Source organism: Panthera onca, chromosome E2 (genome assembly GCF_046562875.1).
Source record: "Panthera onca isolate mPanOnc1 chromosome E2, mPanOnc1 haplotype 2, whole genome shotgun sequence".
Taxonomy (NCBI): Eukaryota; Metazoa; Chordata; class Mammalia; order Carnivora; family Felidae; genus Panthera; species Panthera onca.
In genome coordinates this window covers 18,078,374-18,190,736 of record NC_138353.1, presented here as the reverse complement: position 1 = coordinate 18,190,736, position 112,363 = coordinate 18,078,374, and the positions used below count along the sequence as shown (strand labels likewise).

The window sequence follows — 112,363 nt, the reverse complement described above, 5'->3', positions numbered from 1 at the left end:
TCAAAGCACTAAAAGTAAACGATTGCCAATCTAGAATTCTATATATAGATTTCTATAGACCACAATTAAAATATCTTCTAAAGATGGAGGCAAAAAATAATGATATTTTCAGATGAAAACTGAGAGAATTTACCACAGCAGAGCACACTAAAAGTAATACCAAAGAGAATTCTCCAGGCAGCAGGAAACTGATCCCAAATGAAAGCAAGGCAACACAGGAATAAAAACTACCAGAAGAGTAAATACGTGGGCAAAATTAAATTAATATTTAGAGTATTTAAAAATAATGTCTTATGGGGTTTAAAATATATTTAAAATAAAAAATACTAAGCACAGGGGCGCCTGGGTGGCTCAGTCAGTTGGGCGACCGACTTCGACTCAGGTCATGATCTCGCGGTCTGTGGGTTCGAGCCCCGCGTCGGGCTCTGTGCTGACAGCTCAGAGCCTGGAGCCTGTTTCAGATTCTGTGTCTCCCTCTTTCTCTGACCCTCCCCTGTTCATGCTCTCTCTCTGTCTCAAAAATAAATAAATGTTAAGAAAAAAATACTAAGCACAACAGATGGAAGCATAAATGGAGCTAAAAAGTTATAAGGTCTCCACATTGTCGAGGTAATGGTACAAGTACAAATTTATATTATATTATATTCTAATGAGTGAGAATTAATTTTGTAATCTCTAGCGAAATCATAAAAGAATGCATATCTGATAAGCTAATAGATGGGGAAATGGAATAATTAAAAAATACTGGGTAAAAAAAAAAAATACTTGGTGAATCCAGTACTATGTTGAATAAAAGTGGCAAGAATGGACATCCTTATCTTTTTCTTGACCTTAAGGGGAAAGCTCTCAATTTTTCCCCATTGAATATAATGTTCACTGTGGGTTTTTCATATGTGGCCTTTGTTGAGGGCTTTTATCATGATTGGATGTTGTACTTTGTCAAATGCTTTTTCTGCATCTATTGAAAAGATCATATGGTTTTTATTATTTCTCTAACTGATGTAATGTACCATGTTGATTGATTTACAAATATTGAGCCACCTTTGTATACAAGGAATGAATCCCACCTGATTGTGGCGAACAGGATAGAAAACCCAGAAAAAACCCTACAATTATATGATCACTTAATCATCAAAAAAACAGGAAAGAAAATCCAATAGGAAAAAGACACTCTCTTCGATAAATGGTGTTGGGAAAACTGGTCAGCGACATGCAAAAGAATAAAACTGGACCACTTTCTTACACCATACACAAAAATAAACTCGAAATGGATTAAAGACCTAAGGGTAAGACTGAAACCATAAAAATCCGAGAAGAGAGAACAGGCAATAGTGCCTCTGACATTGGCCTTAGAACGTTTTTCTAGATATGTCTCCTAAAGCAAGGGAAATAAAAGCAAAAATAAACTATTGAGACTACATCAAAACAAAAAGCTTCTACACAACAAAGGAAATAGTCAACAAAACTGAAAGGCAACCTACTGAATAGAAGAAGATATTTGTAAATGACATATCCAATAAAGGGTTAGTATCCAAAATATATAAATAACTGATACAACTCAACACCCCAAAAACAAATAATCCAATTAAAAATGGCAAAAAGACATGAATGGACATTTCTCCAAAGAAGTCATCGGGATAACCAACAGACACATGAAAAGATGCTAATATCACTCATCATCAGGGAAATGCAAATCACAACTGCAATAAGATATCACCTCACACCCATCAGAATGGCTAAAATAAAAAACCCAAGAAACAGCAAGTGTTGGCAAGGATATGGAGAAGATGAACACCCTTGCACTGTTGGTAGGAATACAAACTGGTGCAGCCACTGTGCAAAATGGTATGGAGGTTCCTCAAAATGTTAAAAATAGAACTTCCCTATGATCCAGTAATTGCACTATTGGGTATTCACCCTCAAAATACAAAAACCCTCATTCAAAAAGATATATGCACCCATATGTTTATAACAGCATTATTTAAAACAGTCAAATTATGGAAGCAGCCCAAGTGTCCACCAATAGATGAATGCATAAGGAAGATATGATATCTATACAATGGGATGTTATTCAGCCATAAAGAAGAATGAAAGTTTGCCATTTGCAACAACATGGATGGAGCTAGACAGTATAATGCTAAATGAAATAAGTCAGAGGGAGACAAATTATTTCATTCATATGTGAAATTTAAGAAACAAAACAAACGAGTAAAGGAAAAAAAAGGAGAGAAAGAGAGAGGAAAACCAAGAAACAGAATCTTAACTATAGAGAACTGATGGTTACCAGAGGGGAGGTAGGTGAGGGGATGAGTTAAATAGGTGATGGAGATTAAGGAATGCATTTGTTGTGATAAGCACTGGGTGATGTATAGAACTGTTGAATCACTATATTGTACACCTGAAACTAATATAACATTGTATGTTAACTATATTGGAATTAAAATTTTTAAAAATACTTGGTAAATCCAAAAGTAAAACAAGACAAAAGGGCCAAAGAAGGGACAGAACATGTAACAAGCAAAGAGGAAGATGGTAAACTTAAACCCAACTATATCAGTAATTACATTAAATGTAAATGAACTAAATACTGCAATTAAAAGACAAAGATTTTCACACTGAACACCAAAACAAAAATCTAAATATATATTTCTTTTTTTTAATGTTTATTTTTTTTTTAGAGAGAGAGAGGCAGAGCACAAGCTGTCGGGGCGTGGGGGGTACAGAGAGAGGGAGACACAGAATCCAAAGCAGGCTCCAGTCTCTGAGCTGTCAGCACATCACCTGATGCAGGGCTTGAACTCATGAGCCGTGAGATCAAACCCGAGCCAAAGTCAGACGCTCAACCAACTGAGTCACCCAGGTGCCCCTAAATATCTACTTCTTAAGAGATTCATTTTAAGTAAAAAGATATAGAAAAGTTGAAAGTAAAGACATGGAAAAATATCATGCAAACACTAAATAACAGAAAACTGGTATAGTGGCTATACTAATAACAGAAAGTAAACATTAAGGCCAAAAGTATTAATAGAGATTACAAGAGCCATTGTATAAGATGGTCAGTTCGATAGGAAGTTATAATGATCCTAAATTTGTGTGAAACTAAAAATATATGAAGCAAAACCTTCTAGCATTAAATGTTGAAATAGACAAATCCACAAGGCAATATGCAAACAAAAATTTAGTAACAATAAAGAATATTTGAGCTATATGATATAAACTTGACTTAATCATATATGTAATGTAGAACACTGCACTCAATTTCAGATCACATATTTTTTCTAATTACATGAAATATTTGGCAAAATCGACCGTATTTTAGATCATAAAACAAGTCTCAATAAATGTTAAAGGAACAGAATCACATTTTTGGTCAGTAGAAGTAAGTTAGACTCAAATGACAAAAAGATAACAAGAACATCACTAGATATTCGAAATTTGTACAGTGAAATGTCTAAATAACTAATGGATCAAAAGAGAAACCACAATTGAAAATATAAAGTATTTTTAACTGAATGAAGATAAAAATATAACATTAAAACTTGTAAGATGCAAGTAAGTTATACCTAGGGGGAAATTTCCAGCCTAAATACATATTTTGAGGGGGTGGGGGATAAAAACTAGAGATCTAGGCAAGTATCTCAAACACCAGAAATCAATTAGATAGAAAACAAAACCAACAAACCAAAAGTTGGTTCTTTAAAAGATGAATGAGATTGATAAAGCCCTAGCAAGACTGATCAAGAAAAAAACAGGAAGAAGGCCTAAATAACAAATACTAGTAATGAAAAAAGAGATATTACTACTTTCAGGCATAAAAAGATAATCAGATGATATTAAAAACAACTTTTGGCCAAAACTTACACAAAAATTTAGATAAAATGGATAAATTCATTGAAAAGCTTAACGACACTGTCACAAGAAAAATTCTGAACTGTTCTGTTTTCTATGAAAGAAATTGAATTTGTAATTAAAAACCTATGCACAAAATCCTTCTAATCCCAGAAAGCTTTACCACTGAATTCTTGCAAACATTTCTTAATGATTATGAAATGGCATCAATCTTTCAAAATCGCTCCAAAAATATAAAAAGATGAAACACTTCCAAACTTCTATGAGGCCTGCATCACCTTGACACCAAAACCTTATGAGGATATCACAACTAAGGAAAATATCAGGCCAATCTCTTTCATGAACAAGGACACAATATCCTAAACAAAATATTAGCAAATTTCTTCCAATGATAAGTAAAAAGAATAAACATCATGACCACACTGGGTTTATCCCAGGAAGGCAAGCTTGGGTTTACATATGAACATCAATCAATGTAATTCACCATAATAACACAACAAAGGAGAAAACCATATTATCCCCTTATTAGATGCAGAAAAAGCATTTGATAAAATTCAACACTCATTCATGGCTCAAAACTCTTGGAAAACTAGGAATAAAAGGGAATTTTATTAATTTGATAGTATTTCTACTAAAAACCTAGAGCAGTATTATATTTAATAGCGATAAGCATGTCTGCCATCAACCTCTCCACTCCGCATTTTACTAGAGGTAAGTGAATTTAGCAAAACAATTTGATACAAAGTCATATACAAATACCAAGTATATTTTTATATACCAACAACAAACAATTAGAAGGTGAAACTTAGAAGATATAATTTGTCTCTTTAGCTGCCCCTCCAAAGTTGACAGGCATGTGTTTCAGCCCTCCACTCACCTGCACGCCTGCCAAAGCTAATGGATGCACCCAGGCCCTGTGCTCTCCTTCTGTCTCATGAAAGCTGGCCGGTATGCCAACAAACCAGTTGACACAGGGGATTCCCCTTAATTGCCTGGTTCTGGTAGTTGGTTGTGGGGAGGGGGTGTAGGGCTTGTGTTTCTAGGCCCCAGTGGGACTGAAACAATTAGAGAGACAGTGCGGGTAGGCTACTATCCCTAGGGCACTCTACAGAAGACTGAAACACATCCCAGTCTTCCTGTGAAAAAGACCTATCTACCCATCCTAGAGTTTTGCCACATATCTAGAGGCTATGAAGGAGCTCTCAGAGAATGTAGGCCATGGGGCACCACCTCTGTGTTCTCCCTTGGCCTTACTACAGTTCACTGTTAACTTCCAGAATGGAGCTTATAAACTCATCTGGAGCCCTAATTTTCACATCTGTCACACAAGGGACACCTACAGATCAACTAGTTTAGAAGCCAGCAGGGTTTATAACTGTTGTCTCATAGGACTGTAAAAATTGGCATAATTTAAAAGCTGCTGCCAATCAGCCTGAAACTAGGTGTCGACTGAGATTCCTCCCTTTGAAACACTGAAAATTCTTGGCACACCCTCACCAAATGGGACCAAGCAAGAATAAGTCAGGCTGCTTGGACAATCAAAAAGGTATGAGAGAAAATCAAGAACTAGGGCACAGTTGAATGATAAAGGTTGATCTCCTACACAAAGTCACAAAGTCATTTCTTCAAGACTGGGAGAGGTAGCTATTTCACCTAAGATCTAGAAACAAACACATAAAGTTGAGCAAGTTGAGGAAACAGAGGAGTTTTTTTTCCAAATGAAGGAACAAGATAAAATTTAGAAAAAAAAATTAATAAAATGGAGATAAGTAACTTACCCAAGAGAGTAAGTTCAAAGTAATGGTCACAAAACGATACTCAGGAGAAAAATGAATGAACACAGTGAGAACTTCAACAAAAACAAATAAATAAAATCTAAGAAAGTACCAAACAGAAGCCACAGAACTGGAAACAATAACTGAGCTGAAAATGCACAACAGGAGTTCAACAGCAGACTAGATGAAACAGAATAAAGGATCACTGATCTAGAAGACAGGGCAGTGGAACTCACACAAACAGAGCAGCAAAAAGAGGAAAAAAGAATTTTAAAAAGTAAAGATAGCTTAAGGGACCTAAAATACAACATCAAGCAGGATAACATTCACATTATAGGAGACTCAGAAGGAGAAGAGAGAGAAGGGAGAAGAAAACTTATTTGAATAAATAATGGCTGAAAAATTCCCTAAACTGAAGAAGGAAACCTACATCCAGATCCAGGAATCCCAGAGGGTTCCAAAAAAGATGAACTCAAAGAGATCCGTACACCAAGACACATATATAACTAAAATGTCAAGAGATAGAGATAAAGATAATGAGAGAATCTTAAAAGCAGTGAGAGAAAAGCAACTTATTACATACAAGGGAACCCCCATAAGACTATCAGTAGAGTTTTCAGCAGACATGTTGCAGGAAGAAGGAAGTTGGCATAATATATTCAAAATGCTGAAATGAAAAACTTCCAACCAAAATACTCTACCTGGAAAGGTTATCATTTAGAATTGAAAGAGAAAAAGAATTTTCCAGACAAACAGAAGCTAAAGAAGTTCATCATCACTAAACCAGCCTTATGAGAAATGTTAAAGGAACTTACATATGCCAAAAAGAAAGGACACTAATTAGTAACAAGAAGTGTATGAAAGTAAAAATATCACTGGTAAAGATAAATATACAGTAAAGATAATGGATTAATCACAAAGCTAGTGTGAAGGTTAAAAGACAAAATTAGGGGCACCTGGGTGCTCACTCTGTTAAGCATCTGATTCTAGATTTTGGCCCAGGTCATGATCTCACAGTCATGAGATCAGCCCTGTGTTGGGCTCTGCACTGGCTGTGGAGCCTGCTTGGAATTCTCTCCCTCCCTCTCCCTCCACTCCTGGTGCTGCTGCTCATGCACATGCTTGCATCAATCAATCAATCAATCAATCAATAAAAACTATACCCACAATAATTAGTTAAGGGATACACAAAAATAAAAAGATGTAAAATGTGACATCAAAAACATAAAACAGAAGGGTGGAAGTAAAAATGTAGAGTTTTAGAATGTGCTCAAACTCAGCTGGCTATCAATTTAAAATAGACTATTATATATAAGGCCATTATATGTGAGACTCATGGTAACCACAAAACAAAAACCTATAGCAGATACACAAAAGATGAGAAAGGAATCTAATCATAAAGCTAAAGAAAGTCACCAAACAACAAGGGAAAAGAGCAAGAGAAGAATAAAGGAACAAAGAGAAACTACAAAACAGCCAGAAACCAATTAATAAAATGGGAATAAGTATATACTTATTAATAATTACTTTAAATGTAAATGAACTAAATTCTCCAATCAAAAGACATAGAGTGGCTGCATGGATTTAAAAACAAAAAACAAAAAACAAAACCCAGGTCCATTAATATGCTGCCTAAAAGAGACTCACTTCAGATGTAAAATTACACAGAAACTGAAAGTGCTAGAAAAAGATGTTTCATGCAAATGAAAACAAACAAACAAAAGGCTGAAACCTTACTTATATCAGGTAAAATAGACTTTAAAATAAATTCTGTAATTAAAGGCAAAGATGGGCATTACATAAAGAATTCAACCCAACAAGCTATAACATCTGTAAACATTAATGCACCCAACACAGAAGCACCTAAATATGTAAAGGAAATATTAACAGGGAAAAACTGATAGCAAAACAATAGTAGGGGACTTTAGTACACTACTTACATCAATGGATAGATCATCCAGACAGAAAATCAATAAGGAAATAACAGCATTAAATGACACATTAGGTAAGATGGACTTAATAGGTATACACAGAACATCCTATCCAAAGCAGTAGATGCACATTATTCTCAAGTGCACATGGAACATTCTCTAAAATAGATCATATGTTAGGCCACAAAACAAGTCTCAATAAATTAAAGAAGATTGAAATCATATCGGGCATCTTTTCCAACCCCAATAGTATGAAACTAGAAATCAATTACAAGAAGAAAACTGGAAAAATCACAAATATGTGGAGATTAAACAACATGCTCCTGGACAGCCAATGTGTCAGTAAAGAAATGAAAGGAGAAATCAAAGGATACCTGCGACAAATGAAAATGGAAATACAACATACCATATTCTATGATATAGAAAAAGTAGTTCTAAGAGGGAAGTCCATAGTGATACAGACCTCAAGAAACCAGAAAATCTCAAATAAGCAATCTAACTTTACACCCAAAGAAACTAAAAAAAGAAGAACAAATGAAACCCAAAGTTAGTAGAAGGAAAGAAATAATAAAGGTCAGAGCAGAAATAAATGAAATGGAAACTAAAATGACAATGGAAAAGATCAACATAACTAAGAGTTGGTTCCTTGAAAAGATAAACAAAGTTGGCAAACCTTTAGCTAGACTCACTAAAGGAGAAAGAGAGAGAGGTGGGGAGAAAGGGCCCAAATAAATAAAATCAGACATGAATGAGGAGAAGTTACAATTGATATCACAAAAATATAAAGGATCATAAGAGACTACTGTGAATAATTATACATCAACAAATTGGACAACCAAAAAGAAATAGATAAATTTCTAGAAATATAAAATCTTCCAAGACTGAATCATAAAGAAACAGAAAACCCCAAAAGACATTACTAGTATAGAGACTGAATCAGTAATCTAAAACCTCCCAACAAACAAAAGTCCAGGACCAGACAGTTTCACTGGTGAATTCCACCAAACATTCAAAGAAGATTTAATACTTATCCTTCTCAAACTCTTCCAAAAAAATTCAAGAGGAGGCAAACTCATCTTTTTAGACCAGCATTACCCTGATGCCAAAACTAGACAAGGATGCAGAAGAAGAAGAAGGGGAAGAGGAAGAGGAAGAGGAAGGAGGAAGAGAAGGAAGAGAAGGGGGAAGAGGAGGAGGAGGGGGAAGAGGGAAGGAAGGGGGGGTAGAAGAAGAAGAAGGAGAAATAGGGGGCAGAGGGAAGGGAAGAAGGAAGGAAGGGAGGGAGGAAGAAAGAAGGAAGGAGGGAGGAGAGAGAAGGAAAAAGGAAAGGAAAGAAGGAAGGAAGGTGGAGAGGGAGGGAGGGATGAAAAGAGGAAGGAAGGGAGGGAGGGAGGAAGGGAGGGAGAGAAAGGAGGAAAGGAAAGGAAAGGAAAGGAAAGGAAAGGAAAGGAAAGGAAGGAAAATAATTACAGGCCAACATCCCCAATGAACACAGATGCAGAAATCCTCAAGAAAATATTAGCAAACCAAATTCAACAATACATTAAAAGGCTCACAAGCCACGACCAAGTGAGATTTATTCCAAGAATGCAAGAATGATTCAACATCCACAAATCAACCAATGAATGTGATACACCATGTCAACAAAATGAAGGATAAAAGTCATATGATTATCTCAGTAGATATAGAAAAAGCATTTGACAAAATTCAACATCCATTTATAATAAAAATTCTCAAAACTAGTTATAGAGGGAATGTACCTCAACATAACAAAGACCATATATGACAAGCCCACAGTTAACGTTATACTTAATGGTGAAAACCTGGAAGCTTTTCATCTAATGTCAGGAACAAGACAAAGATGCCCACTCTCACCACTTTTATTCAACATAGTACTAGAAATCATAGACATAGCAATTAGACAAGACAAAGAAATAAGACATCCAACTTGGAAAGGAAGTAGTAAAACGATCACTATTTGTGGACAATATGGTTTTATATGTAGAAAACCCTAAGGACTTCACCAAAAAATTGTTTAAATAAACAAATCCAATAAAGTGGTAGGGTACAAAATCAATGTACAAAAATAAGTTGCCTTTCCATACATCAACTATAGTTAGAAAGAGAAATTAAGATAATAATCTCATTTACAATTACATCAAAAAGAATAAAATACCTAGGAATAAATTTAACCCACAAGGTGAAAGACTTATATACTGAAAACTGTAGTCAATGATGAAAGAAATTGAAGGAGACACCAATAAATAGAAAGATATTCTGTGCTCATGAATTGGAAGAATTAATATTATTAAAGTGTCCATATTACCCATATTACCTATAGATTCAAGACAATCCCTATCAAAACTCTGATAGCATTCTTTACAGAAATAGAACAAATAATCCTAAAATTTGTATGGAACCCCAAAGACTCCAAATAACCAAAGCAATTTTGAGAAATAACAAAGCTGGAGGCATCACACCCCAAGATTTCAAACTATATTACATAGCTATAATAATCAAAATAGTGTGGAATTAGCATAAAAATAGACACATAGATCAATAGAACAGAACAGAGAACCCAGAAGTAAATTCACACATATATGGTCAATTTATGACAAAGTATCCAAGAATATATAATTAGGAAAGGACAGTCTCTTTAATAAATGGTGTTGGGAAAAACTGGGCAGCTACATGCAAAGGAATGAAACTAGACCTTCATGTTACATTATACACAAAAATTAACTCAAATGGATTAAATGCTTAAATATAAGACCTGAAACCATAAAACTCCTAGAAGAAAACATAAGCAGTTAGCTCTTTGACATTGGTCTTGGCAACATATCTTTGGATTTGACCCCAAAAGCAATGCCAACAAAAGTAAAAATAAACAAATGGGACTACATTAAACTAAAAAGATTCTACACAGCAAAGAAAATCATCAACAAAATGAAAAGGAAACCTACTGAATGGGAGAAAACATTTGAAAATTATTTTCCCAAGAAGGGGTTAATATCCAAAATACATGAAGAACTTATACAACTCAATAGCAAAAACCCAAATAATCGAATTTAAAAATGGACAGAGCATCTGAATACATATTTTTCCAAAGAAGACATATAGCTAACAGGCACATGAACAGGCACAGGCTCAACATCACTCATCATCAGGGAAATTTAAATCAAAACCACAATGAGATATCACATCACACCTGTTAGAACGGCTATTATTTAAAAGATAAGAAATAACAAGTGTTGGTGAGAATGTGGAGAAAAATGAACCCTCATGTACTGATGGTGGGAATGTAAATTTGTACAGCGACAATGGAAAACGGTTTGGAGGTTCCTCCAAAAATTGAACATAGAGCTACTACCTGATCCAGCAAGTCCATTTCTGGGAACTTGCCTCAAGAAAATGAAAACGCTGATTTGAAATGATATACACACCCTTATGTTCACTGAAGCATTATTTACAATGATTAAGATACAGAAATAATCTAAATGTCCATCAGTGGATGAATGGCTAAAGAAGATGTAGCGTAAATTCACGGTGGAATACTACTCAGCCATAAAGAAGAATGGAATATTGACATTTACGACAATATGGGTGGACCTTGAAGGCATTATACTGGGTGAAATAAGTCAGACAGAGAAAGACAAATACCATGATTTTACTTGTATGTGGAATCTAAAAAACTCAACAAACTAAAATTTAGAGAAATAAAAAACAGATTGGTTTTAGAGGGGAGGAATGTTGAGGAGTGGGTGGAATTAGTGATGGGAGTCAAGAAGTACAAACTTCCAGTTATAAAATAAATAAATCATGGAGATGTAATGTACAACATGGTGACAATGGTCAATAATATTTTATTGCATATTTGAAAGTTATTAAGAGAATAAATCTTAAAAATTCTTATTACAAGAAAAAAATTTTGTAATTTTGTATGATGATGGATGGTAATTAGATTTATCGTGGTGATTATTTCAGTGTATACAAATATCGAATCACTATGTTGTACACCTGAAACTAATATAACATTATATTTCAGTTATACCTGTCTCTGTATAGAGGGATGATAATTGAAGAGGGGTTTGAAGAGGGATAATTAAAATAGAAGGTTATATTAGTTTCAGGTGTACAACATAATATAATACTGTATATAATATATATTTTATGTATGTTGTACATTATAATAATATGTATAATATATTTGTTATGTGTATGTATATATATAATATATGCCTGTGACTTGAATCAGATCTTAATATCAGGTATATTAAAATTTTGTCAATAGTCAAAACACTGTTTACAACCTTGGATTATTTTATTTCATGCACCAACTTATTAAATCATGCCTTATAAATCCATAAAAAAGACACATTTGTAATTGCATGAAAATCAAGTATTTAGAAATAAATATAATAAAACATGTAAAATCTCTACATTAATAACTGTACATTACTGGGAGAAATTTAACAAACCCTAAATAAAAGAAATATTTATGATGTCAATGGATCAGAAGTCTAAATATTGTAATATACTGATTCTACCCAAATTTATCTTTCAATTCAATGAAGTCCCCATTTATTAAAACATAGGGTTTTGGCGGGGATGGAAACTACAAGCTGATTCCAAAATTTTTATACAAATGGCTAAGACTAATCAAGACAGTCTTGAAGGACGAAGTTGGAAAATCTATACTACCAGATATCATGACTTATTACAAAGGGATAGTAATAAAAATACCACGGCATTGATGCAAGGATGCGTAAACAGATTGTATTCATCAGAGTTCAGTGAGGAGACAGAAACAACACTGGTGATGATGTTGACATGAATATGGGCCAAAGTGCTTGGTCTCTAGGTTTTACATTTGGTCACTCCTGAATATCAGGAGCCTATGAAGGCAGGGACTAAACTTTTTTGGTCACCCCTGTGTCCCCAGTAGGACCCTACCCAGGGCCTGGCTCAGAAGGGGCAAAAGTAGTTCCTACTGAATGAACATCTACCTGAACAAGCCAGTGAAGAGACCCCTTCCTGGACAGACTGACCATGAAGGCTTATGGGTGGGAGACAGAGCCTGCTTTTCCACTGGAAGGCAAACCCCTGGCCCAGGTGGGCTTAGGAAACAAAGCCTAGGTGAGGGTCAGATGCAGGGCTGATGCCCTGGTCCAGTCACCTGTAGATGGAGGCCATGGGGCAGGTAAGCCACATGTTGTTGGTCAACTTGCCCAACTGATATATGTCAAAGATGAAGTATGGCTGGTTGATTTCCTTAACGTGGTCACAGGGTACAAGACAGGCTTCCACCTGCAATTCGGGCCGCATACGGCTGTGTCGTGCCTTCTCCGCTCTCAGATAGAGCCAACAGGGCATGGGTTTTTCCTGGGGCTCCCCAATGTAGCAATACCCCAGGCGTTTCTGCTCACCAGGCCCCCCACAGCAGTTACAGTCCTGCCGGGGCTCCCAGTGGGTGAAGACGAGTACGTGGCCACCCAGTCTCAGGGTCTCATTTTGCAGGGGCTTTTGGCCCAGGCTTTTGTGCGTAACATGCAAGGCGGTGGGTGGCATCTTGGAAATCAATCTCATACTCTACCACGAGGGCGTTGTCATTGTCCTGGCAGTGATAGAGGCCTGTCTGGGAGGGCTGAGGGTTGGTCAGTTGAAGGCTGCCCCCAGGCAGTTTCTTTATGTGAGGCATTGAGGAGAGCAGGAAGGGATCCTCCCCTAGAAAGGAAGAGAAGCACCAGAGTGCTTTGGGATAGTCACACTGCAGGACGACATCATTGCCTGAGACTAGGGCCTGCTGGCAGAGACTCTTGTAGGCACAACTGATTCATATCTGGGCCCACAGAGTGGGGAGAAAAAGGCTAAGCAGCCACAGGGTGGCCAACACGGTAGCCTGAGACTACAAAAGGGTGCTGGGAACCATCCTGGGCATTGTGAAGTCACCCACAGAACTCGGGCATCAGCCCTGGGCAGTGGAATGAAACTGGGTCTGCTGCACTTCTAGGAGTACACAGACATCACTGGTCTGTATCATTTCTAAAATCCACTGACGAAACACTGCAAGGGCCTCCTGTCTTGCAAGTGGGGAGGACCGCTTAATTAGCACCAGATCTGCTAATTGAGGTGGGGTGGGGGTGCTTTCTAAATCTTTGTTCCCTAGGCTCCTGTCTCCACTCTCCAGAGAACTATCTTCTTTGCCATTATCATCCTTGGTTACATCTGAGGTGCCATTGAAAGAGGTGCCCTCCTTTCCACATGAACGGTTTCCTTGGCCTGCTTCCTGCCTTCCAAAGTTTGGGACCTAAGGATTCTCAGAGGCTCCAGCCAACTCCATTTGCAAAAAAACCCACACCCACAGTTCTGTGCAAGGTGTGCCCCATCTCTTTCCCACTCTCTCCCTCTCTGTCTGTCACTGCAGAGGCACCGCATCAGGCACGCATCGGGAGCCATATTCTTCATTTCTCTTTCACTGAGCACTTTTGCCTACCTGGGGGTATCTTAAGGATTTTCTGGGAGTATCTGAATTCATTCAGAGTCTTTAACAATGGGTAATCAAGATTTAATTAGTGCTGCGCCTTTGATTCTATCTTTCACAAAATCTGAGTGCTAATTGGATTTTGCCTCTCAAGGGCCTTCCCAGATTTTGGCCAACTTTAGTGAACTTTCACGCATGCTCTTCTGTATTCCAGCTGCTTCCACCAAAGCTGCAAGTTCATGACGTAAATCATTTGCCTTTAGAAGTATCTCAGGCAGGGGTGCCTGGGTGGCTCAGTCCGTTAAGCATCCGGCTTCTGGTTTCGGCTCAGGTCATGATCTCAAGGTTCATGAGTTTGATCCCTGCCTTGGGCTCTACGCTGACAGTGCAGAGCCTTCTTGGGATTCTTTCTCTCCCTCTCTCTGCCCCTCCCATGTGCTCTCTCTCTCTCTCTCTCAAAATAAATAAATAAACCTAAAAAAAAAAAAGTAGCTCAGCCAACAGCCTCCATCCTGCTGGTTTCAAATACATTTCTTGTTCCTTTTGTTGTGTTTGAAGCCAGTGCCATGTGTTTTTCTTTTTGGTTACAGCAACACCTCACTCCTGATACTAATTTCTGTATCACTCAAGATAGGCTATTTGCTTGTACAGCAAATGTAGCAATACCTCAGGCTTACACATCTCAATGACTTACAAAAACAAAGGTTTATTTCTCACTCAAGCTCCGCATCCATTGTGGGTTGGTATTATAATCACTCAGGGACCCAGGATGATGGAGCAAAGCCACCTCAAACATTTCCAGTTTCATACCAGAGGAGGAAAAAAGAGAGCTCTGTCGGATTTCACATCCATAATTAAATGCTCTGGACTGAAATGACACCTGTCACTTGCTCACAAACCACTGGCCAGAAATGGTTACATGGTACCACCAGTTCACCAATCCAACAAAGGAAATGGAATTCTACTATGCCCAGAAAACATTTAGTAGAAGGAAGTCAGTTTAGTAGAAGGAAGTCAGTTAAAACATTTAGTAGAAGGAAGTCAGATTACCACAGTTGATAGTTACCACAAGCAGTGTTCTTTTACATCAGAAAGTTAAAATCATTTGCAAAATCATCCCATCAGATCTCCTAAGGTTCCATTAGCCAAGATTAGGTCCCATGTGCAGACCCAAACCAATCCCTGAGAGAAAAGAGAATTCCCATGATTGGCTTAAGACAATCAGAATTTGTTTTCTAGGACTGGGGAAGTATAACCCTCTCTGACTACAGAAGTCATTGAAGACAAACAAAATCCGGGCGTTGTATACAGAAGAGACGTAGAAGAGAATGCTTATTTGGGGGGAGTAATTTTGTATACAGAAGAGATGTAGAAGAGAATGCTTATTTGGGGGGAGTAATTCTATACTATCTAGAAGATCAGAAGAATGCAGTGTAGCTAAAGTGGCAGTCACTCATATGACCTGGGAGAGGGGGAGGACATTTGGTATTTTGTGGCTTGGACAATGTCCCTGTCATGTCTGTTCAGACATGATTATAGCGTGATCTTGTTTTTGTCTTGGTTCATCACAGTCACAGAGAGGCTTTGTGTGATATTAGTGTTCTGTTAGGTTGTTTCTGTTCAATAGCATACCATGACTTAGCTGTGAGTTACAGGCCACCTCCTAATGACACCAACACTGTGATTAGTGTCAGGTCAGCTACCAGCTATCAGGGGCTGCTTTTTCTCTTTCTTACAATTTAAGGAACTGCAATGAAGTCTCTTCCTGCAATGGAGGCCTGATCAAATGGCTTTCTCTTTGTAAACCTGTTTCCTCATTTTCAAACAGGGATTTTAATGGTACTGGCAATAAAGGGCACTTATGAAGATTTGATGAGATGTTGTAAATAAAGTGCTCAGCCACTGTTGTTATTGGCGAATGTGCAACAAGGACTTTGCCCTCTAAATATCAAGGTTCTGTGTTCTGACTGCAGATTACTGCTTCTGATCACAGAAGTGCAGACACAGAGGCAGGCCACCATTGTTTTGACCCCCGCTGGCTGAAGCAGCTTCTGGGAAATTTAAAAGGGCAGCCTCTGGGCTTTCTCCCCTTTTACCCCTTTTGGAAGCCAGACATTTATGGATTAGGACATTTGCAAGCAACCATACACACAGAATGTAGGGGAATTCAGAAAGTCATTGCATAAGTCCAGGGGAAAATGCAAACTCAGAAAAGATCTGAGATGACCCTAAACTTACACTTTGGGCTGACCCCCAGCACAGAGATACCTTAAAACAACAACAACTACCAGCAAGCCCTGGGGAGAGGGGGATATATGATATCCAGAGTTACCACATTATAAGATTCAAATGTCCATTTGAAACAAAAAAAAAAAAAGTCATAAGGCATTAAAGAAACAGAAAAGTATAGCCCATTCAAAGAAAAAATTATCCCCAAGGAAGCCCAGGTGGCAGACGACTAGACAAAGACTTTAACAATAGTCTTAAAATGTTAAAAGAGCTTAAGAAGACATGGTGAAAAACAGGACAATGATGTATGAACAAAATGAGAATATCAATAGGGAGATCGAAAATATTAAAAATAGACATTCTGGAGCTGAATAATACAATTACTGAGATGAAAAATTCATTCGAGGAGTTCAAAACAGATGCGAGGAGGCAGAAGACAAAATCAGTGAACTTGAAGATAGGACAACCGACAGTATTGAGTCTGAGGAATAGAAGGGAAGAAGATTGAAGAAGAGTGAACAGAACCTCAGGGACCTATGAAACACCATCAGGCAGACCAACATACGTATTGTTGGAGTCCCAGAAGAAGACAGAGAGAAAGCTACTACAAAACTACATTTGAAGAAATATTGGCCAGAAACCTCCCAAGTTTTAAGAAAGACATGAATCTATAAATCAAAGAAGCTCACCAAACTTCAACAGCATTAACCTCAAAAGATGCATGCCAAGACACATTGTAACCAAACTGGTAAAAGCCAAAGAGAAAGGGACAATCTTGAAAGTAGCAAAAGAGAAGCAACTTGTTACATAAAGTGGTTCCCAGTAAGAGTTTTAGCTGATTTCTTGTCAGAAACCCTGGAGGCCAGAAGGCAATTGGTTGAAATATTCAAAGTTCTGAGAGAAAAGAATTTTTTTCAACCAGGAATTCTATAAGTAGCAAAATCATCCTTCAACAATGAGAGGAAAATTAAAGCATGCCCAGATAAGCAAAAGCTGAGAGATGTTGTTGCCATTAGATCTGCCCTGAAAGAAATGATAAAGGGAGTCCTCCTAATCGAAATGAAAGGATGCTGGACAGTAACCAGAAGCTATAGGAAGAAATAAAGCTCTGCAGCAGAGGTAAATACATGGGCAATTATTAAAGCTGATATTATTATATTAAAATCCACTTTTAATTGTCTACATGACTTAGAAGAAAATCCATAAAAATAATTATTAATCTTTGCTATTGGGAAAACACTTTATGAAGATGTAATTTGAGACACCAATAATGGAAGGAGGTGATAGAGATGTACAGGAGCCCAGTTTTTATATGATATTGAAGTTAATTAAGCTGGTATAAATTCAAACTGAAGTGTTATAACTTCAGGAGCTTTTATATGTAATGTAATTCCCAGGGTTACCACAAAGAAAATTGCCATAGGATATATATATAATTGGAAATGAGAAGGGAGTCAAAACATTTTACTGTAAAAACATGAACTAAACACAGAATAAGGCAGTAATGGAGTAAATGAAAGGCACAAAGAGAAGGCTTTGAGGCACACAGAAAATAAATAGCAAAGTGGCAAAAATAAGTCCCTCCTCATCAGTAATTACTTTAAGTCAAAAGATGGAGATTGGTGGAATAGATAAAGAAAACATGATCCAACCATAGGCTGTCTACAAGAGACTCACTTTAGACTCAAAGACACAAACAGGATGAAAGTGAAAGGATAGAAAAGAATATTCCATGCAAATCATAACCAAAAGAGAGCCGGAATGGCTATGTTAATATCAGACAAATTGAAAATAGGTTTCAAGAGACAAAGAAAGACAGTATCTATTAATAACAGTTTCAGCACAGCAAGAAACCATACCCTATACATTTACGTACCTTAAAATATGAAGCAAATGTGAACAGAACTGCACAGAGAAATAGACAGTTCTACAATAATTGTTGGAGGCTTCAATATTCCACTTTCAATAATGGATAGAACAAACAAGTAGTAAGTAAGGAATAAAAGACTTGAACAACACAATAAAACAACTAGCACTGACAGACATATACAGAACACTCTACCCAACAACAAATACAAGTATGCATGAGTCATTTTCCGGGATATACCATGTGTTAGACCACCAACTAAATCTCAGTAGATTTGAAAAAAAAAAAATAGGTATCATACAAACCATCTTCTCTGGTCACAGTGAGCTTAAGTAAGAAATCAATAACAGAAAGAAAAACAGAAAATTTACAACTGTGGAAAATAAACACTCTAAAATAGTGAGTCAAAAGAAATCACAAGGGAAATTAGAAAATACTTAGAGATAAATTAAAATGCAATATACCAAAACTTAAACTAGCAGAAGGAAGGAAATAATGAAAAGTAGACCAGAATGAAATAAAATAGAGACGTGGGGGGAAGAGAAACAATGAAACCAAAAGGTTTTTTTTTTTTTTTAATATCAACAAAAATGATAAAGCTTTGGCTAGACTGATAAAACAAAAGATAGAAGACAAAAATAACTGAAATCAGAAATGAAAGTGAGGACACTACTACTGGCCCTACAGAAATAAAAAGAATTACAAGAGAATACTAGGAATAACTATCTGCCAAGAAATTAGATAACCTAGAAAAAATGGACAAATTCCTTGAAACATACATCTACCTAAACTAACCCAAAAAGAAACAGAAAATCTCAACAGACCTATAATAAGTAAAGAGACTGAATCAGTAACCTAAAACCTCCCAGCAAAGAAAAGCCAGGGACAGATGATTTCACAGATTAACAAAACATTTAAAGAAGAATTAACATCAATCCTTCTCAAATTCTTCCAAAAAATTGAAGGGGGGGGGGGATACACTTCATAACTCATTCTATGTAGCCAACATTACCCTGATACCAAAGCCAGACAAAGACATGACAAGAAAAGAAAATTACAGTTCATTGTCCCTTATGAATATAGATGCAAAATCACAAGAAAATATTAGCAATGCAAAACCAACAGCATATTAAAAGATACTAACTAGAATTTATCCAAGAATGTAAGGGGGGTGGTTCAACATAAGAAAACTAATCAAAGTAATATATCACATTAATAGAATGAAAGGAAAAGAAACACATGATTATCTCGATGGAGAAAAGGCATTTGACAAAATCAAATAAACTCTATTGACAAAAACCCTCTGAAAACTAAGAATAGAGGGAAAATTCTCAACCTGATAAAGAGTATTATGGAAATCCACAGCTACATCATACTCCATGGTGAAAGATTGAATATTTTCCTTCTAAGGTCAAGAACAAGACAAGCATGCCTACTTTCACTGCTTCTATTCAATACTAGAAATCCTAACATAGCAATCAGACAAGAAAAAGAAGTAAAAAGCATTCAAATTGGAGAGAGATAAAATTACCCCTAGTCACAAATGACATGATCCTGTATAGAAAAAGTCCAAGAGAATGCACAAGAAAGCCACCAGAGTTAATAAATAAATGAATTCAAGAAACTTTCAAGGTATAAGACTAACATAAAAGTCAGTTGTGTTTCAATACAACAGCATTAAACAACCAAAGAGGAAATAAAAAAACAATTCCATTTAATTTACAGTAGCATCTAAAAGAATTGAATACTTAAGATAAATCTAATCAAGGAAGTGAGAGGTACCTGGGTGGCTTACTTAGTTGAGCGTCTGACTCTTGTTTCAGTTCAGGTCATGACCCCAGGGTCGTGGGATCGAGCCCCATGTTGGGCTCTGCACCGAACATGGAGCCTGCTTAAGATCCTCTCTCTCTTCTCTCTCTGCTCCTCTCCTCCACTTGTGTGCGGCACACTTGCTCTCTCTATCAGATTAAAAAAAAAAGAAAAAGGAGGTGAAAGACTTGGAAGCTGAAACTATAAAAGATTGTTGAAAGAAGTTAAAGAATATCTAAAGAAATGGAAAGACATTCAGTGTTCATAGATGGGAAGACTTAACATGTCAATACTCCCCAGAGTGATCTACAGATTCAATGCAATGCCTATCGAAGTTCCAACAGCCTATTTCAAAGAAATAGAAGCAAATCTTCAAATTCATATGGAATTGCCCTGAACGTGAATAGCCAAAACAACCCTAGGGAGAAAAAGAACAAAGTCAGAGGACTCACACTTCAAATCTTACTACAAAGCTACAGAAATTGAAACAGTATGGTACTGTCATAAGGGCAGATATAGAGACCAATGGAATAGAACAGAGAACCCAGAAATAAACCCTCATATATGTGGTCAACTGAGTTTTGACAAAGGTGCCCAAATCATTCAACGGTTAAAGGACAGTCTTTTCCACAAATGGTGCTGGGAAAACCGGATGACCACATGCAGAAGAATGAAGTTGGGACTCTTGTACCATGTACAAAAATTAATTCAAAATATATCAAAGATCTAACTTAAGATCTCTATAAAACTCTTAGAAGAAAATATTGGGGAAAATATTCATGACCTTGGATTTGGCAACAATTTCATGGATATGACACCAAAAGCGTAGGCAACAAAAGAAAAAAAAAAACAGATAAACAGAACTGCATCAAATTAAGAACCTTTGTTAAGAACTTAATAGTGTCAAAGACCACTGTTAAGAAAGTGAAAAGACAACCTACAGAATGGGGAAAATACTTGCAGATTATATATCTGACGAGGGATTGGTACTTAGAATGTAGAAAGAATTTCAACTCCACAACAACACAACCCAATTCAAAAATGGGTAAATATTTGAACAGACATTTCTCCAGAGAAGATGTACAAATGGCCAGTAAGTACATGAAAAGGTGCTCACCATCCTTAGCCATTAGGGAAACGTAAAGCAAAACTATGATGAGATGCTACTTCGCGCCAACTAGTATGGCTATAATCGGGAAGATGGGAAATAATAAATGTCAGTGAGGCCGTGGAGAGGTTGGAACCATCCTGGGTTAGTGGTGGGAATGTAAAAGGTGCAGCTGATGTGATCTTGGCAGTTACTCAAGATTAGGAACTACCATATGACCTAGCAATCCTACTCCTGGATACATACCCTAACGAACTGAAAGCAGGTATCTATACACCAATGTTCACAGCAGCATTAGGTACAATAATCAAAAGGTGGAAAAGAACACAAGGGTCTAACAATAGACAAGTGGACACACAAAATGTGGCATACATTGAATACTTTAAATGGAAGCCATAAAATGGAAGGAAATTTTCAGTGTGATATATCCTACGACATCGACAGACCTTGAAAACATTATGCTTAGTGAATAAGCCAGACATTGAAGGACAAATGTTGTATGATTCCACTTACATGAGTTACTCAGAATTGGCGAGTTTGACAAAGAAAGTAGAGAAAAGGTTACCAGGGGTTGGGGGCAGGTAGGAATGGGGAGTTATGGTTGAATTGATAGAGTTTATTGGGGATGATGAAAAAAGGGTATAGATAGTGGCGATGAGAAGGTAACGCTATGAATGTAATTAATGCCTCTGAACTGGACACTTACAAATAGGCTGGGGCACCTCGGTGGCTCTTGATTTTGGCTCAGGTCATGGTCTCTCCATTGGTGGGATCGAGACCTATGTCAGGCTCCTTGCTGACAGCAAAGGAGCCTGCTTGGGATTCTCTCCCTCTCTCTCAAAATAAACAACTAAACTTTAAAAAATAAATGCAAACGGCTAAAATGGTATGTATATTTTATCACAGATACACAAAAAACAAAGAGGCGAGGGAGGGTTGAAATTTTATAAGAAATGACCTTTCTGTAGAGCCGTAAAGGAGGCGGAAAGTCAAGTGGCCATCTGCAGGAAGGGGGTTCGGCCAGAGGGAGTAGTACAACAGGTCTGAGTGGGAGTGGGAGAGACACATTCCAGCATCGGGCGGGAGCCCGTGTGGCTGGAGTTGAGTGAGCCTGGAGGAGAGTGGAAGGAGGGGAAGCCAGAGAGAGCTCAGGCCGCGGTAAGTATTTTGGTTTCTTCTGGCAAGGGGAGCCACAGCAAGTTTTTGAACAGCTGTACGTGATCCGACTTGAATTTTAACAGGATGCAGTGGGACAAAACATCCGAGGCCACTGCACCGGCCACCGGCCAGCCAGTGGCCAGTTCGCTACCTCCAGGGAGTCTGTCGAGTAAGCGCCTAGTGCTCCCCAGGAGGCGCTTCCCCGAGCCGCCTTCGGGGGGCAGAAGAGCCGCGCTGAACGCCTCGCGTTCGGGTGCCTCGACACACCCCACCCTCGGGCGCAGGTGGCCCAGACCCTGGGAATCCTTACGCCGAAACCTATCCGTAGTTGCGCGCTTCCGCTCGGCCCTTTAAGACCGAGCGTGTCCGGAGGCCTAACCTGGGGCGATGGCTGCCCGGGGACTGAATCGCGACTTGGGAAGGGAGGCGGAGAAAACTTCCCAAAAAGAATTCCAACTTTTCCTGGGCCTGATTCCCCTCGGGCGTCCCTAAGAGCGCAGAGCTTCCTTTCCGGAAACTTCACTCGGTTCTTTCAATTATCTAAGTGGAGGGCACAACAGGCCCGCAACGCCTCCGTTCTCCCTGGACGGGAGCCTCCCCCAGCCCAAAGCTCGCTAAGACTCGCCCCTCCCCGCTGGGTGTACCTAGGCGGGTCCATCGCCAGCCGGGCAGAGGGGTGTGCGCAGAGAGGGAACAGGTGCAGGGAGGGACCCGCCCCCCTCAACAGGTGAATCACCCCAGTTAAGCGTCGGTTCTCGTGAGTTACACTCTGCGCGGCTTCGCCAGGGCAGGAGAGGGCCGGACAGGACCCCCAGTCCGCAGGCGCCCTCCCGGCGGGCTGGTCACTTGGTTCCGACCCTCGGGGCCGGAGCGTACCTGGGTCAGCCCACTTCCGGGGAGGGAGGTGGAGGAGCCCCTCCCCACCGCCCACCCCCTGGCCCAGCCCTCTGCTCTCACCCAGTGTACCTGGGCTGATCCATTCCCCAGAGCGCGCAGGGGGTGGAGTGGCTCGGGGAGCCACAGTGGGTCCGGCGAGTTTCTCCCCGAAAGCTGAAGCGTGCTCCTCATCCACGTCATTGACGCTAATTAAAGTCCTGGAACAGGGCAGGGTGGGCTTGGAATAGGGACAAGGAACGGAAGCGGGAAGGGGAGGAGCAAGCACCCCTCCCAGGCTTGGTGCGCGCCGCGCCCCCTACCCTCTCGGTACCAAGTAGGGGACGCGCGGGCCAGACGCGCCCAGACGGCCGCGATGGCGCCAGTGGCTCGCGGGCTCTCCTGGGGGATGGGCCCTCACCTAGCCTTTCGGGGCTGGGGCGCGGTCGTCTTCGTGTGGCTTTTTCTCAGCACCTTGTGCACAGGTATGGAGAGCGGGGCCTCTGGTCGGCGGAGCGGCGGGACGGCACTGTAGAAGGGGGATGGATGGAGTTCTACACAGCCGAGCGGGCTGGAGAGCTGGGGGAGGGGGAGCGCCGAGACTAGGATCTCTGGATCCCCAGGGTCTCGGGAAATCTGGGTGCCAGGGTGAAGGGAATTCCCCATTCGAGCCAAGGAACTCTCCCCCGCCCTAGTTCAGAGATAGCAGGAAGTGAAACTCCCCGGACCGCGAATCCTGGAGCGGCAAGGAGAAGGGGACCTTTTGTGATGTCGGGATGAAAGGACCACCCGATCACTGGCAAAGGCCGGGATGGGGATTTGGGCGCACCCCAAGATTTCTAAGACCTGGGGTAACGGAGAGCGGACACTCGAGGGCTGGATCAGACGCCGCCTGGAGAAGGAGTTCAAGAAACAGAGCCCAGGCTTTGGGTGGATGTAGGATTGGGACTCCCCAGGCCCCAGCCCCGTCCATGTTGCGAAGTATCTGCCTAAGGGTCTGGTGGGATGGACTTAACGGACTTGGTGTGAAACCATCTTCTGCTGGCAAGCTTTCACCTGGATCAGATGTTTGGGTGGGGATGTGGAGGGGACTTTATCCTTACCCAAGCACTTTTGGTGTGTTCACTTTTGAGATGGATTAGGGTCGGGTGAGGTGGGAGGCTGATGGAGACACTATGGGGGCTTTAGCTACTCCATGGCAAAAGAGTTCAGTGAAACAACTCCAAAATTCCACTCCCCTCCCTCGCCCCCCAGTCACAAGACCCCATGGAACTTGGAACCTTTAGTGGTTGTTTTTGCAGTAGGGCCTTGAGTGCAGTGGCCTTGGGGTGGTCTTTGCGCCTTCCTGCTTAGGCCACAGAGAGAGGTCCTTCTCATGAGAGAATGGCTAAGGGAAGAGGGAGCCAAGGCCACACTCTAGGAAGAGGGATGGACAAGACGTGCCAAGAAATCTGGCTGTGTGACCTTGCACTTGCCACTTTAGCCCCACGGGTCTAGGAAATGGGCATGATTATCTGAGCAGCCTCTCCGGTCCCAGGGATTAAGGAACAGTGTGTGCTAGGCATTCTGTAAAACCATTACACTTGCAAATGTCCCACTGGTGACCAGTGATGTTGCTCACTCCTGAGGCACTTCCCTGAGCTCACAGAAGCCCTTGCTGACTCTCCCCTTGCCCTCAGCTCCTGCCAGCGCCATCCAGGTGACTGTCTCAGACCCCTACCACGTGGTGATCCTCTTCCAGCCCGTGACCCTGCCCTGCACCTACCAAGCCACCACCACTCCCACGGCACCCATTGTGATCTGGAAGTACAAGTCTTTCTGCCGGGACCGCATCGCCGATGCCTTCTCCCCAGCCAGTGTGGACAACCAGCTCAATGCCCAACTGGCAGCCGGTAACCCAGGCTACAATCCCTACGTGGAGTGCCAGGACAGCATGCGCACTGTCAGGGTTGTAGCCACCAAGCAGGGCAATGCCGTGACCCTGGGAGACTACTACCAGGGCCGAAGGATCACCATCACAGGAAGTATGTTGGGCTGGGCAGGGCAGGGGACGGGGCGGGGCTTGCTTGGGTGGCGGTGTTGGCTCCCTTGTGCCCAACCTCGCGTCGCCCCCCTTGGAAGCTCTTGAGTACCAGTGTCTAAAAGGCTTGATGAAGGGAGGGATCCTTCCTTCCATCCATCCATTCATTCATCCGTCTGTGCTTTATTTAACAACAAAGATTTATTGAGCACCTAACGTATACAGGTGCCATTTGATGCTGGAAGTTCATCAAATCCTTTCCCTTGTGGAGACCACATTCCGGTGAGGGAGACCAATGAGATAACATGTAGTGTCAAGTGCTTGGAACATAAAATTGGGTAATGAAGAGAAGCAGCGGTTCTAGAATGATACTAATACCAGCAACGATATGTAAAAATGTATATAAGTATGTGCCAAGGCCCTCATCCGGGTTCGTATGGATTAACTCATTTAGACCACACAGTAATTGTGTGAGATTCTATTGTCATTGTATAGAGGTCCAGAGAGGTAAAGCAGCTTACACGGGGTCACAGAGCTGCGATTCTAAGGCGGCCACTTTGGGTCTCATCTCCAAGCTTGTAATCCCTTTACTTGCCCAGGGTGGTCAGCAAAGGGCTCACCAAGGTGGTAACATGAGTAAGCTGACAGGGTGAGAGATTTTCATGGGTGAAGCCTATGACTTGCCAGGCACCTTACATACTTTCTCCTATGCAGTCCTCATGACCACATTTTACACTCTTGGCTTTGGGGCTCAGAGAGGTTAGAGTGGCTGTCTAGACACACAGCTAAGAAGGAGCTGGAGCTGGGATTTGAACCCCGGCAGACTTCAGAAGCCTGGTCTTTAACCATAATGCTGCCAGCTAATAGGAAATGCCTTTTGGGACGAAGTAAGGAGCAGGTAGGAAGTCATCCATTCATTCTTCCGGTATTTATCGAGCATCTGCTAAATGTTAGGTGCTGTGGATGTAAGTGGCGATCAGGACAGCCAAGGTCTCTGTGCTCAAGGAGGTGACATTCTAGTGGGGTGAGACTGGCAGTAAACAAGCAGAGAAAGCGAATTTCAGGGAGTACTAAGTGCTACAGAGCAAGCCAGCTAGGGCCACCTACTATATGGAATGAGTCAGGGGCGCACCCCTTGAGACGTTTAGTGAATATGATCTTTGAAGGACCAGACCCTAGGGGCGCCCGGGTGGCTCAGTCGGTTAAGCGTCCGACTTGGCCAGGTCATGATCTCACAGTTTGTGAGTTGGAGCCCCCCCGCGCCGGGCTCTGTGCTGACAGCTTAGAGCCTGGGGCCTGCTTCGCATTCTGTCTCCCTCTCTCTCTGCCCCTCCCCAGTCTCTGTCTCTGTCTCTCAAAAATAAATAAACATTAAGACATAGAAGGACCAGACCCTAAAGAATCTCGGGGAAGGTGATGGGGCTGTAGTGGGCGAGGGATGAACGCTCAACCCACGTAATGGGTTTACCCTTTCACTGTCTTAAATAAGGATTAGAGTTTTAATCTTGGGCATGGGGACAGAGCAGGGAAGGGAGCATCCCTTTGCAGACCCCGAGAGACCAGGCAGGTCGTGGAGCACACTCCCTCGCTCTGTCTAGACCATGGACAGAAGACAGGGTTCCAGAGACCCAGTCTGTCAGTCGTGCTTGGGGGAGGGACCCGAACAGCTTGCCCTGACTTTTCATGAGCAGCTCAGCCCAAAGCATCCTGCCGTTCTTGAGGTCAGAGAGCTTCTTGGGGGTTCAGCCTGTACAGGCCCCTCCCCTATAACCCAGAGCCGTCTCTGGCCTGGACCAGGCGTGACTACCCAGCGGCCCTGTCCGGATACCGCCAAACCGAGAGTGTCCTCGAAGGCTGGCTGGAATCACGCCTCCTCTGCTGAGGCTAAAACTCCAGAGTGACCCTCAGGCTCTCCTGGGGTAGACTCTTCTTGTTCCAGAGGCCTAAGGTGCCTTGACGCGGGGGTTTCAAGCTGCCTTGACGCGCTCTGTGTCGTGTTTGATACAGGCAGTAATGTGTAAATATCCATTGTGTGTATGTCCTCTCAGGAAATCTGGGAGCCGCGGGAGCTTCCTCCATTTCAGCTTTGAGGATGGAGAAAAGCGGACCCCCTTTTGGTGTTCCTAGGGCCACCAGCTGTCCAGGTTTTAACTGGAAGTTGTCCTTGGCAAACCATAATGGTGTGTCCCTCAGCTCAGGGTGCCTCTGGCTACCCCTCCATTCCTCCTTGCTTTGGGTGACGTGGAGCGCCGGGATGGGAGCCTTGTTTCTACCTCGCCAGGCTGCCTGGGCACGTGTGCCCTCCCCCCCAGTAGCACTAGAAAGCCCATGGGACCCCTGGGGTGAGGGCTGCTTCTGCCTGATGCAGATAAGGAACCAGAGGCCCAGAGATGTGGAGGAGGCCCTGCTCTGTTCTCAACTGGAGACCCAGCACCTCCTCCTGGCACCTAAAACAATGAGGGCAATGCCCAGCCCGAGTGATGTCAGGACCACACATAGACCGGGAACAGGGTGCGCCTTGCAGGAAGGAGGTGGGCCCGGGCCTTAGAATTGATCAAAAGCAGCTGGAAAGCCATATTTTGTGTGGGTTTTGAAAACGTTATACAGCCTCAAAGAAAACATTGAGCCTGGGATCCGGCCCAGAGGAGCCAGGGGATTTCAACTCCTGGCCTGTGAACTTTGGCTGTAGCCGGGGGTTCCCATCCACCTCTGCAGCACAGGGTAGGGACCCGCCCCTCAGCTCTGGTTTTGGAGCCTTGGTTGGAGTCTGATTTAAGGACACAGGTGGAAAAATGATGGGCCGAGAGGGTGTTCCGGAGAATCAGGAAGATTTGGGAGCACGTAGTTCAGCGTTTTATGAGGATTCAGTGAGAGTACATGGAAAGGGACCCAGCACAGAGGAAGAGCTCAATAATCAGCGGCTAGATGTGTGATTGTGGAGGGGAGTTGTGTCCTCTACTCCCTCACAGCTGCTCGGAAGGTCACCTTACGTGTAAGGCTTCCCTGGCCACCCCTTAAATTTACACAACTCCCACCTCTGGCACTTTCCGTCTGCCTTCTCTGGTCGGGTTTCTCCGTACTCCTTATCACCGTCTGATACGTGGTATATTTAAGTTTATTTGTCTTTCTTTCCCAGTTAGGATCTGAGCTCCGTCAGAGCCGGGATTTATATCTGCTGTATGTAGCAGTGGTTCTCAAACTTGTCGGTTGTAGGGCCTCTCCACTCTTAAATACTTCAGAGAACTTTGCTTTTATGACTAGCAAACAGAGGAGTTCAAAAAATATTTAAAATGACAATAACCAATTTGTTACAGGTTAATATAAATAACATGCTTTCTTATGGAAAAAGAACCATATTTTCCAAACCCAAGCAAAAACCTTTAACGAAGAGTATGGCATTGCTTTAGTTTTGTATTTTTGCACATCTCCTGCAAGTCTGCCCGAGCAGGAGAAGCTGGCTTCTCAGAGCCGCTGCTGCATTCAGTATACTGTGACAGCACAGGCTTTATAGCCTCTGGAAAACTTCCTGGCAACGCACGAGAGATTGAGTGAGAAAGGCAGATAACACCTTAGTATTATTATGATGATAACTTTGACCTCAAGGACACCTCTGAAAAGATCTGGGGGAACCCCGGGGTCTGTAGATCACACTTGGAGGACTGCCTTTCTAGCACGCCAGTTGCCTCAGGTATGTCCGGAACATAGGGTGCATTTGGTGATTATGTGTTGAATATTGAATGAGTGTATCAAGTGCCTATTTGAATACAGCCATGTGCCCAGAATGCTGGAACAGACAGCAGGTGCTAAGGAAGGTGGGCACGAAGAGGGAAGGGGTTCATTTCCAGGTCCTGGCCAAGGCCCCGTGCCAAGCAGTGGGGACTCAGTAGTGGCCGAGACAGGCCGGGTTCTGCCTGCATGGAGCCCACATTCCCTTGGGCATGGGGTCACGGAGGGTCAGCCCCCGAGCTGGCTGATACAATTCAGCAGTCAGGTGGAGGTTACGCTTGCAGGATGGACCCGGCCCTGTGAGCGTCTGGGAACCCAGTGCCAGGCAGGTATGGGCCCAGCATCTTGGGGGACGGTGAGGAGGCCAGTGTGTCTGGAGTCTAGTGAGCAAAGGAGAACAGTGGGTTTGAGGCTGGTGTGGTAACCAGTGGCCAGATCTTGCCAAGGGCCTTGTGGGCTGGGGTAAGGTGCTTGGAGCGGCGTAGGAGGACCTCGGCAGGAGGGTTTCCTATAGGCGCGAGGCCTTTTGAAAAAGGAAGAGGGATCAGCTCTTTCATTACTTCATCAGTGGACTGATGCCCTGCTGGGTCCCAGGTGGTGCAGACTGGGGCACACACTTCGTGCCCTCGGGGCCCACATGGGGAAGGGCATTGGGTGGGCGGGTCAGGGAGGTAGGCAGGTCAGCAGGAGCCAGAGAGCCAGAGCAGCTGCGGAGAAAGCGGCCTGGACTCCTGGGGTGGGAGAGGGGGGTGCTCATTTCTGGCCTGTTCCTGTCTTCCATCCTTCAAGGGCTTCCTGGGGAGTCGCCTGGGGTCCCACCCCATCCCACGTGGGTGAATGGCCGAAGGGGTTTAACTAATTAGGGCCAGAGGAGTAGGGAGGAAACCGGATGTGCTGAAAGACTTTCATTACCGCTGTAATTGACAGGCTCCTGGCCCGTGTGAGCGTCCCAAGCCCTGGGCCTGACCTGGAATGTGGGGCTGGCGACTTGGGAACTGGGGGCGGCCCTAGTGTCTCTCACAGCCACTCTTTCCCAGGCCTGGGCGGCTCCCAATTCCTGGAATCTGGCCTATTTCTCTGCCTCGCCACCCCAGCCCCCTGCCCCTGGGTCTATCCCAGGCACTGTGGTGGTTCTTGTCGGGGGAGTCCCCTTTGCTGTGAGAGGTGGTAAGACAATGGCTATAAATCTGCAGCCCAGGCTCTGGAGTCAGACCATCCAGCTCCACTGCTGACGACTCTTATGACCTGGGTCAGATTAGGTGATCTCGCCAGACCTCTTTTCTCATCTACCGAACAGGAAAGGTAACAGGACCCACCTCACAGACTAGTTGAAACACCCCGTGTTAGGTAGTTACAACAGAGCCTAAAAAGCACACCCTTGGTACGAGTCATTTACTGTTCCCGTGGTCCGTGTGTAGGCCTGCTCTCTTACCCTCTTCCCTGACATGCTCTCTGGGAGGCCCTGATGCCCTCCCCCGAGGCTCCCTCACCTGTCTCCTGTTGCAGATGCTGACCTGACCTTTGACCAGACGGGTTGGGGGGACAGCGGTGTATATTACTGCTCCGTGGTCTCAGCGCAGGACCTCCAGGGGAACAACGAGGCCTATGCAGAGCTCATCGTTCTGGGTGAGTGGGCTTGGGCCCTGCGGGCCCGGGAAGGGGGTGGGAACTGGGACCGGGGCCCCTTCTTCAGCCACTTGTGTATGTCTGCCGTCTGCCCTCCGCCTTCCAGCTCGCTCTCTGGACTCTGTCGCCTGCTTCGCTCTCCCCTCATGGCACCACCAGTCACTGGGGCTTCTCTTTGCCCTGCACCCCAGGCAGGGACCCCTCCCCCCAACAATTCAGATAAGCCAGAGCCACACTGAGAGTGGAGAGCGCTGGGGATTCTACCTCTTCCTGGTCTCCGTTTTTAAAAATCTCGAAATTCTCAGAGTTAATTGGCAGGGAGTGAGGAGGGAAGGCTGGATCCTGCTGCCATGCGTGGAAGGGACGCTGCCATTAGCCAGATGCTCTGTTACCGGCCAACACATATAGTCATGTGTGGCGCGTGCTATATGTGAGGCGTGTGCTATACGCGTGGCGCTGCTGGGCTGGGCGTTGCCATCATCACACGTGTGATGCAAGGAAACGCATGTGTGAATGAGCACACACATGATGGGGGACGTGCTCCAGGGTGTTCAGATCACAGCAGAGCTCACGTGTGGGTGACCCAGAGAACGCTGGCCTTTGGTCACATGCACATTCTACATCAGCATTTCCCAAAATGTAGTGTTAGGACCTGCTTAACGCATTAAACAACTATCGAGGCTCGCGAAGAGTTTTCGTGGACGGTTTTGCGGATTATCACAAACTGAAAGCAGGAGGTTTTTTTAAGCACGAGGCACGTGGGCACCCGATCCATTATCCTCAGAGCGATGAGGTCATCGCCCGGCACGGAGCCTCTGGAAAACCCCTGCGCACCTGCGGGAGATGGGGTGCGAAAAAGGCGAATGATGGCGTGGTGTCATTCTGAGAGTTGTAGCCTCGTGGACAGGACCACACTTTGGGAACCGCTGGCTTGCGTGCTAGAACCTCCTCGTCGGGGCAGGTGGCACGGAGTATGTGAGGTCTGTTGGGGAGAGCTTTGTTGACGCACAGCTGGTGTGTGGGTGCCCCGGCGGTACGATGCTAGTGGGACACAGAGCAACCGGCGGCACCAGCTGGGCCATGGAATGTGCGTATGGGACAGAGTGTGAAATGAGACGGAACTCAAGGCCACGCTACGATTTTGATGGCCTGTTGGCACTTTTGCCTTCATGGGCCTCTTCCTTCGTATTAAAAATACGTGTTTTATGATTGCATTGCTGTAAATTCATTATTATATATTCAGTGTTACTATATTTTTTTCTTCAGATTTTAAAATAAAATTAAAACATTTTCATGGGCCCTCGGGCACTGTGCCTCCTCTGCCTGATGGAACAGGACTGTCCCTGTCACATGACATGGAGCCCTTTGGGGCGATAGGACCCGTGTATGTGGAAAAGATGGAGTGCCCACACGGAGGTTGAACCTTCAGAACCACGGGACCCTTTGGGGCAAGAGAATTCCCCATGGCATGAGAGAGTGGGTAAATTATGTGGTGGAAGCATTCTGGAAAATAGCACTCAACTGGTGGGGGGCGCGCGGCAGGAACTGTGTGCCAGGACCCTCCTGGGCTACCAGCCCGTCTGCTTCAGGACACCTTCACCCTGATGAGCCTGGAGCTTGGCTTCAGGGTAGGGGCAGGCTGGGCTGGCCCCTGCCAGCATAATCTGTCTTTCTTTTGTCCCTCCAGGCAGGACCTCGGGGGTGGCAGAGCTCTTACCTGGTTTTCAGGCGGGGCCCATGGAAGGTACGGGGTGGCGTCCCCCCCCCCCCCCCCGACACCACTTACCGCTGCTAAGTATTCTCCCCCACCCTAAACACTGCTCTCTGTGGACCCCCACTAACCTCACCTGACTCCAACTCCGTGGCATCAGGTGACCTGGCCCTGGGATTTGGGGTGGGCTGGGCTGGCTGAGCAGGGGCCTGGGGTGTAGGCAGGGGGCTCCTGTTGACTGGTGCCTGCCTTACTCTTCTAGAGACGAGGATCTGGGCAGCTGGCTCTCTGTCCCTTCTCTGAGGCTCCATCCTGTTCTTGCTCCAGCCAGGTCACCCCTCATTCTCTGCCTTCCCTGATGAGCCCAGTGCAAGCTCCCTAAATTCAGGACTGGCCTGGGTCGTAGAGGGCGGGCATCCCTCTGCTGCTGCGCCCCGGCGTCTGGCACGGAGAATCCAGCAGGGGGCTGCAACGTCCCCAGCAAGTTTCACAAACAGCTTCGCCCCACCCGTGACTCTGCACTGCCCCGCTGTGCCTGTGTCCGCGTGTCCCCGTGTCCTCCCAGGCCTCCCGCTCATGGCCTTTTCTCCTCCCTCCGCAGACTGGCTATTTGTGGTCGTGGTCTGCTTGGCTGCCTTCCTCGTCTTCCTCCTCCTGGGCATCTGCTGGTGTCAGTGCTGCCCCCACACGTGCTGCTGTTATGTCAGGTGTCCCTGCTGCCCGGAGAAGTGCTGCTGTCCGGAGGCCTGTAAGTGCCCCTCACACGCCCACCCCTGCAGGCCTCTCTCCTGGCTTCCAGGGGAGGAGGTAGCCCTCTGCCCGCTTCCCAGGACACTGTCACTGTTCTGGAGGGTTTGAGCAATCTGGAACAAAGTGGGCCAAGGAGGATCTGCTGTCTTCAATGCTCATTTAGATTTTCACTTATTTGGAGTTGTTTGTTTTGAAAGCATAATTTATGCACATGGTTAAAAAAAAAAAAAAAAGGATTCAGATAGTGCAAAATGCCATTCACTGGGAAGAAAAGCTGCCTTGAAAAACAAAATCTGCAATGAAAAAGTAAGACACCAGACAAGGTTTACAGCACTGTATAATTTACAAAATTTTAAAAGCCCACGTCCACAAAAGCACTCTGGGATTGACGCGGATGCCGTGTTTAAGGCCATCTCTAGCACATCAGAGTAGGTACGGCTGGGGACGGAAGGGGAGAGAGCAAACAAAACAGGAAGGGGGAAGCAAAGAGAGGGAGTCTCCCTCTTGCCACTGGCCCAGCTCCTCTCCTCAGAGACGTGAGCGCTGCCAGTTCCTTCTAGAGCATCCAGGTACGGCAGTGCCCCTCCGCACTTCATGGTGAAGTGGCAGGCGGCTGTTGTGGGCTTAGGCAGGTGGAGATATAAGGCCTGGATGGACAGGTCACCTGCTTGGAAGCCTAATGAGCCACCTCCCCTTGTGTGTCCGGTACTTAGCGCGGGGCTCAGCCTACAGAAAATGTTCCTCACCCACTAGCTGTCGGACATGTTGCTGTCAGCACTGGTAATGACTAAGGGCCAGGAAGCACCTTGGAGCCCTGGCAGTGAAACTGTGTGACCTCACACAAGCAGCACCCACTCTCCCGGATGGTTTCCTTCTTTGCCAGGTCCCCGCAGAAGGTGTTTGAACATGAAGGGAAGAGTGCGTGTGAGCACCCAGCACAGGGCTGCGGCTCAGTCCACACTGGCTAATTTTATGACATTGAACTCGGCAGTGAGCAACCCGGTTCCTCAAAGTATTGCTGCCCTGAGGAAAATCCGCTGCTCTCTGGAGGCTGCTGGCCATCCTGTTTCTCTTGTCATTTTTAGTTGAGAGCTTCGTATTCAGGCAGGGGGTGTTAGCCCACATCACAGGTGATGAGAGACGCCCCCAACACCCCCCTGCCGGGGCTGCATCCAGGTCTGCAATTACCCCACTAACTAAGGCTGGGGCCACAAGGGCAAATGCCTGTCCCCAGGCCATGTTCTTTCCATCCTGAGACCCTGATACCTCAGAGAACCCATGAACTCACTGCCAGGGGCCCCGTTCCTTTGGTCCACAACTGCCAGCTAGTAAGAAGTTGGTCCAGTTCCCATGGTTAGTTAGGGAACTGCCAGATCACCTGAGCTACCGAGGGGCTTCTCCTGGGGGTGCTGAGTGCTGAGCTTTCTGTTTCCAAACTGAATCAGAGGAGGGAGCTTTCTGTGCCTCCCATTTCCCTGTCCCAATCCCAGGGAGGAAGCAGCCTCCTGGGGCCCAGTGACTCTGACACAAGAGCAGCCACCAGAACTCAGCCTCTTGCCTGGGGAGGAAGGCAGCAAAGAGGATGTGCCCTTGAGCTGTCCAGCCTAGAATCAGGCGGGGGGTAGGGTGGGAGTGGCTGTGGCCCTCCGCCACTGGAGGTACTTGGTTCGCTGCTTGGCTGAGGCAAGTGAACACTGAGGCTCCCATGCTCTTGCCTCAGACTGATTCCCATTGCATGTGGGCCTGGAGGACCCAGCAGCCATGCGAGGGGAGTGGGCATGGGATTCCTCCCCAGATGATGCATTTTCTGGAATGGTCAAGGGAATACTTGAATCCAGCTAGAGAATCTAGCACATGGGCTTTACCTACAGGGGCTCCTTTGCGCCCTACTGCTCTGTAAGGACACAGGCCCAGGGTGGCCACATCTCCTGACAAGGTGGTTAGAGAGCTGGGATTTTATGTAAAACCTTGTCAAATGTTGGCAAACCATCATACAAACACGCTGGCTTGCCAGATGGGGGCCCCCCATCTGGTAGCACGTGCTACCAGTGCACACAAGTGCCTAGGGAAGCCCCATGGCTGGGGGATCGGGAAGAAGGTCCAGGCATATGTTCCTCCAGACCCTCTGATACAGCAAAAAGCGGCATGGCTCCTGGCCACCTTCTCATATTGTGTGTCCTTCCCAGTGTATGCTGCCGGCAAAGCCGCCACCTCAGGCGTCCCAAGCATCTACGCCCCAAGCACCTATGCTCACCTCTCCCCTGCCAAGACCCCGCCCCCACCAGCCATGATTCCCATGGGCCCCATCTACAATGGGTACCCTGGAGACTTCGACAGGAATAGCTCAGGTGAGGCCTGGGGGAGCCAGGAGCAGCTGGGCAGCGGGTAGGCTGGACATTTGGGTCCTAAGGGGTCTGGGGCTGGAAGAAAGGGGATTGGAGGCAGGGGAGAGGAGGCTGGATATGGGTTGCTCCAGGTAGACAGCCACTGACAGTCATCTCCCTCAGTTGGTGGCCACAGCTCCCAGGTACCCCTGCTTCGTGACACAGACAGCAGTGTGACCTCTGGTAAGAACCAACTGTTAAAAGACTGGACATGCCTTTAGGGGAGGGAGCTGGGTCTACATCGGCTCTTCTAAACTGATCACCTCCATCTCCTGTCCTTAGAAGTCCGCAGTGGCTACAGAATTCAGGCCAGCCAGCAGGACGACTCCATGCGGGTCCTGTACTACATGGAAAAAGAGCTGGCCAACTTTGACCCTTCTCGACCTGGTGCCCCCAATGGCCGCGTAGAGCGGGGTGAGTGGGAGCCTTGGGGTTTGAGGGGTTCCTGAGTGGGGAGGGAGAACCAAGTCTCCCTGACCCCTGCCCTGTGTATGCTTGTGGCAAATCCTGGGCACAGTCCCTCCTTCCTTGCCACAGCCACAGCCACAGTGAGAAGTGTACGGGACCCTGCATGTCAATACTTAAAAAGATGAGAAGTTTAGGGTCTTCTAGAAAGTGTATGAGCCAAGTGGGTGACACTGCTGGGCCCTGGAGTTCCTGACCTCCCAGCAGTCAGTGACACACCCCCACCTCCCCTCCCCTACAGCCATGAGTGAAGTCACCTCCCTCCATGAGGACGACTGGAGATCCCGGCCATCCCGGGGTCCTGCCCTTACCCCAATCCGAGATGAAGAATGGAGTCACCACTCCCCTCAGAGTCCCAGGCGGTGGGAGCAAGAGGCCCCCATGGAGCGGCCAGGGAGTGGCTGGGGGGCCGGGCGGCCCCGTGCACGATCTGTGGATGCTCTGGATGACCTTACCCGGCCAAGCTCTGCTGAATCTGGGAGGAGGTCTCCCCCAAGTAGGGGGAGGAGAGGCCAAGCGTATGGACCTCCCAGAAGCCGAAGCCGGGATGATCTCTATGACCAAGATGACCCAAGGGAATTTCCACACTCCCGGGATCCCCACTATGATGACTTCAGGTCTAGAGACCGCCCTTATGCTGACCCTAGGTCCCGCTACCACCGCTCCCGGGACCCTCGGGAAGATAGCTCCAGGTCTGGGGACCCCCAATATGATGGGCGTTTATTAGAAGAGGCCTTGAGGAAAAAGGGGCCAGCTGAGAGGAGGAGACCTTACAGGGAGGAAGATGAGGAGGCCTACTACCCTCCAGCGCCTCCCCCTTACTCTGAGACCGACTCCCAGGCTTCCCGGGAGAGGAGGCTTAAGAAGGTGAGTGAACAGCCCTCCCTGGCTTTAAGACCCTTCCTGGACTCTCCTCCAGAGTCCCCAGCTCACACCCTCTTTTTTTCTCCCTTGCAGAACTTGGCCCTGAGTCGAGAAAGTTTAGTCGTCTGATCTCACGTTTTGTATGTACCTTTTGTACTGTTTTTGTTTTTTGTTTTTTAATTTGAGGGACTATTGATTATCTTGCCCTCCTAAGTCTAATAAAACTTATCATTACAAGGCCTGTGTCTAGAGGGATGTGTTTGTTTTGCTGCACGAAGTGGGTAGCCGGGAAGCTGCTGCGTCTGTGTGTGTGCGTGCCTGCGAGTGTGCAAAAGGCCATGTGTCCAGTTTTCTCTCAGGACTTGCCTCCTGGGCCGGGAGGAAAGAACCGGGTCTGCCTTCCTCCCCAGGCCGGGAGTACGTGCCCCACGCAGGCTCCGCCTGGGCTTGCGTGCGCGCCCCGGCCCCGCCCAGACGTGCGCATGCGCCCCAGTCCTCCGCCTTCGGGCACCTCCGCCCGGCCGCCGGGAGCGCGCGCGCGCGCTCCTCTCCCCTTCAACCCCGTTCACCTCCCCGCCCCCCCCCCCCCCCGACCTACTTTACTTCTCCAAACCCCGCAGCCTGCCTCGTCCCGGGCGACCGGAGCCCCTCCTCCGGGTCCCCTGGCGTTCCATCTGGGCCCGCGTTCCACCGGTTGGCCTGTCGGCGGGTGCCAGGCGGAGGCGGCGACGGCGACCTCGCGCCCCGCCGAGACCCGGGCCCGCGCGCGCCCGCCCGCCATCCGAGACACACAGCGCGCGCGCTCCCCGGGGGCTGCCCTCCCCCCGCGCGCGTCGGCCCCGGGCTCGCGCCGCCGCCGCCGCCGCCGCCGCCGCTGCCGCCGCGCGCGCGCAGCTCAAGTAAAGGAGGAAAAAAAGGGGGAAAAAATAGAAAGCAGCGGCGGCTGCAGCAGCGATCCGCCGCCGGACTGGGCCAGGCCGGGCGGCGGACGCGCGAGCCGGCGATCCAGGGGAGAGGCGGCAGCCATCCAGGGCGGGCCGGGTTAAAAAAAAAGTCGCGGCGGCGGCGGCGGCTGCTCAGGGAAGGCCTGAGGGCCGCGTGCAGCGGGCGGGGGGCGGCCGCGCTGCGTCCCGGAGCCGGGAGCCGCCGGGAGCCGGAGGGCGGGCGGGCGGAGGCGGCGGCGGCGGCTGCAGGAGCAGCGGCGGCGGCGGCGGCGGCGGCATCTCCTCCTCACATGACCCCACTGTTTGTCCCCGTGATCAGCGCGAGCGGCTCCCGTGTCTCCTCCGTCCCCTCCTGCCGCGCGGCGTGAGCGCCGGGCTCGGGGCCCCCCCGGCCGCCCGCCCCCTCCCCTCCCTCCCCTCCCCTCCCCTCCCCCCCCCCCGGGCCCCGCGCCCCCCCCGCCCCCACCCCCCCCATGGACATGCTGGACCCGGGTCTGGATCCCGCTGCCTCGGCCACCGCTGCTGCCGCCGCCAGGTAAGAATGCCGGACCGGTCCGTGCCCCCGCGCGCCCCGGTCCCGGCCCTTCGGCCTGGCGACCGGGCCGCCATGATCCCGAGCGGCCGCCGGGCCCAGCTCAAAATGGAGGCCGCGAGGGAGGGGGGCCCCGCGCTAATACCCTGGGTCCCGGGTCCTAGCGGTATCCCAGCTCCAGACCGGGCTGGGCGGGACGGGGGCCGTGCACCTGGGCAAAGGGGCGGGGGCGGCCCTGACCCCCTCTCCTTCCCGTCCTCCTCGCAGTCACGACAAGGGACCCGAGGCAGAGGAGGGCGTCGAGCTGCAGGAAGGTGAGTACTCGAGGGGCCCACCGGGTCTGCGGCCTGAGCCCGGGGAGGGGACTGGGGGCGCCTAGGCCGCGTGACCACTGACCATCCCCCCCCCCCCTCCCCGACCGCAGGCGGGGACGGCCCTGGGGCGGAGGAGCAGACGGCGGTGGCCATCGCCAGCGTCCAGCAGGCGGCGTTTGGCGACCACAACATCCAGTACCAGTTCCGCACAGAGAATAATGGAGGACAGGTGAGGCTCCGGGCCGGGAGCCCGCGGGCAAGTGGAGTGTCGAGCTGAGGGTCCAGAGGGCGAGCTGGGAGGGGCTCGGACCTGGCCCCTGCCGGGACCCTAGAACCCATCTCGCCGCTTTGCTGCCCCCTGCAGGTGACGTACCGCGTAGTCCAGGTGACTGATGGTCAGCTGGATGGCCAGGGCGACACGGCTGGCGCCGTCAGCGTTGTGTCTACGGCTGCCTTCGCTGGGGGTCAGCAGGCTGTGACCCAGGTGGGTGTGGATGGGGCAGCCCAACGTCCTGGCCCCACTGCTGCATCTGTGCCCCCAGGTCCCGCAGCACCCTTCCCACTGGTAGGTGCCCACAACCCCTGGGGGGATGGAGAGGGGACAGTAACTCTCTTCTTGGGGATCCCCAGGGAGTGGGGCAGGTGGGACACAGATGCTGCCTTTAGACCCATTGCGTTGTGTGGGTCATATCCCCGTTCTGCAAGGTGAAATTTGGGTCAGGAGTTTTGAAATGTCATTTTTTTTTTGTTGTTTTCTGTAAAAGGGGGATGAGAGTAACAGGAAAGACTTTTAGAGGTAAAAATGAATCAGCCCATCAGGTGATCACTGAGTATCTGCTGAGTTCCGGGGCTAGGAGACAGAGTGGAGTGGCACACAGGGGTTTTCCGTTCGCCATAGAATGCAGTGAATGTCAGACACAGCAACACGGGAGCGGGTTGGGGAACAAAGATGGCTAAGGGTGGCCTCTGTGTCCTCCTACTCCCCAGGCCGTAATCCAAAATCCCTTCAGCAATGGCGGCAGCCCTGCAGCTGAGGCTGTCAGTGGGGAGGCACGCTTTGCCTATTTCCCAGCATCCAGTGTGGGAGATACCACAGCTGTATCCGTACAGACCACAGACCAGAGCTTGCAGGCTGGAGGTAAAGGGAGGAAGGGGCCAGGGCGGAAGGCAGGGGAGGCAGCAGGCCTAGCAGGGAGGGAAGCCCCCCTAACCAGTTCTCACTGCCCCTCAGTTTTTGCACTAACCCCTGCTTTCGCTGCAGGCCAGTTCTATGTCATGATGACGCCACAGGACGTGCTTCAGACAGGAACACAGAGGACAATTGCACCTCGGACACACCCCTACTCCCCGTACGTGCAGGAGACCTGTTCCCAGGAGCAGGGGACCCTGGGAGGGCCTGGTGTGAGAGGGCCAAAGGAAGGGAAGGTTTTCTGGAATGGGAGCCAGGCAGTTGAGCACACGGCAGGCAGTCAGTATGTGTTTTTGGTCTGTTTCTGCTTCTTGAGTATAAGGGAGTTACCATTTTTCTATTTCTGCATAAGAGTTTATTTTACACAGCTGATTCTCAAGTCTGACTTCTTCGTAGATGTTTAGGCAAACGGTACCCGAGATAATACGTGCCCGTCTTTTTCCTTTTCTAGGAAAATTGACGGAACCAGAACACCACGGGATGAAAGAAGGAGGGCCCAGCACAACGAAGGTAAGGCCGGGGTGGAGTTTCTGGGTCTCACGGGCACGGCCAGGCCTGGTGCTTGGTGTCACAGATCAGCGACGTGCTAGAAGTGCACAAAAGGTGTTCGTTGAATGCCGGAAGAGTAGAAACGGGTGGAAGTTCGTAGTCAGGAACAGACAGGCAGGAGGTGTGAATTGGAATGTGTTTTGTCATCTTGGTTAGTGATCTCTAATTAACGGTCAGCATCTGAAATGGCGTGTTTCACATTCACATACGGATTTCCTGCCTGTTGAAAACTCGAGTTGATTTGATGCCCCTAGAACTATCTTTCCATTGGTGACTGTCATTGACCTTAAGTCCCTCGTTCCCCTGCCTACCTGACTTCCAGAAGCTGTGCCTCTGGCTGGCCAAGGCTGGGGCATCGTGCCTTTTGTGAACACCAAAGCCCACCCTACGGTCATTTTGGCCCTTCATGATGTCCCCTAGTTCCCCACCCCGAGCCCTGCCTGCCCCCAGTCCGTAGCCACTGTCGTGGACGTGGTCACATGCAAGTCCAGGGGAACATATGTCTTGACGCTTGTCTCTCAGCAAATGTTTCCTGAAGGTGGATTCTGGGCTGGGTGGCAAGCACGCCCCCCCTGCCCCATGCCAGGTCTGGAGCCCGGTCTGCAGTGTCAAGGAGGCTGGACGGAGTTCGGGCTGGTTTCTTCCCCGGAGAGATGGCCTTTAGGAGTGCGTGTCAGGCAGAGGGGAACGCAGGCTGGAGGGCAGGCAGAGTGGCCTGCGGCTGCTTCGGGGAGTACTGGTGTGGTCATAGCAGAGGTTCCATGCGGAGTGCTTGGGGGCAGGGTACCGGGGAGGACTAAGGAGGGCCTTGAATGTCAGGCGAGGCCCTGAGAGTCCCCACGGTGTTCATCTGGGTTTGGGCCTTTGTACCTGTGATCGGAGCAGCTCATTGAGCTTGGCGTTGAGCATATCTGTACCACATATGTGCCTGTGTCTTAGGCCCTCGGGTACAGTGGATGATAGAACAGATGAGCTCTTGGCTCTCCCGGTGTCCGTTCTGGTGGGAGAGACAGAAGTCACCCAAAGCTGCGGTGTGCCGTGAGGTAGTGTAAATCACGACAAGGAACATAAAGCTGCATGGGAGGTTGGAGGGTAACGGAGACAGCGTGCTCCGTAGGCCCCTCTGAGAGGTGACATTTGAGCAGAGGCCTGAATGGGCCGGCCAGGTGCCTGAAGATGCTTAAGTGCAGACGCCCAGGCCGAAGCCAGAACAGACTTGGTGTGTTTGAAGAAGAGCAGGAGTCCGAGAAGGAAAGAGGAAGTTGGAGTTTCAGGAGGGCTGTCCGGGACCGGGGTCACGCAGGGCCTTGTAAGAGGCCCTCCCAGCATCCCTGCTCCCGGGTTTTTATTCCAGCCAGCAGAGGGGTTTGTGTATGGACGCTGGATGGCAAGGGTGATGGGACACCGGGGGCTGGGCGCATAGGAGGTAATTGCAGATGTTGGCTCGGGATAGGACAGGGCATGAGGTAGGGGAGCGCGTTGGGGAGATGATTCCAAGGCTGGAGAGCCAGGGCTTCACGATGGCATCAGGTCGCTTTGTAGGGAAGGGGCAGGTCTGAGCTTGGTTTGGGCTGCGGTGTGTCTGAGGGGCCTCCAGTAGGATCCCAGGCAGTCGTGGCCCTGCTACTTGCTGCGTGACGCGAGGCTGCTTCTCAGCGTCTGTGCCTGTTCGGTGTTGTGTAGAATGGTGGCCGCGCGGCTCCCCCGGACGCTCATGGTGACTTCAGCCAGTACAGACACATGAGCCCCCCCAGCAGCGCGGTGTGCCGCCTGGTAAGGCTGCACCAGTGACTCGGGGATACCATCCAGCCACCCTCCACCCCACTCGTCACTCTCTGCCTCTCACTAGGTTGGTCTAGCTGCAAAGTCGTGAATCTTTCTCGTCCTATGAAAAACCGTCTCTCTCATAACCCTGTCTTTCTCCAGCTGCATCCCGTTCTCTCCTGACCTGCACAGTATTTGACCCACCCTCTGCCCATCCTCCCTGTACCCTTGGCAGTCTGGCTCATTTCTCTACCAAAAGACGTCCATCTAAGGTCACTCAGGATGACCTCATTGCCAAATCCACTGGCTTCCTTTCCTGTCTGTGCTCCAAGCATCTGACCCTGCCTGTTCTCCTTCTTTCGGGAATGTTCCCTTCTGTTCTACCCGCTCTGGTTTTTCTGCACTCTCTGCTTTTCCTTCCCAGCCTGTTCTTCAGAGCACAGCATCCCAGTAGCTCCGGGAAGCATGTTAACGGTCTCTATCTCCAGGGCTGTCCTCTCAAGGTTCTGAACAAGTGGGTCAGAGGGAGGCCCAGGAGTCTGTATTTCAACAAGTTACCCAGGCGATTCTTCCCATTGGGCAGGGTTGGGAAACTGCTTTGACTGATGGTTTCCCTTGAGGTCTCGCTCCTCTTCTGTTGGCCTCGGGAGAGTTGAAACATTAGGCCCAGGGATGGTCAATATCCCCAAAGCCTTATCCCTTATTGTAGGTATCGATCGTTTCTCCAGAAAAGAGTATGTGACTTGAACAAGATGAGAACCACTCTTCAGTGTCCTCCCAGCACCCCCCCCCCCCGCCCCCCGCCAACGCCCCGGCCCTGGCTGTGTGCCAAGCTGTCTCTATTCCATTCTTCTCTCTTGATCTCCAGACCCATAGTTTGAGCTGCCCATTCAAAAATCTTCATTTCTGGATGTCCTAGAGACCCCTTCGTACTCAACTTGCCCAAAACAGAGCCTGCCGTCTCCCCTCCCCAAAGGCTCCCAGGCAGCATTTCTCTTTCCAGAGTGGCATAAGGCTCCCCTGTGCTAATTACCCAAGCTGGAACCGAATGCCAGGGCCACTGTCCACTCTGCCCCCTTCTCCTTCCCTCATGTCTGCGAACCCTGAGATCCTGTGCCAAAGCGGACTTCAAATCAGAGTCTCTTTCTCCTTTTTCCCTCTTTTTCCCCGTTTCTTGGAACCACAGGAGCCTGTCTCCAGGTCCCACGGGAAACTGGGTCCTGCGGGTCCTGCCTGAGGGTGGCCCGTGCAGCGCCAGCCCACTGCAGCCATGTCAGACTTTGGGTCCCCTGTTACCCGGATCCTCTGAGGAGCCAGAAATCCAGATCTCTGTGTGAAATCTGGTTTTTAAATGCCGGATGGGATTGCTTTTTTTTATTTCATTAGTTCCTACTCTTAATGTTGTTAATTCGTTCCATTATTTACTTTGGATTTAATTTGTTTGGGGGTTTTTCCCTAGCCTTTTAAGATGATTTAAACCTTTCTTTTTTCCTAGCACAGGCCCTTCTGGTTGCAAATTTCACTCCACTGCTGCTTCAGCTGCATCCCATTTGGATACATTGGTTTTCATTATCGTTCAGTTTAAAATATTTTCCAGTTTTCCTTACGATTTCTTCTTAACTTCCAATCGTGTGGGTTTTCTGGGTAATTTTTTTGTTTCTGATTTCTAGTTTAGTTCTGTTCTCATTAGAAACATACTCTTATTATATAATTTCAGTGCCCTGAAATTTGTCGAGCCTTACTTTATGGTCCTAAACGTGGTCTGTCTTGTGAAAGTTTGCATGTGCACTTGAAGAGAATGTATCTGCTGCTGTTGTGTGGAGTGTTTCCTCGGTCAGCGAGGTCAAGTTGGCTGACACTGCTCAGGTTTTCTGTGCTGACTTTTTTGTCTACTTGTTCTGTCAGTTACTGAGAGAGGAGTGTTAGCGTCTCTAATTGTATCTGTGAATTTGCCTATTTCTCCCCCCGGTCCTGGCAGGTTTTTCTCCTGAATTGTTGTCAACATTGTATGGGCGTAACTTCCGTAGAACGGATGTGGCCTTGGTCTTAACAGTCTTCCACCATTTTAAATGTGCCAAGATGGTCTTCCTGAGCCACAGGCCTGACCACCTCACCACCTGCTTGATGAAGGGGCCTACACTCAAGGGCCTGGGCCCATAAACAGGGCATTCAAGGCCTTACAACCTGGCCTTTCCTACACCCTGCCCCACCGGATCTGCCAAGTATCTCCCAAGAATTGCCGTGTCGCCATTTCTGAATTTTTCACACCTGTCTGCCTAATGCCCCTGTCCTCAGAAACCAGCCCAAATGTTCCCTCTCCGAGTCTCTTCTGTAAAGGTCCACCACGCCCCACCCCCATGCAGAGATCGTTGCCTCACACTGGCATTCCCCAGGCCCTCGGTACGATCTTCGATGCCAGCACATCCACGGTGTCAGTACCCCCCGTTGATGCACATCTCAGGGATGCTGTGGGCACCAGCAGGGCAGAGACGGAGTCCGCCGTAGACTCTGGCCTCGCAGGGCACCCTGCACACGGTAGGGCAAGCAGGACGATTTAAAGAAGGAAACGCAAACTGGAAAAGCTGTGCCCGGCCCCCCCATCCCTGCCCCCTGGTGGCTGGAAGGGAGGAGTCCACGTGAGGTAGGGCCGCGGCACGGTGCCCGGGCTCGAGCTCGCCAGGCTGCGCGCGGGGAGACCAGGAAGCGGAGGAGCCACCTGCTGTGGAGTGGAGCGCGCTGCGGGGGGCCGGGGGGCGGCGCCGCCAGGCCCGGGCTGGACTCTGGGCCCCGCTGTGGTCCTTTGGCCGCGGAGTTCCCAGACCATAGGACACGGCCGTCCTCCGTGGGGAGGTGCAGGTCTCTCCCTGGGACCCGGGTATTGTGCACTCACGCCAGAGCCAGGGTGGGGCAAAGTGCGGTGCCGGGCACGTTCTCAGCAAGGCGTTGGGGAACTCTTGTGGAAAGACGGAGGGTCCGTGTAGGAGGGCGTCCTCACCCAGGCTAGGGTGGGGAGCACTCGGACGTGGGGAAAGGCTGGTTGGCAGTGAGCAGACAAAGCCAAGAGCCGGCGGTGGGATTTGCCTGTTCGTGGCCGGGCGTGTTCTTTGAGAGAACAGCAGGGTCAAGGGGAGGAACCGGCCTCAGAGGCTGTGAGGAGTAAGGGGCGTGATTCCGGCCCACCCTCCTTTCTCACTCCCCCCCCCCCACCCCCGACCCCCTCTGTAAACGCCTGTCAGCACCGCCCAGCCTGGAGACCATACCCTTTGCCTTCCTCTCCAAATCCCTCCTCCAGGCTTCATCTCCTCAGCAAACACCGACTGCTTTTGTCTGTGGTCTGTCCTGGCAGGAGGGATGAGGGTGTGTGATAGTTGTGGGTTGACGGAGGCTTTCTTGTGTGTCCACACCAGTGCCTAGTATTGTGCTTGGAAGGTAAGGAAGATTCTGGCACAGCTTTGCTTCAGGAGGCCCTGAAGTGGGGTCTCGGGCTTCAGCGCAGGCCGCCCCCAGGCAGCTGTTAGAAGGCCCTGAAGTGAGCCAGAGGGAGGAGCTGGAGAGAAGGCGCGGGCCCCAGCTGAATGGGGTAGCTGCCACTCAAGTCAGCTGACAGCTTGAGTGAGGTTGCCGAGTTTTATAGAGTAAAAATCACGCATCTGGAGTTTTTCAGGTGAAACCTTCCATTAGTTTGCCAGCCCTGGCCTTCGAGGTAGGGTTCACATCCTTTGCAGGCCCCTGCGAGCCGCTCATGCCAGCTGGGGGGCTTGGGACTCGCTGCCAGGGCTCTGGAGAAGGATTTTAGCCGGGGGTGGGATATGGGCAGACTGATTGTAGAGATGAAGAGAAAACAAAATTACGGAGCCCAAAGCTCTAGGGGGTATGGAAAAATCAAACACCCCCCGCTCTGGGGGACCCGCGAGGGGTACTTGGGTCCCGTGTAAAGGAGCTCTGGCCCATTCTTGCCTCCCAGGCACACGAGCCACAGCTCCATTTCTCAGGATGCCAACTATTACGTGAAATTTCTTAATTTGAATTTCGGCTCAGATTTTTAGAATCTGCCGGGCAGGGGGGCCGGGGGGCGGGTGGGTAGAGGGGAGACTCTGTTCCTCTTGAGAAGCGGGGCGCGGGTGCCCGCGTTCGGGTCTCGGAACATCAGCGTCAGGGAGTGAGCCGCCCGAAGCTCTGCTGGCACGGCCGTGGACACTGCTGTTGCTCTTACAGTGGAGCGGAGGCGGAGGGACAAGATCAACAACTGGATCGTCCAGCTTTCAAAAATCATTCCAGATTGTAATGCGGACAACAGCAAGACGGGAGCGGTGAGTGCCCCCCGGCCCTCCAGCTCCCCGCGCTGCCGTGGGCCAGGCCCCCAGCCCCTGCGACGAAGTCTGCCTGACCTGGCCCCCCCCGGGCACAGGCCCTGTCCCGGGTGAGCTGGAGGGGGGGGGGGGGGGCGGCGCTCACCGGCGCTCTCGCCCCCCCCCCCCCCCCCCCCCAGAGTAAAGGAGGGATCCTGTCAAAGGCCTGTGACTACATCCGGGAGCTGCGCCAGACCAACCAGCGCATGCAGGAGACCTTCAAGGAGGCCGAGAGGCTGCAGATGGACAATGAGCTCCTGAGGCAACAGGTGAGGGCCGGGCCGGGCCGGGGCTGGGGGGGAGCCGGGGCAGGGGCGGGGAGCCAGCCCCTGGCTCCTCGTGCCCTGTCGTGTGTGCCAGATCGAGGAGCTGAAGAACGAGAACGCCGTGCTTCGTGCCCAGCTGCAGCAGCACAACCTGGAGATGGTGGGCGAGAGCACGCGGCAGTGACACCCGCCCCGCCGCCCCTTCCCCAGCCCTTAGCACAGAGAGGGACAGACGCCCCTCCCCCAGCTGCGTTTTTTTATAGTAGATTTTTAACAAAACGGGGAGAAACAATGCATTTCTGTGGATAAGCGCCCACCGCTCTCCTCAACTTGGGAAATGATCTCCTCCCTCCCCCTCCTGTCTGTCTCCCTCCTCCGGCCCCCACGGAGCCCCAGCACTTCTAGTGGTCTCGCCTGGAGGCAAGAGGGAGGAGGACGGAGCCCTGCCATATCCCGCTGCCTCCTTGGTCTCTAGAGGTACTGAGACAGGGTGCTTTCGGGAAGGAGGGGAGACTTTACGGGGGCCAGCCCCGGGGCCTGGACCTAAGCAGGGAGGCCATGTCCCACCCCACCTCTTGTTTCTGGATCCCTGCTCCCCTTTGAGTGTGTGTGTGTGTTTTAATTTTCTTTATGGAAAAGTGGACAAAAAAATAGAGAGAGAGAGAGAGAGGTATTTAACTGCAATAAACTGGCCCCATGTGGCCCCGCCTTGTCTGTTTGTGTATCTGTCCATCTCGGGTTTGGGGAGGGGGGCCTGGGGTCTGCAGAACTCCATGTTGTGTTCGTGGCTGTGTGCCCGTCCCTGCCATCCTGTACCCCCTGGTACCCAGTCTGTCGGCTGGATGGTGGAGAAATTAAGGAACGGATATCCTCTTTGAGGCCCCAGGTGTGCATATGCGGTGTGAAGGCAGGAGGTGCCAGGGTCAAGGACACGTCCCATGTTTTTGGAGGAGAGGCTGGGGTCTCTCCTGTCATCCGTTCTAAAAATAGGACTGGCTCCTGACCCTGCCCTTAGGGGTTGAAGCCCTCCCCTCTGCACCAGCCAATGGTGGGGCCTGGCCTTGAGCCCCCCACCCCCAGGAAGGGCAGATGGCCAGGAAGCCAGGCTTGGCCCGTCAGCCTGTCGCCTCACACTGTGGCTCTGGCGCCTGTACTGTGACCCCTGCCCCGGCTGATGACGAAACCTGGCCTGAGCGGAGACGCGGTGATGCCTGGCGGTGCCGGGGGACGCTGCCATGTCTCCCTGTGGGTGGCCGCACAGCCCTTGACTCTGCTTCGGCCCCACCCCCCACGCCGCTCCAGGGAGCCGGGCCTGCCAGCCTCGTCACCTCGCCGAGCTCTCCCACCCGGTCCCATCCCGAATGTTCCTACCTGGTGTTCCCTCTGACAGCCCCGTCCCCTCCGCCGAGTGAAGGCGTGTGGGGCAGGAAGAGCCTAACGTGGACTGAATCGGGGGGCAGGTGGCAGGGAGCAGCCTTCGCCTCCCGGCCCCCACACGCCCCGCTTTTGTGGTTTTGAGTGGGCCTGAGCTGCCGCTGAGGTGTCTGGGAACGGGTGTCCGTTCCTTGGCAGCGTCATCTGTAGGCTCTTCTGCCCGAGTTGACCCTGAACGGTCCTAGAGTGAGTCAGGGAGGCGGCATGGCTAAAGGCCTGTCTGCGGAGTCAAGGTTGGTAGTTCCCAGGGCCATGTGCCCGCAAAGACGGCCCAAGTGAGTAGGAGGGAGGTGGCCCCAGGCAGGCAGCCCAGGCTCGTCTCCATCCGGTGACATGCTGGAGGACCAGCTCGCCCAAAAAAGGCCCAGCTGTGCAGCGTCGGCCACTGTCTGTGGTTTGGCTGCTCCCACCGCGGCTGGTTTCAAGGTGCCAGGGGGATGTCCCGCAGCAGAGCCGGGATGAGATGCGCACCCTTCGCTCCGTGGAGCCGGTGTGAGCCGGGTCTAGCACGTCCCACCGTGGCCTGTGCTCGTGGGGAGGCAGGAAGGCCAATGGTGAGAGCACGGGCCCCAGGGTCCGGCCGCTCAGGCCGGCCTAGCTCTTCTGACCAGGTGCGCTTGGGCACTGCCCCGAGTCCGCCCTCGGTTCCCCCTACAGAATGAAGAAAAGCAGCCTTGGGGTGGCCGTGGGCTCCCAGGAGGGAGCAGGGCCCGGGAAGCTAGGCCGCCGGGACCGGTGGCTAAGAAGGCGACAAGGGCCCCAAAGCACAGAGCAGAGCCCGACATGGGGCAGGCGGGAGCTGCTGGGGGCGGGCGGCAGAGGCCGAATGCAAAAGTGGGTCAGTACATCCGCCGGCGCATAGGATGCAGGCGTCTGATGGCAGCCGTTACTATCACTGCTGTCTCGTGGCCCAAAATTCTCGGGGACGTTCTGCAGATACATTTCCCAAGATTCAGAAAACCACATGCCTGCTGGGGGCTGGAGCCGACACAGATTCCTGCGTCTGGCCACCCCAGCGTTCCCTGCCAGAACCCGTGCATGTGTGAAGACCGCCTGAAGCGATAGGAATTCTGCTGGACACCCGAGGGGACCGTAGTGACAGCCGGCCTCCCTGTGGATGAGGATATCGGGAAAGGGGGGAGAATAAGAGGTCACCTTCCTCCTACTCATCGAACTGTTCAACTTTGGGGGCAAAAGGAATTTTTTCTGAAGTCAACAGGGTGATGCTGTGTCAGGGAAAGTGTCTCCCAGGTGGCTGGCTAGAGGCGTGGGTCTGTGGCCCCGTCTGCCCCACCCCCTGGACACACCTCCGCTGGCTCAGGGTGACATAACACTGTTCCCTGTCGCTCTGTTCCCGCTTATCTCCCGTCTTGTCGGCGCCACCACCTTCTTGGAAATGAGTTGGGACAAAGGGGAGGGGGCTTAGTACCCCCGCCTCCCCCAGAAGGGCCCATAAAAGCAGCTGAAACGGGACCCCAGACACCACAGCAAGTCCCAAACCCGACAGCGGGACACAGCCAGACAACACGATGGCACTGAGCACACAGGTCCGGGCTGCCTGCCTCCTGCTCCTCCTCCTGGCCAGCCTGGCCAGTGGCTCAGCTCTCCGGCAAGAGGTGAGAGCCCAGGGGGCCCGGGCCCGGCACGGTGGCCGGGACCGGAGAGCCAGGCCCTGGGTGGTGGGGGGACTGCTGAGGGCAGCTGGTCCTCTTAGCACCAGGTAGAGCTCGGGGCAGGGACCGGGGTGGGGACGGCCGGCCGCCTGAAGTACAGAGATCGTGGCCTGAGGATCGGACTGGGGGCCCGAACTAGTTCCACAGTTACAGAGCACCTGCTCTGTGACAAGTCCTTTTCTAGTCAGTGGGGATCACACAGCGAACAGGGTAGAGGAGAGAAGAGCTTTGCTCTCGTGGAGCTGACGTCCCGGCCGGGGAATTCATCTGTGAACAATTAAAACATAACCAGGATAACTGTCTCGTCAATGGGATCCTGGATAACAGAAGATGGTGATGGCAGCAGAGTGGCCACGAGGGGTGAGGGGAGGACTTCCGACGGACCAGGGGCTGGGAGTCAAGCGGGATGGTTTGTGAGAAATGAAATTCGACCTGGGACTGGGTGACCTGGACCATAAGAGAAGGGGGCGGTAAGCGAAGCCCCGGGGCAGAGGGCAGACGGGTGTCCGAGGATCGGAGGCTGTAGTAAGTGGAGAGGACGCGGCTTGGAGAGGAGACTGAGGGGCGGACTCCAAGTACTGACTTTCCTCTGCTTGCGAGGGCAGCTCTGCAGGCTAGTTTCTTTTAGCACACGCGCTGGCACTGGGGAGAGGGGCGGAGGGAGAGACTCTTGAGCGGGCGCCACGCTTTTAATCCGACCGATAAGGCGTGAGGCACGAACGGGATGGACGGGGCGAGACGCAGGGAGACTTGCTACAGGCGGGGGTGGCATCCAGGCCAGGGAGGGTGATGTCCCCAAGAAGTGAGAGAGGGAGACGGATCCGGGATCCGTCTGCAGGAAGAGCTGCCCGAGGGCGGGGGAGAAAAGGCCAGACAGCAAGGCCACTCCTGGGATGCCAGCTGAGCCCCAGGACACCGACCACGCGGGGAGAAGCTGGTCTTTGGGGGCGAGTCTGAGAGCTCCACGTCCCCACCACCCTCACCACCCCTTCTGCTCTCACAGACAGGACAGCTCACGGACCTCCAACCCCAGGACACAGCGGCAGCCGAGGCGGGCTTGAAGGTGAGAGCACCTGCGAGTCCCTTCTGAGCCTCCCCGTCCCTTCCCTGCGCCCAAGCTCCGCTCACTCTCCCTTCCTCCCCGCAGCCCGTGCTCCAGAGGCTAAGGAGGCGAGACACCCACTTCCCCATCTGCATGTTCTGCTGCGGCTGCTGTAAAAAAGCAAAGTGTGGGATGTGCTGCAAGACGTAGAGCCTCCCCAGCCTGCCCCCGGACCTCCCTCCCCTCCGTATTTATTCCTGCTGCCCCCTGACTCTCAGTGAATGGACTTGGAATAAAATGGCTCGTCCTGTCTGTTGTTTTCCATCCCAGAGTGTCTGTTGCCCTTTCTCCCTGCCCAAGGCCACTGCCAGAGGCTGGTTCTGGCCCCTGTCTTGCAAGGGCCGGTACTCCGTGGGGCGTACGGGGTTCGTGCGTGCTGGGTTTGGCAAGGAGGCTTGGTGAAGGAAGTTTCTTCCCTGTTCTTCCCTCCCTTCCCCTCTTCAGAGGACCCAGAATTTACGTTGCTACAGCGGGGCTGGAAGTTAAGCCAAGTTTCTTCTCCTTGAAGTCTTCTTGAAACAGGGGTTACAACTTTAGATTCCCCACAAGGGTTCTCAAAGCAAGGTCTGGGGACTCCTCGCAGGGCTCCACAAGGTGGAAACTACGAAAACGTCACTTGTTTTTTTCTTTCACCTTCTTTGCGTCCCGGGCATACAAGCTCTGTGACACGGGATGACCCCATGGCTCTGACGGTAATGAGCTGTGCGCTCGTGTGCCCCCGTGCTTTAAAAGCGTCCCAGTCTCGATTTCTCATACATTGAGCAGCCATAGATACCACCCATGTAAACAAGAGTTGTTTTGGAGTCCTCGAAGATTTTGCAGAGTAGAAAGGGATTCTGACACCAAAGAGTTTGAGAAAAACCGACAACCTTCCGGACAGGCACGGCGAACGAGTGAGGGGTGGGGGGCTTGTCTCAGAGGAGCACGTGGGAGGCTCTGTGATCTCAGTAAGGACACACTCAGGCACGTGACCCACATGGGAGAACGCCGTCCACCTCCATGAGGAGCTGAGTTCCCTCCCGTTGTTCTTGGGACCATATCCCCCTCGCTTTATCCCATTTCCCCACTGATAGAAACAGAGAAGATGCATTTCACTATCTTCCCAGCCTCTAAGAAAACATCAGCGCTAGCATGGTGATAAGGGGTCTTGGCCATTTGGGCCCAATGTTTCGTATCCATGGGGAGGCCCGGGTATCCAACAGGGGACCGGTAGATGGCTGTTGTGCCCAAAGATGGGCCAAACATGGTGAAATCTTCTTTTCGAGAGAAGGTGGCCATGCTTATTTTTATGTGAAATTTCCTGATTTTTTAAATATTGGCAGCTGATGAAAGGGATTTTATTTTTTGTAAACAACACTCTGTGAGCCCAACTAAACCCAGCCAGGGAGCCAGATCGGTCCTGTACATCGTCACCCTCTACCTTCTGCCTTGGAAGCCATGACAGGCTCGCCCTCTGGGAGTGATTTCCCTGAATGGAGACCAAAGGGTGGGAAGAGGAAGGTGAGGTAGACAGCTTAGTCTCCCATTAGCTGCAGGATCTCGCAGGCGTCTTCTCTCCACGGAAACCCCGCCTCCTCATCTGAAAAAGGAGAAGTGTCTCTAGGCTTCGGTTCATCGGGTGATTTAGCTGCTCACGAGTTATGAGTTAAACTGTGTCCACCCCCCGCCACATTTAATTTTTTTTAATGTTTATTTATTTTTGAGAGAGAGAGAGAGAGAGAGAGAGAGAAACTGAGCGCAAGCATGGGAGGGGCAGAGAGAGAGGGAGACACAGAATGGGAAGCAGGCTCCAGGTTCTGAGCTGTCAGCACAGAGCCCGACTCAGGGCTCCAACTCACGAATCACGAGATGATGACCTGAGCCGAAGTCGGACGCTCAACCGACTGAGCCACCCAGGCACCACCCACCCCACCCACACATTTAAATGTTGAAGTCCTAAGTCCCAGGATTGTGACCTGATTTGGAAATAAGGTCTCTTTATAGAGATAATCAAGTTAAAATGAGGTCAATAGGGTGGACCCTAATCCAATAGGGCTAGTGTCCTTATGAAAAGCAGGGATTTGGACACAGAGGCCCGTATACAGGAAGAATGTCATGCGAACATGAAGACTGTCACCTATGAGCCAAGGAGAGAAGCCTCGAGCAGATCCTTCCCGCCAGCGCTCAGGATCGAGCCTGCCAACATCTTGACGTCAGACTGCAGCCTCCAGCCCCGGGAGACAATCGATTTCTGTTTTTTGAGCCACCCAGCATGTGGTGCTCTGTCACAGTAGTCCTACCACACCTGCCTGGTTTGGAAGGCTCGGCCGGATCAGAGCGGCAGCTCCCCCTTTAGACACTCTCAGGCTCCCCAGCGCCCCACCCTCCTGTGGCCTGGGGACCCAGGGCTGTCTGTGGATGCGCCTGCCTGTACATCCTACCCGCCCCACGAGACAGCCTCCGGTGCACGCCTAAAGAGGAGCTGGACCCCCAAACGGCACAGGCACACGACCCCAACGGGGTTGGTGTTGAGGCTGAAGGCTGTGCCATATGAGTAACCCAGGATCTCAGTGTCCTCCTCCGGAGCCCAGGCACCAGGCCCCTCTCTTCTCCGGGACCCAGGCGTTCAAGCCCCACCCCACTCTCAATGGGCCTTTGTCCCTGTCTGGGAAAGGCACGGGCAGAGTCTGACATCATGAAGCCTGAGGTGGGGGTGGGACTCCCCCTCCCCCTCTATCCAGCTTTCTCTGACTCCACACGCCTGGGTCTGAGGGATTTCCCTGGCCCTCACCCTCCCCACCCTGGCCGAGTTCTCCCTTGGGAGAAAGGACCTCCCCTCTCCCCACAAACTGCTCTGGCCTGAATGAGGACTGAGGATGCGCCAGTGTGGCTGAACAGCTCCTGGTCAAACCATCACTACGCTTAATCGCGGCATCGCCAGCTCCCTCCGCCCGTCCCTCCCCGTACAAGCACCTTGCAGAGGTCATGACCAAAGAGGAGGATCGCTGTGGAATCTGGAATGTGCACACAGAGGGTCCTCACCCAGCTCATAGAGTAAACAGAGCCCCCGATAAGCCCCTCTGTGCACCAGGCGCTGTTCTATGGGACAGAGGATGAACTAGACAGACAGGTAGAAACCCTGCCCTCTGGGAGCTCCCGTGCCGGCGCGGAAGGAGCGCACCCAGAGCGCGGCGGGCAAGTGTGCGGAGGGCTCTGGAAGGACAGGGCAGCGTTTGAATGGAGGGGCCCGGCTTGGTGAGACGGGCAGGGCAGGCTTCCAGAGGAAGTGGTGTCCGAGCTGGGAGCCAACAGAGTGCACAGGCTGCGGCCAGTGGCAGAGTGGGGAGCGGGATGGGGTAGGGAGACCTGTCCGTGAGGAAGGAACAGGTAAGTGCAAAGGTCTCCAGGCAGAAGGTGCCTCTGGGTATCTGAGCAACACATTCGTGCACCCGCTCTGTGGTTAGGAAGCTTAACTCTGTGCCAGGAGCCATTCTACAAACAGGACAGACGGAGTAAGCAGGCAAAGCCCTCGTCGTTCTGGAGGCCAAGTTCTCATGAGAGGAGACAGTCAAACCATACGGTCATTTGTGATAGCAAAAGGAGCCTGGAAGGTAGACCAGGATGTGGGCACCCAACCTGCCCCTGGGAAGTGATTCAAGAGAGGGTGGAGGTGACGCTGAAGCCAAGAGCGGGCAGGTCCCGCCTGCTCCTGCTCACACCCTCTGTGGCCTCTTGGGACTGAGGTTATACCTGTTCTTGCCACTGACGTTCCCTAGACACTGAGGACAAGGCCTCCTGTTTCTTAGCCTGAGACTTCCAGGGATATCGGAAGGCCCTCTCAGGGACCCAGAACCAGGGCGCTCAGTGATGGAGGAGGGGGGACAAGGGGGGGCCGCTTCCCCCCCGCCCCGTCCCCTCCAGGAAGGAGCTGGTAGAACCCAGGCGTCAGGCTGCCCAGTTCCAGCGGTGGTGACAAGGGCCCCTTTGTGCCCCCCTCCCTCGGGGGCAGGGAGGAGCTGGGCCCTGGAGGCAGGCGGCCCCTGGCACCCGGGGGGAGGGGACGGGCTGGCAAGTGGGGGCCCGGACCCTGGGAGGCCAGGGGACTGTGAGCTGGGCCGGTGGAGCAGAGGGCGCAGAAGCAAGAGCATCCAAGTGAGTACCGCCGCCAAGAGGGGCCAGCGATGAGGTGGAGGGCAGAGGACCGGGACTGAGGGGGCGGCGAGGGGCGCCCAGAAGCACGCGCCAAGGCCAGGTGCTCCGGGCCGTGGATGGTCACCGGCAACTGCCACCAGTTTAGGTTGGAGCAGGGTGCGGGTCAGAACTGCTTTGGGGAGGGGCTGGGACCGCAGCAGGGACAGTGACCGGGCTCAGGGAAGAAACCAGGGAGAAAGAACAAAGGGCCCCCTCAGCATCCCCACGGTGGAAGTTGTGCAGGAACGGCCGCCCGAGGGCTCCTGAGGTGCGGTGGGAGTGTCTGGGGCTGGATGAGGAACAGAAGGACGGGCAGGAGATCAGACACCTGCATCCCGCTGTCTGTGAGGGCGTGAGGGCGGCGGGCCGTGAGCGAGCAAGTTCTAGCACCCGGCACCTGACAGGTGCGTGTGTGTGTGTGTGTGTGTGTGTGTGTGTGTGCACGTGCACGCACACACACGCTGCCCCTGGGTCCGCCTGGATCTGCATCAGCGTTCCTCAGCCTTGTTTTCGTTACACCCCACTAAGGAAAAATTGTAGACCTGGTTTTCCTAATCCCACTCCCACCAAGCAGATACACCATATGCATGGTGTATGCATATGTTTATGCACCGCGGCCCTTTCGAGACTCACACTGCATGGGAACCTCTAAGACTTTTCTGGCCCACACCCCAGGAACCAAGTTTTACCCCCCGTGAAAAACAGGTGGCCTACAAGCTTGTTTCACAAGTCGGCCCGGGGCCTGGGGCTGGGCCTCACCTGTGTCTATCTCCTGTGCCTTCCTGTCGCACGTGCAATGGTGGCATCAGCCACGTGGCCGTCAGCGCGCGTCTGGGCGGGTCTGTCCTCAGCCACACCTCATCGTGTGCGCAGGTCTGCGGGTCTTTGTGAGCCTGGCCCGCAGGCGGGTCCACGCGCGTGCCTGAATGCCGTGCCCACGCCAGCCCAGGTGGACACGTGCAGCGGACACGAGGCGGGGCAATGCAGCATGCTTCTGTGACTGTGTGTGTGCCGGCACGTTCTGCGGGCGCGGGGGTCTCGGTGCCTGTCTGCGGGTGCGGGGCCCTGACCGGGGTGCGCCCGAGTCCCCGCTGTGTGAGCCTGCTCCTTCTGGTCGGGTCTGGATCTGTCACTTTTCATACCGGCCTTTGCATGTGTCTGACTGTGCATGCGTCTGTGTCCGTGGGAAGAAGGGAGGCGGAGGCCAGGAAAGGCAGCCACTTGGAAACCTTGGCTTCGACCCTGAGGCAACCCACAGAGCCGCCGGGTGCCAGGGACTCACTGACTCCCAACCCCTGGTCCCGCCTGGTCCCGCTCAGAGCCCAGCCAGGAGTGCCGGACTCTTCTCCCATCCCACCTACCCGAGAAGCCCCCCGGGATGAGGCACCCTCACCCTGAGCGAACAGGGCTCTTTTGTAACCGGTCCTGGCCTCTGTTGAGGGTGGGGGACACCAGGGGCCGTCTGTGGGGTGGGAGAGGGCGGCAGGAATTCCCGCGGCATGCCGGGAATGCTGATGCCGTGAAACCCAGTCATTGATGGGCCAGGTCCCTGCCTGCCACCCCCAGGCCTCAGCCGTGGGACATCTGCTCCCTCACCCTACTCACCACCCTGCCTGCCTCCCCCCCCACCCCAATGCTCTGCCGCTCCCCCTTTCCTCCCCAGAGTTCTTTGCCATCACAGCTCGGGGTGGGCCGTGGCCACAGAGTAGCTGCCGGGCCGTGTGGGAGGGTCCCAAGCATCCACAGGCCGCAGAGCCCACACGGGCAGCCTTACGGCGGGTCGCCACTCAGAGCGGACCCCGAAAGAGGGCGGCAGGGGGGCACCTGTCTGACTCTCGTTCCAGGTTGGCTGGCTGACCGCTTCAAGTGAGACCCGAAGACATTCCCAACTCAGGGAGACGGAGGTGAGGGGCGGGGTTCCAACTTCTCTTTCCCCCTGGCTTCCCCCGCTTCCTGCTGCTGGCCCAGCCCTGGCTCTGTCCTTACTTTCTCCAGGTGCCCAGGGGCACGAGGACAAGGAGGCTAATTATCAGGGCGGTTGGGTGGTGAAGTCTGCAGACCCAGAGCTAGGCAGACAGGGCTTGAATCCTAACTCTGCCACTTGCGGGCTGTGTGGCCTTGGGCAAGTTACTTAACCTCTCTGGACCTCAGCTATAAAGTGTGGGTTATAATTGCACCTACCTCAAAGAGATCACATGAATTAATATCACGGAGTAAAGCGCTGAAGCCTCGTACGCGGTCCATGCCATAGAAATGTTTGCAACTACAGATCATAATAATACCAGCAGCAGCTAACATCTGAACAGGCCCCCTTCCTGAAGCCTTAATAGACGCAGCCCTCACCACCACCTCCCCTTTCCAGCTGTTGCTCGCTTGCTGTACAAAATGATATTCCTCACGACACTGCCTCTGTTTTGGATTATGATCTCAGGTACGAGGTAGGGGTGCTGGGGGTCCTGGGGCCCTGAGCAGGCTGGGGTTGTCTCTGTGGGCCCCTGGAGCCCTCAGGGCCGTGGAAGGCGACGGGAGTGGGGGCAGGGGCGGGGGGGTCAGGGAGGCCGTGTCCCTCCGCCTCAGTGGTCCCGCTTGCCTGCAGCCTCCCGAGGGGGTCACTGGGGTGCCTGGATGCCCTCGTCCATCTCCGCCTTCGAGGGCACGTGCGTCTCCATCCCCTGCCGCTTCGACTTCCCCGACGAGCTGCGGCCGGCGGTCGTGCATGGCGTCTGGTACTTCAACAGCCCCTACCCGAAAAACTACCCCCCCGTGGTCTTCAAGTCTCGAACCCAAGTCGTGCACGAGAGCTTCCAGGGCCGCAGCCGCCTCCTGGGGGACCTGGGCATGCGCAACTGCACCCTGCTGCTCAGCAGCCTCAGCCCGGAGCTGGGCGGCAAGTACTATTTCCGCGGGGACCTCGGGGGCTACAACCAGTACACCTTCTCTGAGCACAGTGTTCTGGACATCATCAGTGAGTCCCCAGAGGGTGCACGGGTGCTGCGGGCTGGGGCGGTGCACAAAGTCTTCCCCGGGACCTCTCCAGGGAGTTCTGGGCTGGCAGGTCCAGGGACTTCTCGGTCTGGCTGGGGGGAGGGGTGCAAACCCCAACGCCCACACGGACCAGGCGGTCGGCGCAGACTAAGGCCCCGGATAGTTTTATTGCCCTCAGAGGAATATGAGCGCTCTTCCTCTTCTAGAAACAACTCGGAGAAAAGCAGCGGGGCCCAGGGGTTTGGGGTGAGGCCTCTGGATGGATCCCTGTGTCAGCTGGGTGACTGGAGGCAAATTACTTAACTTCTCTGGGCTGTGCTTTCCTCTTCTGTAAGGCGGGGATGGGAACAGCACTTAGAGCTCAACCAGTGAAGAGTTACGAGTGCTCAGAGCAGCGCCTGGCACAGGGGACCCTGCTCTGGGTAGCTGGTGATCCGGGAGAAGGCACAGATACCGCTCCCAGACGATCTGAATTTTTAAGAGAAACCAGAACTGTGTTTTTTCCATGTAATCTCCCAATTCCTAAACATTGGCTGCTGATTCAGATTTTTTTTTTTAATCCTAAATTTAGGCCAAATAAAATGCAGTTCTGGGCCAGATTTGGCAATCAGAGTAGGGCACGCTGCCTAATGTCTGAGAGGCCCTGTAGCATGGAGCCCTTAGATTCGGATTTCCCATCAGCACGGAGCTAAATGAGCCAGATCACAGCCGTGATGCAGAAAGAGACCCCACTGGCACAGCCAGACACGGACACACCTGCAGGACATACAACACACACAGACGCACACACGGAAAATAAACCAAAGAAAACACGGGAAAGGAGAGAAGGTTGTTTTTTTTTTTTTATGTTTATTATTTATTTTTGAGAGACAGACCGAGTGTGAGTGGGAGAGGGTCAGAGAGAGGGAGACAGAATCCCAAGCAGGCTCCAGGCTCTGAGCTGTCAACACAGAGCCCGACGCAGGGCTGGAACCCACGAACTGTGAGATCATGACCTGAGCTGAAGTCAGATGCTTAACAGACTGAGCCACCCAGAGAGAAGTTTCTTAGGGGATATAATGTCATAGCCAGAGCACAGATTATGAAGCCAGAGTGACAGGGTTTGAAGTTCAGTTTTACTCCACACTAGCTGTGGTCTCAGTAGAATTCCTCATCTCAAAAATGAGCAAACTAATATTACCCACCTAACTAGCATGGCTGGGAGGACTGGGACTGGCAAGTCAAGCTGGTGTCATGGACTCAGGGCACTATTTTCATTATTGCACACCCGTGGTTCATTGTGGAGGACCTCTGGGTGACAGGTAACCGGGAGGAGAGAGGGTCGTAGGGAATTGTCTGCAAGGATGGGGAGGCAACCAGGTACCGAGAATGAAGTAGGACAAGGTAGAGGTGGCCCGTGGCCCGATGCTGCTTCCTCAGCCCTCCCTCCTCCCCCGGCCCCCACCACCCCTGTCTCATCTAGACACCCCCAACATCGTGGTCCCCCCGGAGGTGGTGGCAGGCACGGAAGTCGAGGTCAGCTGCATGGTGCCTGACAACTGCCCAGAGCTGCGCCCGGAGCTGAGCTGGCTGGGCCACGAAGGGCTGGGGGAGCCCACCGTGCTGGGTCGGCTGCGCGAGGACGAGGGCACGTGGGTGCAGGTGTCGCTGCTACACTTCGTGCCCACTAGGGAGGCCAACGGCCACCGGCTGGGCTGCCAGGCCTCCTTCCCCAACACCACTCTGCAGTTCGAGGGCTACGCCAGCCTGGACGTCAAGTGTGAGCCTGGGGGCGGAGCGGGGGGGGGGGGGCGTGCGCGGTGGTCAGGGCCGGGAGCGGGGTCTGCGGCCCCAGCCCCCTGACCCCACACTGTGTCCCTGGCCTCAGACCCCCCGGTGATCGTGGAGATGAATGCCTCGGTGGAGGCCATCGAGGGCTCGCATGTCAGCCTGCTCTGTGGGGCTGACAGCAACCCGCTGCCGCTGCTGACCTGGATGCGGGACGGCACGGTGCTCCGGGAGGCCGTGACCGAGAGCCTATTCCTGGATCTGGAAGAGGTGACCCCCGCGGAGGACGGCGTCTACGCCTGCCTGGCAGAGAACGCCTATGGCCAGGAGAACCGCACCGTGGGGCTCAGCGTCATGTGTGAGTCTCCTGCACGCGCCAGCACCGGCCCCAGGGCAGAGAGGTTAGGGGAAACCGGCCTGACGCAGGGCTGGGCCCGGCCCCCTCCAGGCCATATACAAGGTGGAGGTGGAGAAGGAGAGGAGGGCGTCAGGTCGAGGCGTTCCGCCTGCTTCCCAAAGTATCTGGCGAACACCTACTGTGACCACTCTCATCCCTGGGACAAGGTGGGGGACAGATGGAGCCCCGCCCCCCAGGGGAAGCCTGTTAAACTCAGCTTCCTCTTCACAGCCTTGGCTGCTCTGGGAGTAGATCTTGGCCCTGGAAATCTGCATTTCAAGATGAGCCCCATTGCAGTTCTAGTGGGAGGGATGAGGGGACCCCGGACCTCACCCAGCCCCTTGCCTACACCGTGTGTATTATGGAGTCCATGGGGAGGGGCTGGTCAGATGAGGTTCTTTGTTAGGAACCAAGGAGAGGTCATTCATTCATTCACTCATTCACAAATATTTATTGAGGCAAAATGCCCAGGGCTGTGGATAATAATAATGACAGCTACAGCCAAGATTTACTCTGAGTGCTTTACACAAATACTCTGCCCCCAGGCATCCCCACGGCTGGCTCTGACCCACCTCTTCTAGACCCAGGGAGGCCCTCCCTCACCATCCCAGTTAAAACTGTAACTCCCTGATTTCCCATTACATTAATTTTTCTCCAAAGCAGTTATCCCCATCTTGCCTCCTATATGTTTATTTACTTACATAGGGTCTACTCACGTGGTTGGAAGTCTTCATTTTCCCTTGTTCAGGTTACAGGAGTGCCTGCCACTTGGGTTCCCAGTGGCTCCTGTGAGGTTGGGACTCTGATTAAGCTCCTTTTCCAGAGGCCTGGAGACGTTAGGAGATGGGTCCACTCACAGCTGGGAAGGGGCAGAGCTGGGGTTCAAACACAAGTACTCTGGCTGCAGAGCCCGTGTTGATGTAAACAGGATAAACCAGGACAGGGGTCACCCGAGCCACCCTGAGCTGGTGCGCTCAGGTCAGGGTGGGTGGGGTCACGTTGGGGCTGGGAGTTGGCTGGCAGAAGAGGCACCCTTGGCTTCTGACCATCGGCCCCCTGTCCTGCCTCCCAGATGCACCCCGGAAGCCGATGGTGAACGGGACAATGGTGGCCGTGGAGGGGGAGACGGTCTCCATCTTGTGCTCCACACAGAGCAACCCGGATCCTATTCTCACCATCTTCAAGGAGAAGCAGATTCTGGCCACGGTCATCTACGAGAGCGAGCTGCAGCTGGAACTACCTGCCGTCACGCCTGAGGATGACGGAGAGTACTGGTGTGTGGCTGAGAACCAGTACGGCCAGAGGGCCACCACCTTCAACCTGTCCGTGGAGTGTGAGTACCCGCCCCCCCCTTCCCCTGCTGACTTGATCTTGACTTCCGGCTGGGCTTGATCTCCTTCACCTTCCCTGCCTTGGTGGATGGTCCGGTGGGGGTACCTGGATGACCGGAAAGCATCCGTGCATCCCAACCCGGGGTCAGCTTTGCACCAGCAGGTGAGAATGGGGAAGGTAGGGAAGCCGAATCCACAGCAAGAAATTAAAAGCCCCCCTGAGAGTACTGTGTTCTCACATCCTGGGGCGTGCTTGTCACCAAAGAGATTTCTGGATCGTGTGGCCTTTTGCGTTCAACAGTAATCACGACCTCTGACCCCTGTGTTGCATTGCTGGGTACCAGGCGTTGCCGGAAGCTCTGTACAGGGATCCGCTCGTTTCATCCGCATGACATTCCCGTGAGGGAGGCTCTAGTCCTGTCTCCCGTTTCCGGAGAAGCAAACTGAAGCCCAGAGAGGTTATGCCACTTCCCCAAAGTCACACAGCCAGAAAACGGTTCAAATCCAGGCACACTGACTCCACTTTTCCGTACGGCCGTGGTTGACTTCATCCTCTGTTATTACATCAGAATACATTGATCAGACAGTTGTGCTGTGCAGAGGGCAGTGTGGCTCTGTGGGATGTGGGGGAGGGGACCAAGAGGGCACCAAGCTTTATTATCAGATACAGTGTAGCCAGAGAGGTGGGGTGGATGCACATAGAAAGCTAACTGTCTTCGAAATGAAACTCATTCCACTGGCAAGCAGCACCTCTCCCGACATCACCACCAACAGCCCTACCCCCACCCTGGCACGGGGCCGCCATTCAGGGCCGCGGCTCCCAAGTCAACGTTTCCGCTCCCTCTCCTGCCGCAACTGCCTCTGGAGTGTCATCTCCATATTTCCATCTGCTTCGTTTTTAGCTCCGGCCTGGCCCTCCGGCACTAGTCTCCAGACTTCGCCGCCGCTGGCCTCCGTGACTCCCCCTACCGTGGTCCCCACCACACAGGTTTGCCGGAAGGCACTGAGCACAATCCATACTCAATACCGTGTATGTGGCGATAATCAGTACGTGCCAGATACAGATTATTTCTGGAGGGCCACCTTCTGTGGCAGAGGGGTGGCCACACAGGCTCTGCTGGCCTTTCACCTCTGCGCACATTCTCTGCCCGCAGCATCCGAGGTGATCGCGCGTTGTGGGGTCCTCTGCTTTCTCCATGCTTGCCCTCCTGGGCCCGGCTTCCTCCTGCTGCTACGCCCCCTTTCCCTGTCACACCCCCAAGCCAGCGGATCTTAGGTTTTAGAGGCGGAGAGCCCCCAGAGAATCTGATGGAAGCCGCGGAACGTGCACACCACCCCATCTCACATACGTTTGTAGTCCCAGACCCCTGTGCAGTAAGAGTGGCCAGCGGTCATGAACGGTCTGCTCTGGGCAGGGTTCTAACTTCCGCGGTGTTACTTTGCTGAGCCTTTGTGGCCACCTGTGAAGCACGTATGTGAGGGAGGAGAACACCAAGGTCAGAATCCCCCAAGACCATGCAGCTAGGAAGGTTGTTTAGAGCCAGGATCCTTCTGGACTCTCGTCTGCTTCTGCACCCGTGGCGGCTTCGCGTCCCCAGAGCCCTTGGGACCCAAGGACTTGCTTAATCTGGCTCGTTCTGATAACGAACACATCGGGAGTGGAAGGCCTTCAATCTGCTGGAGTTGAGAAGGAGCTGTGCCCCCCCCCCCCCGCCCCCACCACCCCTGCTGAGCCCTTTAGGCTTCCCCGAGGCCCCTTTCTGTTCCCGAAGGCTTTGTCCTGTAGCACCAGGGGTTTCGTGCTCACTGACAACGGCGGGTGCTCCTAGTGCGGGGTTTCCTGGGGTTTCCCGCTGGCCTGCTGATCCCAGGGCCAGCTCGGCGTGGGACACGCAGGTGGTGCTCGCCTCCCCTGAGTGTTTGTGGGCGGGGACCAGTCTGAGCCGTCGGCACACATTGACCTATTTTGGTCTCACAACAACGTGATGGTGAGGGACTGTTCCTCACCCCGGTTTAACAGAAGGAGACTGAAGTGTGAGCTGGTCGGCATCCCAGCTCTGTCCCCACCTTGCTGCATGGTCCCGGCCAAGGGACTCCACCTTTGCTGTGCCCCTCCGCTGAAAACTGGGTATGAGGGTAGTAGCTGAGCCCAGAGAAGGTTGTGAAGACTGTGGAGATTAGTGAGCCCCCCACAGTGCCTCGCCTGACATGTCCTATGGGCTCCTGGATGCCCGCCCGGCCTTTCCTGCCGCCGAGGTTTTGCTCGAACGCTCCCTCTGCCGGGATGGTTCTGTTGATCTCATCCTAAATCCTCAGGAGCATCGCGTTTGTGAGCCCGCCTTCAGAGTTCACGTAGCTCCTTTCGAGTAAGGACCAATACTCCTGTTTGCACAGATGAAAACTCCATCCTGGAGACCCAGGGAGGCTGAATGGCCTGATCGGGGCAGAGCTGGGCTTCCAGCTGGGCTTCCAGAACTCCCCGCTCTTTGTGGAACTTGGGGTCTGCGTAAGGTCAGTCAGGGTTTCCTAGGCGTCCCGGGCTGCCCGCAAAGCTGCGGAGACACTGAGCACGTACGGGCAGAGTGGCGGGAGGCTGTCGTCGAGCACAGCGGCGCAGTCGTGCATGAAAAGTTTTTTTTAAAAAATGTAATAGTTCAGGTTTGTCATTGTTAATGTACCCTGTGGTGTATTAACTCGTTAACACTACGGCAAGCACAGTGCCTGTCTGCCTGGGCAAAATTTGGGCTATACGTGTTTAATTTACTAGATTTAGATGCATGAACACATTGAGGTTCCAGCTGGAATCATCTCTAGTTTGAATCCGGTCACGTGACACCTGGTCCATCACTGTGACTTGCTTTTTTTTTTTTTCTGGAAATTGAAAATAAGTGGGGGAATTGATGGCCTGAGAGTCTTTTGCCCACGTAAGTGGGTTTTGGTCGGGACTGAGAACAAGAGCTCAGTCTAGAGTGAGCGGACTCTAGTGCTGGATTCTTCAGGAGGGAAAAAGAACTTGGCAACATTCAGGGGCGCCTGGGTGGCTCAGTCAGTTAAGCATCCAACTTCGGCTCAGGTCATGGTCTCACGGTTTGTGAGTTCAAGCCCCGTGTCGGGCTCTGGGCTGTCAATGCAGAGCCTGCTTCAGATCCTCTGTCTCCCTCTCTCTACTCCTCCTCCAGCCTCTCTCTCTCTCTCTGTCTCTCAAAAATAAATAAACATAAAAAAATAAAGTAAAAAGCAACATTCAAGTTAACTAACTTGGATTTAAATTTTAAAAAAGCAACATTTGAGATCCTATTATAATATCATATCTTGGAAAATGAAAGAAACAACAACAAAAAAACTGGACCAGTCCCATTTTTGTAATACAAATGGCAGCAAAGGGAGGCTCAACACAGTGATCTTGGGGGAGGATGGGGGCCGGTGCCAGTGGCAGTGGGGGGCCCCCAAGGGAGGGACGGTCAGGATGCAAGGGCGTTCTAGCGATCAGCAGGGGCACCTGCAGGACGGCCAGAAAAGGGAGCGTGGGGATTTCTATAGTTCCTACCAGTGTTCACAGAGCTGGGCTGCGTGAAAGGCGTGGTCTAAGTGTGGGGACAGAGTGGAGGCCGAGCGAGAGCCTGTCCTGATGGAAGTAAGAGACCAGCCAAATTGATCATCTAACATGGGTAGGGGTAAGTGCCGGGGAGCAGACCCAAACTCGCCGGCAATGCATAGTCACGGAAGCGAGGTGCGGTTTCCGTGAGTGGTAGGAGAGAGAGGCGTCATCTGAGCAGAGCAGGGGACTGAGTTCAGCCGATGTCAGGGAAGTGTTCCAGGCTGAGGGGGAAACGCAAAGACCCTGAGGTGGGAAAAAGCTCCATGAACTTTAAAAAACAGCGAGGAGGCCGGTGCGACTGGGAAGGAGCCATGGCGAGAGAAGATTAGTGCGGCTGGGTCCTGCGGGGGCCTTGCAAGACCCGGAAATGAATTTGGATGTCACTGTAAGTGACATGGGGTGGGGGTGGGGGGTCATCACGATCTCATTTGTGTTTTGCAAGGTGAACGAAGAGAGGGTGCAAGAGATTCTGCAAAGGGGGAAGTACAGCTCATCTCTGACGCGGCCGCCGCTGTCCTTGGCCCTCAGCTTCTGGGGGGCCTCTGGTCCCCTGAGTCCTGGTCTTTCTTGCCCCCGCAGTCGCCCCTGTGATCCTGCTGGAGTCCCACTGTGCAGCGGCCCGGGACACAGTGCAGTGCCTGTGCGTGGTGAAATCCAACCCTGAGCCGTCCGTGGCCTTCGAGCTGCCCTCACGCAACGTGACCGTGAACGAGACCGAGCGAGAGTTCGTGTACTCGGAGCGCAGCGGCCTCCTGCTCACCAGCATCCTCACGCTGCGGGGACAGGCCCAGGCCCCGCCCCGGGTCATCTGCACCTCCCGCAACCTCTACGGCACCAAGAGCCTGGAGCTGCCCTTCCAGGGAGCCCGTGAGTGGTGCGGGCCGGGGCCAGGAGCCACGGGGGTGGAGGGGGCTCCTCTTGGATCCACACTGCCCTCCCCAAGGCCGACCGAGCACGCGGCTTGATCGGGTGGTAAGGGTGCCCTTCCCGCGTGATACGGAGGGGCTGTCCTGAGTCTGCCTGTGCTCTCCTGGGTCCGCTCCTCGGCCCTCCGGCAGCTAAGCCCTCCAGGCCAGTCAGGGCGAGGACACCCCAGCTGTGTAAATGTTTTCGCTGTCACCTCTGCCCCAGCCTGGCTCCTAAGAACCCAGGTGTCCTCACTACCACCAGCAACCCTGAGGGGGCCTGGGTCTTCTGTCCTCAGACCGCCTGATGTGGGCCAAGATCGGCCCCGTGGGAGCCGTGGTCGCCTTTGCCATCCTAATTGCCATCGTCTGCTACGTCACCCAGACGCGGAGAAAGTGAGTGGCCTGCCGGGGCTCATCTGGGCGTGGGGAGTCTTCCCGGGCTAGGGAGGCGGGGAGGTCAGTTAGAGGCTGCGGGGAGGGGGGGGGGCGGGGGGCGAGGGAGGCCTCCCTGTCTGTGTGTGGGAGGGCAGTTCTGCTCTGAGAATGTTCCGAAGGATGGAGGAGAGAGGCTCCTGGCAACACGAGCCACCGCCATTCAGGGCGCGCCGGTGCCTGGGAGGGCACTTTCCCCTGATGCATCCCTGTCCCCTGCGTTCTCTGCTATGGGCCTCCTGCCCTCTAGGAGCCCTCCTCCTGAGCAGGCCGCAGCGTGATGGGGGAATGCCAGCTACCCCTGGCTCGCAACCATGGGGTCGGCCCCAGGTGGTTCCAGGGCCCTGGTGATCCCACACCTCATTTCTGGCAACAAAAACACTCCCGGCCCCATAGAGAGAAGGCTGGAAACAACTCTGGGGTTCCTTGAGTGAAACTCCTAAGGTGGATGGGGTGCAGAATGGAAGGGAGAGGGAGGCCTGGGACTCTCCCTGGGGCTGACATGTCCTGCCCTGCAGAAAGAACGTGACAGAGAGCCCCAGCTTCTCGGCGGGGGACAACCCCCCGGTCCTGTTCAGCAGCGACTTCCGCATCTCTGGGGCGCCAGAGAAGTATGAGGTGAGGGCCTGTGGCTCCAGCTTAGCTGGAGTACCTGGGTGCCAGGGACACGGAGGGTCTGGGAGAGCCTGGGGGGCCAAGGGGCAGCAGGGAGGCTGGCCCCTCAGAAGGGGCAGGGAGGAAGTGCGGAGGGCTGGCTGCACCTGGGCTGGGCAGGGCGCTCGGGCTGAGGCCGTGAAGGGGGCCGAGGGGCTCCGCCGAGGGCAGCCCCCATCCTCCCCACCCGGGTCTGTGACTGCATTTCCTTCTCCAATAGTCCAGAGAGGTCTCTACCCTGGAATGAGCGCCCCAGGAGGTAGGTTCCGGGGGCCTCAGTGTGCCCGCCTCTGGGCCCTTGTCGGGCCGTGGGGTTGGCGTGCATGTGTGTGCGTTCTCGTCAGGCATCCAGGACGGCTCCTGGTCAAGTCCGGCCCTGCCCGGCACTCCTGGCCTTGTCTATTCTGTCTTGTTGCTGCTCCCTTCTGTCTGTGGCCGCTGCCCCTTGTCTGTGTCCAACGGGTGGGGGCGGGGATGGGGCACATGACAGGGAAGCCGAAGTCACACCTGCAGGGTCTCGCAGACTGCGGAGGGGAGCCTCACCAGACCCAAACATAGGGGAAGGACGCACTGAGCCAGGCATTTGCAAATATTTGGAAAGGTGGGATCCCGAGCAGGTGGCTTTAATCTGGGAAGATGCTATGGGTTGACTTGCATGCCCCTCAAATCCCTATGTTGAAGAGGGCTTCCCGGAGACGTTGAATTTGTAGGTGACTTTCGGGCTCAGCAAGGAAGAGGTGGTTGTGCGTCGGGGCACCCGTGGGGGCAAAGGCCCCAGGGTGGGACGAGAAAGGAGGTTCACGTGGGGCTTTGGGACTCAACTCTGGGGCCGTGCAGGCGCAAGTAGCCGCAGCCTCTGGAAAAGGTGGAACGAGGGCCTCCTAACGGGCTGGTTCTGTTCCTAGAGCGAGAGGCGACTGGGATCTGAGAGGAGGCTGCTGGGCCTTCGGGGGGAACCCCCAGAGCTGGACCTGAGCTATTCTCACTCGGACCTGGGAAAACGGCCCACCAAGGACAGCTACACCCTGACGGAGGAGCTGGCCGAGTATGCTGAAATCCGTGTCAAGTGAGGGGGTGGGGGCAGCCCGCGTGGCCACCCCTCCCTCGGGACCCTCACCGGCCCCTACTGGCTATGGGCTCCCTTGCTCCCCAGAGCGGTGAGGGCTGGGGCAGGAAAGGGATGGGGCGGGTGACGGTGAGGTCCTGGGGGCCCGGCCTCCCCTCCTTCCCAGCTGCCCCCACCCTGCCAGCACCCACCCCGCACTGTGGCTCCTCTCTAACCTCCTTTAACCTCATCTGTCCAGAGGGGAGCTCCGTCTGTCTGTCCGTGTTATTTATTGCTGCCCCCTGCCTGGTCTCCTGCCCCCACACCCGGCCCCAGGGCCTGTACAGAGGGACATGAAATAAATGCCCTGAATCCAAATACCTATCTAGATACTGATGACTCTTTTTAAAATTTCTTTTTAAAGTTTATTTATTTATTTTGAGAGACAGAGACATTGTGAGTGGGGGAGGGGTCGGGGGCGGGGAGAGAGAATCCCAAGCAGGCACTGCACTGTCAGCACAGAGCCCCACACGGGGCTCGAACTCACAGAACTGCGATATGGTGCCCTGAACAGAACCCGAGATTTGGACACTTAACCGACTGAGCCACCTGGGCGCCCCGATCCTGATGATTTCTGATCCATCCTAGGGGAGCCAGCGTCGCCCTCCTCGCCCTCTGCAAGGCCCCGTGTGGCGACGTGGGCCCAGGAATTCTAGCCCTGAGCCCAGGCCAACTGCCCTGAAGCCGCTCCCACTCGGGGCTGGCAGCTGTGAGCTGAGTCTGGCCCCTTCGCTCACTCCCATTCCCTCCTGCGCTCTGCCGGGCGGGGTGACCGCAGGTCGGGGTGACCGCAGATCTTACCGTCTCGTAAGCCTGTGTTGGTTTGACTGCCTTCCCCCCACGTTCGTGCCACAGTCTGTAGCTTCAGCCTCTCCCACCTCACTCATTTGGTTCAAGAAACATTAATTAGGCACCAGCTGTGTACCAAGCCCTGTCAAGAAGCTCAGGCTATCGTGGGAAGGGATAGGACAACCCTGTGAAGGTAAGAACGCTGCGGCTCCGAGAAGCCAGGTGATTTCCCCAGGGTCCCAGGGCTAGGAAATGGAGTGGCCAGGCCCTGGACTCAGTTCTTCGTTTTCCATAACCCCTGTTGGGAACGTGAAGAGGTTAATTAATCTCCACTTACCTTCCCTAACAAGTATGACAGTGGCTCTCACAATGGTCCCTGTACCAGTGGCATAAGCGTCCCCTGGGAACCTGTCAGAAAGGCACATTCTCAAGGCCCCTTGTCAGTCTGCAGGAACTAAAAGCTCGGGGGTGGGGGGGCGGCAGTCTGTGTTTTGACGAGTCCTCCGGGTGATTCTGAGGCATCGATGTTCGGGAACCTAGGGGAGCCGAGGCACAAAGGTTAAATCACGTCCTTGAGGTCCCCCAGCTGGTGACTGCACGGCCCCAACCTGAGCCCAGAGCCGGGCTCCCGCCACTGTGCGCTCCGCCATCTTGAAGCAACGGGGGCTCACGGGACGGAAGGTGCTGAGGGAGCGGGGAGGACAGGGCCGCAATTGGGCCGCGGGCCCTGGGCCGGGGCTGTTCTCCCTGCTCTTTGAAGAAGGCAGAGGATACCACAGAGGCCAAAGTCAAGGCTGAGAGGCGGGACTAACCAAACCATGTCCGGAGGGAAAGTGATGAGGCCGCCTCCGGCTAGGATGGCGAGCCCACTTGCAGAAGCAAGAAGGGGCCGTGGGTGGTCTCGGGGCTGTGAGCAGTGGGGAGGGGACCGACCCCAGGCCTAGCCCGAGCCCCTTCCTCCCGGAGCCCTCTTGGTCCGGTAGAGAGAAGGACGTTGAACAAATGACCTCACACGTTGATGCCCGACTGCCACCGATGACGCCTGCTCCCGAGGGAAGTGCAAGGGGGGCTTTTAGAGCCCGGGACGGAAGTGTGCCTCGGGGTCTCAGGGGTCGGGGGAAGCGTCCCGATGACAGGAAAGTCTCACAGGAACACAGCGTGTGAAGGCCCCCCCAAGTGGGAACATATTTGGCAAGATCCCGGGAGCCGAGAGGAAGGACGGAGCGTGGCGGAGGATGAGGCAGAGAATCGTGGGGACTTCACAGGAGCCACGGGGGAAGTTCCGAGCAGATCTCCTGCGCAACGCAGGACCCCGCCCTGACGCACCTGTCCTCTGACGACAGACTCTGGCTCCGGCAGGTCTGGGCTGGTAGGAAGGCCCCTAAGGACTTCGCCCCGAGGAGCAGAGCAGTGTCAATAATGAGGGACTCCGGTAACCCTGTGCTGCCCAAAGGGCCGCCCGAGTGCCATGCTGGAGAGCAACTTCTACATTAATACTGATGTTTCATTCGGCATGGATCGGAACAAAAGGAAAGCGACACGCCAAACTGGTGATTGGGTTGTTTTTTTGTTTTTTGTTTGTTTTTTAACAAAAGCTTAGGATGAGGCTGTTTAAAAAATAATCAGTCAAGTCGGGGTGCCCGGGTAGCTCAGTCAATTTAAGCATCCAACTCTTTCTTGATTTCGGTTCGGGTCATGATCTCACAGTTTCATGAGATCAAGTCCCGCATCAGGCTCTGTGCTGAGAGTGGAGCCTGCTTAAGATTCTCTCTCTCTCCCTCTCTCTCTCTCTCTCTCCCTCTGCTTCTCTCCCCCACTCATGCTGCTCGTTCTCTCTCTCTCTCTAAAATAACTTAAAACCCCACTCATGCTAATCGTTCTCTCTCTCTCTAAAATAACTTAAAACAGTCAAGTGAATTGATTTAAAGAGATGTATGAAATAAAGGACAGACAGAACAAAAGTCCTGAAGGTCATAGGCAGACCTCTAAAGTTTACGGAAAAGGAAGTGATCTGATACAAAGACCGTCTCTTAAGAGGGACTAACATTCAGCGATGACACACAAGGAGGACCGGAATTCGGGATATCACACTCCACCCCTCTCCTAGACTCCCCCCAGAATTCATCTCTTCCATTGACACATGGTTCCTGAGCACCTATTACGTGCCTACTAAGCATCTACTGAGCACCCATGCTGGGCTCCAGGGATATCACAGTGACCAAGAAGAAACTCCTTCCAACCTCATGAGGCTGACACTCTGTGGAAGAGACAGATGACAATCAGTCAAACAAGTGCTGGTTGGGGAGTGGGTGTGCTAAGAAGGAAAGTGAGCACGATTGGACAGGATGTGCTGTGTAGGGCTACCATCTTGGAAAGAGGTCATTTGAGTAGAGAGAAGGAAGTGAGGGAGGGGATTCTGGTCATTTGTGAAGAATGTGGATCCAGGGAAAAGCCAAGATCGTGTGCAATCTTGCACGCGTGGCAATGTACACGTTATGTTTAGGAACCAGAAGGAAACCAGCATGCCTGGGGGGGGGGGGAGGGAGTTGGTGAGCCGGAACAGTTCCCCAAGGAAGCCTGATCACAGGCCTTATAGGACAGTTAGGACTTGGTCTTTTACTCAGAGCGATCTGGGTTGTCACTGGAGGATTATACACAGAAGCATATTAAGGAGGGGCTGAGGTTTCTAAGACCCCACTGTGGGGACAATGAACCCAGCTGATGGGCAGCTGTGGGCAGAGGGCTCAGGAGGCCAAGAGAGAGGAAGTGGAGACAGTGAGAGGGGAGAGGTCAGGACCTCTGTTGTAAAAGGAAATGACGGAGCTTGCTAGTGCTGGAGGAGAGGGAGAGAGAGGGGTTCCAGACAGCCTCTTCCTCAGCCACCGAAGACGGTGGAAGGAACAAGCTCGTGGAGAACACAAGTGTGCCCTACTCCAGCCGCATCAATAGGAAAGGCTGACGGCAGCCCGCCCTTGGGAAATTACAAGCTGAGGAAGAGTCAGAACCTATGACATGGTGACTTAGAGACATGGGGACAGAGGCACAGGATGACGTCTGGCTGGGCCAGCGTAGAGGTGAGCAGGTCTCATGTGGGCAGGGACAGCCACCGCGTGTAGGAAGGAAGACGCCTAGGCACCGGGCCAGGGTCATGACCACAGGCATCTCCTTTTCCTCTTCTCCTGCCACCTCCCAGGTTCCTCCTGGCTGAGAACAACCCATCCCTGGCAGCCCCCAGTCCTATCCTGAGGACAGTGCCTGCAGCAGGCAGCTTGTCATCCTCATCAGTGAAAGGGCTCCAGGCCAGAGCCTCCTTCCCTGGGTTTTCTTCCCCACCCTCCTCGCTGTCAACTCCAGCCTGTTCCCCGGACAGGAGGAGACAACCTCAGCCTCACAGGCCTCCCGGGCAGGGCAGCAGGCAAGCAGAAGACCCACCCCCAGAGTCTGGTCTGCCTGGAGTAGCTCCCCTGGGGAATGGGAGGAAAAAAATAGTTTGGTCTCAAAGGGTCTCTCTGTCAAGCCCCAACTCCAGGTCACCCATGAGGTGTTGGTCAAGCAGAGCGAGTGACAATATCCATAATAATAACAGCTCACTTTTACAGCACATTTATTTCGTGACAGCCACTGTGTGAAGCACTATATTTGCCCGTGATTTCTCACAGCACACCCATGAGGTCAGTTCTGCCAATATCATCATCTCCCTTAGGAGGGAAACTGAGGGATGTCACAACTGATAATTGACAGCACTTGGATTTGAAACCAGGTCTGTTTACCACATACTTGTCATAAGGCGCTCACACAGCTGAGTCCATCACACGGGTAACCTCACTAAACCTGTGAGGAGGGCGCGATCACTATCCTCATGTTATGGTCCTGGGGAGGGGGCTCCGAGGGGGCACATGGCCAGGTGGGGAGTGATAGCCCAGGGCTCACGGTAGCACCTAGTTGCCTGGCTCCACTGCTTTCCCCGAGGGGATGTGACCCAAAGTGCTGGCCATCCACCATAAAAGGAGAGGCACATCACCCAATGTCAATTACAGGAAGAATTGTCAATTACAAGCCCCATTGGAAGAATCATCAACAGGAAGGAATCACTGATAAATACAGAAAGTATTTAGAACACTTGGCCACCCAAAATGGAGACTATCTACCTCTTTGGAAGGAAAGTTGGAAAGAAGAGTAAAGGCACCAAAGTCATAGAGTTCTGCTTCCACCCTGGCCTTCTCCATAAGCCTTTGGTCTCCAGAAACCGAGGCACATCCATGAGTCTACTGCCCAGTTTCCTCCTGTTACAAGACTGTGAGCGATGCCCGGAGTTAGGCCAGCAGAGGTCTCAGGCACTCCTTCTAGGTGATGATTAGGGATTTAAGTCCCCAGTGGGTCCCCTGCCAGAGACCTTTGGGACCCTGTTCCCCAGCTGGAGCCCCCATTGAGATTGCTGGGGACTTTAATTTTTATTCTGAAATAATTATAGAATCACAGGAAGTTGCAAAAATAGAACTTTTTATTGTGAAATAATTATAGATTCACAGGAAGTTGCACAGATAAAACAGAGGTCTTGTGTGCCCATATTTTACACAATTATGGTACAGTATCAAAACCAAGAGTGTGACATTAGTAGAGTGTGTGTATACAGTTCCGAGTCCTTTTATCACATGTCTAGATGTATGTGGCTATCGCTGCAATCAAGATCCAGAATTACTCCCTTACCACAAGGCTTTCCCTTGTAGTCATGCCCACTTCCTTTGCCCCTGGCAACCAGTAATCTGTTTTCCATCTCTATCATTTTGTCATTTTATTTGGTCTGTTACATAAAAGGAATCATATGGTACATGACCTGTTGAGGTTGATGTTTCCTTTTTTTCTTAGTACGATGTCCTTCAGAATCATCCAAGCTGTGTGTGTCAATACCTTGTTCTCTGCTATTACTACTCCATGGTATGGATGGATCACAATTTAAGCATTCACCTACATGACATGCTGGTTCTTGCCAGTTTTTGGCTATTACAAATAAAGCTGCCATGAACAACTGTGTTAAGGTTTTTGTGTGGACGTAAGTTTTCATTTCTTGGGGATTAACACCTAGGAATGCAATTGCTAAGTCATATGGTGGTGCGTTTTGTTCATTTTTCCAAGAAACTCACCATCTATTTCCCAGAGTGGCTTCACCATTTTACATTCCCACCAGCAATGTGTGAATGATCCAGTTTCACTGTATCATCACCCGCACATGGTATTGTTATTATTTTTTATTTTGACTGTTCTAATAGGTATGTAGTGATATCTTACCAGGGTCTTGATTTACATTTCACTGATGGCCAGTGATGTTGAACATCTTTTTATGCGCTTATTTGCCATCTGTGAAACGTGTCCCTTCGGTGAAACATCTCTTCATGACTTTTGCCCGTTTTCTAGTTGCCTGTTCGATCCACTTACTTAAAGTGTATACTTCAGCGGTTTTATGCATATTCACAGAGGTGTGCAACCTTCACCACAATCAATTTTAAAATGTTTTATTTTAAGTAAACTCCACACCACATGTGGGGCTCAAACTCATGACCGAGATATCAAGAGTTGTATGCTCTACCAACTGAGCCAACCAGGCACCCCCAACCACAATCAGTATTAGAACATTTCATCAACCCCCAAATAAACCCATGTCTATTAGCAGTCACCCCCCATTTCCTCTCAGCCCTAGGCAATCATTAAATACTTTACGTCTCTATAGATTTTCCTTTTCTAGACACTCCATATAAATGGAATCATACAACATGTGGTCTTTCGTGATCAGCTTTTTTCACTTAATGTTTCCATCTTCACCCATGTGGTAGCATCTATCAGTACTTTATTTCTTTTTATTGCCAAATATTACATTGTATGGATATACCACATTTTCTTTATCCATTCATCACTTGATGGACACCTGGGTTGTTCCTACTTCTTGGCTCTGATGAATAATGTCACTACAAATATTTGTGTTCAAATTTCTGGACGGATATGTTTTACTCTTGGGTATACACCAAGGAGTAGAAGTGCAGAGAGATATGGTAATCCTATGTTTAACCTGAGGAACTGTTTTGAGATTGTTTTCCAAAGTGGCTGGACAATTTTATACTCCTACTAGAAATATATAAAAGATTCAGCTACTGCACATCCTTTCTAGCATTTGATATTGCCACTATGTTTAATTTCAGCTAAGAGATGTGTGGTAGTATTACCTCATTGTGATCTTAATTTGCATTTCTCTAAAGGTCAGTGATTGCTGTCCATTTTTTATATGATTGTCTTTGGTGAAATGTCTCCTCATGTCTTTTGCCTGTTGTGAAAATTAATAGAAGGAAGCCTCACTAAAATGGAGCAGGCTAGAAAGGGGAGCCATACCACTCAATGCCAATTACAGGAAGAACTGTCAATTACAGACCCCAAAAGAAGAATCATCCACAGGAAAGAATCCTCAATTACAGGGCCCAACAGGGGAAAGAAGCACATTGCATCTCCTACAAGAAATCAATCACCCCTGCAACTCAGCCAGTGAGAAACTGTCATCACCCTGGACTTGGGCTTTTCTCCAATGGACTTTCATTCCAAACAACACCTTTTAACTTCCTCCTTGTCCATAAAATAAAGTTCCTTTCCTTTGTTGGACTTGCCTATACAATTGCATGTCCCAAATTGCAATTGTCTGTTATTCCTGAATAAACTAATTTTTGCTGGTAAAATAACTTCCTGGTTTATTTTTAGGATTAACACCATCTTCTAATTTGATTTTTTTTAATTGAGTTTTTTAATGTTGAGCTTTTATATATGTGTGTGTGTGTGTGTGTGTGTGTATGTGTGTAATTATATACATACATATATATATTCTAGATATGCAAATATTTTCTTCTAGTCTGTAGTTGGTCTTTTCCTTGTCTTAACAAGGTCTTTCACAGAGCAAAACAAAAGCAAAAACGAACACAAATTTTTAATTTTGATGAAATCCAATTTATAGATCATGACCTGAGCTGAAATCGAGAGTCAGATACCTGGGCGGTTCAGTTGGTTAAGCGTTCAACTTCGGCACAGGTCATGATGTCATGGCTCATGTGTTTGAGCCCCGGGTTGGGCTCTGTGCTGACAGCTCAGAGCCTGGAGCCTGCTTTGGATTCTGTGTCTCCCTCTATCAGCCCCTCCCCTGCATGCTTGCTCTCTCTCTCTCTCTCATTCAAAAATAAACATTAAAAAAAAAAAAAAAAAGTCAGACGCTTAACCAAATGAGCCACTCAGGTGCCCCTCCATGTTACCTTCTAAAAGTGATTTAGTTTTATGTTTCACATACAAATCTATAATCCACTTTAATTTTTGTACAAAGTGTGAAGTTTGGGTTGAGGTTCATGTTTTGCTTATGGATGTAACCAATCTCTCTACCAACATTTGTTGAAAGATTATGTTTCTTCCATTGGATTGCTTTTGCTCCTTTATAAAAAAATTAGTTGGCCATCCTTGTTTGGGGTCATTTCCGGGTTCTTTAGTCCATTTATCTATGTATTTATTCCCCCCACCAATACCACACAGTTTCGATTACTGCACATTACTCTATAATAAGCTTTGAAATCGGGGTAGAGTGACCACCCCTTTATTCTTCTTTTTCAGAAATGTTTCCTATTCTAGTTCTCTGTCTTTCTACATAAACTTTAGAATAACCTTGTCTAGGAGCACCTGGGTGGCTCAGTCGGTTAAGTGTCCAACTCTTGATTTTGGCTCAGGTCATGATCTCACGGTTTGTGAGATCGAACCTTGCATTGGGCTCTGCACTGACAGCACGGAGCCTGCTTGGGATTCTCTCCCTCTCTCTCTGTTCCCCTACCCTGCTCATGCTTTCTCTCTCTCTCTCAAAATAAATAAACATTAGAAAAAAGAATAATTTTGTCTATAGCTACAAAAATTTTTTCTGGGATTTTGAAAGTAATTGACTTGAATCTGTTTAATCAATTTGAGGAGAATTGACATCTTTATCATGTTTAATCTTCTGATTCATGAATGTAGTATTTACTTTGGTCTTTTATTTTTTTCAGCAGTGTTTTATCATTTTCAGTATACAAGTCTTATATATGTCTTGTTAGATTTATTACATCTAGTTATGTCTTTTTAAAAAGCCATTATAAATGGAATTGTATTTTACATTTCAGTTTCCACATGATTATTGTCAGTATTAAAAAAGTGAGTAAATGACTAATACTTGTGTTAATTTTGTATTCTGCAACCTTGCTGAATTTCCAGTACTGTATTCAGTACAGTGGTGATTGTAGACACCTTAGGGTGGAAATATTCAGTCTTATAGTGTTGATAGGCCAATTTTAGTTTTTTTAAGTTAGTTGCTGATTATCAAGTGGAGGAATTTCCTGTCTATTCCTAGTTCTCAGAGAGTTTTTATTGTGAATGGGTGTTGGATTTTGTTAAAATTTTCCACAACAATTTATATGATCATGTGATTTTTCTTCTTTATCCTATTAATATAAGATTACATTGTTTGATTCGCAAATACTGAACCAGCCTTGCATCCCTCAGACAATCTCCATTTGGTCATAGTATATAGTTCTTTTTGCATATTGCTGAATTCTATCTGCTAATATTCTGATAAAATTTTTTGCCTCTATATTCATGAGGAATATTGGTCTGTAGTTTTTCTTTGCATTGTCTTTGTCTTTTTGTTTGTTTGTTTCGGGGTAATACTGGCTTCTCAGAATGAGCTGAGAAGTGTTTCCTCTACTGTTTTCTGGATGATATTATGTAGAATTGGTGTTACTTCTTTACACATTGGGTAGAATTCTCCAGTAAAGCCATATGTGCCTGGAGATTTCTTTTTCATGTTTTAAATTATCTCAGTAGTTATAGGGCTCTACAAATTACCTAACTGACATCTGGAGGGGTGTGGTAGTTTTTACTTTTTGAGGAATTGATCCACTTAATCTAAGTTTTGAAATTTATGTGCATAGAGTTGTTCATAGTATTCTCTTATTACCTTTTTGATGTCTGCAGGACCTGTAGTGGTATCCCATTTCATTATTTTTTTTTTAAGTTTATTTCTTTATTTTGAGAGAGAGAGAGAGAGAGAGAGAGAGTGCTTGTGTGAGCACTTAAGCAGGGTAGGGACACAGAGAGGAGGAGAGAATCCCAAGCAACCCAGGGCTTGATCCCACAAACCATGAGATCATGACCTGAGCCAAAATCAAGATTCAGCCACTTAACCGACTGAGCCACCCAGGTGCCCCCATGCCCCATTCATTCTTAATGTTAGCAATTTGTCGTCTCTTTCTTTTTTTGTCAGCCTTGCTAGAGATTTGTCAATTTTATTGGTCTTTTCAGTGAAACAGATATTTAATTTTCTCTATTATTTCTGTGTTTTCAGTCTCATTGATTTCTGCCCTTATGTGTATTTCCTTCCTTATGCTTGCTTTGGGTTTATTTTTCTCTTATTTTCTAGCTTCTGGAGACGGAGACTTTTATTACTGATTTGAGACTTTTCTTCTTTTAATGTAACCCTTTAGTTCTATAAATTTACCTCCTGTGCTTAGCTGTGTACCACAAAATTTGATAAGTTTTATTTTCGTTTTCTTTCAGTTCAATGTATTTTTTATATTTCCCTTGAGATTTCCTCCTTGACACATATATTATTTAGAAGTGTGCTGTTTAGTTTCCAAGTCTTCAGAGATTTTTCTGTTATTCATTTCTAGTTTGATTCTATTATGGTTAGAGAATGTACTCTACAAGATTTCAATTATTTCAAAGTTTCTAAGTCTTGTTGTATAGCCCTAAATTTAGTTTATCTTGGTATATGTTCCATGGATTCTTGAAAAGAATGTGTATTACATCATTTGAGCATCAACTAGATCCTGTTGGTTGATGGTGTTCTTGCGTTCTTATATATCCTTGCTGATTCTAATGTCTAGTTGCTCTATCATTTGTTGAGGGAGGGATGCTAAAGTTTCTAACTATAACTGTGGCTTTGTCTATTTCTCCTTTCATTTCTATTGGTTTTTGTTTCATGTATTTTTTAGCTGTGTTGTTTGGTACACACACATTTAGCATTGCTATGTCTTCTTGGTGGATTGACCCTTTCCTTATAACATCCCTCCCTAGCTTTGGTCATTTTCTTTGTTCTGAAGTTTACTTTTCTTAAATTAAGATATAACTGACATACAACATTAGTTTCAAGTGTACAACATGATTTAATATTTATATATATTGTGAAATGATCACCACAATAAGTCTAGTTAACATCCATCATCACCACACACAGTTATAATTTTCTTCTTTTAAGATCTACTCTCTTAGAAATTTTCAAATATAGCAGTATTATTAACTATAGTCACTATGCCGTATATTACACCCCCAAGACTTATTTTATAACTGGAAGTCGGCACCTTTTGACCACCTTCACCACTTTTGACCACCTCCCCATCCTCTGCCTCTGGCAACCACCAATCTGTTCTCTGTATCTACAAGTTCATTTTGTTTGTTTTTTAGATTCCACATATAAGGGAGTTAAGGCAGTGTTTGTTTTTCTGTTTGGCTTATTTCACTTAGCATAGTGCCCTTAAGGTCCATCCATGTTGTCACAAATGGCAAAATTTCCTTCTTTCTTATGGCCGAGTAATATTCCATTGTATATACACACATCACATTTTCCTTATCCATTCATTCACTGATGCACACTTAGGAGGCTTCTATGTCTTAGGTATTGTAAATAATACTGCAGTGAACTTGGAGGTGCCATATCTTTTTGAATTAGTGTTTTCATTTCCTTCAGATAAATACCCCAGAAGTGGAATTGCTCATACATAATGGTAGTTCTATTTTTAATTGTTTTGAAGAACTCTACTTTCTTTTCATTAATTTACATCATTTTATTTTCAACTTGCCTGTCTAATTACATTTGAAGTTATTTTCTTATGACAGCATATAGTTGGGTCATTTTTTTAACTCACTCTGTCAATCTCTGTCTTCATTTGTGTATTTACACCACTTACATTTAATGTAATTACTTACATGGTAAGGCCTAAGCCTGTCATTTTATTTTTATTTTATTTTTGCTCTCTCAATTTTTAATTTCTTTGTTTTCTTTTTTCCTACCTTCATGTAGGTCTCTTGAACAATTTTTAAAATTCCATTTTGATTTATCTATAGTGTTATTTAACATATCACTTTGTATAGTGTTTTAGTGGTTGATCTAAGCATTACATTATATAGAACTTATCAAAGTCTACTGGTTTCAAAATTTTACCAGCTCAAGTGAAGTATAGAAACTTTACCTCCTTTACATCCTTTTACCCTCTCCCATTTATAATTATCTTAAATATTTCTTCTACAGACACTGAGAACGGTATTACACAGTGTTATAGATTTTGCTTTGCCAGACATAATTTAGAAAACTCAAGAAGAGAAGGAAAGTCCTTTGTATTTACCCATAGGTTTGCTCTTTCCATTTTCTTTCCTCCTTTCTGGTGTTCCAAAATTTCTTTTAAAAAAAAAAATCATTTTCTTTCAAGGGCGCCTGGGTGGCTCAGTCGGTTGAGCGTCCAACTTCGGCTCAGGTCACGATCTCACGGTTCATGAGTTTGAGCCCCGCGTTGGTCTCTGGAACCTGCTTCAGATTCTGTGTCTCCCCATGTCTGCCTCTTCCCTGTTCACGCTCTGTCTCTCTCTCTCTCTCTCTCTCTCTCTCTCTCAAAAAAAAAAAAATTTAAAAAATGTTTAAATAATTTTCTTTCTGTTTAGAAGATTCCCTTATAGCCACTCTTCTAGGGTCTCTGTTGGTTAAAAATTCTGTTAGTTTTCCTTCATCTGAGAATGTCTTGATTTCCCTTTCATTCCTGAAGGATAGATATACATTTCTGGGTTGATAGTTCTTTTCTTTCAGTATCTAAGAGATGCTGTTTCACTTTCATAACACCTTTCTTATCACCTTTTTGATACAAAATCTACTGTCATTTGAATGGGTTTTCTCCCTGTAGGTAATGCATCATTTCTCTGTGGTTGCTCTCAAGATTTTTTCTTTGTCTAATTTTTATAAGTTTGACTAGTATGTGTCTTGACATGGATTTCTTTGGGTTAATCTTGTTTGGGATTCACTCAGCTTCTTGAATCTGTAGATAATATGGTTTTTGTTTGTTTTGTCAAATTAGGAACATTTCAGCCATTATTTCTTCAAATATTTTCTCAGGCTCACCCTCTTTCTCCTCTCCTGAGACTCCAATGACATGAATGTTAGATCTTTTGTTATACTAGCCACACATGTCCTTGAGGCTCTGTTCTTCTTCTTCTTTTTTTTTTTTTTCTTCAGTTTGTTCTATCTGTTTTTCAAATTGGGTAATTTCTAATGTTCCATGTTCCATTCTGTTGTTGAGCTCATTCATTAGGGCTTTTAATTTCAGTTATTGTATTTTTTAGTTCTAAAATTTCCTTTTGATTCTTTATTATTTCTTTGCTGACACTCTATTTTTTTCAATAGGTTTCAAACATGTTTGTAATTGCTCACTGAAGCATTTTTATGATGGCTGTTTTAAAATCCTTGTTAGATAATTCCAACATCTGTGTCATCTTGGTGTTTGTGTCTGTTGATTATCTTTTTGCATTCAGTTTGAGAACTTCCTGGTTCTTAGTAGGCTGAGTGATTTTCAGATGAAACCAGGACATTTTGGGTATTATTTATGGGACTGGATCTTATTTAAATCAGTGTTTTAGCAAGCTTCCCCTGACACTGTTCCAGTGAAATGAACAGGGGCACTGCCTCATTATTGCCAAATGGGGGTAGAAGTTCAGGTTCTCCACTCAGCCTCTCTTGACAGCTGGTGTGTGTGTGTGTGTGTGTGTGTGTGTGTGTGTGTGTGTGAAGTTTTCTCATTGCTGGGCAGGGGTGGAAGATCAGGTTCCCCATTATGCATCCATTAATACCATCTTGACTGGGAGAGGGAGGGGGTACATCATTATTGCTCTCCACATGGCTTTCATGCATATTCCACAGAAGTTGGGCTTATGATCACTGAGTGATGGTGAAAGTCCTGATTCTCCCCTAGACCTCCTCTTACACCACTCCAATGAGGCGTATGATGTCTCATCACAGGGTGGGGTTGGATGTTCAGGCTGCCCATGTGGTTTCTACTGACACTGCGGGGAGAAAGAGCCCAGAGGGGCTGGAGGGCCCAGCCCCACACTCAGCCTCCTCTGGCACCACTCAGATATAGTATGGGGGCGTGGCCTGGCAAGGATGAAAGTCTAGGGTCCCACTCAGCCTTTGCTGTCAGGGGTAGAAGTGAAGCAGCAGGTTTTTCTGTGACATTTCGCTGGAGTAGAGCAGTTACTGCATGAAAGATTTCTGTCTTTCTGGGCTGCCCCTTTCTTGATTCTTTAGCTAGAAGAGCAGAGTTTTGCTGGAACTTTTTTTTTTTTTGTCTGTGCTCATTGTCATTTCCAGTTGCTTGCTTCTCCAGTATTCAGTCTGGGATAGATGAAGCGAAGAGAAAACCCAGAGAATTCATGGTCATATCATTCCTCAGGTCCCAAGGTCCCTAACCAGTGTGCCTTCTCTCAATCTTTCAGTGTCTTCCTATGCTTATTTTATAATATCCAGAGTTTTTAATTGTTCTTAGCAGAAGAAATAGGGAAGAATATACCTTCCCATAACATTACTGTCTTTTGAATAAATTGTTCCTTTTGTTTCTTTTTTTGTTTGCTTTTTAAATGTTTATTTATTTTGGGGAGAGAGAGGGAGACAGAATCCAAAGCAGGCTCTGAGCTGTCACCACAGAGCCCAACGCGGGGCTCAAATTCATGAACCGTGAGATCATGACCTGAGCCAAAGTCAGATGCTTAACCGACTGAGCCACCCAGAAGCCTCTCTCCTTTTCTGTTCCTTTCTCAGTGGCTGGTAGTCAGTAGAGTTTGATGATACCAGGGTGAAGATTTCTCAGAGACTTCCCTGACCATCTGTAGGATTTGAATGGCTTTGCCCGATGTCTGGGTCTGGTCTCAAGACACTCACAGACTAGAAGCCTGATGAAAGTGGTAAGTTTCTAGTCTCAAGACTTGCCCATTCAAGAACACTCCATGAAAGTTATCTTTTTTCCTTTTGATACTGTGAGCTCTTCCCTCAACCCTCGGGAGCTGCTGGAGCATCAGTGTAAGTGATCAGATTTCCCGACCATTCTGGCCTTTGGAGAGAAAGTAATAGGAATGAGAGTAACTGGATGGTGTCACTAAACTACCAACACTTTCATATTGCCTTGTGCCTTTTTCAGCAGGCTGGCAGTTCTAATCTGCTTGGCTTAAATTATCAGCATTTCCTGAGAGCTGGATAGAGAGGAAGTTGTGGAGGGACTAGCTCTGAAACTATCTGATGTAGAAACTCCATACACTGAACCTAAAAACTGACCGTAGGTACTCAAGTGTTCCTTTCAAGCTGATTCCAAGCCCAAGTTGCCCTCATGGCCTCTTTTCCCCCCTCCCCACTTCACCATGCCTCTTGGTTGCCCTGAGAGTCACACAGGGGCAGGGGGTGGGGCCAAGGAGGGTGAAAATCCTTCGCTGTGCTTCCCCTTTCACTCTCAGATGCTGCCAAGGTCCCTGAAGAGGGAAGACACGAGGAAACAGGTAAAAATTATTTTGCTCTCTTTTGCATTCAGCATGCCGGCACGGAGCAGCTGCTGTGTGCCAGGCACAGTTCTTGGGGTTGGGAGCACAGCGGGGACCCCCCCTTACCCATGTATCAACAGGATGTAGACCCCCATCTTTGAGCATGCCCTCTGATGGCCTTGTGGAGTCTTCTGAGAATAGGATGGGTCACCAGATGCCCAGGAGGGAAGAATGGACTCAGGGAGGCGGGCTCTGAGATCCTGCAAGGCCCTCAGCAGGCCTATGACGAGCAGGCCACCATGGGTCTGGGTAGCATGGCCTTGTCCTGAGCCTTTGTGCCTAATGCCTATTTTCCCCAGCCTCCACGCCCCACCCTGTCTCAGCAGCCTTCCGCTTCCAGGTCTAAGGTCCCACTTCTTATGTCCCAGCGACTGCCTGGAGCTGCCGGGGGCGAGCGCGTAGCTCTGCTCTGAGAAGTGCCCTCTCCCCCTCATCCCAAGGCATTCCCCCATGAAGGTGCGGCTGGCGGCTGGCGGCTGGCGGCAGAAGGGGCACAACGGTCCGGCTACTGGAGGCTGGTCTTTGCCCCAGAGAATGGAATCTAGCCCTTGCCACAGCTCTTGTGCTGTGGCACAAGAACCCAAAGGGGACCCGCAGCGCATCCCTCAAAACGCTGACCCTGCAGCCCTGCCGAGTTTCTCACGGGAAACGTAAAATCGGTTCCATGGCTAAAGAAGCGTGGGCAACGTACTGCACCGTACTGTGCTCTGGCCCCCGTGTCGGCAGATGTGTGATGCACACACAGCTGATTATAAGGGACCAAAAAGACCCACGGTAAAGAATTCTGTTTACCTTCTTAACCCAGCTTTTCTCAAGTGGACGTGCCCTTGAAGGTGTTTTTGCGTGTAGCTCTGTTAGCACCTGCAGAGCTGGTGTCACTTCTACCTGGAGAGTCTGTCCCAGTTCAGACCCCTCACCCCTAACCCAAACCCAAGCCCCGGCCAGGCCAGCAGACACTACGCCTGGGGACAGACCCCTCCTTCCTGCTCAGCAAGCAAGCTAGCTTCCCTCACGCCTCCGGGTACCAGACACCCAACAGCATTTGGCCTGAGCCATGCAGCCTGAGGAGATAAACAGCCCCAGGGGGTGAGGGGTATTTGATGCGTGGGAAATGTTGGCAGGGCAGGTGGGAGGGGTGCAGGTCTGCCCTGAGACCGGAGACACACTCTGCCACACATCCTGCTAACTCCAGAGGGACCCGCACGGAGGGGCCCAGTCATGCAAATTGGGGCTTAAATTTAACTCTATGTAAATGTAACTCTATGTAAAAGTCTAATAAGGTGGCACACAAACTCACTGATCAGAGAGGGACAGATGCGCAGGGCTGCAAACTGGGGGCCCTTGGACTGCCTTCAGCCCGCAGACTGGCCAGCACCGTGTTTGCTTGTTTGTTTGTTTGTTGATGAAAGCAGGACATTTCACAGGAAAATCCAGCTTATTTCTCTTAAAGCACTGGAAGATCAGGCAGTGCTGAGCTCACATTCCCACTTGGCAACAATTGGTTGGGACCGGGACAGTCATTGTCTTTACCCAAGGCATGACCTTTGTCCCCACCTGGTTGATTTATGTTTTCTACCCAGCCCCCAGGGGTATCTGAGTGGGACCCTTGGACCACATTCTCCGAAGTCCTTCCAGACCCCTCTAAATGCTCTCCTGGCATCACACTTAATTATTAGTTTTAAAGTTATTTTGCTCCTGGTCTTTAAAAATCAAGTTTTGATCATGGCTCTCCCCCATACAAGAACCTTCACTAGTTGCCTCAAGGTGAGCTTCAAGTTACCCCAGGCCTGGAATTCGAGGCACTCAGGAGTCTGGTGCCACTCAAAGCCTGAGAGCTTGGCAGGAAGTTTGTAAAATTATGGATGGATGGATGGATGGATGGATAGAAGGATGAACGGATGGATGGATAGAAGGATGAACGGATGGATGGATGGATGGATAGAAGGATGGATGGATGGATAGAAGGATGGATGGATGGATGGATGGATGGATAGAAGGATGGATGGAAGGATGGATGGAAGAAAGGAAGGAGGGCTAGAAAGAGAGACAGGCTAGTCTTACAGAGTTCTTAGGCTGAGAGAATAGACATGGCATACCCACAAAAGGCCCCATGAACATCCAGAATTCACATCCTGCAAGGCAAGCAGACATGGTTCTCCTGGAATCAGGGAAGAGGGGTTGGAGTTTGGTGGGTGAGCAAGAAAAGCCATCTGAAAGAAGCAAGTGACCAGATGGCTCAAAGACAACTCTTCCCGGCCCAGGCTCCTGCCCAGACACAGCACCATGCATCTCCTCGGCCCCTCGTTCCTGCTCCTTGGTAAGGACTGTGGCCTAGGCTTGGGTTCTGGGAGTCTGTGGGAGCTAGAGGAGGAGGAAAGCTCTGGAGCGAGCAAAGAGTAAGTATTGGGGAGGAGGGGACAGGCAGGGTATGTGTGTGTGTACCTTCCTCTCTCCCTCTGTCTTTAAAGGGGATTCTTTATTCATTTGAAAGCTCTTATGCCCCTCAATAATGTTTTTTGATCACTGTGGTGGGTTCCAGAATACTTGGCCTTCTCTGACTCATCTCTATGGAAGTTTGAGCACCCCCACACCCTCTACACCTGGGATGGGGCCTGCGTCTGGATTCCCTGTGACTACAAAATTCCAGGGAGTAAACAAATGCTAGAAAACCTGACCCTGTACCACAACTATCACTATGACGAGACCCGCAAGGACTTCAGTGGGACCATCCTGTACGATACCGCGAAGGCTGGGAAGACTCTGCCTCACCAGGAGAGGGTTCAATTCCTGGGAGACAAAAAGTCCAACTGTACCATACACATCCACCCTGTGTCCGTCAATGACAGTGGCTGTCTTGGGCTGAGAGTGACAACGAAGAATGACAAATGGATGGAGAAAATAAACCTCAACGTCTCTGGTAAGGCCCTGGGGGATGGGGTTCTCTGCCTCGGTTTCGGGCAAGAAGGGAGGTGGAAAACACCCAGCCCCTGGGACGGGGTGGCAAGCCAGGCCAGAGGTGCCAGTGAGTGAGCAGGCAGCACAAGATAATGGGGCTGGGGTTGGGGCTGGGGCCAGAGCTCTGGTCTCTCCCCGGGCCTCCCACCTGCCACTCAACGCCCGCCCATTCTGGAATCCGGGTTCCAGGTGGCCTGATTTTTGACGAGAAGATGGAAATGTGGATTGTCAAGCAAAATCTCCCAATGCCTTAATGTTGGTGATTAATTCTAATTAGGCCTTCGTGGCTAAATGAGACACATGTAGGGGATGAATCAAGCACGGGCCCGGGGCCTCCACCCCACAGCCTGTGTCTTCCGTGGGGGTGGGGGAGGTGGGGGGGAGCCTAAGCAGCTACACAGGGGTGAGAGCTGTGGTTTCAGACCTGTCGTCTCAGGGTGGCCCAGCCCCGGGGAGAGCTGGAGACACACAGGCCCACTAACAGCACCCACTGAAGGAGCGCCACTCTGGAGGTCTCCAGTGTGGAGGCCATTACAAACGCAGGCTTGTCGGCAAAGCCAAGAAAGGCGTGGGGACCTAAACCGGTAAAATTCATTTGGGATGGGGGAGCCATGTCAAAAATGTTTAGGGAGCAAACATCAGGGAGGGGGCACGAAGTACGTATGAAATAGAATACGGGTTTCCTCAGGAGCGGCGGCATTCACAAGAGAGAGTGTTTCCGCTGAGCAAAAGTGATTCAAAGCAGAGAAAGGCAGCCGGGAGAGAGGTGCAGAGGCGGAAGGGACCGGCGAGGGGCTCCTGAGGGGTTACCTGGGGCTGGGGGTGTGTAAAGGCAGGTGTGCGAGGTTGGCACACGGGCCCTCGCTCTCCCAGGCCCCCAGCACGGCCCCCTACTCTTTTGCAGAGACGCCTCTCTCACCTCACATCCAGCTCCCTCCAGAAATCCAGGAGTCCCAGGAAGTCACTCTGACCTGCTCGCTGAATTTCTCCTGTCCTGGGTACCAGATCCAGCTGAAGTGGTCCCTGGAGGGGCCTGCTGTCACCTCCACCCTCCTGACCACCAAGATCGTGTCCACACAGAGCAAGCTCACCTTCCAGCCGCAGTGGACTCACCACGGCAAGAATCTTTCCTGCCAGCTCTGGGACCCCCGAGCAGAGCGGATACTCTCCGAGGAAAGCGTGGAGCTGGATGTGAAGCGTGAGTGTCCCCCAGGGCCCCCCGGGGAAGGACGAGGGCCTTGTCTCTTCTCTTCCGGCCCTCGAGGGCACCAAGGGTGCCAGGCACCTACACAGAAGGAAACAGGCATCAGGGCCGCATGCTCTCCACCACCCCCCAGCCCCCGACGGCCCCATCCCCACCCCACCCCCGTTATCAAGCCCCAGTGTTTCAGGGAACGGCTTCATCTTAGCATCTGCTTTGGTCTATCTAACAGAATAAAATACTTGAATATCCTCGAGCCGTGACATGAAGTTGAGATCACGTGGTTACACGGGAGGGGGAGGTGGCGGGCGGGGTAAGAGGCGGTTTCACATCATTGTTCGTGCCTCATTCATTCATTTATTCAATAAATATTTACTGGGTGCCTCCCAGGTGCCAGGCCCTGTTCTGGCGGTGAGCAAACTTCTTGCCCACTTGGAGCTAGCACGGCAGTGGGGAAGACAAACAGGAAACAGAGTAACAAAGAAACAGAGAACTTAACTGTAGGCAGGGATGAGTGTAGGGGGGGGAAATAAAGCCGGGCAAGGGCAGAGGGAGGGAGGGATAGAGGCTTCTCCGAGGAAGGTGAACCTGAGGGAAGGGAAAGTCTGGGGCACGCAGATGTTTATTTGTGAGAAGATTCCAGAAAGAGGAAAGAGCAAGGACGAGGGCCTCGAGGTAGGAGCTCGGTGTGCCTGCGACAGAGCAGGGGGCCCAGCGGGAGGAAAGGAGGGCCAAGGGCAGATCTCACGGGCTGCAGCAGGGTTTGGGATTGTATTCTGAGCGTGGAATCCACGCAATGGTTTCAAGCAGGGGAGTAACAAAGTCTGAGCGACAGTGTTAGGAAGGCTGCCGGTTGCCGGTGACTAGAACTTTGGAGAGCCGGGGGCGTGCGCAGAGCAGAGACAAGTTAGGAGTCTGTGAGAGTCACCTGGATGCTGGGGCCAGCCCACCCCCCGTGGACGAGGGTCACGCGAGTGGCCGCACACACGCACACGCTACGTTTAACTGCCGCTTTATCAGAATCAAAGCCCTGCAACTTCCCACCAAGATACACCCTCTGAGAGGTCCCCCCCCTCTCCCACTGCGCCCCCTGCCCCTCTAGATGCCCCAAAGTTGAAGATTGAGGCCACCCCCAGAGAAGCCATCGTAAGAGAGGGAAAGTCTGTGACCATGATGTGCCAGGTCCTCAGCAGCAACCCCGGCTACCAGAAAATAGCCTGGCTCAAGGATGGGACCCTGCTGAGGGAGCAGGAGACACTCACGCTGACTCTGTCCACTGTGACCAAGGAGATGAGTGGAAAGTACCAGTGTCAGGCCTCCAATGAAATAGGCTCAAGACAGTCAGAAGAAGTGGACCTTCAAGTATATTGTGAGCCTCCTGGGAGCTGGGAGGGGGGCAGGCAGGGAGTTAGCAGGGGGTGGAACAAAGGCCCTTGAGAGGTGAGCAAGGGAGGCCCTGGCTCACCTCCCTCCTCTGCCTCTGCGGGCTTTTTCCAGATGCTCCGGAATCTTCCAGGGTTGAGATCTTGCCCTCACCAGCTAAGGAGGGAAATAAAGTACAGATGACTTGTGTGTCACCGGCCAATCCTCCTCCAACAAATTACACCTGGTATCACGATAAGAAAAAAGTACTCGGACAGACAAGCAAGACCTTCCAGATCCCAGCGGTCCTCCTCGGGCACGCTGGGTATTATTCCTGCTTGGCCGAAAACAGCCTTGGTACTGGACAAGTTGGCCAGGAAGCTGAGTTAGATGTCCAGTGTGAGTAGTCACAGGGCTTCTGGGTTCTAGAGGGAGAAGGAGGAAGGGAAATGGAGCACAGGGGATCCCTGGGTCCTCGAACGGGTGGCAAGCAGAGGCCGGGGTCTCTCAACGTGTAAGCCCCTGGGGTGGGTGCCTCGCTGTCGTCCCCAGTTGTACACCCGGCACCAGAACAGGGTCTGGCTCGTGGTAGGTGCTCGGTAGATGTTTGTCGAATGAACGAAAGCAAGATGCCAGGGCCCCACGAGGGACACGGAGACTCGGCATCACGAGGCAGTGGCTGAGCCCCAGGAGGGGCCCGATGTGTCGGAGGAGAACTGGAGCAAAATGTCTCGTCACCTCCCCATCGGAGGTCAGACCCTGTTTAACACGGTGAATCGTGTCAGTGAGTCGAGCCCAGGACAGAGAGGATCCATAGGTTTGATCCTCGGACCCTGGGATGTCAGAGTCTGAGCCAGATACTCTGATGGGGACGCTCCAATCCCAAACATCTAGACAGCGTGTGACCCAGCGGCAGCGGCGTTTACTAAGCATTTGCCCTGCCCTGGCTGCTTCGGCTCATTTCGTCCTCGCGATGATCCTACAAGGTTAGGTACTCTTAGGACCCCACCTGATGGATAAGTAAACTGAGTCCCACGGCCCACGATCACTCAGCTCTAAGTCACGGCGTCTGCCAGTCTGGCTCCAGAGCTGTGCTTTTCCCCCAGCGAACGTCTGCACCGCAGCGAACTGACTCTGTGCCCCCGGCCCACGCGGAGGCCCGCAAACGGCGCGCCTCTGTCTCCCACGCACCACGCGTTCTCTGCTGGAGCTCTGCTCTGAGCTGCCACATCATCCTGCCTCAAACCGGGGCCAGGCCAAATGGCCGGGGTTTCTGTCCTCACGCAGATGCAAGAGGGAAGCACGAGGCTTCCTTCGGTTAATTTAGGAACCGTGTGAATGCGGGGGAGGGGTGGGGGAGAGGGAGGCGCCCGGAAAGGTAGTGACGGACAGCTGACTTTCCCTCGCCCATCTCTCTGGTTTTCTCCCAGATCCTCCCAAGGAGGTAACCGCAGTGATTCAAAACCCCACACCGATTCGAGAAGGAGACAGTGTGACCCTGTCCTGTAACTACAATTCCAGTAATCCCGAAGTTAGCCGATACGAATGGAACTTCCAAGGCTCCTGGAAAAAACTATTACGCGAGGTGCTGATAATTGAGAAAGTTTCCTGGGACGCCAGACCAATCTCCTGTGCGGCCTGCAACCAGTGGTGTTCGTGGGCTCCCTCGGTCAGCCTGGATGTCCTGTGTGAGTGAGCGGGCAAGGGGATCGGAGAGGTGGGCCAGCTGGGGTATGGGCTCTAAGGGGGAGGGGACTGGGGCCTGGGCCAGAACCTTCACAGAGAACTGAGGGCTGAACGTCTGGCCTCAGGGCCCAGGGGAGAGGAGGTCCTGGGGGCGAGAAGAGGGAAAGGGGCCCAAGAGGTCAGCCTGACCCTTGAGGCCCTTGCTCTCCAGATGCCCCAAGAGATGTCAGGGTCCAGCAGATCAGCCCCCCTTCTGACATTCACTCCGGGCACCGAGTCCTCCTTGGATGTAACTTCTCGAGTAGCCGCCCCAGAGACGTCCGCTTCTTCTGGCAGAAAAATGGAATCTTTCTGAAGGAGGGAAGAGACCTGACCTTTGACGCCATCTCTCCAGAAGACGCCGGCAACTACAACTGCTTGGTCAACAACTCCGTAGGACAGACCGTGTCTGAGCCCAGGGTCCTCCAAGTGCTGTGTGAGTGGCTAGAGCTGGAGACAGACAGAAGAGCAGGTGGCCGGCCACCTGGATCCTGATTTCGCTTCTCCTTGCAGATGCACCGAGGAGGCTGCGTGTGTCCATCGGCCCAAAGGACAAAGTGATGGAGGGGAAGAAGGCAGTCCTGACGTGTGAGGGTGACGCCAACCCTCCCATCTTCCAGTATAGCTGGTTTGACTGGAAAAACCAAAACCTCCAGCATTATGATCAGATGCTGAGATTGGATCCCGTGAAGGTCCAGCACTCAGGAGCCTATCGGTGCCAGGCCATCAACCGGCTGGGCATGGGCCAGTCGACCCCCAGCACGCTCACTGTCTACTGTAAGGCTCCTTCCCTCTTCTTCTCTGACCCCTCTTTCTCCTTCCTTCCCCCGCCCCAGTCCTGGGGGCAACCTGGTGCGTCACTCCCAGGCACCACCCTTGCCCCCCCCCACTCACCTTTCTTCCCCCCTTCTCCCCGTCACTCCTGACTCTCTCTAGAAGGGCTCCCTCTCAGGCTGCCCCCGCCTTCCAGACACGCTGAGCTCTTACTGGGTCCCTCTCTGTCTCTCTCTGTCTCACCCTTGAGAGGCTGCTTCTTTTTATCTTTTGGGATTTTAGCTTTTTTTTTTTTTTTTTTTTTAAGACAAGGTAAAGCTAAAACAGCACTAGGGGGTAAATGGTAGCAAGACCCCTTTCCCTTCTTTCTCCCTGAGAACTCGACCCTCTCCCTGAAGGCCCTCACTCCCGGCGGCTGGTTGCTTCTCCTCACAGAGCTGTTCTACACGCGCAAGACGCTTAAGTAGATCTAGGCCTATACACCCTTCGTCACGCAAATCGTGAGAGAGCCCACACACTGCCCTGGATGTTCTTTTGTTTCCCCACGTAACAATACCACTTGGAGACTGTTCTCTATCCACACAGGTACAGGGTGTCTGAAGGGTCTGGAAACAATAGGGAAGATATTTAATTTGTTTATTGTGCTTTTGCAGATTAAACTTGGAGCCATGGTTTTAAATTTAGAGGATCGTGCCCTGCAAAGCTGGATGCTGAAGGGAGACAGCTTGAGCAGTGTTATTTGGAAATGCAGCGTACTGTATAAAAACCTGTTTCTGGGGTTTCCACTTTGCAGACACCCCGGAGACCTGCCTCTTTCCTTCAGGGCTGCCTTGTCAGTGTATTCCCATGCATGGAAGCGCTCAGTGCCTTCCCTACGGCCTTGTGTCGTCTCCGGCTCTGGGCCCCCAGGAAGGACAGTGGCAGGATAAATTTCTACATGGTGTTGCTACGTCAAAGAACAAGTGATTTTACATTCTGATAAGTAAGGCCAAGCGGTAGCCTTTACTGCGTACTCTGTGTGTGCACCTGTGTCCGTCACAAGACAGGTGTTTCCCAGGAGAGTCAGCCCTTGCCTCCTCATGGGGCCCAGGAGGCAGGGACTGGCTTCTCCCTTCCTCTGCATCACGTCCCCTGCGTGTGGAAGGGGAGTCTGGAAGGCAAGGACAGAGGCCATGCAGAGAGGTTGAGGATTCCTTCCAGGCGGATGCTGCAGGCCAGAGGTTATCTGAGAGATGCAGTGTCACCAACTCATGGTCGCTCTTCCTCCCACCAGACAGCCCAGAGACCATCGGCAGGCGAGTGGCTGTGGGAGTGGGGTTCTGCCTGGCCGCCCTCCTCCTGGCCTTCTGGGGAGTCAAGCTTCAGAAAAGGTGAGCAACTCCCAAGGCCCGTCTCTCCCTGATTCCTTCCCTGGAGTGACTCCCGTTAGCCATCCTGTCGACCCCGCATGCCCGACTCCACGGGGTCCTGTTCCCATCCCCCTGAGCCTCACCGAGCGGGATTTTGTTTCTTAGCTGGAAGAAGATACGGAGCCAGCAGGGGCTCCAGGAAAATTCCAGTGGGCAGAGCTTCTTTGTGAGGAATAAAAAGGTAGGACATGGGAGAAAGATGAAACGGAGGGCAGACCTTAAAGTCAAGCGGAGACCAAGTGAAGATGGGATGCAAGGAGCACCGTGGGGAGGTGTGGGGGTCAGAGGTCAGGGGAGGGGATCTTGGTGGAGAATGGAGCGGTGAAAGCCGAGACCCCATCTCTCTCCCAGGTTCGAAGGGCCCCGCTCTCTGAAGACCCTCACTCCCTGGGGTGCTACAATCCGGTGATGGAAGATGCCATCAGTTACGCGACTTTGCGCTTTCCTGTCGGTGACGCCGAAGCACCAATAACTGGGTACTGAGTGAGGGTCCTGGGAGGGAGGAATGGCTCGTGTCCTGTCTGCCCTCTTTGTGCCCAGCATGGGAGCCAGGCCCTGCTCCGGGGTGCTCTCGGGGTCTAAGGGAGCTGGAAGTAGGAGGGGAGTTCATGCGAAATACTTCATCTGCGGCCATCCACCTGCCCTCCCTCTCAGAGATGCAGGGACCCCAGAGACAGAGGGACCTTCCCCAAGCAGGGACGACACGGTCACTTACTCCGTGGTGCAGAAGCATCGAGTGGTAAGAGGGCGGGGCTGTGGAAGGTGAGGGTGGGGGAGGGTGGGGGACCTGGCCTCAGCTGTGACTCCCAGGAGGGAGGGACTCGGTGGCCTCAGTGGGGGCCAGGGCTGCTGGTGGGAGGGGTGCTCAGGCACAGGTGTCAGAGCCAGGGTAGCGCCTCCCAGTCGGAGACGCAGACCGCGGCCGGTGTGTGGACAGGAGGACCCCCGGGTGGAGCCAAGGAGAGGACAGGCAGGGAATGCAGACCAGGAGGGCTGGCGACCGGGAGGCCAACCTTACACCCCGTGCCTTTTGCAGGGAGACTATGAGAACGTGGTTCCAGAGAGTCCGGAAGACGAGGGGATACATTACTCCGAGCTGGTTCGTCTTGGGATTGGGGAGCGGCCTCTGGCCCAGGAAATGGTGGAATACGTGACCCTCAAGCACTGAGGAGCCAAACCCGCCGAAGCAGAGGCGCCAGGGGACCGCTGGGGCCAGGCCCCGCCCCTGCTGCTCAGCAGGCCCCAGCCTCCCCTCCACACACACGCGCAGGCACACTCGCACGGTTACCGAAACCCCAGCCAGTGCACAGAACCTCGTGCGTCGCCCAGAGACAGCCTTCCTTCTCAACGCTGGGGGCCCTGGCCCTCCCAAAGGTCTGCTCCTGGCCCGCTCTCCTTTCCACCCAGAAAGTCATCTAAACACCTAGCCTGCACCATTCAGCCCCCCCTCCACACCCCTCCCCCGCCGTCTGCCACCACCCATCCCCAGCTGGCCGTGTCCCTGCTGGGGTCGGCTTGTTACTATACTTTTTTCGTCCCCTCTCCATCCCTTTGGCCCCCTTACCCCTGCTCTGAAAGTCCCCTCACTAATTCTATGCCTAACGTCTGCCTCTGGGGCAAAGCCCAGGGAAGGAGGGACAGAAATGAGGGGGAAAGACTTGCTGGCCCGCTGGTTGCTTCTCCACGTGTCAGCGAGGCATTGCACGTGGAGAGGATTACGCTGCTGAGCCCCACGCCTCAGGGGTCTTGTGGTCTGAGACACACGCTGGTGTGGACAGACGTGTCACAAACACAGAGCTGCACAATAAAAACAGCTCGGATACCACTTCAAAGAACCCGTGCCTGTGGAGTCAGGGTGAGGACGGGGAGATGAAGAGGGCATCACGGGGCCTGGGGAGAAGGCAAAGGAGTCAAGGTAACCTCAGGACCGAATCAGCGGACTGGGGAGTCTGTTGTCTTGTTGCAAACGGTACACTGGCCCGGCGGGCAGACAAGTGCGAGCCCGAGTCTTGACTCTTCTGCTTGCCCAGCTGAGTGATCTTGGGCAAGTTCACCAAGTTTATCTGAGTCTCAGTTTCCTCATCTGTAAAATGGAGGTGCCACTGCCTACCGTGCAGGCGGTTCAAGGGAGGAAGTGAAAGGGGCACCTGGGTGGCTCGGTCGGTTGAGGGTCCAACTTCGGCTCAGGTCACGATCTCTCGGTTCGTGGGTCCAAGCCCCGCGTAGGGCTCTGTGCTGCTGGATTGGACCCTGGAGCCTGCTTCAGATTCTGTGTCTCCCTCTCTCTCTGCCCCTCCCCCAGTCGTGCGCACGTGCTCTCTCTCTCTCTCTCTCTCTCCAAAATAAACAAACTTAAAAAAGAGAGAGAGAGAGAGGAAGTGAGGTACAATCATACGTATGCTGGAGTCACATTATAAGAAACTTAACACAATAGCCAAAAGTCCCTAAAAAACCAAATTCCCATCTTGTTTGCATCTCTTGAAGAATGCAAGAAGGGGAAGCCAATTCATCACTCACAGCTGTTCTCAAAAGTGACCCTGCCAAGTTCGGTCAACAGCCACAGTTGCCCAAGAACTTCTCGAAGGCCAGTCACCTTGAGAAACCTCACGACGTTTCTTTCACCTATCGTCACTGCCGCCAGTTCCCTATTATGTTCACGAATTCGGACTTTTCCAGTTAGGTCCTTCCAGCTTCCCCTCTGCTTCTCAGTTCCGACCTTTCTCTGCCTGTTCTTTTAGAAGCAGAACCGGGTGTCTAATCAGTCAGCAAGAAGATGCAAACTCCTGGCCTGTGGTGGGTGCTCCAAAAGTTCCACCTTCCTTCCCTGCCCTGCCTTCCCATCCGCTCAATACCAGAATGTTCTCTGAGGAGATGTTCTTTTTTTTTTTTTTTAATGTTTATTTATTTTGAAAGAGAGCGAGCGAGAGAGAAAGATGGGGGGAGGGGCAGAGAGAGAGAGAGAGAGAGAGAGAGAGAATCCCAAGCAGGATCAATCTCACAACCTTGAGATCATGACCTGAGGGGAAATCAAGAGTCAGATGCTTAACCGAGCCACCCAGGTGCCCCTGAGAAAGACCACGTTCTGGTCATCCTTGAAGTTGCGGCACAATGAGGCACTGACTTCCCCCATCAACTCACTTTGTCCCCAGTGTGATTTCTCGTGAGCCCCGTTAGCATTTCTGGAGGAAGGAGAGACTGCAAGAACTATTTAAGTGAGAGGGTTTCTGTATCAAGCATGAGGTCCAGTATCATTCAACCATTCAACCATCTATTCAGCAAATATTTACTGAGCACCTGTCAATGCATCCAACACAGACCAGTTATTGGGGGACAAAAAAGATACGACATCACCCCAATCTTGGGGATCTCTAATCTAGGGTGCCCAAAAGGTTTTAGGGCAGGGTCCCCTCAAAGGACTAAAGGTGGCCCTGAACCTGAGGAGGCCTGTACAGGCTCCCTGGCAACCAGCGGGTGTCTCCTCATTCCGTCCGAGTCCGGCGGCTGACGGAAACCTATTTCGTGGCCAGCTGACTGAGAGACGTGGCTGTCACCAGGCGGTGCTGAGGTGTGCATGGCAGGTGACCAGGAAGCTCTAAAGCCGGGACTCCAGGATCCAGGCGGCCCTCCACCCAGCCCTGGGCCTCGCTGTCCTCCCAGGGCCCAGACAACTGGTCACTCGTTCAGTTACCCAGCCCCTACTATGTACTCGACAAGCAGTGGACGAGGCAGACAAACATCTTCACCCTCACTGACCGACGTGCCAGCAGAGGGGCTAGCGAATCTGACGTCGCAGGGTCTTGAGTGCTAGAATTGACACAAGATGAAGGCAGAGAGCCCGGAGCAGGGGAGAGGCCCATGTGGAGAGGGTCCGGGGAATGCCCTCCTCAGAGGCGATGCGGGCAGAGACCTGAACCGCCAGGTGGGCAGGGCCGAAGTAGAGCTCTTGATAATCCCACGTCTCCCTTCACGCCCTGCTTTCCCTCTCTCCAAAGGCTTGTCACGGGAGAGGAAATGGCCCTCCTTCTGATTTTTCCTTGGTTCTGTCAGCTTCCCAAAGACAAAATAACAAACAACAGGTGGCAAATTCTTCTACACCCCCAGGGAGGTGCTGGACCACATATGTAGGACGTGGACGGGAGGCGTTAGTGACTGAAGTCCGGAAAGGGAATTCGATCATTTCTTTGGAGGCGATTGCCAGGGGGAGGCTCACGCCATCCAGGCCTTAGTGAGTGCCTCCCAGGGTCCCTCCCAGTGCCCCAGAGACAGGCAGTGTGGGGACTGCAGCCCAGCACTTCAGCGCCACCAAATGAGGCTCGTCCCTTGCCTGTCCTCCTCCCCGCTCCTGCCAATGCCAGAAGAAAGGGTCAGAAACTACCGTCATCAAGCCAGAAGGGAGAGGAGAGGGAAAACAGAGAAGCCCTCTCCTCCCAAAATGTGCTCACAGCCTGTGTGGGTCCAGGGAGGGCAGAGGAAACACCTTGAAATGATTACTTCATTTTCCACATATCAGTCCCCAGACACGGTGTGGACCACCAAAGTTTTTATCTACGAGTGAGCCCAAAAGGCTGGGGCCTGCCCACGGCCTCACCCAGGAGGAGAGAAGGCAGCGCCCACAGCGGGTCTGAACAAGCCATGATCTGGTCGTACCCCAACAACCCTGCTCCTTTAAGGGACTAGCTACACACTCCTCACGCTGCCTAGAAAAAGCCCTCATTGCTGTCCCCTTCCTGTGTCTGCATCAGCTGTTTGGACCCTCACCTCTTGGCCTCAGCTCCTGCCTGAGATGCCCCATTAGCTGCTCAGCCAGGCTGCTGGTGCCTCAGGCTAATGGCCCTGCCACCCCGCCCTCCTCTCCCTTCCGGCTCACTGCCCATCCTGGACACCCTCCCTCAGGCCATCGAGGGGGACTCCTGAGCCTCAGAGACATCTGGCAGCACCAAGAGGTGAGTCCCTCTTTCTGTGGCTCCTCTCCCCACAGCGGTTTTTCCCCAGACCCCCCAGTTTACCTGCTTAGGATGCTCCCTGAGGTTGGTCAAGGTCATTCTCTGTGGCACTGATGGGACCCGACTTGCCCTGGCTCTGCCCTGGCGCCCCACCTCACCTGCCCTTTACCACAGCCTTCACCTTACCCAAATCCTGACAACCCCCCCCCCCACTCCACTGTCTGCGGGGCAGGCTCTCCATGGTCCTGGGGGTGTGGGGGGGCAGCTGCTTCTCTTCCCAGGGAATTAGGGGAGAAGGGTGGACTCAGGAGACTTAGTCCTAGGAAAAACACACACACAGTGGGACCCGGCTCTAATTTTCTACCTTTTCTCTCCCCAGTCTCAGAAATCAGGACGCTCTCCCTCCGATGGGACCTGCACGCTTCCATGGTGTTTTAAGAGAGGATACGGTGGGAAGAAAGCAGAGGACTGAGGGCTAGCGGTCCTCGCTCCTCACTCGGGCTCACCTGCTAACTGGAGCCGCTTCTCTCCGTGGGCCTCCCTCATTGAGACAGTTGCTATCTCACAGGACGGCTTCTAATACCCTAGCAGTCTGTGATCCCAGAAGCCCCCGATCCCCCCACCCCTCCACGGGCCTAGCCGAGGCTGGGGAGCGAGTGGAGGTCGGGAGCGTGGAGGCCAGCCCTGGCCCCATGGACCTGCCCCCACAGCTCTCCTTCGCCCTCTACGTGGCCGCCTTTGCACTGGGCTTCCCACTCAACGCCCTGGCCATTGGGGGCGCCGTGTCCCATGCCCGGCTCCGCCTCACCCCCAGCCTCGTCTATGCCCTCCACCTAGGCTGCTCTGACCTCCTGCTGGCAGCCTCTCTGCCCCTGAAGGCGGTGGAGGCCCTGGCCTTGGGCGCCTGGCCTCTGCCGGCCTCGCTCTGTCCTGCCTTTGCCCTGGCCCACTTCGCTCCGCTCTATGCTGGCGGGGGCTTCCTGGCTGCCTTGAGTGTCGGCCGCTACCTGGGGGCTGCCTTCCCCTTGGGGTACCAAGCTGCCCGGAGGCCGCGTTATTCCTGGGGTGTGTGTGTGGCCATATGGGCCCTTGTCCTCTGTCACCTGGGGCTGGTCTTTGGGTTGGAGGCTCCAGGAGGCTGGACGGACAATACCAACAGCTCTCTGGGCGTCAACACGCCAGTGAACGGCTCTCCGGTCTGCCTGGAGGCCTGGGACCCGGCCTCAGCGGGCCCTGCTCGCCTCAGCCTTTCTCTCCTGCTCTTCTTCCTCCCCCTGACCATCACAGCCTTCTGTTACGTGGGCTGCCTCCGGGCACTGGCCCGGTCAGGCCTGAGCCACAGACGGAAGCTGAGGGCGGCCTGGGTGGCCGGCGGGGCTCTGCTCACACTGCTGCTCTGCTTAGGGCCTTACAACGCCTCCAACGTGGCTGCCTTCCTGCACCCCGACACGGGCGGCCGCTGGCGGAAACTGGGGCTCATCACGGGTGCCTGGAGTGTGGTGCTCAACCCGTTGGTGACTGGCTACCTGGGAGGGGGTGCCGGCCGGGCGACAAGTGTGGCGAGAACGAAAGGAGGGACATCCCAGAAGCAGCAGCCGCCGCTGGAGAGAAGGGGCATAGAGCAGGGGAGGCCGGCTGCTCTCGCAGGCCCCTGATGGGGACTGCGCCGAAGGAACTGCAGGGCGGCCTTGCCTGGAAGCACCCTTGGAACCGCTTATGGGAAGAACTGAGCCTGGCCGAAGACCGCATCCCAGTGGAGGGAAGACGGAAGCCAGGGGCCAGGTCACAGGAGGAAGGTAAGCTTGCCTCCGCGTACATCAGCGTGACTCCCCACCTCTGCCTGTCCCTCTTCTCCTCGCGCCCACCTGCCAATGCTACAGAAATTCTCTTCCAGTCTAGAGGAAATGCCACACTGATGGTACGTTCGGGGGGATGCTGTTCCCCAAACATCTCCTAGGAGAGAATATTTTAATTTCTGAACAAGAGGAGAGGCAGGAGGCAAGATACTGACACTGTTATGCCGTTTTGCACTCACAAGAGGGCAGCACTGGAACTGTGAACAGGAAGTTGGTAGGAAAAGACGCCTCCGCAGGGAGAGAAAATGCTAGCCACACCAAGAAGAGTCCATAACAAATAGAGTCCCTGATATGGGACAGTCACCAGGGCGAGTGTTTTACAAGTGTTGTCCCATTTCATACTCACGCAATCCTTTGATTTGGCTACGCAGCTGCCGTACAGATGGGCAGGTTGTTCACTGCACGAGAGTGCCAGGCAGACGGACAAACATTGACTAAAGTCTAGCCTGTGCTGTGCTCACCGATCCATGTGCCCGGCATGGGACTACTTCCATCCAGAGGAAGGAGCACGTTATTCTAATTTGAACAAAGATATCACCCACTCCTCAAGCAGGGCGCCTCGGTGGAGGGCGCTACCGCCTGGAGTGGGGTGCCTTTTCCTAATTTGTACAAAGGCGCTCCTTAAGTTAGCTATGGTCCTGGAGCCAAGTATTATTATCATCTTCATTTTGCAGGATTAAGGAATTTTCCTGAGGCTCTACAGCAAGGAAGGGGTGGACGCGTGATGCGATCCTTCAAGGCAGGACCCCCGAGGGTCAGGGGACATATGAAAGAACTTGAGGTATCAGTGTGAACGCCCATCCTTGTGGTCCACTTTGCAAAGGCAAACAGTGGCACCCTGAACCCGTGAGAGCAGGGAGAGGAGAGTGGTCATGGAGGAGACAAACATCTGGGCACCTGCTCTGATGAGGCAAGATGCAGGAAGCAGACTTGTTCCTCTAAAGGCGATCACGCTGTGAGCATAGCCTGTGCTACAGAACGGGTAGCTACGTGCCTGGCGTGCACGCGCTGGTGTATACAAGCTACCTCTTTTTATGCTTCAGTGTCTACAAGGGCAAGGGATTTCATTTGCTGATCTGCCCCCAGCACCTTAGAAGGGAGCTTGGCACGTAGTAGCAGGTTCTCAGGAAGTGTTTGCCGAACGAATGAATGCTCGCAAGAGCCTTCCAAAGAAAATTTCATTATCTGTTTTACATGAAAACAGACCAGAGAAGTTACCTAACTTGCCCGGGGCTCCGCAGAAGCAAGAAACAAGTTTATTCCCTGCACAGCGGTGACAGCAGAGAATTTCAGTAAAAGCCCGAACTCCTGAGCACAAGCGGCCTCACTGCGCCTTCCCATAAAGCCAGGGACGCTCTCTCCCACCGCTCCGGAGCTCCAGCTGGTGCTGGGCCACTTGTTCCGGAGAATTGCACCTCCTCCATCTGGCGGTGGCATTTAGTTCCTCCCGAGGGTCCACGACGCCCCACGTGATCCGCCCCCCGGCACCCTGGTGACCCCCACCCCGTCAGCCCTAAGCCTTCTAGAGGCCGCACCCAGCAGATTAGCCTGTGCACCCGCCTTTCTGTTTGCCTGAAGGGCCTCCCCAGTGGTTCTCTGCCTCTGTTAGTCCGTACTACCCTCCTACCACTCAATCCCCTTAGACCTCACCACCACCAGACCCACAGCAGCAACATCCTTGTTTTGCTCACCATTTTTAACAACTTACTTGAGATAAAATTTACGTATCATAAAATCCACCCATTTCAAGCGTACACGTCAAGGGTTTTTAGTACACTGACTAAGCCTTGCACCTATCACTAGAATCCAGGTTAGAACACGGTCGTCACCCCGGTAAGAGCCCTCCTGCTCGTTTACAGCGGATTCCACTTCCCCCTACGTCCCCAGGCAACCGGCAATCTACTTTCTACTTTCTGTCTCCATAAAGTCGCCTATCTTGGACAAGTCATATAAACGGAAACATACGATATATGGTCTTTTATGTCTGGCTTGTCTCCCGTGGCATAATGTTTTTGAGCTTCACCCATATTCTGGGCGTTTCGCTCCTTCCTGTTGCCGAAGAGTATTCCATCGCGTGGATACGCCATATGGTGGATCCGTTCGCCAGCTGATGGGCCACCAGGGGATGTTTCTACTTTGGGGCCATTATGAACATTGCTCAAGTAGATACCTATTAGTGGAGCTGGGTTATTTGGTAGATTTATGTGCACTGTTTCAAGAAACCGCTTCCCAAAGGCACCCTACAATTTTATATTTTTACCAGCAAAGTATGAGGACTCTCATTCCTCCACATCCTCCCCGCCACTTGGTATTATCTAATTTTTTGCTTGTGGCCATCCCAGCGGGTACAGAATGGTATCTCATTATGTTCCATAAATATTTGAATGAATACATAAAGAAGAAGTCTCTGAAGCTGGACAGAGCTTCGGTTTGAACCCTGCTGGTGATGCTTAACAGGCTGTAGCAGTGAGTCACCTCCCCACTGTGAGGCGAAGGGCAGGTTGGCGATGCCCTCAGAAGCAGAGTGCCTGCCACGGATTACGTGCCCCCTCAATCATCATTATCATTATTAGTGCTGTTGTTATTCCCATCACCCCAGAGACAAGCCCACACCCATGGCTGCGATGTTGGCAGCTAACATCTGTTAGTACTTACCATAACATGCCCGCTTCCCTTCTCAGCACTCGACAGGCAGTAGCAATGCCTTAATCTAACAAAACCCTACGAAATTGGTACTGTGATTATCCCTGCTTTGCAGACGAGAAAGCAGAGGTCGAGAGTTTGGGTCACTTGCCCCAAATCCCAGAGTTAGTGACGGAGCCGGAATCGCACCCGGGCTCTGGCTCCGGAGCACGGGCCCTCCATCACTGCGTCGTGCTTCCTGCCCTTACAAGGCAAGTTGGATGACCGCCATTCCAGAGAAGCAGATGCAATTCAAGTGGAGCATCAGGGAGGGGAAGATGAGGTCGGCTCGGGGCTGGGTAGAGCATCCCCTCCGAGGCAGCCGGAGAGCACGCCGCGGTGGAATTTGCTCCTCATTTTGCATACTCGCGCGGTGCTCGTGATGGAGCAAAAGGCATCTTTTGTGCGATTGCCCAATGGTGAATGAGGTCATCTGTCTTTATCAGTTCTGCCAGATAAATAGCTAACTATATTTCTCTAGAGGAGCCGGCGAGGTGCTGGGGGAAAAGCAGTTGGGTTCTCAAATAAGCAGGTGAGCACGGGGCTCTGGGGGGTCTGGAGGGGGAGCCTCGGCGCTTGCTTTTCTCGGGGAAGGGACAGGCGACAGGGTATGACCAGGAAGACAGGCAGGCTGACGCTGCTGAGGAAAGCTTCAGGGGGGCAATGAGGGAGTCGGGGCGGTGACAGTGTTCCCTGCCAACGGTCGAAATGCTGTCGGCATGGGGCACCAAGGTCCCCACCCAGACTGCCACCTCCGTCCTCCTCTTTCTCCAGTGGCCATCACCATGGACACCAGCTTGGACCGGTCCTTCTCCCCCGGCAATCACTGGCTCTACTTCTCCGTGTACCTCTTCACCTTCCTCGTGGGGCTCCCCCTCAACCTGGCGGCCCTGGTGATCTTCGTGGGCAAGCTGCGGCGCCGCCCGGTGGCTGTGGACGTGCTCTTGCTCAACCTGACGCTCTCAGACCTGCTCCTGCTGCTCTTCCTGCCCTTCCGCATGGTGGAGGCGGCCAACGGCATGCGCTGGCCCCTGCCCTTCATCTTCTGCCCCCTCTCCGGATCCCTCTTCTTCACCACCCTCTACCTCACCTCCCTCTTCCTGGCAGCTGTGAGCATCGAACGCTTCCTCAGCGTGGCCTACCCGCTGTGGTACAAGGCCCGGCCGAGGCCGGGACAGGCCGGCCTGGTCAGCGGGGCCTGCTGGCTCCTGGCTGCCGCTCACTGCAGCGTGGTCTACGTGATGGAATTCTCCGGGAAGGCCACCAACGGCACCTGCTACCTGGAGTTCCAGAAGGACCAGCTGGCGATTCTCCTGCCCGTCAGGCTGGAGATGGCTGTGGTCCTTTTTGGGGTGCCCCTGCTCATCACCATCTACTGCTACAGCCACCTGGTGTGGGTGCTCAGCAGAGGCACCAACCACCGGCGGCGGAGGAGGGTGGTTGGGCTCGTGGTGGCCACGCTGCTCAACTTCCTCGTCTGCTTTGGGCCCTACAACGTGTCCCACGTCGTGGGCTACATCCAGGGCGAAAGCCCGGCGTGGAGAAGTTACGTGCTGCTCCTCAGCACCTTGAACTCCTGCGTCGACCCGCTTGTCTACTACTTTTCATCCTCTGGGTTTCAGGCTGACTTTCAGGGGCTGCTGAGGAGGCTGACGGGGGCCTGGGGCCCTTGGAGGCAGGAGGACAGCATGCAACTGAAGGACAAGAATGAGGAGGGGGGCAGCCGGGGGAGCTGTCCAACGTAGAGAACAGGAGGGAGACTCCTGGAGGGCTGTGGAGCAGGCTGGGCTGCCGAGGGGCCTGGAGGGGGCTCTTGTAGCTCAAGTCGGGCAGGACCGGGGAGCAGGGGGCTGGGGACTGACGTGACTGAGCACCAGGCTGTGCTCACCCAAGCCCGGCTCTCTTGGTCTCACCCAACTGCCCTCGCTTCCCATCCCTGCCCCCTAGGGATTCAGCCCTGGGAAACAGGAGGAGGGCGGGCACCAGAGAAGCGGGAGCCCCCACAGCCAGCTCCTGGGCTTTCCTTAAGGTGACGGAGGAGGAATCGACAGCAGTGACGAAGGCCTGAGAGATGTGCCAGGCAGTGGAAGAAGCCACCCTTCAGAGCTGTTCCTACCCAGCAGGGTGAGAGTGGGGACACAGGCCAGGCTTCAGGGAGCATCCTGCTCTCACAGAAGGTTCCCATTGTTCAGTAAATTCAGACTTTTAGGGACATTTATGAAAAATCATAGTAGAAAAATTACCAATAAATTTGGTAGCAAGCAGAAGAGAATGGTCTTTCCTTATTCTTTTTGTTGTTGTTGTTGTTGTTGTTGTTGTTGTTGTTTATGATGCATCTGCATCAGGTGGGATTGATGGATGGAAGGATAAAACACCCAGACTCCAGAGGGAAAGGGCTAAACCATAGGATGCCTAGATGTCGGGAGAGGATCCAGGTTGGAGGCATAAAAATACCAGCTCACTTAGGGGAAGGACTTGGCCTGACCCATTATCTTCTTCGATAACCCTGTGGCAGGTACTGTTATTAAATGAGCAAGTGAGAATAACTCACTTTATACACGAGGGAATGGGCCCACGCAGGTGAAGCCTTCTACCTGAGATCCTACAGCCAGTAAGTGACCGAAGCAGGACTGGAGGCTGGAATTAGCCGACTCGGAGTCCCGTGCCCCTCACCCACTCTGCTCTCCTGACTCCAGCTGCGTATCATCCGTATGATGCCATATGGATGATGCCTAGTCTGGCTTCCAGAGCCAGTGAGCCAGTGTGGCCGGGACAAATGTAAACAGGCCACGAGGAAAACTGGAACTACATGCAAAGCAGCTCAGCTCTCTGCGTTGCTAAGTCCTCTTCCCCTATTCTTTATTAGAAACCCACTTGAAAAAATAAATTAGTCAGCACAGTTGACTTCAAAGATAGATGCATACTCTTAGCTATTTTTAGCGAGATGTGACCATTTAGTAAGTTTGCCTTTCTTCCTGAGGAGTGGTGCATGAGAAACAGTCGGTTAGAGCCTCCTCGCCCAGCAAGGCAACCAGAGACACGTGGGCATGTGTTGGCACCCACTTGGCCTTAGTTCAAAAACATTTGTTGTGCACCCACAGTGTGCAGGTGGCTGGGCTGAGAACCGTGTGCAGGTGGCTGGGCTGAGAACGGCAAGGACTTTTAATATTAGCATCTGCTTTCTTGCTGGGGTTAAGGTCGCTGGAGAATGAGGGCTGGCTGTGGGTGAGGGATTGGGTTTCAGGTGGAAGGAGAGAGCCATCATCTCGGTGCAGAGATGAAGGCCTGAGCTGTCTCTCTGACCTGTGACTCATCTTCTGTCCCAAGGAACTCAGTCCCTGGTGGAAGCTAAGAAGTTAATATAAATATGAGTCTACATGGTTCAGAAAGGGAACAAGGGTGACAGGGAGTCCTGCGACTCCAAAACTGGTAACAAGGACCCAACTGGGGACAAAAAGGAGTTGGAAACTCCACATTCTAGAGAAAGCCAAGAACAATAGGAGCCTGACCCTTTCCTCAGGGTTTATCATGAAGAATAAGAGGCAGCTTAGAGGGCTTTGCTGGTTCCAACCATCACCCAGCACTACCCCCTCCCCAGTCTGTATAAGCAAAAGGCTAGGGGTGGGGAGGGTGAAAAGTCATCAGACGCTGGGGCCATTGTCTGGGTGGTGGTGAGGGGACTGCGGTAGTGTTTTCCAGATTTTGCAGAAGCCAAGGGAAAGGGCTGTTCAGGGAAGAATGGAAGGTGTATCCTGGGACTAAAGCAGAGAAACGAGACTGGCAGACAGAGGGCGTGGGAGCACGTGTGTGAGTGATGAGCATCGTGCCCTCTCACCGGTTGGCAGAGCAAGCACGTGGGGGCACCCAAGGGGGAGGTGGAAATTCTGGGGATGCCGGAAGAGGTCAAGCCAGCTTGGATCTCCCAAGACAGCGGTCAGAAGAACACAGTTCTACCTGCAAAAGAGAGCCAGTAATTGGGCACCTGACTCAAAATGGACACCAAAAGCTACTCGATATTTACCTACAGCACTGTTTCTCAAATTTCTTTGTATCTCTGTCCTCTCAAGGAGCCTTTTTGGATATTTTTTCCTATTCAGCACCTTACTCTTCCCTGCCTGTGAAACTTTAATACAACAGACACACTCTATACCTACTCCTGTATGTGCATGGCCCTTTGAAAGCCACAAACCATTGCTTCCTTGGAACTAATTTTCGCCTCTCTGGGGGGCAATGTTGGCCCTGCTGAGAATCCATGAGCTAGAGAACCCATCCCACAGAGTGATAAAGCCTGTCTCACTCAACCGTAGCCCCGTAGCCCCATGAGGTGAAGTTTATTATCCTTCTGGAGCAAAGGAGACCCCATTCCAGAGGAAGCATGGGCGTCTCACAAGAGAAAAGACAGGGCTAGTGTAGAATTTGGGGTAAGGGGACTGTTTAGGTGAAGTTTCAGTGAAGCAGTGCTTGCCAGGCTCTGAGCTAAGCAGGCCTGTATGCAAAGAGGTCAATTTCAGGCCTGGGCTGAGAAGCGGACTCAGGGTCCTGTTCCTTTGGAAAATACGAATAAACGATAAAGGTAGGATTTTTGTCTGAAAACTCTTTGTCTGAAGCTCTGGGGGTTGAAAAGCTTTTGCTGCTCAGATCCTCCTAGCAGCAGAGGGATACTCCATTCTTACTGAAAGGATTTCAAACAGCCAATTTCTGACAGTCTGTGATTTTAGAGAACGAGGTTTCTCAGCAATATAACTTGGCTAGTTAACAAAACAAATTTTTAGGGGCTTCTGGTAGCTCAGTCAGTTAAGTGTCTGACTCTTGATTTCAGCTCAGGTCACGATCTTACGGCTTATGAGTTCGAGCCCTACATTGGGCTCTGTGCTGACAGTGCAAAGCCTGTTTGGGACTCTCTCTTTCTCCCTCTCTCTCTCTCTCTACCCCTCCCTTGCTTGTGCTCTCTCTCTCAAAATAAATAAATAAACTTAAAAAACAAACAAACGGGTTTTTAAAGGTTTACAAAAGGAGCTCATTGATGGCCATGATGGAGGAGGAGATTTTCCCTTTTAGAAGGAAGGGTTCCCCCTTCAGCAAGACCTAGGGCAGCACAACCCAGAAGGGTAGGAGGAAGGGTAGACTTGCCTCATCCCTGCCACAGGTTCCCAGGGCCATGGGTTAAGGCTTAGCTTATAGGACAGAGAGAGGAGGCCAGAAGTTTTAAATCTCCAAGTGTGGCCAGAAACCTACTCACAAAATCATTAAGAAACTGGCAGGGACAGTTCAATACAGGCAGGACAGTTCAATACAAAGCAGTGAGTAGTTCACCTGCTACAGGCTTGTGCCACAACAAGTCAAACTATTTATAAACCAATTCCCCATCAGAGGAGGGCAGAGGGGAAAGCAGGAAGCGGAGAGGAAGCTGGGTATACGGGAAGGCAGGCTGACTTGATGCCTTTTCCTGAGTTAAATACATCACCAGTGACCAGAGTCTTTGGGTATTTTAGCAAGTGACCTCTCAGCCTGTGAATACGCCCAGCAGGGCAAGGGAAGCTGTAATACAAAGCAGGAGAGGTAAATCTGCTTCATGTGGATGCTGGAAGGGGGTGCAAAAAGTAGGCCAGGTCCGGGTTGGGAGGGAGGAATAGATGGGGTGAGCAAGAATCCTGGGATTCTGCAAAATTAGTTGCAACAATCATCCAAAAGCAGGAAGCAGAGTGGCAATAAAAGAAAGAATGTGAAAGAAGCCAGGCTGTAAATTCTGGGAGAGGAGAATTAGAAGTGGGACGCAGAGTTTGCAAAGGAGGAAACAAGTAAAGTGAAATAGTGTGAGAAAGCGCTCAACTCTTTACCTTCCTCTCTCTGATATGACCTCTCTGGTTAAAAAAAAAAAAAAAAAAAAAAAAAAACAAGTTATTACAGGCATCTGTGGCCCCTAAAACTCTGCAAAGTCTTCTGACTTCCTTTTAAAGTCAGTTCTGAAAAAACCATCCAGATGGAGGGAGATCAAGGCACCAAGATGACAGCCTGTGATCTCAGAAGAGGATACTGAGATCACACTCCAGAAAAAGAATGGGATGGAAGAAATGAAGTCGGAGAAAGCTGGTGGTAGTGGGACGGTGCACAGAGCTCACCCCCCCATGGAAGCGTGGAGCGAGGGAAGAGTAAATACTGCAGAAGACAGAATGGGGTATTTTTGGAAGGGAGGTGATTTTAACTGAATTTAGACTCATTTCACCGAATTTAGACAACCAAATCAAGAGTCTCCTGTTGCCGATCCCCCAGCCCCAGGGTCAATTTGTAAATGGCACTGACCACACCATTCTTGTTCCCATTTATTGGTGACTGCTCTCAGGCAGAACACACAATGACCCAATTCTAGCCAGGAAAATTCTAGCTCTCAGGAAGAACACACAATGACCCGATTTTAGCCAGTAAGAGGTCTGCTGGGGGCGGGGGGGGTCTCCGGAAAACCATATTGAAAGAGATAGATGTGTGAAGAGCTACCCTCTCGCTTCCTGGTTTGGAAACTTTTATGTGAGGATGTGATACTTGGAATTGTAGCAGCCATTTGGGGGCCATCATGCCACAAACTTGAGGAAGAATGCTAACAAGCTAAAGGTGGTGGGGGAGAAGGACAAAAAGGCCTTGCTGAATTGGGACCCCCACCTCCACACTCACTGTTAATAAACATTCCTATAGCTGACTCACCATTAGCCAGATAGCCGCTAACTTGCAGCCAAACGCATCTTAACTGTAATGGATAAGCAAGCCTCTGTCTAAGCATCCTATATCCTATATCTTGTCACCACTTGGTGACATCTTCTCTTCCTCCAAATTATTTTATGATGCTGGAATCTCTAAATTCTATTTGCTTTGAAGGAGCTATGAAATCCTAGTGTTTATCTTACCTATTCTAGCTGGTCTCAAAGGAGATTTCTCCAGTCAGTAGCCCTGGCACCAAGATGTCAGGACTCCCCTCATTCGAAGGCTCTCGACAGCTAACAGGCTGGGGCTGTATGGACATATTACAAAATGAAAAACACACCTACTGGATGGGACCCTTTTTGAGGTTGAGGATCATCTGACTGATGGTCTGGGCTGCAAGCTCCTCTCCTTTTATTGATAAAAATTCCCATGCTTGGATGTAAGACCTAAACGTGAGACAGAAAACCATGAAAACCCTAGAGGAGAAAATAGGCAAAAACCTCTTTGACATCAGGTGCAGCAACTTCTTACTAGACAGGTCTCCAGAGGCAAGGGAAACAAAAGCAAAAATGAACTATTGGGACCTCATCAAGATCAAAACCTTCTGCACAGCAAAGGAAACAATCAACAAAACTAAAAGGCAACTGATGGAATGGGAGAAGATATTTGCAAATGACATACTAAATAAATAAAAGGCTAGTAGCCAAAATCTATAAAGAACTTGTCAAACTCAACACCCAAAAAACAAATAATCCAGTGAAGAAACGGCCAAAAGACATGAACAGACACTTTTCCAAAGAAGACATCCAGATAGCTAACAGACACATGAAAAGATGTTCAACATCACTCATCATCAGGGAAATACAAATCAAAACCAAAATGAGTTACCACCTCTCACTTGTCAGAATGGCTAAAATTAACAACTCAGGAAACAACAGATGTTGGCGAGGATGTGGAGAAAGGGGAACACTTTTGCACTGTTGGTGGGAATGCAAACTGGTGCAGCTGCTCTGGAAAACAGTGTGGAGGTTCCTCAAAAAATTAAAAATAGAACTACCCTATGACCCAGCAATAGCACTACTAGGAATTTATCCAAAGGATACAGGAATGCTGACTCATAGGGGCACGTGTACTCCAATGTTTATAGCAGCACTTTCAACAACAGCCAAATTATGGAAAGAGCCCAAATGTCCATCACCTGATGAATGGATAAAGAAGATGTGGTTTATATATACAATGGAATACTACTTGGCAATGAGAAAGAATGTAATTCTGCCATTTGCAACAACATGGATGGAACTGGAGGGTATTATGCTAAGGGACATAAGTCAGTCAGAGAAAAAGATATCCTATGTTTTCACTCATATGTGGAATTTGAGAAACTTAACAGAAGACCATGGGGGAAGGGAAGGGGAAAAAATAGTTTCAAACAGAGAGGGAGGCAAACCATAAGAGACTCTTAAATACAGAGAACGAACTGAAGGTTGATGGGGGGGGAGTGCGGGGCAGAGGGGAAAATGGGTGATGGGCATCGAGGAGGGCACGTCTTGGGATGAGCACTGGGTGTTGTATGTAAGCGATGAATCACGGGAATCTACCCCCGAAACCAAGAGCACACTGTATACACTGTATGTTAGCTAACTTGACAATAAATTATATAAAAATAAATAAATAAAATAACTAAGAAAAAAATTCCCGTGCTTATTATGGGACATAGATTGCCATGGAAACAAGAGAGTGTTGAATGAATGGGGATGGGGATCGTGAGCGATGTCCTGTGGAAGGACACTTGGCCCCAATCGGTGTTCTTAGAAACAGGAGAGCTACCCAGTCTTCCTGCCTGTGGAGTCACTGTACCACAGGTAATGGCTACATGAAGATGAGGAGATGATTTCCTGGATGTCTAATTCACCACTTAACAATTCATGCCCACAATCAGGGGCTTGCTGCTTACCGTGTCCCTGCACCCCCCTCCCCTTTCTGGCAATTGTTTCCTAGTGGTTCTTGGTGCTTAGAGCACAAACCTCCTCTTCCCAACACCCTAGAAACCGCCTTCAAAATAACTCATTGTTTGTTTATCCTTCGGAAAACAATCAAATTATATGCTGTGAATCAAAAGGTCAGCTGGAAAAGATGTAAACAGGAAAGTTCACTGCAGAGCGAACTGAACAAACAGGCCAGCAAGCTTGGGCCCCGGGTGGGGGTAGTGGCAGCGCTCGCTGCTGTTGTTGCACGCCAGCCGGACCCCAGCCAGCCTGGTGAGGCATCCGGCCAGGCTCCGGGACAAGAGAGACGCACAGGGGCTTTGGAGGCATCACTTCTGACCTCACAACCCGGCGATGGCTTCCTAGGTGTCACTCAGGAGGAGGAGAGCAACCCCGTGTACGCAATGCAGACTGTACAGAAATATTCACAGCAGCTTTGATCATACTAACCCCATTCGGGAAATGGTGCAGGTGACCATCAAAAGCGAAAGGATGTGGGGCCACCTGGGTGGCTCAGTCGGTTAAGCGTCCGACTTCGGCTCAGGTCATGATCTTGCGGTTCACGGGTTCAAGCCCCGCGTTGGGGTCTGTGCCGACAGCTCAGAGCCTGGAGCCTGCTTCCGATTCTGTGCCTCCGTCTCTCTCTGCCCCTCCCCTGCTCGTGCTCTGTCTCTCTCTCTCTCTCAAAAATAAACATTAAAAAAAAAATTTGTTTTAAAAAGAGAATGGATGTAAAAACTGTGATGTAGCCATGCAACGGCATACCCCTAGGCAATAAAAGTAACACACTGCTGACAAAGGTGACCATACAGCCTCTGACTCTGACACTGTGATTTATCATAAAAAATGTATTTGGTCTTCAGCCAAGGATTATAGTTGTCCAGTGGTGGCCCATTCCTGCCACAGAGCTCCTAAAAGCTTTGGGATTTCCTGAGCGATGAGAGCAACGAACCCGTCTTTTGTTATGCGGCGGTGACTCTTGGACCCCCACCTAAAAGTGGGGGCTAGGTGCCAGAGGAACCAACTGAGGGATTAGAGGGTTGGTATTTTCAGTCCTGACCTGCTGACTTCTGGAGACAGGGGGAGGCGCTGGAGGTCGAATCAGTCCCAATGGCCTATGTAATCAATGAATCAATTGCGCCCGTGTAATGAAGCCTCCATATGAACTCAAACGAGCGGGGCTCAGAATGCTTCCACTTGGTGAACATGTGGAGATTTGGGGAGAGCGGAGCA

General features: G+C 51.1%; 7 protein-coding genes across 12 annotated transcripts; 6 read left to right on the top strand and 1 right to left on the bottom strand.

Annotated features, from left to right (window-relative positions):
• Positions 1–12,112: 12,112 nt before the first annotated feature.
• On the bottom strand, positions 12,113–19,513 carry LOC132689894 (protein FAM187B-like). The gene is given in 3 exon segments (XM_081791436.1): positions 12,113–13,117; positions 13,119–13,454; positions 19,469–19,513. Coding segments are annotated over 3 exon segments (771 nt in total). The 3' UTR covers positions 12,113–12,727.
• A 3,816-nt stretch (positions 19,514–23,329) lies between these two features.
• Positions 23,330–36,864, top strand: LSR (lipolysis stimulated lipoprotein receptor). 2 transcript variants are annotated; one of them, XM_060652064.3, is made up of 10 exons: positions 23,330–23,565; positions 24,760–25,104; positions 30,333–30,452; positions 32,140–32,196; positions 32,765–32,911; positions 35,100–35,261; positions 35,421–35,480; positions 35,580–35,711; positions 36,004–36,629; positions 36,720–36,864. In XM_060652064.3, the coding sequence occupies exons 1-10, from the start codon at positions 23,457–23,459 to the stop codon at positions 36,753–36,755; spliced, it is 1,794 nt and encodes a 597-aa protein (XP_060508047.1). In that variant the 5' UTR covers positions 23,330–23,456; the 3' UTR covers positions 36,756–36,864. The 2 variants fall into 2 exon arrangements, with proteins under 2 accessions (XP_060508047.1, XP_060508048.1); XM_060652065.3 differs by lacking the exon at positions 32,140–32,196.
• A 985-nt stretch (positions 36,865–37,849) lies between these two features.
• On the top strand, positions 37,850–47,247 carry USF2 (upstream transcription factor 2, c-fos interacting). Of its 2 annotated transcripts, none has more exons than XM_078438514.2 (10): positions 37,850–38,105; positions 38,370–38,416; positions 38,527–38,645; positions 38,781–38,900; positions 39,404–39,554; positions 39,678–39,765; positions 40,057–40,115; positions 46,134–46,228; positions 46,408–46,536; positions 46,628–47,247. In XM_078438514.2, exons 1-10 carry the CDS (start codon positions 38,044–38,046, stop codon positions 46,715–46,717), a joined length of 960 nt encoding a protein of 319 aa, XP_078294640.1. In that variant the 5' UTR covers positions 37,850–38,043; the 3' UTR covers positions 46,718–47,247. The 2 variants fall into 2 exon arrangements, with proteins under 2 accessions (XP_078294640.1, XP_078294639.1); XM_078438513.2 differs by having other exon boundaries at positions 38,781–38,981.
• A 2,127-nt stretch (positions 47,248–49,374) lies between these two features.
• HAMP (hepcidin antimicrobial peptide) lies at positions 49,375–51,006 on the top strand. The gene is made up of 3 exons (XM_060652265.3): positions 49,375–49,583; positions 50,644–50,703; positions 50,788–51,006. The coding sequence occupies exons 1-3, from the start codon at positions 49,497–49,499 to the stop codon at positions 50,890–50,892; spliced, it is 252 nt and encodes an 83-aa protein (XP_060508248.1). The 5' UTR covers positions 49,375–49,496; the 3' UTR covers positions 50,893–51,006.
• Positions 51,007–54,751: 3,745 nt separating this feature from the next.
• On the top strand, positions 54,752–68,409 carry MAG (myelin associated glycoprotein). Of its 3 annotated transcripts, XM_060652069.3 has the most exons (12): positions 54,752–54,873; positions 56,757–56,816; positions 57,275–57,343; positions 57,509–57,877; positions 59,360–59,656; positions 59,765–60,022; positions 61,134–61,394; positions 65,570–65,857; positions 66,195–66,291; positions 66,849–66,948; positions 67,205–67,243; positions 67,890–68,001. In XM_060652069.3, the coding sequence occupies exons 3-11, from the start codon at positions 57,298–57,300 to the stop codon at positions 67,229–67,231; spliced, it is 1,743 nt and encodes a 580-aa protein (XP_060508052.2). In that variant the 5' UTR covers positions 54,752–54,873; positions 56,757–56,816; positions 57,275–57,297; the 3' UTR covers positions 67,232–67,243; positions 67,890–68,001. The 3 variants fall into 3 exon arrangements, with proteins under 3 accessions (XP_060508052.2, XP_060508049.2, XP_060508051.2); XM_060652066.3 differs by lacking the exon at positions 67,205–67,243 and having other exon boundaries at positions 54,753–54,873; positions 67,890–68,409; XM_060652068.3 differs by lacking the exons at positions 54,752–54,873; positions 67,205–67,243 and adding an exon at positions 54,882–55,018 and having other exon boundaries at positions 67,890–68,409.
• A 14,386-nt stretch (positions 68,410–82,795) lies between these two features.
• Positions 82,796–95,319, top strand: CD22 (CD22 molecule). The gene is made up of 14 exons (XM_060651962.3): positions 82,796–83,503; positions 85,807–85,862; positions 86,085–86,462; positions 87,405–87,698; positions 88,804–89,070; positions 89,199–89,462; positions 90,494–90,751; positions 90,961–91,224; positions 91,302–91,565; positions 92,836–92,932; positions 93,077–93,152; positions 93,323–93,447; positions 93,626–93,710; positions 94,008–95,319. The coding sequence occupies exons 2-14, from the start codon at positions 85,829–85,831 to the stop codon at positions 94,137–94,139; spliced, it is 2,538 nt and encodes an 845-aa protein (XP_060507945.2). The 5' UTR covers positions 82,796–83,503; positions 85,807–85,828; the 3' UTR covers positions 94,140–95,319.
• A 3,584-nt stretch (positions 95,320–98,903) lies between these two features.
• LOC132690973 (free fatty acid receptor 3) lies at positions 98,904–104,267 on the top strand. 2 transcript variants are annotated; one of them, XM_060652080.3, is made up of 2 exons: positions 98,904–99,710; positions 103,227–104,267. In XM_060652080.3, exons 1-2 carry the CDS (start codon positions 98,996–98,998, stop codon positions 104,195–104,197), a joined length of 1,686 nt encoding a protein of 561 aa, XP_060508063.3. In that variant the 5' UTR covers positions 98,904–98,995; the 3' UTR covers positions 104,198–104,267. The 2 variants fall into 2 exon arrangements, with proteins under 2 accessions (XP_060508063.3, XP_078294637.1); XM_078438511.2 differs by lacking the exon at positions 98,904–99,710 and adding an exon at positions 101,882–102,984.
• The last annotated feature ends 8,096 nt before the right edge of the window (positions 104,268–112,363 follow it).

Excerpts from the sequence above, each read along its gene's own strand:
- LSR (XM_060652064.3), top strand. The coding sequence starts at position 23,457 with ATGGCGCCAGTGGCTCGCGGGCTCTCCTGGGGGATGGGCCCTCACCTA. Across the intron at positions 25,105-30,332 it reads AAGGATCACCATCACAGGAA|ATGCTGACCTGACCTTTGAC; the intron begins GTATGTTGGGCT and ends CTCCTGTTGCAG. Across the intron at positions 35,481-35,579 it reads AGACAGCAGTGTGACCTCTG|AAGTCCGCAGTGGCTACAGA; the intron begins GTAAGAACCAAC and ends TCCTGTCCTTAG.
- USF2 (XM_078438513.2), top strand. The coding sequence starts at position 38,044 with ATGGACATGCTGGACCCGGGTCTGGATCCCGCTGCCTCGGCCACCGCT. Across the intron at positions 38,646-38,780 it reads CAGAGAATAATGGAGGACAG|GTGACGTACCGCGTAGTCCA; the intron begins GTGAGGCTCCGG and ends TGCCCCCTGCAG. Across the intron at positions 46,229-46,407 it reads ACAACAGCAAGACGGGAGCG|AGTAAAGGAGGGATCCTGTC; the intron begins GTGAGTGCCCCC and ends CCCCCCCCCCAG.
- HAMP (XM_060652265.3), top strand. The coding sequence starts at position 49,497 with ATGGCACTGAGCACACAGGTCCGGGCTGCCTGCCTCCTGCTCCTCCTC. Across the intron at positions 49,584-50,643 it reads GCTCAGCTCTCCGGCAAGAG|ACAGGACAGCTCACGGACCT; the intron begins GTGAGAGCCCAG and ends CTGCTCTCACAG. Across the intron at positions 50,704-50,787 it reads CAGCCGAGGCGGGCTTGAAG|CCCGTGCTCCAGAGGCTAAG; the intron begins GTGAGAGCACCT and ends TCCTCCCCGCAG.
- MAG (XM_060652066.3), top strand. The coding sequence starts at position 57,298 with ATGATATTCCTCACGACACTGCCTCTGTTTTGGATTATGATCTCAG. Across the intron at positions 57,344-57,508 it reads GTTTTGGATTATGATCTCAG|CCTCCCGAGGGGGTCACTGG; the intron begins GTACGAGGTAGG and ends GCTTGCCTGCAG. Across the intron at positions 60,023-61,133 it reads CGTGGGGCTCAGCGTCATGT|ATGCACCCCGGAAGCCGATG; the intron begins GTGAGTCTCCTG and ends CCTGCCTCCCAG.
- CD22 (XM_060651962.3), top strand. The coding sequence starts at position 85,829 with ATGCATCTCCTCGGCCCCTCGTTCCTGCTCCTTG. Across the intron at positions 89,071-89,198 it reads AGTGGACCTTCAAGTATATT|ATGCTCCGGAATCTTCCAGG; the intron begins GTGAGCCTCCTG and ends GGCTTTTTCCAG. Across the intron at positions 93,153-93,322 it reads TCTTTGTGAGGAATAAAAAG|GTTCGAAGGGCCCCGCTCTC; the intron begins GTAGGACATGGG and ends TCTCTCTCCCAG.
- LOC132690973 (XM_060652080.3), top strand. The coding sequence starts at position 98,996 with ATGGGCCCTTGTCCTCTGTCACCTGGGGCTGGTCTTTGGGTTGGAGGC. Across the intron at positions 99,711-103,226 it reads GGCCAGGTCACAGGAGGAAG|TGGCCATCACCATGGACACC; the intron begins GTAAGCTTGCCT and ends CTCTTTCTCCAG.